We start from the raw sequence: 144,179 nt of genomic DNA, 5'->3' as shown, positions 1-144,179 counted from the left end.
GAAATGGAAAATGGACAGCACTACCATACTGCCTTTGGGGGACAGGATCTCCCACCTTTTGTAAACTTGAATCGGTTGGAGCAATTTCTCCATGAAAACACTGGTATTATTCAGGAACTGGCGACAAGGGGGTGAAATACACTTCCAATGAAAGCCGCTATGTCATATGTGGACGGACCGTTAACACGACTTGCTGATCCCATCATGACCTTAACCCTACATCACTGGTGGGATATATTTAAGGTTGGTCCCCAAAGACCACTGCGGTCATTAGTTTGATAATGCATCCTCCTGATATATGATTTGTGTTGATGACGGTTATTTTAACTGCCGTTTTAATTTCCTCATGCAGGTTACATACTCCTTATTATACGTTCTCACGTGTCTATCGCTGATTTGCGTCTGCATTTGCAATTGTAACATGCGCTGTCAAATATCATCGGGGTGGGTTGTATCGGATGGGCTGAAGGGCTCAACGTATGATGATGTTGGACAGCAGCATGACCTTGAATGAGTCCGGTGAACACAAGCAGACTGTGCTGTGAGAAAGAAATAGTTTCATTCAAAGTCGTTGGATTTCACCTCGGACCGGGATCGTCAACGGCGCCAAGAACAAACTTACGACTCGAGACCAGCTGTCGATCGAGGGGTCCCCAACTGGCAGAAGGATATGAAACTCATTGCTTTTATTTCCCCCTTCCCTCCCATTTATTCATGTTGTCCTTAATATAACCTTATAAATATGCACATTTAAATGGAGTCTTTCCTTAACTACATTTAACCAAATCCAAAAAGAACAATTTCGATACACCCTTCGATTCAAGACATGAGTAAATTGTGTAGAGAGCATAAATTGTGAAGTGAGCATAATCCTAATCAATGTTAAAGATTTGATTTAGATACTTGTACAGCTCTTGACTGGCATATATTAATTTCTGAAAACTGAATCCAAGAATATAACCCCCTCTTCTGAACTTTTGTTCTGGGTCCCCAGCGGACAATTCTTTAACATTCTGGGTCCCCTTTGTATAACTGGGATCAAGTGAATGCCTTGAGGAGTATAAGTGGTGTGAAAGTACACTACCAAGGTATGTAAGATTAAGTGATTGGGAAAAAAACTTGGCAGATGGCGTATAAGATGGGAATATTAAAAATACGGGGTAGACCATTTAGGACAGAGATGAGGAGAAACTACTTCACCCAGAGAGTGGTGGCTGTGTGGAATGCTCTGCCCCAGAGGGCAGTGGAGGCCTAGTCTCTGGATTCATTTAAGAAAGAATTGGATAGAGCTCTTAAAGATAATGGAGTCAAGGGTTATGGAGATAAGGCTGGAACAGGATACTGATTGGGAATGATCAGCCATGATCATATTGAATGGTGGTGCAGGCTCGAAGGGCTGAATGGCCTACTCCTGCATCTATTGTCTATTGTCTATTGTCTACTTTGGCAGGAAGAATACAAAAACAACTCATGAATCGAATTGAGACAGTTTCCAGAACTTGTTGGTACAATGAGGGCTGGGTGTATTCATGATGAGTTACAGAAGGTTGGTATTCATGTTGAACAAATTATTTGAAAGGCAAATGGCATTTATTGAAAGCAAAAAAGATTTTAAAAAGAAGTAGAACAAAATAGGTTGCAGAGAAATCTGTGATGGCATTCAGTTATGAGCTGCTAACTGTGAATATCCAGACAATAAAACAAACTGTTACTCAAAATATAAATAGGGCCATCTGTTCTGAAAACTTGGAGAAATAAATAATGATGTCTTGAAAAGAGTCTCTATAGAAGAAGAGGTGGAGCTGGAGGTCTTAAAATGCAAAAATGTAGATAAATCCCAAGATGTGATCAGATGCATCCCACAACATTGTGTGAGTCCAATGAAGAGACTTGAGGGCCCCTTGGTGAGAACAGTCATGGGTGAGGTGCCAGAAGACTGGAGAGTGAAGAATGTTGTACCATGATTTCAGAAATGCTGCCAAAAAAAGCCAAGGCATGACAAAAAGGTGGTAAGGAAAAGCTAGGGTACTATAGACCAGTGTGCCTGACATCAGTGGTGGGCAAATTGTTGGAGGGAATCCTGAGAGACAGGATGTACATGTATTTAGAAAGGCAAGGACTGATTCAGGATAGTCAACATGGCTTTGTGCATGGGACATCATGTCTCACAAACTTGATTGAGTTTTTTGAAGAAGTAACAAAGAGGATTGATGAGGGCAGAGCGCTGTACATGATCTATATGGACTTCAGTAAGATGTTTGACCAGGTTCCCCATGGGAGACTGGTCAGCAAGGTTAGAGCTCATGGAATAAAGGGAGAACTAGCCATTTGGATACAGAACAGGCTCGAAGGTCGAAGACCTTGGGTGGTGGAGGAGGGTTGTTTTTCAGACTGGAGGCCTGTGACCAGTGGAGTGTCACAAGGAACAGTGTTGGGTCCACTACTTTTCATCATTTATATAAATGATTTGGATGTGAGTGTAAGAGGTATAGTTCGTAAGTTTGAAGATGACACCAAATTGGAAGGTGTAGTGGACAGCGAAGAAGGTCTTTGCTCAGATTGCAACACGATCTTGATCAGATGGGCCAGCTGAGGAGTGACAGATGGAGTTTAATTTAGATAAATGTGACGTGATGCATTTTGGAAAAGCAAATCTGAGCAGGACTTATACATAGCTCCTTGAAAGTGGAGTTGCAGGTAGATAGGATCGTGAAGAAGGCATTTGGTATGCTTTCCTTTATTGATCAGAGTATTGAGTACAGGAGTTGGGAGGTCAAGTTGCAGCTGTAGAGGACATTGGTTAGGCCACTATTGGAACATTGCATGCAATTCTGGTCTCCATCCTATCAGAAGGATGTTGTGAAACTTGGAAAGGTTCAGAAAAGGTTTATAACCTTGTTGCCAGGGTTGGAGGATTTGAGCTATAGGGAGAGGTTGAATAGGCTGGGGTTGTTTTCCCTGGAGTAACGGAGGCTGAGGGGACCTTATAGAGGTTTATAAAATCATGAGGGGCATGGATAGGATAAATAGAAAAGGTCTTTTCCCTGGCATGGGGGAGTCCATAACTAGAGGGCATAGGTTTAGGGTGAGAGGGGAAAAATATAAAAGAGACCTAAAATGCAACTTTTTCACTCACAGGCTGGTATGCGTATGGAATGAGTTGCCAGAAGAAGTGGTGGAGGCTAGTACAATTGCAAATTTAAAAGGCATCTGGATGGGTATATGAATAGCAAGGGTTCGGAGGGATATGGGCTGGGTGCTGGCAGGTGGGACTAGATGGAGTTTGGATATCTGGTTGGCATGGACAAGTTGGACCGAATGGTCTGTTTCCGTGATGTACATCCCCTTAGTTCCCTTTTATAGTTTTTCCCTGTCACCCTAAACCTATGACTTCCAGTTCTGGACTAACCCCATCCCTCCCCATCCCCCACTCTCCCCCCAGTGAAAAGACCTTGTCTGTTTATCCTATCCAACCCTCTCATGATTTTACAAACCTCTATAAGGTCACCCCTCAGCCTCCGTTACTCCAGGGAAAACAACTCCAGCCTATTCAATCCTCCAACCCAGGCAACAAGGTTGTAAACCTTTTCTGAACCTTTTCTGAACTTTTACAAGCTCACCTGTCTGCCCCTGATGCTCCAGGGAAAACAGCCCCAGCCTATTCAACCTCTTCCTATAGCTCAAATCCTCCAATGCTGGCAACATCCTCTGCCACAGACAGAGTGCAGGAAATCCTCAAGGACGAAGGTGAAGAGCCGGAAATGGTGGTCCATGTCGGCACAAATGATGTTGGGAAGAAGAGGAGGAGCATACTACAGCGGGACTTCGGAGAACTAGGAAGAAGGCTGAAAAGCAGGACGTCCAGGGGTGGTTATCTCCGGTTTGCTTCCAGTTCCTCGGGCTGGTGAGGCCAGAAACAGAGAGATAATGGACTTGAATGTGTGGCTGGGGAACTGGTGTGGGAAGCAAGGATTTAAATTCTTGGATCATTGGAGTATATTTTGTGGTAAGCATAAATTATACAAGAGAGACGGTTTGCACCTTAATAGTTTAGGGACCAGCATTCTGGCAGGCAGGTTTGCTACTGCAACACAGCTACGTTTAAACAAAGTAGCGGGGGGAGGGGACAAACTGGATATTTAAGAAGGAAATTGGAGGGAAAGTTAGAACAAGGGAAGTCAAGAAAGACAACTGTATCAATGAGGCAGAAAACTCAAAAAGGGATCATGCGGTAAGGTTGAGTGAAATAGGACTTGATGGGAAGGGTGAGGGCAGTAACAAATTAAAAATACTATATATGAATACACGAAGCATGAGAAATAAGATGGATGAGCTTGAGGCTCTTTTGGAAATTGGCAGATACGATATTGTGGGGATAACTGAGACGTGGCTTCAAGTGGACAGGGCCTGGGAAATGAATATTCAAGACTACACGTGCTATCGTAAGGACAGACTGACGGGCAGAGGGAGTGGGGTGGCCATGTTGGTAAGGGATGATATTCAGTCCCTTGCGTGGGGCACCTAGAATCAGAGGATGTAGAGTCAGTGTGGATAGAGCTGAGAAATTCTAAGGGTAAAAAGACCCTCTTGGGAGTTATCTACAGGCTCCCAAACAGTAGTCTGGATGTTGGATGTAAGTTGAATCAGGAGCTGAATTTGGCCTGTCGCAAAGATATTACTACAGTTGTTGTGGGGGATTTCAACATGCAGGTAGACTGGGAGAATCAGGATGGTATTGGACCTCAAGAAAGAAACTTTGTGGAGTGCCTCCGAGATGGATTCTTAGAACAGCTGGTGCTGGAGCCTACCAGGGAGAGGCAATTCTGGATCTGGTATTGTGCAACGAACCAGAATTGATCAGGGACCTCGAAGTGAAGGAGCCATTGGGAAGTAGTGACCATAATACAATAAGCTTCAATCTGCAATTTGAGAGGGAGAGGGTACAATCGGAAGTGACAATATTTCTGTTGAATAAAGGGAACTATGGAGCTATGAGGGAGGAGCTGGCCAAAGTTCAATGGTGCAATAGCTTAGCAGGGATGACAGTGGAGGAACAATGGCAGACATTTCTGTGTATGATGCAGGATCAGTTCATTCCAAAAAGGAAGAAAGATCCTAGGAGGAGGCATGGGTGGCTGTGGCTAATGAGGGAAGTTAAGAAACATATAAAGTTAAAAGAGAAAAAGTATAACATAGCAAAGATAAATGGGAAAACAGAGGACTGGGAAGCTTTTAAAGAACAACAGAGGATTACTAAAAAGGAAATACGCAGAGAAAAAATGAGTTATGAAGGTAAACTGGCCAAAAATATAAAGGAGGATAGTAACAGCTTTTTTAGGTATGTGAAAGGCAAAAAAATGGTTAAGACTAAAATTGGGCCCTTGAACACAGAAACAGGGGAATATATTACAGGGAACAAAGAAATGGCAGAAGAATTGAATTGTTACTTCAGATCTGTGTTCACTGGGGAAGACACAAGCAATCTGCCTGAGATAACAGTGCCTGAAGGACCTGAACTTAAGGGAATTTATATTTGCCAGGAATTGGTGTTGGAGAGACTGTTAGGTCTGAAGGTTGATAAGTCCCCGGGGCCTGATGGTCTACATCCCAGGGTACTGAAGGAGGTGACTCGAGAAATCGTGGATGCGTTGGTGATTATTCTCCAGAGTTCGATAGATTTCGGATCAGTTCCTGTGGATTGCAGGGTGGCTAATGTTGTACCACTTTTTAAGAAAGGTGGGAGAGAGAAAGCAGGAAATGATAGACCAGTTAGTCTGACTTCAGTGGTGGGAAAGATGCTGGAGTCTATTATAAAGGATGAAATTACGACACATCTGGATAGTAGTAACAGGATAGGTCAGAGTCAGCATGGATTTATGAAGGGGAAATCATGCTTGACTAATCTTCTGGAATTTTTTGAAGATGTAACTCTCAAGATGGACGAGGGAGATCCAGTAGATGTAGTGTACCTGGACTTTCAGAAAGCCTTTGATAAAGTCCCACATAGGAGGTTAGTGAGCAAAATTGGAGTGCATGGTATTGGGGGCAAAGTACTAACTTGGATTGAAAGTTGGTTGGCTGATAGGAAACAAAGAGTAGTGATAAATGGCTCTGTTTCGGAATGGCAGGCAGTGACCAGTGGGGTACCGCAGGGATCAGTGCTGGAACCGCAGCTTTTTACAATATATATTAATGATATAGAAGATGGTATTAGTAATAACATTAGCAAATTTGCTGATGATACTAAACTGGGTGAAATGTGAGGAGGATGTTAGGAGATTACAGTGTGACCTGGACAGGTTAGGTGAGTGGTCAGATGCATGGCAGATGCAGTTTAATGTGGACAAATGTATGGTTATCCACTTTGGTGGCAAGAACAGGAAAGCAGATTACTATCTAAATGGAATCAATTTAGGTAAAGGGGCAATACAAAGAGATCTGTGTGTTCTTGTACACCAATCGATGAAGGTAAGCATGCAGGTACAGCACGTAGTAAAGAAGGCCGATAGCATGCTGGCCTTCATAACAAGAGGGATTGAGTATCGAAGCAAAGAGGTTCTTCTGCAGCTGTACAGGACCCTGGTGAGACCACACCTGGAGTATTATGTGCAGTTCCGGCTCCAAATTTGAGGAAAGACATTCTGGCTATTGAGGGAGTGCGGCATAGGTTCACGAGGTCAATTCCTGGAATGGCGGGACTACCTTACGCTGAAAGACTGGAGCGACTGGACTTGTATACCTTTGCGTTTAGAAGACTGAGAGGGGATCTGATTGAGACATATAAGATTATGAAAGGATTGGACACTCTGGAGTCAGGAAACATGTTTCCGCTGATGGGTGAGTGCTGAACTAGAAGACACAGCTTAAAAATACGGGGTAGACCATTTAGGACAGAGATGAGGAGAAACCTCTTCACCCAGAGAATGGTGGCTGTGTGGAATGCTCTGCCCCAGAGGGCAGTGGAGGCCCAGTCTCTGGATTCATTTAAGAAAGAGTTTGATAGAGCTCTCAAGAATAGTGGAATCAAGAGTTATGGAGATAAGGCAGGTACAGGATACTGATTAAGGATGATCAGCCATGATCATATTGAATGATGGTGCAGGCTCGAAGGGCAGAATGGCCTACTCCTGCACCTATTGTCTATTGTCTATTGTCTAAATCATTTCTGAAAACTTTCAAGTTTTACAACATCCTTCCGATAGAAAGGAGACCAAAATTGCTTGCAGTATTCCAAAAGTGGCCTAACCAATGTCCTGTATAGATGCAACATAACCTCCCAACTCCTGTATTCAATATTCTGACCAATAAAGGAAAGCATACCAAGCACCTTCTTCACTATCCTATCTACCTGCGACTCCACTTTCAAGGAACAATGAACTTGCACTCCAAGGTCTCTTTGTTCCACAACACTCCCTTGGACATTACCTTTAACTGTATAAGTCCTGTTCTGATTTGTTTTTCCAAAATGCAGCACTTCACATTTATCTAAGTTAAACTCCATCTGCCACTCCTCAGCCCATTGGGCCATCTGATCAAGATCCTGTTGTACACTGAGGTAACCTTCTTCGCTGTCCACTACACCTCCGTTTTTGGTGTCATCTGCAAACTTATGAACTATACCTCCTATGTTCACATCCAAATCATTTATGTAAGTGATGAAAAATAGTGGACACAGCACTTCACTGGTCCCAGGTCTCCAGATTGAAAAGCAACCCTCCACCACCACCCAATCAATATTATCCATTGGATTCAGATAACCTTGCAGCTCTTAACTGGGATATGTTAATTTCTTGAAACTGAATCTGAGAGGATTGCTTGTAATCCTTTGTTCTGGGTCACCATAGTGGAGATGGAGGAGCCAAGCTCCCATTTTGCAACAATGTAATTTTGTATGAAGCTTCTGATCACAATTGTAAAAATGTCTGTACCCCTCACTGCTATACAAGAAAGACTGAGGCATCAAATTAAAATCTGGAGGCCTAAGATAAACTGTGTCTGCAGGGACACCATGTACAATACTCTGATCACATTGCCCTCATTCTGCTATCCACCTTTGTGTGTGACTGCATCAAGCTGGGCTCAGACCCTCAGTACACAAGCACCAACTGTCACTATGTACTGAGGTTCTACCTGTCCCAGTGTTGTGAAAGATGGGAGTCATTGATGCGGATTGCTTCAAGTAGATTAATTATTCCGCATCACCTGCCCTTTGTAGAGGAATTTGCAACTTTGACCACCAGTCCAATAGGAAGTGGTCAACGTGTAGTATTCTTGAGTCCTTGAGGGAAAAGGAGAGGATGGATCCTGGCACATGATTCTCTGAGCAGACTGTCAAACTTTCCAACATGTAACAAGACATCACTTGGCTGATGGTGAAAAGGACACTACCTGTTAGATCCTTCATGAATGCTGCTCGGTCTATACCACCCCATCCTGCCCTCGAAGTAGTTGTGGTGGGGTAGAGACGGTAACACATCTCTTGCTGGAATGTGCCTTTGTAAAGGAAGTCTGGAGAGGGATGCAGTGGCGTTTGTTGAGGTTCACCCCAGGCAGCACAGAATTCGATGCTCGACAGTCTATTTCATGGGAGGCCCACCAAAACAAACATCAACTGCATGCTGGAGGATCATCAGCGAGGTGAATGTCTCTCTTTAGTCTGTCTGAAACATGTTGGTCTTCCAGGGCCAGGAGTTGACACTGACCGAATGTTGCAGACTGGGGTTTTCCATGGTCCAGTAGTACATGCTGAAGGAAGCACCAAAGCTTGGCACAGCTACCACACAGGTACAGTGGGGAAAGATCTCTGTCTGAGGTCTTCCGACTGAAGGTAAATGAGGATCTGATTAGTTATCGGACCCTCCCAGTGTTTCAAATTTAGGTAAATGTTACTATTGTACGTGTCAGAGAGGTCTTTGGTTTTTTTGGATAGAGTCAAAGTACAAAGTTTTGTTTGTTTACTGGATATGCAACTATTCAGACCCGAACTGCTTTTGTGAGAATACGAAAAAATATGGTTTCGAATAAATTACATTTTTGAAATAAATAAAGGCAAGTTTATACCTGAATTTGGAACAAAGTGCCAAGAAGGTTTCATTGTGTAACAACAATTGCAGGTGCATTCTTGTACTTTTTGCAGTCATAAAAGTTTTAAGTTTGAATTTTGCAAGTGCCTGCTGTCACTGAACGATTTATTCTTGGCTTTAACTGTTATGCAAACATTTCGAGTGGGGTCGATGCAGGATCACTTTATGGTAAAATCTGTGAATATGGGAATTAACTAAACAGTTATACATGATTGTGAATGATGTCCAGGACAGGCAGGTAGTGAGGGACACAGAGAGAAGTCAGTAGTTTGATTATCCCAAAGACAAGGAGACAGTATAATGGGCAAGGTGGGGCCAGAGCGCAGTGGATTTCAGCCACAGATTCATGGCCTATCAGAAGAATGTTGTGAAACTTGAAAGGGTTCAGAAAAGATTGACAAGAATGTTGCCTGGGTTATAGAATGTAAGCTATAGGGAGAGGTTGAATAGGCTGGGGCACTTTTCTCTACAGCATCGAAGGCTGAGAGGTGACCTCATAGAGGTTTATAAAATCATGAGGGACATAGATAGAATAAATAGACAAGGTATTTTCCCTAGGTTAGGAGAGTCCAGAACTAGAGGACATAGCATTAGGTTGCGAGGGGAAAGATATAAAAGAGACCTAAGGGGCAATTTTTTCACACAGAGGGTAGTGCGTGTATGGAATGAGCTGCCAGAAGAAATGGTGGAGGCTGGTACAATTTCAACATTTAAAAGACATCTGGATGGGTAAATGAATAGGAAGGATTGAGAGGGATATGGGTCAACTGCTGGCAATTCGGATTAGATTAGGTTAGGACATCTGGTCTACCTGGATGAATTGGGCCGAAGGGTCTGTTTCTGTGTTCTTTGACTCTATGAATGAAACAGATGATGTGTGTGTGCTGATAGGTATGAAAATGTGGAGTAGATGGAAACATTTAACACAATTAAAACTGTATGACGATTCCTTGAGGCTTAAAATCATCCCAACTGGTGGGGGTCATCCTTAATATTGCTACAGCGACCTTATGTCCCCATGATAATTGTGGGGAATGGGAGGTGCCGGTAGTGAACACAGAAAATCACACTTGCCTCCCTCCTGGGCAATACCTTCAGCTGCTCCCAGGAGGGACGGGAGAATGGATCAGACACAGGAACACCCGCCATTCACCGGACTCTAATGACAGTACAATCCCAGTACAATGGCACTGTCATCATCACCCGAGAAAGACAGGACAGGGTGAAATTGGGAATAATCCTGACAATCGGGATTCCCGTACACCGGATGATCTGGGACCTAAATCCTGGAATGATTCTGAAGGGAACCTGGACATTGGAGGGGTATATGAGCTCACTCCATGGGCGGGGATTTGGTATTCCGTGTGTGAAGTTAATGTGATGGACACGACTCCATCCACCTTCACCACAAAAACTAATAATGTGGGACCATCGATACAACTGGCAGTGTGTGGAGCCGGCTCCCTGTATTTCTGTGGGAGTCCGGCCTTAACGGTCAGTATTGTCAAGAACTCTGTGCACATTTAATCGATAGACTGGGGAACCCTAGTATTTGTGGAGATCAAAACCCTCCCCAGTGTCGGGAAATGGTAGAGCTCCTCCCAAACAGGTTAGTCAGGGTTGGAAAGGGAAAGTCTTTACAACATGATGTGATAATGGAGCCTTCAGGGAAAACCCGCGATATTTCTGGGTTGTTGGAGGGATTACACTCCACCTGATCCCATCATCCCAATGTTACTCAGCGGGACAAAGCCAAGCTCCAGGGAATTGTTAACGATTATCCTGACAGAATTTCCCCAGATACCGACACAAAGTGCACTGGGAGATATTGGAAGATTATTTGTGTGTGCAAACTCAGTAATTCCTTCAGGGTAACAATCTGAATGAAATCGCTGTTCCCCCGGGTTACCGAAGAAGTCGGGAAGGGATAAGCGCATAGGGCTATTGGGAAGGAGTATCTATAATCCGCCAAGATCAACAAAGTGAAGGGCTGTTGAAAATCCTTACCCAAACGGCTAAAGGAAAGGATCCGGAAGGGAAGGGAGGAAACTGGTGCTTATGCTAAACTGTACGTTGATCATGAAACCTTTGTAAATTTCTCGAAGCTATTTGCAGCCTAGATTTCCAAACACACTTCGTATGATATGTTTTCCCTTTTAAGTTTAAAACACTGAGAACAATGCTAATTTTGTAATTTGTCAAGATACTGATTCACACCCAGTTTAAGGGGAACCCATCACAATAGAATTGCTCTGTATTTCTCAAATAGAGATCCCAGTGCCCAATGAAGCAACTTTCCCTTTCCTCATGCTACATGCTCTGAGACGCAAGTTTAATTTTCAAATCTGTCGATGCCTTATTTGTCCTTTGAGGTGAAGAAGATCATATTTATTGTATGGGGCATTTGTGCTAAGAATTCATTGGGTATGTGTTGCTGCTCAGGCCAATCTGTGCCTGGAAAATTTGTACCCAGTAGGTTCTGCTGCAAGTAAAGCAGCACACTTCAGATTGATGTTTGGATGAGCTGCAGGCTCAGAAATTCTTCTCCTTGATTCTCTGTCATTTGATGTACACTTACCTTTGAAAGAGACCACCCCATTCTTTTCATCAACACAAGAAAAACAGAGTTTTGGAAAATCTCAGCATGTCTGATGACAGTTGTGGAGAGAAATCGGAATTCACATTTTGGGTCCAGTGACCCTTCTTCAGTGAACCTACTCTGTTATTTGACTGCGCCAGGTCAGATGTCTTACACAAATTTTTTTCCAGGAATTTAAACTAAAAGCATAGTCTTCAATGGAGTTAAGTATCATTGTAACGCTTCTGTTGATCACCCTGAGAGTGTGCCACAGTCAATATAGAAGAGGCACTTCCTTAGCATTGGTCAATTATTCTGACATTTGTGAACAGAGTCGTGGAGATGGACAGCATGGAAACAAACTCTTCAGTCCAACCCGTCTATGCAATCTAGATTTCTGAATTTAGTCTAGTCCCATGTAGCAGCATGTGGCCCATATTCTACTCAACCATTCCTATTCACATACCCATCCAGATGCCTCTTAAATACTGGAGGTGTACTAGCCTCCACCACTTCCTCTGGCAGTTAATTCCAAACACACGCCATGCTCCATAAAAAAAGTTGCTCTGAGGTCCCTTTAATTCTTTATGTCCTCTTGCCTTGGACTCGCTGACAGACAAAAACGATCTTGGTTTTTCACTGTCTCTATGCCCTGCATGATTTTATAAACTTCTAGAAGATCATCCTTCAGCCTCTGACACTGCAGGGAGAATAATCCCAGACCATTCAGCCTTTCCCTATAGCTCAACTCTCCATTCCTGGTAACATCCTTGTCAATCTTTTCTGAACGCTTTCAAGTTAAGCAATATCTTTCTTGTAACAAGGAGACCAAAATTGAATGCCGTATTCCAAAGCGGCCGAACCAATGTCCTGTGCAGCTGTAATATGACCTCCCAACTCCTACTCTTGATGCATTCACCAGTAAAGACAAGCATACCAAGCATCTTAACTACCCTGTCTACTTGTAAATTCACTTTCAAGGAACTGTGAACCAGCACTCCAAAGTCGCTTTATTTGGCAACAGGCCCCATGACCTTACCATTAAGTGTGTAAGTCCTGCCCTGATTTAGCTGACCAAAATGTAATACCTCACATTTATCTAGATAAATTTATAGAGTCATAGAGATGTACAGCATGGAAACAGACCCTTCAGTCCAACCCGTCCATGCCAACAAGATATCCCAACTCAATCTAGTCCCACCTGCCAGCACCAAGCCCATATTCCTCTAAACCCTTCCTATTCATATACCCAGCCAAATGCCTTTTAAATGTTGCAATTGTACCTGTTTCCACCACTTCCTCTGGCAGCTCATTACATTTACTCTGCCACTCCGCACATTGGCCCATGTGATCTAGGTCCAGTTGTACTCTGAGGTAACCTTGAATGTCCCAACATGAATACTTTGCATGTGAACTTAGGTGAACACCTCAGTGAATGGTATTTTGTCCTGCCATCTGTTCATCAGAAGTTCTGAAAGCTGATCATGAGAAAGCTCCTTTTCATGGTTATATCCATGACCGGGTCTCTTGGAGACGGAGCACATGTTGTTCTCTGGTAAGCATGAAGCTTCCCACATTGGTGGGAGGGGAGGGATGAGGTCCATTATTTTCCACCTTGAATCATATTTTTATTTAACTTCAGTTTGCAGTTTTTGTTTCCATTTGAACAAAAAAGATCAAGGCTGTGCTGAGCATGTTCAGAAAATAACAGCCAGCATGGTCATCCCGAAAGACAATGCCTCGCAAAGTTTGTTCTTGAATCCTACACGAATTGACATGCGGCTCAGGTCACAAACCACGGTAATAACCTTTGAGATTGTGAGTTTTATTTCCGATCTAACTGTTCAAGCTCATTCGTAATTCAGAACATAATTCCTGCTTTTCCCTTTGATTTGGTAGCTGACCATGACCAATGTATTTTATGACTCATATCCGGGTAATATCTGTCCACTTAATTCAGTAAGTAACACTTCTTTAATTTCTTTTTACAATACTGTACAAAATGACCAAGCCTAATAGTTATGTGCACAAATTTTTAAATTCCACTATGACATTGCGGGTCTCAAAAATGAGTGGAATGAAAGGGTTGGAAGACAAATATATTTATGGTAAAGAGGGTAACATTTTGGCATGGATAGTGATTGGTTAGTTAACAGTAAGCAGAGGCATAAATCAGTTATTTTCAGGTTGGCAAGCTGTAACCAGTAGAGTGCTACAGATGTTAGCTACTGATGATCATTATAAATGATTGATGAAAGAAACATGTCTATGGCAGCATTTGTTGATGGCTCCAAGATAAGTAGGGGAATAAATTGTGAGGAGAACATAACATATCTACAATGGGATGTAAGGCTAAGTGACTCAGCAAAAATTTGGAGATGGGGTGTAAAGTGGAAATGTCTTCTTTAGCATAAAGAATGGTATTGAAGAGAGCTTGCAGAACTTGTTGGCACAGTGAGATCTCGGTGCATTTGTATATGAATCACAAAAGGTTCCTTTATAGGTTGAGCAATTTATTCAGAAGCAAAAAGAGGGTTTGAACAAAACAAAGTAATAAAATAACATGCAGAGAAATATTTAATGACAATCATTTGTGCGTTGAAAATAAAATGCTGGAAACCGAAAAGCTGAGTGCTGAGAAAGTACAACTCAAGTTCAAATAAAAATGGGTGGGGGGAGGGGAGGAGGGGACTTCACATCACCTGGAAACATAGGAAGCTGATAGATAAAATATTAAACTAAGCAAGGCTGGCAGGCATATGATTCTGTCTGATGGTTAAAGGCATGTGGGAGAGTAGAGATTAGTGATAAAAGACATAGCCACTATTTTGCGACAGTTTAAAAAGGAATTGACATGAGTTGATCATTCTCTGTTGGAAGTCAGGGTTTTGAAATGAAAAGAGAAACTCAGCAGATAACTGTTACTAGGGTTAATGGTTATTTGATGGAATTGTACTAAAAGCACCCCACCCCACCCCAATCCCATATAAGTGGGCAATTGAGGAACAAAAATGTAGGGAGGTTGTAGAAAGCTGTAAGAATAATCAGGCTGGGATGGAAGCAATACAGAGGCTCCCATGCTAGGGTTTCTTTTCTCAACATCTGCAATTTATTTTTCTTTTTTCTTTTTCTTCTTCCCTTTCTTTTTCTCTCAAGTTAAAGAAAGAGTTCCTTGGCAAGAGGTGGCTTCAGTGGGCTCTGGAGAGACAATGTCTTCAGAGGAAGTGTGGCTACAAAGTCAGTTGGTTATCATGTGAAACCTGGAGTGGGACATTTGCTTCCACATGGAATGGGGCCCTGGTGGTGGCATGGTGTGAGTGGGATGCCTGGTGTGGGCCACTCCTGGTAGCATGGTGTAGGTTGGGAAGTACAGAGCGAGACATACTTGGTGGCATAGCATGGGTTGGGAAGCCCGGAGCGGACCACTCTTGGCATCATGACATGGGTTGGGAAGCTCAGAGTGAATCACTCTTGGCTGCATGGCATAGGCTGGTGTAGTCCCAAATTGGGTTATAGCAGTGGAGGGGGAAAAATTGGACTCTCTTTAATTTATCTTTATTTTTCATTTTATTCTAAGTTAATATTGATGGTGCCGATGTATGGTGATGATACTCACTTTTTACCGTATTTTATATTGAATACACATGACAGTTAAGGATATTCTATTCTAAGTTGGGAATGCCATAGTGTTAAGGGCTTGGATTGGGAGGAATTTGACCTGCTCTTCCAAAATCAGGCAGAGCATGTGACTGAAGTGTTTGTGAGTGTGCACTTTGGAATGAGTGACCATAATTCTATTATTTTTAAAAGCTTTACAGAAAAGGATAGGTCTGAGCCACTAGTTAAAGTTCTAAATTGGGCAAGGGTCATTTTGGTGGCATTAGACAGGAACTTTCAAAAGTTGATTGTGGGAAGCTGCTCACAAGTGAAAGGACATCTGGCAAGTGGGAGGGTTTCCAAAATGAGTTACCAAGAGTTCATGGGCAGCATTTTCCTGTTAGTGTGAAGGGCAAGGTTGGCAGGAGTGGGAATGCTATGAGAGATAGAGACTACAGATATTGAAACTCCGATCAAGAAATGGAAGGAGGCATACAGAGCAAACTATAGACCGGTAAGTCTCATATTGGTGGATGGAAAGTTAAGGGCAGGATTTCTGTGCATTTTGAAAAGCATGGCCTAATTAGTGATAATCAGTATGGCTTTGTGTGGGGCAGGTCATGTCTTACTAACGTGATTGAATCTTTTGAGGAGGTGACAAAAGCGGTCAATGAGGGTTGAACAGTGGGTGTTGTCTACATGGATTTTAGTAAGGCTTTCAACAAGGTCTCTCATGGTTGGCTCATCCAGAGATTAAGATGTATGGGATCCATAGTGACTTGGCTGTGTAGATTCAGCATTGCCTTGCCCATAGTAAACAGACGGTAATGGTGGAAGGATGTTTTTCTGGTTGGTGCTCTCTGACTTGAGGCGTTCCACACGATCTGTACTGGGACCTCTGCTCTTTGTGATATATATGAATGACTTAGAGATGAAAATGTAGATGGGCAGCTTAGTAGGTTTGCAGACAATACAAATGGATGGAGAAATGGCAGACAGAGTTTAATCCAGGTAAGTGTGAGGTGCTGCGCCTTGAGAGATCAAAAGTTAAGAAAATGTGTACAGTTAATGACAGGACCTTGAACAGCAGTTATGTACAGAGGGATTTTTGTGTTCAAGTCCATAGCTCTTTGAAAGTGGCCACACAAGTAGATAGGGTGGTAGAGAAGGTACATGGCCTGCTTGCCTTTATTGGTCGGGGAATTGAGTACAAGAGTCAGGATGTCATGTGGTAGCTTTTTAAGACTTTGGTTAAGCCACACTTGGAGTATTGCATTCAATTCTGGTCACCACATTACAAGAAGGATGTAGAGGCATTGGAGGGGACGCAGTGGAGATTTACCAGGATGCTTCTTGGATTAGACAGTATGAGCTACAAAGAGAGGCTAGAAAGAGTCATGATTTGGAGATGCGGTGTTGGACTGGGGTGGACAAAGTTAAAAACCACACAACACCAGGTTATAGTCCAACAGGTTTAATTGGAAGCACACTAGCTTTCGGAGCGACGCTCCTTCATCAGGTGATAGTGGAGGGATCGATTGTAACACAGAATTTATAGCAAAAATTTGCAGTGTGATGTAACTGAAATTATACATTGAAAAATTGATTGTCTGTTCAGCCTTTCATCTGTTAGAATACAGTTTTAGTTTCACTTCATTCATGTGTAAATCACAAAACCCTTTTTTTTAAAGTTGCATTCGCGGGTTAGCTGTTAACAATGGTGATAGCTAGACAATATGTTGAAGGTGTTAGCCCCCTGTGTTCTCTGTCTATGACCTGATGTTTAGATTGATTCTAATCTAAAAAGTGAGATAACAGAGTTTTACATAAATTCATGCAGTTTTTGAGCTCAGAGTTCTACATGAATGTATGCAGTTTTTGAGCAAAATGCAATGTAACTCTGCAAGTACAAATTCACCCCACAAAATATATGTGTGCATGTGGGTCTTTGTCTGTGTGTGTGTGTCTGTCTGGGGTGGGGATTGTGAGTGTGAGAAAGTGTGTGTGTGTGTGTAGTGAGTGCAGAGTGTCTTAAGTCTGTAAGGGGGTGCAAGTGTGGTAGTGTGTGTGTCTATAAGGGTATTTGTGGGTGTCTGTGTGTGCGTCTGTATGTACCTGTGTCCGTGTGTATGTGAGAGTGTGTGTGTATGTAGGAGTGTCTGTGTGTGTGTATAATGCAATGGTGATCACCTGTAATGTGACATGAACCCAAGGTCCCGGCTGAGGCCCTCCCTATGGTTACCGAACTTAGCTATCAGCCTCTGCTCGGCCACTTTCCTCTGCTGCTTCTCCCGAAGTCCACCTTGGAGGATGGTCACCCGAAGGTCCGAAGCTGAATGTCCTGGACCACTGAAGTGTTGCCCAAATGGGAGGGAACCCTCCTGTCTGTTGATTGTTGTGCGGTGCCCATTCATCCATTGTCGTAGCCTTTGCTCGGTTTCCCCAATGTACCATGCCTCCGGGACGTAGAACTCCAGGATATCCTGGCACCAAAACCACTTACATTTATATGGCACACCTTTCATTACCACAGGATAGCTCAATAGGTGCATCAACCTGTGAAGTATTTTTTAGTGTAGTCAGTGTTTCATGAAGAAAACACAGTCACCAACCTGCACGCAGAAAACTCCATATAACTAGATCACCTGTTCTTGTGATACCGTGAGGAATGAATATTGAGCTTGTTATGAACCAGACCGGACTCCCACAAAATATTTTAAGAAGATAACCTAAAGCCAAACCTTTTCTTATTGTAAGGGTAAATATGAAGTGCCGTGTTCCAGATGTGATGTGACTGGTCAAACTACTTGACATTTGGGAAAATGCAATTTTAAACACTATAGTTAAAATACAAACCAAAGAAAGAGGAACTTGGAATAAATTAACTTTCATGTTGAGTTTTTGTTTTACAATAAGATCAAGTTTTGTTTTGTTGAATTGTTCCTTTAAATATTTCCCCCTTTTTATTTACCAAAATACCTTTTAGTCTATTTGTCAATCAAGTTCAGCCAGTTCTTACCTCATAACTATGTAAATGTTTTAGTTTGAATTTACGATCTTTGTTTGGGATGGGAGTAGGTGTCTCTCAAATTTCATATAGAAATCAATTGCATGACAATACTTTTCCAGATGTAATCCTGTCAACTTGTTAAATGATCTAAAATACCTTCGTTTCTAGCTAGTTCTGTCAGTGCTGTCAGGGTTAGAAATGCTTACCCATTTAAACGTCAAAGTGAACAGCTTCAGAACTGTTTTCAGAACTGGTGATTTTCACTGAATGTTCACCCCATAATGGTGACTGTTTATCTTATATTACCCCAAAAGGACTCTCCATGTAAATTACTTATTAATTGCAAACATAGAACATAGAACATAGAATAATACAGCGCAGTACAGGCCCTTCGGCCCTCGATGTTGCGCCGATCAAAGCCCACCTAACCTACACTAACCCACTATCCTCCATATACCTATCCAATGCCCGCTTAAATACCCATAAAGAGGGAGAGTCCACTACTGCTACTGGCAGGGCATTCCATGAGCTTACGATTCGCTGAGTGAAGAACCTACCCCTAACATCAGTCCTATATCTACCCCCCCTTAATTTAAAGCTATGCCCCCTGTATTAACCTGGGTTTACCTGGAGAGGGAATATTCACTGTCTACTGGTACCTTTAAAACATTTCAGGATCAGTGGGCTCCACAGGGGCTAAGATGCATTATTTCCTTCTGCAATGATATTCAGATATTACTCTTGGATTTCCCTTTTTGATGTCACAATGTCCCTAGTTTGTCAGTTTTTGTTTGTAGCTGGATTCTACCCTAGCTTAGGAGGGGTGTAGGTAGAGAGAGGGAATGGAGAGCTGGGATGTGGGGGTTCCTTCTGAAAAGGGAAAGGGTTCAGAAGTTGAAGGAGGAAACTGATGCTTGTGCTAAAGTAGGCTCATAATAAAACTGCTGATATTGAGCTCTATTAATGTTTGATTTATTCTTTCAAACATTCCAGAGCTCCATGATATGAAATTGTTGTTTAAGTGACATCATTTGTCTTGAATCTTCTTTCTTCAATTGCCTTTTATATGACTGTAATTAAAAACTTTGAGGCATATACTCATCAAAAATGTTTTAACATTCTGACTTCAACTAAATGTTTTGCAGCTTCTTTTTTGCTACCTTCATTGATTCCTCAGAGGGGAACAGTTCATGATGAGATCACAATCCTTTAACTAATTCTCATTTCAGCATAAGTCTCTTCTTTTATCTGCAAAAGTCAAAATTATACAGCAAAATCCCAACACAGAATACCTATTTAAATTTACAACTTAATATGTTTTTTAAACTGACACAGATACTTTAACTCAATCATTTCCACACTTTCATATCTCCATACACCTGGAAATATGAACTCCTATCCGTTATAAACACAAGGGATAAAACATATCTTGAGATCTCAAGCTACAAAGAAAATTTGGTTCTATATAGAACAACATTTAGCAAACATGTAAAACAAATAGTTCAGTGACTGCAGGCACTTGCAAAACTCAAACAGAAACATTTTGTCACCTCACACACCTGAACTTGCCTTCCAGGCACTTTCTTTCAGTCTCAGGTTTTATCTTGATGCCTCATTGTTCCTTGTTGCAGTTGCAAGAGACAACAAAATATTTTACTTTCGTGATCAGAAGCTCTTGGCAAAAGTACACAGTTGTTACCTGAAAGTTTGCCTCCTCCATCTGAGCTGTCACTAGTGTCAGAGTCACAGAGTCATACAGCATGGAGACTGGCCTTTTGCCCAACCTGTCCTTGTCGACCAGGTTTGTGAAACTGAACTGGTCCCATTTGCCTGTATTTGGCTCATAGCCCTCTAATTCTAATCCATGTACTGGCCCAAATGTCTTTCAAATATTGTAATCGTCCCCACCTCTATCACTTCCTATGTCAGCTCATTCTATGTGTGCACCTCACTGGCTATTCCATGCAACTATTCTTTAATAACAGCACATTAGCCACCCTTGAGTGTCTGGCACTTTACTCATGGCTGCCGGTGTTACGAATATCTCTTCTAACGGCACTGCAATTTCTTCCCCAGTTTGCCACAATGTCCTCAGATACTGTTGATCAGGTCTTGGGGGCTTAACTAGCTCTATGTGTTTTATGACCTCCAGCACCTCCTTTTCTGTAATGTGGACTTTTTTCAAGAGATCCTGAATTCCCCAGCTTTCATGTCTTTCTCCACGGTAAATACAAATGAGAAATATTTGTTTAGGATCCCATCCATCTCACATAGATGACCACGTTGTTCTTTAAGGGACCCTATTCTCTCCTGATTTTCCCTTAACATACTTTTTGAAGCTCTTTCCATTCTCTTTTACTCTATTGTTCAACGTGATCTCATGTCCCCTTTCTGTCCTTCCCCGTCCTCCTGTACACCCTATACTCCTCAAGGGATTCACACGATCCCAGCCATCTGTACTTAATAAATGCCTCCTTTTCCTTGACCAGGGTCTCATTATCTCTATTCACTCAGTATCCCCTACTCGTGCCAGCTTTGCCCTTCACACGAACAGGAACATATTGGTCCTGAACTCTCCTAATCTCGCATTGTAAAGCCTCCCACTTGCCAGAATCCCTTTACCTGCAAACAGCCTCCCCTAATCAACTTCTGAACCATTAAAATTGGCTTAGCCTGAAGTTAGAACTGTAACTTGAGGACCAGACCTACTTTTTAATTTAACTATTTTAAAAACAATAGAATTATGGTCACTGATTCCAAAGTGCCCCCCCACTAAGATCTCAATTACTTGCCCTGTCTTATTTCCCAATGTTAAAAATCACACAACATCAGGTTATTGTTCAACAGATTTGTTTGAAAGTACTAGCTTTTGGAGCACTGCTCCTTCATCAGGTAGCTGTGGAGCAGAATTTACAGCAAAACGATCACAGTGTTATGGATACAACTGATACAAACAAATCTAAATTGCTGTTAAATCTTTCATCTTTTTGAATGGTTTGCAGAATTTTGTTCATTAATATGTAAATCCCACAACTTCTCTCAAATCACATTCTCAAGATAACTTAAGTTTTTATTTTAAAAAAGTAACATTTCAGCTCAGACAATGCATTAAACTGTAAAGTTAGAGTCTGCCTGTATTCCAATCTTGAGTCAGACTGGTTCTATTTCCAAAGTAGGAATTTATAAAATGTTACATGGATTGACTGCCTGCAGACTGTGTTCTCCGAAAAGTAACCCACCCAGACCCGTTCCCCTAACTAATGCACCTAACTCTACAAGCCTTCTAGCATGACCAATTCACCTAACCTGCACATCTTTGGACTGTGGGAGGAAACCAGAACACCTGCAGGAAACTCACGCAGACACAGGGAGAATGTGAGATGTCACCTTTTTTTCAATAAAACCTTCTGTTATCTCGAGAATGTGATTCAAAAGAAGTTCTGGGATTTACATATTGATGAACCAAAACCTGCAACCCATTCTAAAAGATGAAAGACTTAACAGCAATCTAGGTTTGTTCAATATACCGTGTCAGTTGCATGACACTATGACACTGTGTCTTACGATCCTGCTCCACAGCTACCTGATGAAGGAACAGCGCTCTAAAAGCTAGTTCTTCCAAATAAACCTGTTGGCCTATAATCTGGTGTTGTGTGATTTTTAACTTTATCCACCTCAGTCCAACATCGGCACCTCCACACTATCACTTCTCAAGAAGAGATCGAATTTGCCTCTTCTCTAGTAGGCCATCTAGAAAGTGATTCCCTGAACACACTTGATAAATTTCTCCCCATCCAAGCCTTTAACACTCTGGCACTTCCAATCTATGTTTGGAAACTTAAAGTCCTCCAATATTACAAACAATATTATTCTTCCAGCTATCTGCGATCTCCCAAGAGAGCTGATCAGTAGAATCCTGTAAAACACTGGTTGTCCCTTACATGTTATCTGCAGAATTTTGTTTCTAGTTTGAAAATCTTAATTTCCAACAGAGTAAGATCAACTCATGGGAAGTTCCTGTTAAAGTTGTTGCATTACGGTGACTTTGTCTCTTATCACTAATCTCTGTCACCTCTATGGCTTTAACCATCGGAGAGAATCATACTATTACTTTGTTTATATTTTATCTCAACTTCTTATGTTTGCTAGTGAGATGAAATAATATAACCCCAACTCCTCCCCATACTTAACGTGATCTTGAGTTCTGCTTTCTCAACACTAATCTTTTCAGATTCAGCATTTTATTTTCTTGGTCCCTCTGTCTGCATTCTCAAACATTTTTGATCTGCAGTTTCTAAACCACGTGGACTTTCAGACAAGGGGCACCACCTACACTCCAATCTGTTGTCAGCTTGGTCTACTCTAAATTCGGATTGGATCTGCTCTGTCGGACCTCAGTTTTAGCCTGACATGGAAACAATTCCTTCAAGTGAAACAATACTCAGGAGGTCATCAATTTCACCTTCAGGATGGGCTCAGTAGCAACCGTCCTCTGATACGAAGATTATTACGGGAATTGTCCGAAGGAGTGTCCGAAATAACAGTGATGAATCTCGAGCATGGATCAGTACTTGGGGCTATAACATAGACGTGAGTTTCGCAGGGGCAGGAATGGTTGCTTAATGTTCCAGGGGTTAGAACGTTTAGAAAGAACAGGGAGGGTGGAAAAAGAGGAGGGGGTGTAGCATTGCTAATCAGAGAGTGCATCACAGCTACAGAAACAAAAGTTGTTGAGGAAGGTTTGTCTACTGAGTCAGTATGGGTGGAAGTTAGGAACAGCAAGGGAACAGCCACCGTATTGGGAGTTTTCTACAGACCATCTAATAGCAGTAGAGAGATTGAAGATCTCATAGGCGAGCAGATACTGGAAAAATGCAAAAGTAGCAGGGTTGTTGAGGGAGATTTCAACTTTCCCAATATCGACTGGAGCCTCCTAAGTGCAGTTAGTTTAGATGGAGCCGTTTTTGTCAGGTATGTTCAGGAGGGTTCCCTTGCTCAGTATATAAACAGACCGACGAGGGGAGAGGCCATTTTGGATTTGATGCTCTGCAACGAGCCAGGACAGATGTCAGATCTCACAGTGGGAGAGCATTTTGGTGAACGTGATCACAACTGCCTCACATTTAGCATAGCCTTGGAGAGTGAAAGGAGCAGTTACCCAGGGAAGATATTTAATTGGAGAAAAGGAAATTGTGACACCATCAGACAGGAGTTGGGGAGTACAGACTGGGGGCAATTGTTCCACAGAAAGGGCACAGCAGACATGTGGAGACTATTTAAGGAGCAGTTGTTGTGAGTGATGCACAAATTTGTTCCTCTGAGACAGGTAAGAAGGGGTAAGATTAAGGAATCTTGGATGACGAGAACAGAGGAACTTCTCATCAAAAGGAAGAAGGCAGCTTACACAAGGTGGAGGAAGCAAGGATCTAGCACAGCTTTAGAGGATTACAGGCTAGCTAGAAAGGAGCTCAGAATTGGAGTGAGAAGAGCCAGGAGGGGGCACGAAAAAAGCTTGGTAAGAAGGATTAGGGAGAACCCAAAGGCATTTTACTCAGACGTGAGGAATAAGAGAATGCTCAGGGAGAAGGTAGGGCTGATCAGGGATAGCATAGGGAACTTGTGTGGAGTCTGAGCAGATAGGGGAAGCCCTAAATTAACTTTTTGCTTCGGTTTTCACCAAGGAAAGGGAACTTGCTGTAAATAAAAACTTAGAGGAGCTGGGATACAGTCTTGACCAGATCAAGATTGATGAAGTTGATGTGCTAGAAAGTTTGGAAAACATTAAGATTGATAAGTCTCCAGGCCCAGACCAGATTTTTCCTAGTCTGCTCCGGGAAGCGAGAAAGGAGGTTGCTAAGCCGCTGGCAAGAATATTTGCCTCCTCACTCTCCATAGGAGTCGTACTGGAGGATTGGAAGGAGGCAAATGTTGTTCCTCTGTTCAAAAAGGGTATTAGGGAAATCCCTGGCAATTACAGACCAGTCAGTCTTATGTCTGTGGTCAGCAAAGTTGTGGAAAGAATTCTGAGGGATAGGATTTATGACTATTTGGCAAAGCATAGTGTGATTAAAGGCAGTCAGCATGGCTTTGTGAGGGGCAGGTCATGCCTCACAAGTCTTATTAAGTTCTTTGAGGAGGTGTCAAGACAGGTCGACAATGGTCGAGCAGTGGATGCGGTGTATATGGACTTCAGCAAGGCCATATGGACTTCAAGGGTTCCCCGTGGTAGGCTCATTCTAAAAGTCAGGAAGTATGGGATACAGGGAGATTTGGCTATCTGGATTCAGAATTGACTGGCTGACAGAAGGCAGAGAGTGGTTGTATATGGGAAGTATCCTACCTGGAGATCAGTGTTGAGTGGGGTCCCACAGGGCTCTGTTCTTGGGCCTCTGCTCTTTGTAGTTTTTATAAATGACTTGGATGAGGAGGTTGGGGGTGGGTTAGTAAATTTACAGATGACACAAAGGTTGGAAATGTCGTCGATAGTATAGAGGGCTACTGCAGGCTGCAGCGCGACATGGACAGGATGCAGAGCTGGGCTGAGAAATGGCAGATGGAGTTCAACCTGGATAAATGCGAAGTGATGCATTTTGGAAGGTTGAACTCGAGTGCAGAATATAGGATTAAAGACAGTGGCAGTGTGGAGGAACAGCGGGATCTGGATGTGAAAGTACACAGATCCCTCAAAGTTGCCACCCGAATGGATAGGGTTGTTTTGGCTTTCATGAACAGGGGAATTGGGTTTAAGAGCTGCAAGGTTTTGCTGCAGCTCTACAAGTCCCTGGTGAGACCACACTTGGATATTGTGTCCAGTTCTGGTCGCCCTACTATAGGAAAGATACAAAGCCTTTGGAGAGGGTGCAAAGAAGGTTTACCAGGATGCTACCTGGACTGGAGGGCTTGCCTTATGAAGAAAGGTTGAATAAGCTCAGACTTTTTTTTCTGGAGAGAAGGACAAAGAGAGGAGACCTGATTGAGGTGTACAAAATAATGAGAGGACTAGATAGAATCAATAGCCAGAGACTTTTCCCCAGGGCAGGATTGACTGGTACAAGAAGTCATAGTTTGAAGATATTAGGAGGAAGGTATAAGGGTGACACCAGAGGTAGGCACCAAAATTAGGGACATGGTGCATAGTGAATATTCCAAAAGTGGCCTAATCAATGTCCTGTATAGCCACAACATGACCTTCCAACTCCTTTACTCGATGCTCTCACCAATAAAGGAAACATACCAAATGTCTTCTTCACTATCCTATCTACCTGCGACTCCATTTTCAAGGAACTATGAACCTGCATCCCTAGGTCTCTGTCTGTATCATTACCGACAGAAGCCCTGTCCTGGTTTGTCTTACCAAAATGCAACACTTCACATTTAATTAAATTAAACTCCATCTGCCACTCATCAGCTCATTGGCCCAAGACCTCATTGTACTCTCAAATAACCTTCTTCACTATCCAACATACCACTAATTTTGGTGTCATTTGCAAGCCTACTAACCATGCCTCATATATGGATCACTTAAATCAATGATGGAAAGCAGTGGACCCAACACTGATCCTTATGGCATAACACTGGTTTGTGGGACAGTCTCAGAGTGTTCAACAGAAGTATTACAAATACACTTAGAAGGCTTCAAATAAGAATTTTGATTTTAATTTCCAAGTCCTCGAAAAAAAATTGTGTAAAACAGCTGATCTGGCACAGTCAAATAAGAGAATGGTGTGCTGAAGAAGGGTCACTAAATCCAAAATGTTAACCCTGATTTCCTTCCACAGATGCTGCCAGACCTGCTGAAAATTTGCAACAGATTCTGTTTTTGTTGCTTTTGAAGAGAATAGCATGGTCTCTTTCAAAATGAAAGGAGAGAAAATCAAGGAGAGGAACTCAAGCCAGCAACTTATCCAAACCTCAGTTTGCAGGCTGCTGCTCTACTTACAGCCGAGCCTTCTGGGTACAAACCTTCCAGGCACAGATTGAGCTTACAGTAACGTACATACTTCGTGGACTCTTCACAAACACCCCATTTGATAAAAATATTCATCTTCACATCAAAGGGAAAGACAGAGCTATTCCATGGACATGGGTTCCCAATAAACTGGATTAGAATCAGTAGTGTGACAAATTATGTAACTAAGATTGTCTTTTTCTCGGGCTTTAATATAAGATTGGAAAGGTATCACAGGAGGCAAATTTAGAAATCCAGAGAGTGAATTAGCCAGCAAAATCAATGCTAATAAAGCTCCTGTTAGGTATCCTGATGTGCTTATGAGTTATCCCAAAAAATAGTTATGGATTCACACATAGAGGTATACAGTCATAGAGATATATAGCACAGAAACAAACCCTTCGGTCCAACTCGTGCAAGCCGACAAGATATCCTGATCTAATCGATCCCATTTGCCAGCACTTGGCCCATATCCCTCAAAACTCTTCCTATTCAAATATCCATCCAGATGCCTATTAAATGCTGTAATTGTACCTGCCTCCATCACTTCCTCTAGCAGCTCATTCCATACATGCACCACACTCTGCATGAAAACATTGCCCCTTATGTCCCTTTTAAATTTTTCCTCTCTCACCCTAAACCTATGCCCTCGAGTTCTGGACTCCCAACCCCAGGAAAAGACCTTGACCCATTACCCTAACCATGCTCCTCATGATTTTATGAACCTCTATAAGGTTGAAAAGCCTCCGATGCTCCAGGGAAAATAGTCCCAGCCTATTCAGCCTCTCCCTGTCGCTCAAATCCACCAACCCTGGCAACATCCTTGTAGATCTTTTCTGAATCCTTTCAAGTTTTACAACATCCTTCCAATAGTGGGGAGACCAGAATTGCACACAATATTCCAAAAGTGGCCAAACCAATGTCCTGTACAGCCGCAACATGACCTCTAACATCTGTACTCGATGCTCTGACCAATAAAGGAAAGCACACCAAATGCCTTCTTCACTATCCTATCTACCTACAACTCCACTTTCAAGGAACTATGAACCTGCACTCCAAGGTCTCTTTGTTCAGCATCTTTCCCCAGGACTTTACCATTAAGTGTATAATTCCTACTCTGATTTGCCTTTCCAAAAAGCAGCACCACACATTTATCTAAATTAAACTCCATCTGCCATTCCTCAGGCTGTAGGCCCATCTGATCAAGATCCCATTTTACTCTGAGGTAACATTCTTCACTGTCCACCTCACCTCCAATTTTGGTGTCATCTGCAAACTTACTAACTATGTTAACATTTAAATCATTTATGTAAATGACAACAAACAGTGGACCCAGCACCAATCCTGTGGCACGCCACTAGTGACAGGCCTCCAATCTGAAAAGCAATCTTTCACCATCACTCTCTGTCTTCTACCTTTGAGCCAGTTCTGCATCCAATTGGCTAGTTCTCCCTGTAGTCCACACGATCTAATCTTGGTGACCAGTCTACCATGAGAAACCTTGTCGGACGCTTTACTGAAGGCCATATAGATCACATCCACCACTCTGCCCTCATTAATCCTCTTCATAGAGATTAACAGCATGGAAACAGGCCCTTTGGCCCAACTTGTCCATGCCAACCAGTTTTCACAATGTTTAAAAAGGTTGCTAAGCTACAATGTAACTACATGCTGAGGAAGATTCCAAATCCCTTAATGAATCAAATTCAGAAGCAACTTGAAGAACCAACCAGCATGGTCATCATTTCCCTCATGACAAAACCAACCAAAACTCAATTGGGTCCATCAGAAAATGTCTTGACCAAATGCAATTTAACAAGGCAGTAGCCACCCAATGACTAGAGTGTTGAGAGTTTAATCAAATGAACTTAGAGTTTTGACATTAGAGTTGACATTAGATGAGCAATCAAGACTGTTTACACTATTTATCATTCCATTTGGGATTGCCTCGGCCCCAGTGGTGCAACTTATACAATCAGCAGTGTGGGAGGAGGGCTTTAGGAGGTTACTAAATAGCTACTTAAGGGCCTCAAATGACAATGGAGAATCTTAGTCATTCAATGCCTTTCTATTGTGAATAAATATCTGTAGGCACAGCGCAGATATAAAGCACAATTGTAAGTGAGCCCTTCCAACCCTAGATACAGGATGGCAGCTGGTAGCCTACATTTAGAAATAATTTTTTTCCCCAAATTGTATAAGGAGCAACTTACACAATTTAATGATATAAAATAATGGCTCTCAAAAGTCCAAGCTCCAGTGATTGGTCGTAGCAAAGGTTAATTGCAAAATACCTGGTGACAAAGCAAACTATGGCTGAACCTGGAATTGCTAGGTGCAATGCATTTCCCAACTTGGCTGAATGGTGTCTCCACCCAATCCAAATATAGATCAAGGGTTAGGGCTGAGTCAATGCATTCCCCCTGTCAGTAATATCCTCACACCTGACTAAACATGATCTGTAAACTTGTGGTGAACCTGATGTACAAATTGTTACAGTGGAAGAAGAGTGTCTGTACACCTGCTTTTCTGACCTGTTCTTAACATGAATGTCTAGAATTGGTAATATCAGCTTGTGTGAAAGAGGTTGATTGATTACTCATTGGTACCAAAGATTTTCCAGCAATTTGGAAACCATTTCTTTTGTTGTTTCTCCCCTAACTAACCTTCCTCTGTGTTGGGACCCCAAGTCCTGAACACTGTTGTACAGGAAGCTACCAACAAAGGTAAGAGCTGACTCCAGCCTGATAGTTGATTCTCTGGTTATGCTTAAGCAGAGAGGTCATTGCCTGCTGTCAGGCAGGATGACATTTCCAAACACTGACGCCTTGCACCTCCTACTGTGTCCGACTTACTGCAGAGTCCAATTGCAAGATTAACAACTTCATGTAATGTTAAAGGGAAAACATTCAATAGTAATAGGGATCCTCCAGCTTTTAACAACTTAAAGTCCTATATGCCAAATTACGATCCCTTACTTCTGGTGATGCTAAAATACTGGAAAAGAGATCGTATCATTCTCACATCTGTAGACAATTGATCATTGTGTGCCTGCTCTAAATCTAATGCAGTCAGCTTAAACATAATGTTGTAATTCTCACAATCCAGTGTTCTTAACATCAGATGCATCTGTGTTTAGTGGGGATGAAGTCGTGCTAATCTTTTTATCAATACGTTTTTTCGTATTGTAGACTAAATTCTTTACTTATACTGTAATTGAGAGACTGATATCAGTCAGTTTGTTAAGTAATTAAGTTCCTTTTCATGAAACTTTTCAAAGCATTTCCAATAGATAGATTTATTTCCCAATTGGAAGAGCAAGTGCAGAGACACTGCAATTAACAAATGTCAGGTAAAAGGGGCCACAAATTCCTGATGATTTCAGAAAGCAACTCTTGCATAACTTTACTTCTCTAAGTGAGCATTTGTACTATCACTTACAATATTGATAACTATAAAAATTTGGGGTGCAGGGCAACGATTGTAAATGAGTTACACAAACATTTAAAATGAATCCCTCATCTCAAAACTCAAAATAAAAGAATGTGCAGAGGTAAAATATAATGGGAGCTGATAAAAGAAAAGCTGTTGGGTTAAAACCAATTAAGACATCCCTTACTCAGTTGTGGATCTGTCTGTGATGTTGAAGAAAAAAAAAGTTGTATTCAGATAGCACCTTTAACAACGAGACTTCTCAAAGCATTTACAGAAAAGGTGATTTGTTTTCTAAAAAGCAGTTGTTGAGACAGTTTAGGAAATCAGCAGCCATTTAAACAAACAGCAATTCCCCATAAAGCAAACAATGCCATAATGACTAGATAGACTGCTTTTTTTCTGATGTGGTAAAGTGGTAAGTATTGGCCAGAAAATTATGCAATATCTCCTGCTCTTCTGTAAAATGGTGTCATGGGATATTTTAGTCTCACCTTGGGAGCAGACAGATTTAAAGGTTTCAGCTGAAACGTAAGAAACAGGGGTAGAAGTAAGTCATATGGTCTTTAGAGCCAACAATCAATATAGTTGTGGCTAATCGTCCAACTCAGTACCCTATTTCTGCTTTCAGAAGACCAGAAGATTATTTTAGACCTGAAAACTATATCTAACTTCTCTTTGAACCATTCATTGTTTTAGCCTAAATTACTTTCTGTGGCAGAGAATTCCACAGGCTCACTACTCTCTGGGTGAAGACATTTCTCATTTTAATCCGAAATTTTCCATCTGTATCCTCAGACTGTGACCCCTGATTCTGGACTCCCTGGTCATCAGGCACATCCTTCCTGCATTTACCCTGTCTTGTTGGAATCTCATTGGTTCCTATGAGATCACTCCTCTGTCTTTTAAATACAATTAATATAATCCTAACTGATCTAAGCCCTCTTCACACATCAGTTCTGTCATCCCAGGAATCTGATTTTGTTGCACTCCTTCCATAGTCAGAACATCCTTCCTCAGATAAGGAGATCAAAACTGCAAACACTATTCTAGGTGTGGTCTCACCAAGGCCTTGTACAACTGAAGCAAGCAGCTCCTGTACTTGAATCCTCTTGCTGTGAAGGTAAACATATGATTTGCCTTCTTCATTTCCACCTCCTCCACTTGCATGCTTAGTTTCAGTGACTGATGTACAAAGACACCCAGGTTTTGTTGTACCTCCACCTTTCCCAATCTATCCCCATACGGATATTAATCTGCCCTGCTGGTTTTGTTACCAAAGTAGATAACCTCTCATTCTGCCATGCATTTGCCTTACTCTATCAACTTGTCCAAATCACACTGAAGTGTCTCTACATCCTCCTCACAGTTCACCCTCCCAACCACCTTTGTGTCATCTGCAACTCGGAGATATTACATACAGTTCCCTTATCTAAGTCATAATATATATTGTAAATTGCTAGGGTCCAAGCACTGTTTGCTGCAGTATTCCACTCGTCACTGCCTGTCACTCAGAAACAGGCCTTTCCTTTGCACTCTTTGTTTCCTGTCTGCCAACCAATTATCTATCCATGTCAGTACACAGCACCCACTCACACGTGTTTTAATTTTACATGCTAATTTCTTATGTCGACCCTTATCAAAAGCCTTCTGAAAGTCCAAGTAAACCACATCCACTGGCTCTACTTATTACCTCTACAAGTTAAATCCTCAAAAAAATTTCAATAGATTTGTGAAGCATGATTTCCTTTCATAAATCCATGCTGGCTCTGTCCAATTCCATCACTGTATTCCAAGTCCTCTGCTATTAAATCTTTTATAGTGGACCCGAGCATTTTTCCTTCTACCAATGTCAGGGTGACTAGTCTATAATTCCCTGTTTTCTGTCTCCTTTGAATAGTGAGATTATATTAGCTGTCCTCCAATCCAGAGGAAGAGTTCCAGATTCCATAGAATTTTGAAAGATGACCGCCAGGCCACCTCCTTAAGTACTCTGGAATGTTGGTTATTGTGCCCTGGATGTTTTATTGACCTTTAATTCCACCAGTTTCCTGAACATCATTTCCCTACTCAAATTGATTTCCTTCAGTTCCTCCCTCTGTTCCACAACATTTTTGAGAAGTTATTCTTTGTGAAGACAGAACCAAAGCATATATTTAGTTAATTATCCAACTCCTTGATCTCTGTTATATCTTCTCCTGTTTCTGACTGGAAGAAAGTCTAATTTATTTCTCTTGTTGAAGATTTTACAATTAGTTTGTATGTTCCCAGCTAGCTTCCTCTCATACTCCACTTTCCTTCTTTTTATTAATCCCTTTGTCTTCCTTTGCTGATATCTAAACTGATCCCAATCCTAAAGACGGCTGTTTTTTTTGACCAATTTGTATGTCCTTTCATCAGATCTTAATCTATCCCTAATTTCCATTGTTAGCCGTGGTTGGGCCAATTTTCCTGTTTTATTTCTGTGCCAGTCAGGAATGAACAAGTGTTGCAGTTCCTCCATGCACTCGTTAAATTTTCCCATTTGCCTATCCACTATCATGCCTTCAAGTCATGTCCCCATTTTATTGTAACCAGTTTGTGCCTCATACCATTGTACAGGTAGTTCTGCTATAATGCGTGCTTCGTCAACGCGAATTGGATGCAATACGATTGATGAATGGAGAACATTGTTTCGAAAGTGTGAACTTTAAAAATTGCTGGCCATAATGTGATTGCATTAACACCACTTTAAGTGCTATTTTTATTGTGTGATTTCTATGTAGCACAGGGTTGCACAAGAACACAACTCTTGCGGATTTGCAGAACTGCGTGTAGCTTCTTTTGCTTAGATTCAGGACTGTTGTCACAGAATCAATTATGTCACTCTCCATCTTAATGATGATTTCCATAATTTTATGCTCACTTTCCCAAAAGGGCCACACACAGCTAGATTACCAATTATTCCTTTATCATTACACGATATGTAATTGAGGGGTGGCCAGTTCTATAGTTGGTTCCTTAATGAAAACCATCCAGTGAACTCTCCTTCTCTATGGCATTATGACTGATTTGATTTACTTAATCTATATGTAGATTAAACTCACACATAATTATAGCTGTACCTTCATTGTTCCAATTCTAATTTCTGTTTAATGCCTTGCCCAACATTACCACTACAGTTTGTGGGTCTGTATACAACTTCCACTATCATCACCTGTTCTTTCGTGTTTCTAAACTCTACTCATAGAGATTCAATTCTACTGGAGCTATCATCTTTTCCTCATGATCTCTTTAGCTAGCAATGTTATCCCACCTCCTTTTCCTGTTTTGCTGTTCTTTCTAAACACTAAATACCCCTGGGTAGTTGGTTCCCATCCATGGTCACCTTGACACCATGCTTCTGTAATCCCAACTGTATCTCACCCATTTGTATTTTTTTGCGTGACAGATTTGTCTACTTTATTGCATATGTGCCACATATTAAGGCACAAGGACTAAGGCTTATCTTCTTAACATACTTAGTCCCATTCACATTATTGTACACTGTGGGATTCTTACCCTTGAATTCTCTGCCTATCACTTTCTCTTCCAATTCTGTCTTTGTTTTTGTCTTCATTTCCTCTCTTCTGTCTCCCTGTATGGGTTCCCGTAAATTCACTTGGAGGATGTGGATCAGCATTTATTGCTCATTCCTAGTTGCCCTGAGAAGGTGATGGTGTGCTGTGTTCTTGAACCTCTGCAGTCTGTGTGCTCTAGGTAGACGTAAATTAGGAAGGGGATTCCAGGATTTTGACTCAGCAACACTAAAAGAACTGTGGTATGTTCCCAAGTCAGGATGTTGAGTGACTCAGAGAGGAACTTGCAGGTTGTGGTGTTCCCATATATCTGCTGCACTTGTCTTCCTAGATGGAAGTGGTAGATTTTGGAGGTGCTGTCTATGGATCGCAAATGATTTTCTCCAGGGCATGTTGTAGAAATTACACACTGCTGTTACTATGCTTCTGTAGTGGAATGACTGAATGTTTGTGGATGTGGTGCCAATCAAATAGGCTGCTTTGTCCTGAGTGGTGTCAAGCTTGTCAAGTGTTGTTGGAGCTGCAGAAGAGTGGGAATAATCTAACACTCTATCATAATTTAAACTAAGGTGTGTTACCAATGTGTACCATGTCCTACTGGCTGTTCACCCTCCCAGCCCAGAATGCCCTTGAAGCCATTCCAAGACATTCTTGGCCCTAACAATTCAATCTCTCATTACTATAGCCTTCCCACAATTTCCCTCCTCTTCCGTTCTGCAGAGCTCGCCATAATGTAATCAATTTGGTTGTTTATACTTTCTTCTGAGAGACCTTTTGCCCCAATAATCTCCAAAGTGATATATTTATTTTGGAACAGAATTGACCCTGGGATCTCCTCCACTGTCTGCCTAGCTCGCTTCCTTTGGCTGGTGGCATCCATTCCCTTCCTGCCTGTGGAGTCGAGGTCTATGGAGTGACCACCTCCCTTTGCATGCAATCCATGATACTCTCAATCTTGTAGATGATCTGCAATATCCCAGCTGCCTCTCTGACTCCAAACCCAGGCTTCTGGCAGCTCCAGCTGGAGATACTTCCTGCAGCCATTCTGGTACTGGACACTGTAACTATGCCTGACTCCCCTCATTAGGTGAGAAGAGCTGGCCATGGCCTCAAGATCTCCTTCCATGACTTACTGAAAGATAATACCTCTAACTGCAAAGTATTCTCTTAGTACTCCAGTTAACCCCACTTCAAATCTTTTACTTCATACTCATTCTTTCTCGTAAAACATATCCCCAATTCCCTTTGAATCCTACTATTCAAATTATATCTACCACCCCTTTAGACAATACATTCACAATAACTGGAGCTGGGGTGACATGGAGCCCAATGACTCTGAAGTTGACCTTAGAGGTGCTAGTGTCCAAAGGGGGCGAGACAAGCGAAGGGTGTTTTTTACCAAAGACATGTTGACCCTCCCAGTCTTGAACCTGAAAGGTTTGGAAGTGGCAATTGGAGGGTCTGACCATCTTGACAGTGCCCAAAGTGAAAACTGCTGAGGGGCATGGTATGGTTTCACCTCTGGCTGGTTGTCTCCTGGGACCATCCTGTCTCCTTGTCAGGAAGGGATGCCTGGAGTGTGCGCTGGTTTCCCTGTCCCCCTGTTGTCATGTCTTCGGCCCGGAGGACCAATGGCTGGGGCAGTGGAGTGTAGATCTCAGTGTGCCTCTCTGAAAGAGTGAACAGTCAGAATTAGGGTTCCTGATGAAGGGCTTATCCCTGAAATGTCCATTCTCCTGCTCCTTGGATGCTGCCTGATCTGCTGTGCTTTTCTAGCACCACACTCTTGACTCTGATCTCCAACATCTGCAGTCCTCACTTCCTCCTAGCTTCTCTAAGAGACCCTGATGGGCTGAGACTGGCTCTCCATGGTAGCATCAAACTGTCTTTGGCACACACATACTCACTTCACTGCCATAGCCTCTGGGCAGCGAGGGCCATTGCATCCCAGATACCAGTTTTCTGATGCTGTTCCTCTGTATGTCTGTGTATGTGTGGTGTGTATTTGGAATGTGTGGACTTGTGTGATTGTGGGATTTGTGTGTGTGTGTGGGGGTGGGGGGGTGGGGGGGGCGGGTGTGTGTGTGTGTGTGTGTGTGGCATGTGTGCATGCATTTGTGTGTGTTGTCGCGATGTACATGTGCGTGGGTGTGTGTGATCTGCATGTTTTGGGTGGGTGATGTCTGTCTGGCATGTATTGGTGGTGTGTGAGAGATGTGTGTGTGTGTTTGGGTGTCTGGTATGTATGTGTGGTGTGTGTCGGCATGGTATTTGTGTGTGGGTGGGTGTGTATGTGTGGTACAGGTAAAAACAATGGCTGCAGGTGCTGGAAACCAGATTCTGGATTAGTGGTGCTGGAAAAGCACAGCAGTTCAGGCAGCATTCGAGGAGCAGTAAAATCGATGTTTCAGACAAAAGCCCTTCATCAGGAATACAGGCAGAGTGTTTGAAGGGTGGAGAGATAAATGAGAAGAGGGTGGGGGTGGGGAGAAAGTAGCATAGAGTACAATAGGTGAGTGGGGAGGGGATGAAGGTGATAGGTCAGGGAGGAGGGTGGAGTGGATAGGTGGAAAAGAAGATAAGCAGGTAGGACAAGTCATGGGGACAGTGCTGAGCTGGAAGTTTAGAACTGGGGTGAGGTCTGAACTGCTGTGCTTTTCCACCACCACTAATCCAGAATATATGTGTGGTATGTGTGAGTATGGTATTTGTATGTGGGTGGGTGCCTATCTGGTATTTCTGTGGTGTGTGTGTATGTCGTGTATGTCGTGTATGTGTATGGGTGGGTGGGTGTCTGGGTGGATTGGTATATGAGGTAATGTGTGTGTATGACATGTGTACATGTGGGGTATGTGGACATTTGGGGAGATATGTGTTGGTGTGCGTTTGTGTGGTCTGTGGTGAATGTAGGGTATGTGCGTGACTGGTGTTGGTGGGAGGGTAGAGTGTGTATTGGGGAGGTGTGGGTGGGTGGAAAGGGGTGTGTGGGTGGGTGGATGGGAGTGTTTGTGTGTGGGTGTGTAGGGGTGTGTGGGTGTGGGAATGTGTGGATGGGTGGTAAGGGTTTGTGTGGGGACATGTGTGGGTGGGAGGGAAGGGATGTGTTGGGTGGGTAGGGGTGAGTGGGGGTGGGAATGTGTGAATGGGTGGATAGGGGTATGAGTGGGGGTATGTGTGGGTGGGAGGGAAGGGATGTGTGGGTACGGGTACGTGTGTGGCTAGATGGATAGGGTGAGTTTATGGGTGGGTGGGTAGGGATGTGTGTGGGTGGGTTGTGTGTGTGTCAGAGTGGGTGTTGGTTGGTGGGGAGAGTGTGTGGGGGAGTGTCTGGTGGGTGGGGGTGTTGGATTGCCAGTGTGTGTGCTGGGTGGGTTGGGGTGTGTTGGAGGTGTAGCTGTGGTGTGGGTGGGTGTTGGGGGTGTGTGTGGTGAATGTGTTTGGTGTTTATATGTGGAGGGTGGGGATGTGTATCTGGTGGGTTGGGGCTGTGTTGGGTGGGTGTGCCTGGTGGATGGGGGGTGTTGAGGGTGTGTGTGTGGTGGATGTGTTGGTTGTGTGTGGTAGGTGGTGGTGTGTGTGTGTGGTGGGTGGAGGCATGTGTGGTAGGTGGGGGTCTTGTTGGGAGTGTGTATCTGGAGGGTGGGGTGGTGTGTTGGGGCATGTTTCTGGTGGGAGGGCGGTGTGTGTCTGGTGAGAGGGTGGTGTGTTGGCATTTTGTGCCTGGTGGGAGGGTGGTGTGTTGGGGTGTCTGGTGGGTGGGGCAGTATGTTGGGGGGTGTGTCTGGTGGATGGGGTGGTGTGTTGGGGATGTGTGTCTGGTGGGTGGGGTAGTATGCTGGGGGGTAGGTCTGGTGGATGGGGTGGTGTGTTGGGGATGTGTGTCTGGTGGGTGGGGTAGTATGTTGGGGGTGTGTCTGGTGGATGGGGTGGTGTGTTGGGGATGTGTGTCTGGTGGGTGGGGTAGTATCTTGGGAGGGTGTGTCTGGTTGGTGGGGGTGTTGAATTGGCAGTGTGTGTGCAGGGTGGGTTGGGGTGTGTTGGAGGTGTAGGTGTGGTGTGGGTGGGTGTTGGGGGTCCGTGTGGTGAATGTGTTTGGTGTTTATGTGTGGAGGGTGGGGATGTGCATCTGATGGATGGGGCTGTGTTAGGGGTGTGTGCCTGGTGGATGGGGGGTGTTGAGGGTGTGTGTGTGTGGTGGATGTGTTGGTTGTGTGTGGAAGGTGATAGTGTGTGTGTGGTGGGTGGGGGTATGTGTGGTAGGTGGGGGTCTTGTTGGGAGTGTGTGTCTGGTGGATGGGGTGGTGTGTTGGGGTATGTTTCTGGTGGGAGGGTGGTGTGTGTCTGGTGAGAGGGTGGTGTGTTGGGGTGTCTGGTGGGTGGGGCAGTATCTTGGGGGGGGGGTGTCTGGTTGGTGGGGGTCGTGTTGGAGTTGTGTGTCTGGTAGGAGGGCTGTGTGTTGGGGTTGTGGGTCTGGTGGGTGGGGCAGTATCTTGGTGGGGGGGGGTGTCTGGTTGGTGGGGGCCATGTTGGAGTTGTGTGTCTGGTGGGAGGGCTGTGTGTTGGGGTTGTGTGTCTGGTGGGCGGTGGATTGTTGTGAGTGTATGTGGTGGCTGGGGGTGTGCTGGCGGTGTGTTTCTCATGGGTGAGGTGTGTGTGTGTGTGCTGGGTGGGTATGAGGGGTCTGTATATTGAAGGTGTGTGTTGGGTGTGTTTTTTTTTATTTCAAAAATATACTTTATTCATAAAATGATTTGATGGTCTGTACATTTGGTCATGCCATACATATGTCCACATTTACAAACACAGATTCGAATTTATCATTGTCATATACAGGTCTGTGCATTTCTCAATCTTATGCATATATTAGGCTGAGGCATCAGCAGAGCCCAAAAAACGTCTGCATGGGCCCCCTGTTCTTCTTTAGGCAGGCCGATCTTACACGGTGGTCCTTCCCCACCGCGCCTTGGCGGCAGCTGCCCCAAGCTTCAGCGCATCCCTCAACATGTAGTCTTGGACCTTGGAATATGCCAGTCTGCAACACTCAGTCGGGGTCAACTCCTTCAGCTGGAAGATCAACAGGTTTCGGACCGCCCAGAGAGCATCCTTCACTGAGTTGATGATCTTCCAGGCGCAGTTAGTGTTTGTCTCGGTGTGAGTCCCGGGAACAGGCCATAGAGCACGGAGTCCCGCGTCACAGTGCTGCTTGAGACGAACCTCGACAAGCACCACTGCATTCCTCTCCAGACTTCCTCTGCATAGGCACATTCCAGAAGGAGGTGTGTGACAATCTCGTCCCCCCCGCAGCCACTTCGAGGGCAGCGTGCGGTGCGGCAGAGAGTCCGGGCGTGCATGAAGGATCTCACAGGCAGGGCCCTTCTCACCACCAGCCAAGTCATGTCTTGGTGTTTGTTGGAAGGTTCTGGGGATGAGGCATTCTGCCAAATGGCTTTGACAGTCTGCTCAGGGAACCGCTCAATAGGATCCGCCCTCTCCTTTTCCCGAAGGGTCTCAAGGACATGACGTGCTGACCACTTCCTGATGGACTTGTGGTCAAAGGTGTTTTTCCTCATAAATTTCTCCACGAAGGACAGGTGATACGGAACGGTCCAACTACTCGGAGCGTTCCGCGGCAGTGAGGCCAGGCCCATCCTTCGCAACACCAGGGACAGGTAGAACCTCAGTACGTAGTGACACTTGGTATTTGTGTACTGGGGATCCACGCACAGCTTGATGCAGCCACACACAAAGGTGGCCATCAGGGTGAGGGTGGCATTGGGCGTGTTTTTTCCCCCATTGCACCGGTCTTTGTACATTGTGTCTCTTCGGACCCCGTCCATCTTTGATCTCCAAATGAATTGGAAGATGGCCCGGGTGACTGAAGCGGCACAGGTCCTGGGGATAGGCCAGACCTGTGCCGCATATAGCAATACTGAGAGTACCTCACACCTGATGACCAGGTTTTTTCCCGCGATGGAGAGCGACCGTTGCCCCCATCTGCCTAGTTTCTGTCTCATCTTCCTGATCCGCTCCTCCCAGGTCTTGGCGTGTTTGTGGAGGGGGAGTTAATGACCGGTTGAGCTAAACAATTACGAGAAGGAATAACACTGAATGGGTTCGATCCAGGATCACTTCATAGTAAAATCTATGAATATTTCGGGGAACTACGTAAACAGTTCCACATGATTCTGAATGAAGTCAAGGTCAGGCAGGTACCTCAGGGCTGAGAGAGAGAGATCAACTGTTTGATAATCCCAGGGACCAGGAGACAATGTCATGGGAAAGGTGGGGCCAGAGTTCCGCGGATTCCAGTCACAGAGACACCGCCTTTCTTAGGGAATGGAACAGGGGATGTGTGTGCGCTGGTATGAGAATGTGGAGTAGACGGAAACACTGAACACAATTAAACTGTACAAGGATTCTGTAGAGCTTAACAACCATCCCAACTGGTGGGGGTCATCCTTAATATTGCTACAGCGACCTTATGTCCCCATGATAATTGTGGGGAATGGGAGGTGCCGGTAGTGAACACAGAAAATCACACTTGCCTCCCTCCTGGGCAATACCTTTAGCTGCTCCGGGGAGGGACGGGAGAATGGATCAGACACAGGAACACCCGCCATTCACCGGACTCTAATGACAGTACAATCCCAGTACAATGGCACTGTCATCATCACCCGAGAAAGACAGGACAGGGTGAAACTGGGAATAATCCTGACAATCGGGATTCCCGTACACCGGATGATCTGGGACCTAAATCCTGGAATGATTCTGAAGGGAACCTGGACATTGGAGGGGTATATGAGCTCACTCCATGGGTGGGGATTTGGTATTCCGTGTGTGAAGTTAATGTGATGGACACGACTCCATCCACCTTCACCACAAAAACTAATAATGTGGGACCATCGATACAACTGGCAGTGTGTGGAGCCGGCTCCCTGTATTTCTGTGGGAGTCCGGCCTTAGCGGTCAGTATTGTCAAGAACTCTGTGCACATTTAATCGATAGACTGGGGAACCCTAGTCCTTGTGGAGATCAAAACCCTCCCCAGTGTCGGGAAATGGTAGAGCTCCTCCCAAACAGGTTAGTCAGGGTTGGAAAGGGAAAGTTTTTACAACATGATGTGATAATGGAGCCTTCAGGGAAAACCCGCGATATTTCTGGGTTGTTGGAGGGATTACACTCCACCTGATCCCATCATCCCAATGTTATTCAGCGGGACAAAGCCAAGCTCCAGGGAATTGTTAACGATTATCCTGACAGAATTTCCCCAGATACCGACACAAAGTGCACTGGGAGATATCGGAGAATCATTTGGGAATGCAAACTCAGTAATTAATTCAAGACAACAATCCGAATTAAATAGCTGTTCCTCCTGGGCTCCCAGGGAAGTCGGGAAGGATTGAGCTGATGGGACTGAGTGTGGATTGACCCCTATAGACCGACAAAGTGAAGGGCTCCTGAAAATCCTCCCCCAAACGGCTGAAGGAATAATTATGATTCTCTCCGCAGGAAGGGCGGGTGATAACCTTGTCCGGAACCTGATAGACACTGGGGTGTGATTGGGAACTGTACCCCGACATTTATTTACCCCCTTTCTCAACATACACCGATATTTCTAACTGAGCAATTTAGGATCATAAACAGAGTCAATGACCTGCACAGTTCACTCTGAATAGAACTGATGTGGTGCACATCCCCACCTGCTGGTGTGCTAGTGTATTACAGATAGAGATCACAATCTGCAGGATTGAAACGCTTCAACAGAGGAATAGGAGGGTACATTCAGCCTGGCCAGTCGGTTTAGCCATCCAGTTAGGTAATTACTGATGTCGACCTCAATGCCACTTTTCCGCACGATCTCTGTGTCTATTAATACCATTAGTGTCTAGAAACATATCAATTATATATTTAATATATATATTTAATATATATATTTAATAAGCTACGCCTTGTGGTAGAGAAATTCAAAGATGCAACACTCTCTGGGTGAATAAATTCTGCTCATTTCATGTTTAATAGGCCATTCCTTCTCCCGAGAGTGCATCTCCTAGTTTAAATCTCCCCAGCCAGAGGAAATATAACATCCACATCCACCCTGTCACAACTTTTTACGATATTAGTAGCTTCGTTGAGGTCACTAAGTATTCTTTGAACCTCATGGGAATGAAAACCAGGTCTTATCAATCTCTCAGAATTAGACATTCTTGCCTTTCAAGTCTTTCTATATCACTCTTTATACGATGACTAAAACTGTACGCAATATTGAACAAAGACAATTCTCACCAAGGCTAGATATAAATACAGTAAGATGCCTTCATTCGTGCACTTTTGTAAAGAAGCCCAACTTACAATTAGACTTCCCTAATTAATTGCTGCACCTGTGTAATAACTTTAATGAACAAGCCCACTTAGTTCCCTTTGGACATTCGCATTTCCCAAACTATCACAATTTAAGAATGATTCAATCTTTTTTTCCCACTAATTTACAATCTGTTCCATTTACAGCGAAGAAGGTTACCTCATATTACTATGGGATCTTGATCAAATGGGCTGAGAAGTGGCAGATGGAGTTTAATTTAGATAAATGTGAGTACTGCATTTTGGGAAAGGAAATCATAGAAGGTTTTTAATCTGCACATAGATTAAGCAAATGAAATTAACCACAAAGCCAGAGAGGAGGAATTCCTAAAGTGAAGAAGGGATGGTTTTCTTGAACAATATGTGGAGGAACCAGCTAGAGACCAGGCCATCTTCGACCGGGTACTGTGTAATAAGAAGGGAGTCATTGCCAATCTAGCTGTGCGAGACCCCTTGGGTAACATGATAGAATTTTTTTACCAGTGTGGAAAGGGAGGTAGTTGATTCGAAGACTAGAATGCTGAATCTTGCCAAAGGAAACTATGAAGACATGAGGCATGGGTTGGCCTTGATAGATTGGGGAGAATTACTTAAAGTAATGACAGTGGACTCATTCAATGAGTGCATGGGGACATGCAAAAACTGTCTATTCCTCTCTGGCACTAAAGCAAAATGGGTAAGAGGCCCAAGCCATGCTTTACAAAGGAAATTAGAGATAGTAACCAATCCAAGGAAGAAGCATACAGATTGGCCAAAAAAAAATACATCTGAGAATTGGGAGCAGACTAAATAGATATATGAAGAGAAAGAGATTGTTTAAGACAAATGTAAGTCCCATACAGACAGAAATGGGGGAATGCATGATAGGAGGCAAAGAAATAGCTGAGCAAAAGGATGCATACTTTGGTTCTCTCTTCACAAAACAGAACACAAATTGGATACCAGAAATGTTGGAGAATGCAAGACTTCATGAGAGGGAAGAACTGAGGGAGATCAATACTAGTAGAGAAATGGTGCTGGGAAAACAGATGGGATTGAAGGTGGATAAATCCCGAGGGCCTGATCATCTATATCTAACAGTACTTAAGAAAGTGGCTGGAGGAATAATGGATGCATTGGTGGTCATCTTCCAGGATTCTGTAGACTCTAGCACAGTCTCTGTAGATTTGAGTGTCACTCAAATGTCACTCCAATATTCAAAAAAGGAGGTAGAGAGAAACTAGGGAATTATAGGTCAGTAAGCCCAGCATCGGTAGCAGGGAAAATTCTTCAATCCTTTATCATGGACTTTATAGCTGAGCATTGAGAAACACTGGCCGGATCAGACAGACTCAGTGTTGACTTAAAAAGGGGAGATCATGTTTGACAAATCTGTTGAAATTCTAATAGAGTTGCCAAGGGAAATCAGTCAATGTGATATATTTGGACTTTCAGAAAGCATTTGACAAAGTCCCACATAAGAGATTACTGTGCAAAATTAAAGTGCTTGGAATGGGGGAAGTGAATTGAAATGGATAGAAAACTGGCTGGCAGAGAGCAAACAAAGAGTAGGAATTAATGGGTCCTTTTGAAATTGGAAGGCAGTAACTAGTGGGGTGCCACAGGGATCTGTGCTGGGACCCCAACTATTCACAATATATATCAATCATTTGAATGAGGGAACAAAATGGAACATCTCAAAGTTTGCAGATGATACCAAGTTGGGTGGGAGGATGAACCATGAAGAGGATGCAGAGATCCTTCAGAATGATCCGGATGGGTTGGGTGGGTGGGGAAAATCAGTGGCAGGTGCAGTATAATTTGGATAAACGCAAGATTATTCACTTTGGAAGCTAAACAAGAAGGCAGATTGCTACCTGAATGATTGGGAATTGGGAGAACGGAGTGTACAGCATGCCCTGCATGTCCTTGTGCACCAGTCACAGAAGGTGAGCATACAGGTGCAGCAGCAGCAGGCCGTAAAGAAGGCCTACATTGTGAGAGGTTTGAATTATTGCAGTTATGGAGGGTCTTGGTGAGGCCACAGCTAGAATATTGTGTGCACTTTTGGTGTCCTTTTCTGAGGAAGATGCTCTTGCTCTTGATGGAGTAGAGCAAACGTTTACCAGGCAGATTCCAGGGATGGCTGGACTCACATATGAGGAGCAATTGATTAGGTGAGGATTGCTTTCACTGGAGTTCAGATGAATGAGGGAGAGATTTCATACAGACTTGTAAAATTCGAACAGAACAAGACAGGGGAAATGTAGGAAGGATGTTCCTGATCACGGATGTATCCAGAACCAGGGGTCACAGTCTGAGGATTCGAGGTGAATCATTTAGGATGGAGATGAGGAGACATTTCTTCACCCAAGGAGAGGTGAGCCTTTGAATTCATTACTACAGGAAGTAGTTGATGTCAAAACATTGAATGTATTGAAGAGGCGGCTAGATATTGCTCTTGGGGGTGAATGGTGAAATGGTCTCCCTGATCAGAACCCATCTGAGTGGGGAATGCCCACTAAGGAATCAGTAATTTGGCTAATATCCTTGATTATGATTGCAGTGCTATCCCTTGCCTGGAACACCTCTACCCATCATATAAAGTGATCCATTCTAACTGAACATTATGTATGGAAGGGAGAGGCTCTGTAAAAGCTTTCTTAATAGTTTCTCTGGTCCCCTTCATTTGGGTTGATGGAGTATTTAAATATTTATATGTATTGCCTGCAGGGTATATTCTGTTGGCACCTTTTAACCATCCCACATCTGAGTGCCAGCCACCACCAGCTTTGGTATAAAGTAGTTATCATGACTCTCTTTCCATGGTGATCAATCCCATGATGCAGTCTGATCAGCATTTTCCTCATGCATTCTGAGATATTACTCTGTTGTAGTGGTTCTCCATTGAAACATCTGGTGCTGGAAAAGCACAGCCGGTCAGGCAGCCTCCATAGAGCAAGAGAGTCAACATTTCAGGCATCAGTTCTGATGAAGGGCTTATGACTGAAACATCGACTCTCCTGCTTAAAGCCATCACCATCCTGACTTGGAAATATATCTCCATTCCCTCAGTGTCATTGGGTCAAAATCCTGGAACTCCCTCCATAAAGGGAACTTGATGTGCCTACCTGCAACAAATGGACTGCAGTGACTCAAGACATTGCGCATCTTCTGAAGGGAAACGAGGGATGGGCAATAAATACTGCCCAACCAGTGATGGCCACATCCTATGAATGAATTAATAAAAAAAATTCAAATGCAAATGGATTGTTCACTGCCAATCAGACGTTAATTGCAGGCAGCTCCAGTTTGTGGCACCTCTTTAACTGGTGCCGGATAGGTATCAAGAACAACCTCCTTGGAGGAAAGCCCTTCTCCAGAGGCAGTCCATCACAGAATCTGGAGTTTGGCCTGGAGAGGTGGAGAAATCTGATCACTAGATGGAATCATGAGAGTTCCAAGATGCACTTTCTGTGCTGGGTTTTCAATGAGTGTCTTCTCTATTTAGGAATCTTGCAGACAGGCTTCTTGCTGCCTGGATGACAAAGAAGGTACAATCAATCTCTCCCTGGATCTACAGGAATCCACCAGTGGTTGCAAATCCCAATACCCTCTATAATAACCAACTCATTCTTCCCCACCTACTCATCCTCTGTAACAGAGTTACTGCATTCTGTCTGATGGGGTGATGAGGTACCAACTGCAAGATGCTACTCAGGTCCACATTTGATGCCTGGAATGATCTGGTTGCAAAAAGCTTCAGGCTAATAGTGACCTTGGAGGCTGGAGTAAAGGGTCTGCTATGGAATGTGTGAGGTTTTAAGTCATTCTGGGTCAAAGCATAGATGTCCACAACCACCTTCCTGGATTGCTGCAGCTTCCAACAGCACTGAAACAGTCATTTGCAAGTATCTGACTAAATGGTGGTATAATTTCCATCAAATGCCAGCATTTACCCTTGCAGTCTGCGTGTTTGCTCTTCCCAATGTGCAGGACACTCTTTGTGCTATGTGTAGTTTTATTCTTTAATGTAATTTCTTCAGTGATACCTTCTGGACCAGCCAAGAAAAGTGCTGCAGGTAAAGTAGCCCTTCCTAGTCTAAATTAAAAAGTGCTTTAATGTTAAGTATTGTCTTATTTCTTTACTTTCTACTCACTCTATTAAGATTTGGAGGTGCTGGTGTTGGACTTGGGTGGACAAAGTTAAAAATCTCCTGACAATAGGTTATATTCCAACAAGTTTATGAGGAAGTACAAGCTTTTAGAGCACTGCTCCTTCCTTAGGTAGCTAGCGGAATAGGATCATAGGACACAGAATTTGTAGCAAAAGAACATAGTGTCATACAATGAGGCAATATATTGAACAAACCTAGATCGCTGTTCAGTCTTTAAACTTTTAGAATGGATTGCTGGTTTTGATTCATTAATATGTAAATCCCAGAACTTCTTTCAAGTCACAGTCCTGAGATAAATTACGGTTTTATTAAAAAAAGTGACATCACAGCTCAGACAATGTATTAAAGGTACAAGGTTAGAGTCAGTATGTATTCCAATCTTGAGTTAGACTGGCTCTATTTCCAAGGTAGAAATTTATAAAATGTCACAGGTATTATAAAAAATATTGACTGCCCACAGATTGTGTGCTTTTTGAACAAAATGGAATGTATCTGCAAATACAATTCTGCAAATGCAAATTCTCCCCATATGTATGTGTGTATGTGTTCCAGTGAGGGAAAGAAAGAGTGAGAGAGTGTGTGGGAGGGCGGGAGAGAGCGAGAGAGAGAGAGTGTATGTGTGTGTGTGCGCGTGTGTGTGTGTATGTGTGTGTGTGTGTGTGTGTCTTGGAGGACAGGAGAGAGAGAGAGAGAGAGTGTGTGTGTGCTTGATAGAGTGTGTACATGAGTGTGATGAAGTATATGCCTGTGAGAGGGTGTGTATATGTGCTTTTGTGTATGTGAGTGCATGGCGTAGTGGGATCACCTGTAGTTTGACATGAATCCAAAGTCCGGGTTGAGTCTAGCCTCATGGGTACTGAACTTGGCTATCAGCCTCTACTTGGTCACTCTCCATTTTATAAATTTTTGCAATCCTGTTACTTATCTCTATTCATATCGAAACCCTAAAAACATTCGTAGGTCTGCAAGTTGTCAAGATTCTGATCTGAGCCCAGTTTAAAGGGAACCTATGTCAATGGAATAGTTCTGTCTTTCCTAGAGATCCCAGTGCCTGATGAAGCAAATTCCCCTTCCTCGCACTCCACACTCTGAGATACAGAGATTAATTCTCAAATCTGTAGATGCCTTTTTTGTCCTTCACAGTGAAAATGGTCATATTTGTCAGCTGGGGAGTTTGTTTGCCATTCAATGGGAACGTATGTCACTGCTAAGGCCAATCTGTGCCTGGGAGGTCTGTACTCAGAAGGTTCTGCTGCAAGTACACCAGCTGACTGCAGATTGAGGTTTTGATGCGCTGCTGGCTCAGGAGTTAATCTCCTTGATTTCCAATCATTTGATATGCACTTGCTTTTAAGAGAGGCTTCACCATTCTCTTCAACAACAACAACAACAACAACAACAGAAATTGCTGGAAAATCTCAGCAGTTCTGGCAGCACCTGTGGGGAGAAATCAGAGTTATTATTTTGAATCCAGATACCCCTTCTTCAGCACACCATTCTCTTATTTGGTTCTGCCAGATCCACTGTCTCACATGGATTTTTCCCAAGACTGGAAACCCAAATCAAAACTCTTAGGTGGAGCTTTCTAAGTGTCCTTGTAATGCTTCTGTTGCCCACGCTGTGAGTGTACTGCAGACTCAAACTTTCTATGGAGGAGCTGCTTCCATACCAAGTGTCAGGCAGTCTGACATTAGTGACTGTCCTAATACATGGTGGATACTTGGTATGTGTGATCAGTGATTGGTATTTTTTCCTGCCATCTAATCATGAGAAGCTTCTGAAAGCTTCTACATGTGGAAGCTCCCTTTCATGGTTGTAACAATGCCCAGGTGTCCTTGGCGAGGGCACACATGTTGTTCACTGGTTAGCAAGGAGTTTCTTGGGTTGGTGGGAAGGAAGGACTGAGGTCTATTATTTCCACCTCTAATAATATTTCTATTCAACTCTAGTTGGCATTTTTTGTATCCATTTGAACAAAAAAGAGCAGGTCCCCGCTAAGCATCTTCAGTCCTGAACTGTCATCCGGTGAAATCATCCCGACAGACAGAACATCATCAAGTTCATCATTGAATCGTGCACTAAATGACATGTAGCTCAGGTCACAAAGCAAAGGTTTCTAATTTTGAGATTCAGGGCTTTATTTCTGATACTAACTGTTCAAACTCATTCACAGTTCAGAACATAATTCCTTTGTTTCATTTGATTTGGCAGTTGGCCATGACCACTGCAGCTTGTGAGTCACATCCATTTCATACACTAATCTAAATAGTTCGGTTCATGGCTCTTCTCATTCCCCTGTGATGTGTCAGGTCTAAAAGATGAGCAGGATGAAAGGGTAGAAAGACAAATATATTTCTCTCTTCCCACTCAGATCAATTAGTTGTGGATCACAGTCTTGTTGTGAAAACCAACAAAAAAGTATTCTCAGAAAACCTGGCAGAAATACCAGCATAAAGACAAAGTGAAAGCCATAGTTGTAATCTACTTGTTTAACAAGGTGTTCCATCTGAGATTATTACAAACAGTAAAAGATCATTATGAAGAGGGTAACATATTAGCATAGATAGGGATTTATTGGCCAACAGTAAATAGGTGTATAATTTAGTCATTTTTCAGGTTGGCAAGCTGTAACCAGGAACGTGTCACAGAGCTTAGCTATTTACAATCATTATAAATGATTTATGAAGGAAACATTCTAATGGTAACCATCTTAAGGGGTGTCAGAGTGGCTCAGTGGTTAGCACTGATACCTCACAGCACCAGCGACTCCAACTCCAGCCTTTGGTGACTGTCCATACAGAGTTTGCACGTTCTCTGCATGTCTGCATGAGTTTCCACAGTCCTCCTGCAGTCCAAAGATATGCAGATATGGTGGATGTGTCACGCTCAATTGTTTGCAGTTTTTAGTGTTGTCTAGCATCAGGTAGATTAGCCATGGTAAATGTAGGGAAGATTCAGGGTCTGGGTGGGGTATTTATTGAAGCTTCGGTGCGTATGTGATGCACCAAATGGTCTCTTTCTGCACCACAGGGATGCTGTCATTTGCCGGTGGCACAAAGGGAAGTTGGGAAGTAAATTGGAAGGAAAGAATAATGTGTTTACAAAGTGACTGAAGGTTAAGTGATTGGGCAGAAAAAAATTGTCATATGAGTTACAAATTGAAATGTCTACTTTGGCAGGAAGAATAGAAAAGCAGTTTATGAAGTGAATGGAGAAAGCTTCCAGAACCTATGGGTACAATGAGATGTGGATGCCTTCAAATATGAGTCATTCAGGTTTGTATGCAGGTTGAACAAGTACTTTGGAAGGCAAATGATATTGTCATCTATTGAAAACTACTGGGGTTTTTAAAAATAGTAGAATCAAATAACTTGTAGAGAAATCTTTAATGGCACTTAATTATGAGCTGTGAACTGTGGATAAACTCACAAGAAATCAAGCTGTTAGTTAAAAATTACAGGTCTGTTCACAGAACTTGAGAAAATAAATCATGATAGCTTGAAAAGCATCCATATTACAGAAGAGCTGGGCCTGGAAGGCTTTAAAATTCATAAATGTAGATAAATCGCCAGGACCTGATCAGGTGCATTCCAGAACATTGTGCGAAGTTTGGGATGACATTGCAGGGTGCCTTGCTGAGCTATTTGCATTATCAACAGTCAGGGGTCAGGTACTGGAAGACTGGAGAATGGATAATGTTGTGTCATTATTTAAGAAATGCTGCAAGGAAAAGCAAGGCAACAACAGACCAATGAACCTTGACATCAATGATAGGTAAGTTATTGGAGACGTCTTTGAGACAGAGGTGTTCCATGCGTTTGGAAAGGCATAGATTGATGAGAGGTAGTAAACATGGCTTTCTGTGTTGGAAATCATGCCACACTGCCTTGACTGAGAGTTTGGAGAGTTGTCCAAGAAGAGAGAGGAAGCCTGAGCGGTAGATGTTGTCTATTTTTTCCAAGGTCTTTGACATGGTTCCGCATGGGAGAATGGTTAATGAGGTAAGATCATATGGGATCAAGGGAGAGCTAGCTAATTGGATAGAAAATAGGTTTGACAGTGGGAGATAGGAAGTTGCGTTAGAGGGTTGTTATTTGGACAAGAGGCCTGTAACCGGCAGTGGGCCATAAAGATCAGTGCCGGGTTCACTGCCTTTTATCATTTATTGAAATGATCTGGATGATAATACAGGAAGCATGGCTGGTAAGATTACAGATGATACCAAAATTGGTGACATAGTTGACAATGAAGAAGGTTATCGAAGAGTAAAATGAGATCTTGATCAGATGGACCAATGATCTAATTGGTCTGTCTGAGGAGTGGCAGATGGAGTTTCATTTTGACAAATGTTAAGTATTGCATTTCAGTATATCTAAACAGGGCAGGACTAACCCATTTAATGGAAGGGTCCTGGGGAGGTGTTGCCAAACAGAGAGACCTCGGAACATAGTTCCTTTAAAGTAGAGTCACAGGTAGGCAGAGTGGTGAAGGCAGTGCTGCGTATGTTTGACTTTATTGGTCAGAGCATTGAGCATAAGAGTTGGGAAGTCATGTTGCAGCACACAAGACATTAGTGAGGCCAGTTTCTGAATATCACATTCAGTTGTGCTTGCCTTGTTACAGGAAAGATGTTGTTAAACTGGAAAGCATGTAAAAGTTTACAAATGTGTTGCTGGGACTGGAGGGTTTGAGATCCAGGCAGAGGCTGAATAAACTGGAAATGATTTCCCTCGAGCATTGCAGGCTGAGGGATGACACTTTGGAGATTTATAAAATTCCACGGGGAATAGAGAAGGTGAATAGCCAAAATCTTTTATCCCGGGGTAAGGAAGTCCAAAATTAAAGGGCATAGCATTAAGGTGAGAGGAGGAAAATCTAAAAGGGACTTGAGAGGCATCTATTTCACACAGAGAGTGGTGTGTTTAAGGAACAAGCTGCCTGAGAAAGTGGTAGAGGTAGGTACAATTGCAACATTTAAAAGGCATTTGGATGGACATATGAATCAGAAAGGTTTAGAATTATATGGGCCAAATGCAGGCAAATGGGACTAGGTTAGTTTCTGATGAGGACGAGTTGGAACGAAGTGCCTGTTTCCACACTGTATGATTCTATGACTCCATGACTGTAGTCACAGCTGAGATGAAGGAGACAAGCTCCCATATCACAGCAGTGTACTTTTGTCTGGAGCTTCTGATCACAAATGTAAAAATGGGTAAAAACAATGACTGCAGATGCCAGAAACCAGATTCTGGATTAGTGGTGCTGGAAGAGCACAGCAGTTCAGGCAGCATCCGAGGAGCAGTAAGATCGACGTTTCGGGCAAAAGCCCTCCATCAGGAATAAAGGCAGAGAGCCTGAAGGGTAGAGAGATAAGTGAGAGGACAGTGGGGGTGGGGGGAGAAAGTAGCATAGAGTACATTGGTGAGTGAGGGAGGGGATGAAGGTGATAGGTTAGCGGGGAGGATGGAGTGGATAGGTGGAAAAGAAGATAGGCAGGTAGGACAAGTCAAGGGGACAGTGCTGAGCTGGAAGCTTGGAACATAGGGTGAGGTGGGGGAAGGGGAAATGAGGAAACTGTTAAGCCCACATTGATGCCCTGGGGTTGAAGTGTTCCGAGGCGGAAGATGAGGCGTTCTTCCTCCAGGCGCCTGGTGGTGAGGGAGCAGCGGTGAAGGAGGCCCTGGACCTCCATGTCCTTGGCAGAGCGGGAGGGGGAGTTGAAATGTTAGGCCACAGGGCAGTGTGGTTGATTAGTGTGGGTGTCCCAGAGATGTTCCCTAAAGTGCTCTGCTAGGTGACGTCCAGTCTCCCCAGTGTAGAGGAGACCGCATCGGGAGCAACGGATACAATAAATGATATTGGTGGATGTGCAGGTAAAACTTTGATGGATGTGGACCAAATCATCCGCCGACATTTCTGCCACCTCCAAACAGACCCCACCACCAGGGATATATGTCCCTCCCCACCCCTTTCCACCTTCCGCAAAGACCGTTCCCTCCGTGACTACCTGGTCAGGTCCATGCCTCCCTACAACCCACCCTCCCATCCTGGCACCTTCCCCTGCCACCGCAGGAATTGCAAAATCTGTGCCCTCACGTCCTCCCTCACCTCCATCCAAAGCCCTAAAGGAGCCTTCCACATCCATCAAAGTTTTCCTTGCACATCCACCAATATCATTTATTGTATCCGTTGCTCCCGATGCGGTCTCCTCTACATTGGGGAGACTGGACGCCTCCTAGCAGAGCACTTTAGGGAACATCTCTGGGACACCTGCACCAATCAACCACACCACCCTGTGGCCAACATTTCAACTCCCCCTCCCTTACTGTCGAGGACATGGAGGTCCTGGGCCTCCTTCACCGCCGCTCCCTCACCACCAGACGCCTGGAGGAAGAACGCCTCATCTTCCGCCTCGGAACACTTCAACCCCAATGTGGACTTCAACAGTTTCCTCATTTCCTCTTCTCCCACCTCACCCCAGTTCTAAGCTTCCAGCTCAGCATTGTCCCCTTGACTTGTCCGACCTGCCTATCTTCTTTTCCACCTATCCATTCCACCCTCCACTCAGACCTATCACCTTCATCCCCTCCCCCACTCCCTATTGTACTCTATGCTACTTTCTCCCCACCCCCACCCTCCTCTCATTTATCTCTCCACCCTTCAGGCACTCCGCCTGTATTTCTGATGAAGGGCTTTTACCCGAAACGTCGATTTTACTGCTCCTCGGATGCTGCCTGAACAAATGTAAAAATGTCTGTACCTCTCACTCCGACAACAAGACAGACTGAGGCATCAGGTTAAAACCTGAGATTGGAAGAAAGTGCCTGGAAGGCTTTGTTGAGTGAATAAAAGTGTTCATGTATTTTTTTTGGCGTCGTGCAAGTTTTCTGTTTGAATTTCGCAAGTGCCTGCGGTCACTGAGCTGCTTGCTTTGGTTTCTTGGTTGTTCTTCGATGTCATTTCTTTTTGCCCCGTAGCTTGACAGAGAGTCACAGAATCAGAGAGATGTCCGGCACGGAAACAGACCTTTCGGTTCAACTCGTCCATCTCAAGAAAATATTTTATGCCAAGGGGTTATAACCTGTCGGAGTTCATATTATCGATCACATACAGAAATGTAAGTATGGATGATTTTAAGTGTCTGAGTTATTTTAGAAACTAAATGAAGTTAAGCTGCAGATTTATTGAAGTATTGCGTGTTGGGGTTTTGCGGTGTTATTCATACACTCGCAGGTAAAAGAAGAGACTTGTGGTGAAATGTGAATTGATTAAAGGACTGGGATCTCGGAATGTTCTATCCCCTTTAAGGAGCTAACGATGGTTCTCAGCAAACAGCTGCACCTCGGTTAGTTGAAGTCAGAGTGTTAAAGGGTTTCTGATGAGAATTTCCCTCATGGTTTTGAATTACTGTTGTATAAAAGGCAACTGAAGAGAGGAAATTCAATACAAATGACAATTTAACAATTTCACATAGAGCTTTGCCATGGTTGAACGAATAAATCAAATTTTAAAAACCTCTCCAGCAAAGGCAGTCCCCAAGACACGAAAGATGAGTGACAGTCCTGCTTGGGATCCGGAAGCATTTCGGAAGCATTTATCCCCCCCCAAAAATCAGGAATTCACAGTGTTGGGATTAACGACTGGTTGAACTGAGCAGTTGCTGGGAGGAATGGTAAACCTGTGAATATTTCGGGGAACTAAGTAAAGAGTTCCACTTGATTCTGAATGAAGTCAAGGTCAGGCAGGTAACTCAGGACAGAGAGAGAGAGATCAACAGTTTGATAATTCGGGGATCAGGAGACAATGTCAGGGAAAGGTGGGGCCAGAGCTCCGCGGATTCGAGCCACAGAGACATCGCCTTTCCGAGGGAATGGAACAGGTGATGTGTGTGCGCTGATATAAAAACATGAAGTAGATGGAAACACTGAACACAATTAAACTGTACGAGGATTCTATGGAATTGACCAACTTCCCAATTGGTGGGCGTCAGCCTTAAGTTTATTACAGGGACTTAGATATGTGTCCGCTGCCCACAGACATACATGTACACATTATATTGATGATATCTTGATCCACAGACCAACGGGAACTGTGTTAATGGAAGCTCTAGTCACACTGCTGCAACATATGCGATACAGAGACTGGGAAGTGAATCCGAAAATGATGCAGTGAGCAGCAGTTTTTTAAAGTATTCAGTTAACAAAAAACAATAGTTACCTATAAAAAAAGAATAAAATTCAAGAAATGTTTGTTCCAACTATCAAGACTGAGGATGGCTCGGATATTGGTGCAGACATGTCCCTTACTTGATCATGGTACTCAGATGTTACTGATATGCCATTACTCAAAAGGAAGCTGAGTGTGAATGGGGCGATGAAGAACAGAGAGCATTGAAGGCCGCCAAAGAGGCCGTAGCACTAACACTGCCCTTGGGCCCCTCAGATACCTGGCCGAGCCTTTGAATTACAAATGTCAGTTCTATAAGATGTCGCCATGTGGAGCTTATGGCAGAGACAAATCGGGAAAGCGATATCTTTGGGGCTTCTGGTCCAGAAAGGTACTGAGGCAGTTTTGCATTACCCACCATTTGAAGAACAAATTCTGGCCTGTTACTGGGACATGGTAGAAACTGAAGGACAGACGGACGAGGACAAAATGCTCCTCAGCCGGAGTTACCAATTCTGACAGGGGTGTTATTTGGTGTTGTGACCCACAAGGCCGGTAGTACCCAACAAAGCACCATTGTAAAATAGAAATGGTACATCGCTGATCGAGCCAAGAAGGGAAAGGAAGGGGTTGCCAAACTCAATGAACAAATAGCTGAATACCCGAGCTCTGACCTGGCCATTCCTGCATCTCCCGTTCAATGGGGGCGTACCCTTTGAATAACTGGCTGAAAATACTCGTCACTGTGTTTGGAGGAAAGTTAGATGAACCACTTGGGAGAATGGCGGAAGGCGGTGGCGAGCAGCTGTTTAATCTCTCCACACAGACGATTAACTGTCGTGAGGGAGATGGAGGAATTGAGCAAGTATGCCGAATAAGCAGCTGTGGTCCTTGCACAAGAAGAGAGTCAGTGTTTGTATGTTTATACTGACTGGTGTGTCGTGGCTGTATGGATGCCAACTTGCCAGTCACATGACTGGAAAATTGCTGGAAAAGCCCTGTGTGGAACAGAACTATGGAAACAAATATGGGTGAAGGCACAGCACATGGAAATTACTGTGCACCATGTTAATGCCCATGTGAAAGATTGTCTGTAATCTGCTGATCCGAACAATACTGTAAGATAGGATAGTAAAAGGCAGCACAATTGAAGGTGCATCTGAAGAGTGTCACACTGGAAAACGGGCTCATGAAAAATCAGGATATTGAGGGTATCAGGGCCCTGTGTAGTGGGCACGAGATTGAGGTTTGCACTTCTCCGCCGATCTGGTGAAAGGGTTATTGGCAGGTGTGAAATATACTGCCGAAAAATTCAATGGCACAAACTAATTGAGGAGTGCAGCCTGATCAAATGTGGCAGATGGACAATATTGGCCCATTCCCGTTACAACAACGATATCAATTTCTGCTAACCATGGTGGACAGTTACTCTGGGCTAATATTAGCTTTCCGGACAAAAAAAGTAAGCAGGATATCATTGTTATGGGCCTAGAACCATTGATATCCCACTATGGTGAACCATCAGATATATAATCAGGCAATGGTTCACACTTTCCAGGTCAACAGGTGCAGCATTGAACTGCAGACAACGGGACACATTGGAAGTTCCACATTCCTTACTAGCCTCACCAGCTGGTCTTATAGAACATGTGAATGAGTTATTAAAATAACAAACTAAATTATTGACCCCCGAATCATATGTTATTGGGATTGCTCAAAGTGCTGCCACTGATATTGTACAACCTGAACTATCAGCCTCTGAAAGGAGGGAGACCTCTGAGTCGAATGTTTGTAGGAGGTGGCCAGTTACATCCTTCCAATAAACCGACACTGTCCGATGACCATTGTACAGGGGAAAAGGTTTGGGTACACCACCCACAACACCCTCCTAAAACTTGTGAGATACTTACCTCTGGACAAGGTGATATCTAAAGGATATTGATAATGGAGCAGGACGTCCCAGAGTTTATAGGCAGTGGGGAGTTAATGAAAGGAGAGTGAGTTGTCAAAGATTGTACGTTGATAAGACATAATTTGTTCACAGTACCCAAGGTGAATTGTTATGGGAGATTGCTGCTGTGGATAACACATCAGTTTACACGGGCAACGGATTTCTGTGGTTGCTGTGCGGAAATGGTGTGGTCAGCCTGAGAGACTAACAGAGTACAGGACAACTTCACTGATTAATCAGGGCGTCGATGTGCCATTGGACACTATGCTGCAACATGTACGTCGTGTGGGTGATGGGTAGCAAGGGGGATGTACATCTGCAAACTACATGTTGAACAGAAATGGCTTGTGCAAAAAAACAATGCAACGACGCAGTAAATGACTACAACTTGGTTGTCACACTGGGTAAAGTTTAATACAAACACACCGTAAAGCATCAATGATACAATAAAAACCACGGTATTTGCCGATCAATGGTACAATTGTACCAAAACATCTGAAGTAGTGGGCAGGCCATGGCTGGCGGCTCTCGAAGTCAGTCCAGAAAACTAGTCAACAACAGTTAAGGATGGTCTGTATTCAACGCCTCCTTTCAACATGCACCAAAGTGATTGTATCTCCCAGTGTAGTTAATCTCACGATACGGGTACAATATGAGTCAAAACCCCCAGGGTGTAAAGTTAAGCCTTTAGTTAGGCGACTGCAAAATATCAGATTAAAGCAGGGTCTTGGTACAATATTAGGAGAGCTAGGATCAGGCATTGGAGTATTGAATGCCATGGATATTAAGACATTCCATAACAAGATACAAAAACTGACCATCCTGACTGGAGGTGCCATTAGTCTAGAAAATGATTGGGATGGAGGGATAACCAGGTATATGTTATCCAGTTGATTATCTGATGTAATACGATGGGATCAATTGTATAGAATGGGATGGAAAGAACTTCACACGTCCCTACAACAGAATGGTTTCAATAATTCTATGGTTTGCATGTTCCATGACATTCCTCATCAATTGTTAAGAGTAGAATTGGAATGAATAGTTTTGTCAGGACAGTGATATGTGGGTGAACATTTTCAAGTTTGCTGAATGAAGATTGCAATATGCAATATGCTACCTGTAACATGAAATGGTGTAATTTTACTGTGAGCATTATTAATGTGAACCATATACAGAATTCGTGTAACTTTATTACTCTCCCTCATCTGTTTGGCCCGCAGGTGTGGCTGCCAGAGATGAGAGGAAAGTGGATTGATGAGAGGAATAAACCTCACAATGAGACTGATTGTCCAGGGGTGGCCATTTGATACGGCATGTCCATTCCACAGCCCAGTGTTTGTACTGTGCTCCCTTGAACATTCTGCAGGAACATGCACATGGCAGTTAGTTCCATACAATGACACAGTTATTCACAAGGCAGGACAAAATCGGGCCTGTATTACCCGTCCCCGCACCAGTTATTTAGATGGTAACCGAAAGGATGTCCCAGTTAATCATTGTTGTAAGGATACATACACTATCTATGATCCCCAAGTAGACAGAGCATATCAATTAGGGAAATGGGAAATGGACAGCACGACCATACTGCCTTTGGGGGACAGGACCTTCCACCTTTTGTGAATTTCAATCGGTTGGAGCAATTTCTCCATGAAAACACTTGTATTATTCAGGAACTGGCGATAAGGGGGTAAAATATGCTTCCAATGAAAGCCGCCATGTTGTGCGCAGATGGACAGTTGACTTGCTAATTCGATCATGGCCTTTACTGTACATCACTGGAGGGATTTATTTAAGGGTTGGTCCCCAAAGGACACTGCGATTATTAATTTGATAAATCACCCAATTGTTATATTTTTTGTATCGGTAATGGTTATTTTCATTGCCGTTTTAATATCCTGGTGTAGGTCACATACTCTTTATTTTATGTTCTCACGTGGCTATCGCTGATTTGCGTCTGTATTTGCAATTGTGACATGCGCTGTCAAATATCATCGGGGGTGGATTGTACAGGACGGGCTGAAGGGGCTGAGCTTATTGCTGATATTGGACAGCTTCATGACTTTGAAGGGGTCCTGTGAACATTCCTGTACGTGCCTCAGTCGGCACAATCAGTACTTGTTTTCTGTATTTTCAAGCAGCTTGTGCTGGCAGTTTGTTACTCTGTGAGGGAGAGCGACTTTCATTCCAAGTCGTTGAACTTCACCTCGGACCGGGATCGGGAACAGGGCTAGAAATGAAGCTCAGCCTCGATCGAGGGGTCTCCGACGGGAAGAGGGATGTGAGGTTTATTGCTTTTTTTCTCCCTTTTCTCCCAGTTTTTGTTATGATTATCATCATTATTACTTTGGGGGTGCTGGTGTTGGACTGGGGTGGACAAAGTTAAAAATCACACAGGCAGGAAGAGGAGGATAGAGCAGATGAATGCATGGCTGAGGAGCTGGGAGAAGGATTCAGATTTTTGGATCATTGGAATCTCTTTTGAGGGAGAAGTGAACTGTACAAGAAAAACGGATTGCACCCAATTTGGAAGGGGACTGATATACTGCAGGGAGAATTGCTGGAGCTGCTGGGGAGGATTTAAACTATTAAGGTAGGAGGTTGGGACCGAGGGAGATAGGGTTACTTTATCCTGTCTGATGGAGTGATGAGATTCTACTCAGGTCAACATTTGATGTCTGGAATGATCTGGTTGCATAAAACTTCAGACTAATAGTGACCTTAAAGGCTGGAGTAAGGGGGATTGATATGGAATCTGAAAGGCATTAAATCCTTCTGGATCAGAGCACAGATGTCCACAATCATCATCTTACATTGCTACAGTTTCCAACAGCACTGGATCAGTCATTTCCAAGCAGCTGACTGATTGATGGTGTTATTTCCATCAAATGCCTGAATTCCCCTTTTCAGTTTGTCTCTGTGGTCCTCTGGCCTCCTCTTGTCCAAGAGGATTCTTCTCTGAAGCTCATCTTCCCCTCTGCCTGATATCAGACCAGTTTGTTGTTACCTGAATTCCCTCAGTTGCTACTTTTACATCGTCAGGGCTTCCACTACCAACCTCTGTTGCACAAGATTGAAAGAGAATATCTTTTATTTTAGTTTACTTTTGATTGGAGAGGGAATTGAGAAAAGGGCTGTTTCACAGCAATGAACTGAAGAAGCAATTTCTGCACTTTTAAAAAGCAAATTATTGAGAATCATTGCAAGGAATGATTACACTGGTGCATTGTTGAAGCCATGGGGTGGGATGTCTGTGACCTAGCTAGCATGAGGGAGTGATGTTATTTCTTCATTGAGTAATTCTGGATTAGCCAGGATAAGTGCTGCTGATAAAGTAGTCCTTCCTAGTCTGAATTAAGAAGTACTTTAGTGTTCACTATTATCTTATTTCCTTACTCTTCTACTTACTCTATGAAGTGAATCCTTAATTTTTTAACTCTGTTTCTGTATCAACTTTGTAGCAAACATTTTCATTCTTCAGTGCCTTTATCCCTCAGATGGAGCCATGTGTGTTGTCTTTATACACTTTTCACAGTACTCCAGTAATTCTTTACTTGAGCACTTGTGATAATAAAATCTAAATCAAACTTAATTAATTTCTCAGTAATTAGTACGCAATAGTTTATGCATTTCACTTATGATTGATGTCTTGGGTTTCCCATAGGATAGTCAAATCTCAGATTGCAACAGTTCTCACGAACACTCATATGTATGGAGTTTATATATTGAGATTAAGCCTGTTGGTTTGAATGGCTGTATCTGTGCTTAAATACTAGGAACTGTGTATCACCAAACCAGCACTGTCCTGACTTAATCTACATGTGATTATCTATGAAATGATGTGCACATATTGATGGACCTTATACCAATATTTCTCTGAAGCAGATTGAAACCAATAATAACATGACAAGAATTTCTTTAATTTATTTTCATAGAGTTTTTGGCCGTGCTTGACATGTTTGCTGCTGATGGTGGTGGTGACATCAGCACTGATCAGTTGTTTAAAATGATGAAAATTCTGGGTCAGAACCCCACCAGAAAAGAGATGGATGCCATCATTGAGGAAGTAGATAAAGATGGTATGAAAACATTTCTTCATTAAATATAGCAATTTTATTTCATTCAAACATAATTTTGTTCTCAAATGTTCATGGTTAACGGTTGACAGATCTTATAATATCAGTGTGGTCTTAACTTAGGAAGTGGCACCATTGACTTTGAATAGCTCTTGGTGATGAAACAAGGGAGATGAAAGAGGAGGCAAAAAGAAACTGCGAAAAAGTATTCGCAGAAATCTTTTGTATGTTTGATAGGTGAATTTGGTTTTTGACTAATTTCATCAAACTGTGGCCATGCAAAAATTCCATTTTGAGGCAATGGTTTCTCCAAAGAACATGTTGTAAAAATAAAGACCTTACTCAAAGATCAGCTGAAGAAACAGAAAAGCACAACCACTTGCAACTAAATACCGGGAAGGGGGGCAGCTAGCTCAGTTACCTGGATAGCTGGTTTCAATGCAGTGTGACACCAACAGTCGGTTTAATTCCTTTTCCAGCTAAGATCACGATGAAGGACTCTCCCTCTCGACCCTCAACTGAGGCATGGTGACCCTCAGGTTCAAGTCACCACCAGCCATCTGTGTCCAATGAGAAAGCAACCCTATGATCTGATGAGACTGTGGTGAATTCACTTGTAAATTACCGTCACAAAATCATTTTAGCAACTAAGTACATTTATTATACAAACAAAAAACTTAAGAAGCTTGTAATCTGAAATAAGTTTAGAAAATCTCAGTAGAGATCACCTTCCGTAGAGACAGATAGACTGAGTTTGTGTTCCTAGTTTATATAACTTCTTCAGAACAGAAGTGAGGGAGAAATATAGAAAAAATAGAAACATTATTGGCAGAACCAGTAATTGCCAAACATATATTTAACAACAGTTCATGGGCATTTTCTGTCACATACAATACCTTTCACAATTCAATATATAGAATATTGAGGGACTAGAGATGGTGTTGGAGGATTTACAACAATAATAACGGAAATTCTTGGGTATACACATCAGGAAATGATTAACAGTTGAGTCTATTTTCTCTTCAACAAAGAAGAACAAAAGATGGTCCATAGATGTATGTAAAATTCATTAATGTTTTGATAGAGTAGATAGAACACGTTTTCAATTGCGAGAGTTGACGGCGTAATTTGGAAATGTCACTGAATCAGCTAGCCTGTGACCCACACTAATGCTCCAGTGACAAAAGTTCAAATCTCATCCTGTCAGCTGGTGAAATTGAAAACTCAATTTATAAATCTGGAAAGTAAAACTAATGTCAGTGGAGACTGTGACAACTGTCATTGATGATGGTGACATCGATCTTGTTCTTTCATGTCCTTAAAAGAAAAAATGTGCCTTCCTTACCTCATTGGCGTAAAGGTGATTTTAGAGCAACAGAAATGTGTCTCAATCTTAACCGTGCTGTCAAAAACATATCCCTCCTTGAAGCGCGCAAACAGCCCCTGATGCACCAGCTCCCTCCGTCACTGCTGCAAATGTCAGATTGGTTTTCTTAACCATGTACAGGCATTGCCTGAGACAAAGACCCTGCTGAGCAATGATATCCTGTGCAGATCAGTGTTTGCTGACAGACATATTTGCTGACATATTGAACCTCTCCTTGCCACAATTTGAAGTCCCCACCTGCTTCGAGAGGACCACCATCATCCCAGTACCAAAGAAAACACATGCAGCGTGGGTTAAATGATGACCATCCAGTGGCTCTGACCTCCATAATCAAGAAGTGCTTCAAGAAGTTAGTCATGGCCCACATCAACTCTTGCCTCCCCAGCCAACCAACAAAATAAGGCCACATCGGATACCATTTCCCCGCCCTACACTTACCCCTGGAAAATCTGGATCATAAAGGCACCTATATCAGCCTCCTAATCATTGACTCCCATTCCACCTTTAGCATCATAATCCCTACCAGACTAATCTCAAAAATCTCAGAGCTGGGTCTCAGCTCCGCCCTCGGCAACTGGATCCTCAGTTTCCAGTCCCACAGACCACAATCAGTCAGAATTGACAAAAGTACCTTCTCCACAATAATCCTCAACACTGGCATCCCACAAGCATGTGTTCTCAGCCCCTTTCTGCATTCCCTGTACACCCATGACTGTGCAGCCAAGTTCTGTATGAATGACATCTACAAGTTTGCAGAAGATACCTCTTTTGTAGGCCCGATATCAATCAATGATGCATCAGAATACAGGAAGGAGATAGATTGCTTGCTGTTGTGGTGCAATGATAACAATCGCGCTCTCAATGTCAGCAAAGGAAAAGAACTGATGATTGACTTCAGTAAGAAAGGAGGAGGACATGTCCCTATCTGCATCAATGGAGCTGAGGTGGAGAGGTTTGAAAGCGTGAAGTTCCCAGGAATGACGATACTATCCTGGAACTCCCAATGCATGTGATAATCAAGAAGGCACAACAGGAGGCTTACGAAATTTAGCATGTTGATAAGGACCCTCACTAACATTTTCAGATGCATTACAGAAAACATTGTATGTGGATGTATGACAGTTTGGTGCACAATTGCTCTATCCAGGACTGTAAGAAACTACACAAGGTTGCGTGCACAGTCCAGGTCATCACGGATGCCAACCTCCCATCAATGGACTTAATTTACACCTCTCATTGCCATAGAAATGCTGCCAACATCATCAAAGACTTCTTCCACCCTGGTAATATACTCCTACTTCCACTTCCATCTGGCAGAAGATATAGAAGCGTGAGCACACGCACCAACAGGTTCAAGAACAGCTTCTTCCCGGCTGTTATTAGACTACTGAATGCACCTCACCTTAATTCAAAATCTAATGTTGACCTTGCTTTTGTGCACCTCCATTGCAGTCGTAACTTGAATACCTTGGTCTGTCTAAGTACCCTACAATCTGTAGTATTCTAATTTGCTATGATCAGCCTGTACTGCTCTCAAGACATAATTTTTCACTGTACTTAGGTACATGTGAAGACAATAAATCAAATCAAGTCAAACCTAATAGCTGAACAAGCAACTCTGTTCAAGAGCAATTAGGTATCGTCAACTATGTTGTCCCTGTCAACAGTATCCAAATACATGCAAAACGTTATGAAGAACATAACTAGAGAATAACAATATGAGCTTTTCAGAATAGCTTTCATGACCAAACGTTTGGAACAACAGAGAGTACAACTCAAATTTACAACAGTAATTAAAGGGAAACTAGATAAAATTGAAAGGAACAGGGGCTTACAATGATTAATTATTTTTAGTTACTTTCAGACTAGAGGACACGTTATTCAATCCAGGGCATGAGTAATTTCAGACATTGAGTGGCAAGTGTAGCACTCTTGGATGGAACAGGTGACTTTGAAACGAGAGTGTCTGAAGCTCTTTCCTAAGATGTTCACACATCATATTTAGATCTGTTGTAGACCACTGAGTAAAATGGATTACTATGATTAGAGTATATAATGTAAGAGGAATGGCTGAACAAAAGTGAAATTAGATGGATCTGACCTTTTCTCATGTAGAAACTTCTATTTTGGTGAGGCAGATAACATTGCTGGATTGGTGACATTTCTTGTTGACTCCAGGAATGCTGATAGGTTCATTGATTGTGTCGAGCTGAAATATTTCATTTCTGTCGGTGGGGGCATTACGCAGATGAGGAATGCGATGAACTCATGAGGGAGTTGGACAAGAACAATGATGGCAAACCTGACTTGGGTGGTATGTACAGATAATATAATGAATTCAATTCATTGGTGATGTTGCATAGCTTTACAATGGAGTAATTAAAACATGTATGTTTTCAATCAACACTGTTCTTCCCTTTACAGAATGGACCGAAATAATGGAGTAAACCACCAACGTTCCTGAGCATTTCATTACGAAAGAATTCACTTGCACCACTCATACAGAATCTGTTGGTCCTGTGAACTTAACGTTTAGTCCTGCTTACCAGATCACCATCATAAATGATTAAATGATTTAATGAATTGTATGATGTTGCCACTCTCTTCTCTCGCCAACTGATCAGACGTCTGAAGTACACAAGGTAGTTGCAAAGAAAGCAAATCTATGACACAGGACTAGAGCTACACATGAAGCATATAGAATCATAGCTGCTGCAGTTCTCTCTGAGTCGGGAGAAGCAACCTCCGTTTTGTGAAACCTTTTTTTATTTTGCTTTGTTCACTGCACAATTTATTCAAAATGTTTTCTGAATATAGTTAATGTCTACTTTCACAACAAGTTGCTGTTGCATTTCATTTGGTAAATTATATGGATTCTCTGGATTTTTAATCTCTGGACATTTACACTCTGTTTCCTGCAGGTGACAACGTTCAATTACATCCTTCAAAAGAGGTTTCTATCTTGACACCAGAACCATTTACATTTATATGAAACATCTTTCCTAACAGACAGGAGGCTGGAAGAACACAGAGTAAAAACAATGACTGCAGATGCTGGAAACCAGATTCTGGATGAGTGGTGCTGGAAGAGCACAGCAGTTCAGGCAGCATCCAAGTAGCTTCGAAATCGACGTTTCGGGCAAAAGCCCTTCACACAGCAAGCCAGGCAGCATCAGGAGGCAAAGAAGTCAACGTTTCATGTGTAACTGTTCTGCAGCACTGGGGGAGACTGTAGGGGAAGCTACAGATAAAGGGTGGTGGCCAGAGTAAGGTGGTGAAGTGGGGATATGTGAAGACAAGTAGGGAGTACAACCTGATTGGTCAATGGGAGGAATGAATCTGGTTGGTCAATGGGAGGATTGAAAGCGGGTTGGGGGGCTGGGAATGGAGTCAGGGGATGGGAAAGAAGGTTATTTATAATTGGAGAACTCAATTTTTGAGTCTTCCGGGCTGTAGATCGCCCCGGCAGAAGATGAGGTGATGTTCCTCCAATTTGCAGTGTCCTTCATTAAGGCATTAGAGGAGGTCAAGGATGGTTGTGTTGGAAAGGGAGTTGGAAGGGATTGTTTGGGGCCCTGGATGGAGGCGATAGGAGTGGTGTGCTGGCAGGTTCTGCATCTTTTCTGGTTGCAGGAAAAGTTGCCTGGGGGTTCAGGGGCATTGGTGGGAAGAGTGGCGCAAACCAAAGACTGTCGAAGGGAGCAAACCTTGTGGAAGGCAGAGAAGGGTGGGATGGGCAAGATGTTCTTGGTGGTGGGGTTTGGTTGGATTTGGCGGAAGTATTTAAGGCTGATGCCTTGGCTGCAGTAAACTTTCATGACCACAAGCTATCTCCATAAGGTGTTAATTAATGAGTGCAAAAACATTAAACCTGGATGACGGAATGGACCTGGTAGCCCCTCAAATCTACTCTTCTGTTCAATTAAACATTAGTAAACAACAATGAAACAATTTTAAGTAAAATTCAATTAAAGTATCAAACATTCTGTCCAGGGATTTTTATCTGTGAGACTCCACATAACTCTTGCAAATTGTTATTATAACTAATAGCACGGATGATGCTGCTGTTTTACTGAAGAACAGATGAGCCAGAATAAATGGATGACTGGATGCAGATTCATGAAAACAAAGAGATGGCATGTCACGGTGGTAGTGACTCTATCTTTAAGCCAGGAGACCGAGATGCAATTCCCCTGGCTCACAGTTGTATTAGAACAGGCCTGGGCCCTTTTGAAGCAGTGATGACAGCCCTATCTCTGAGTCAGAGGCCAGATTTCAAGAAGCAACTACCCCAGATGTGTGTAATAATATGGCGGATCGAGTTGATTAAGAAAAGTTGACATCTGGCCCTCGAACAGCTTTGCATGAGTTGGAGGAAGAAATATTAAAGAGGAGTCTATGTCCTGTGTTCCTTTGCACAAGCAATTTTTATTCAGAGCTCTATTACCACATAAGTGGGAGTGACCAGAGACCAACCTGAATTTGACCTTCACATGGGGTTCAGATGTCCTCTTAAACACCAGCTCAGATCAGGGGTCACTAACATTGAGTTTCCCAGCAAAATACAACAATTTTATAACCTTCACATTACTCAATAATTCCTTGTAACATTGGTGTCATTGTTAGCCACATACCCCTCTTCTATTCACTGTATCCAATAAACACAGAAACAATGATGGACAAGTGTGTGGACATCCCTAATTCCTCTCATAATCTCATGATGTTTAGCAGAGACCTCTGTCATCTGTCCTTGGAATCTTACAATGCTCTGACAGTTTTATGCCTTCCTAGACATTTGCCATCTGTACTGCATTATTTACGAAAAACCTAAATAGTTGCTTTTCTCGAAGGACAACAGAAATGGTAGAGAATGGTACAATTGCAACAGTTAAAAGGCATCTGGATGGGTATATGAATAGGAAGGGTTTTGAGGGATGTTGGCCAAGTACTGGCAAACAGGACTAGATTAGATTAAGATATCTGTACGCATGTCTGAGTTGGAGCGAAGGGTTTGTTTCCGTGCCAAATCTCTGTGACTCTTCCAAATTCTTTACTACTTTTAGTATGGCACATTAGGAAACATTAATTTCTACCAATTGCTATAAAGTGTTTAAAATCAACTCTCATGTAAAGTTACTGTGACACGGCTGACAAATTGAGAACAACCCCTCTGTCGTTTCAGCCCAAGTGATCAAAGAACAGTCCCTCTGACTTGCAACTGCAGTTTACGATCCCAACTATTTACATACGGTGGCACACTGACTCAGTGGTTAGCATACTACCTCACAGTACCAGGAGCCCAGGTTCAGTTCCAGCCTCGGGTGACTGTCTGTGTGGAGTTTACACCTTCTCCTCATGTCTGCATGAGTTTCCGCTGAGTGCTCTGGTTTCCTCCCACAATCCAAAGATATGCAGGTTAGGTGAATTGGCTATGCTAATTTGCCCGGAGTGTTCAGGGATGTGTCGGGTTAGGTGCATTAGTTAGAGGTAAATATAGATTAAAAGAGTTAGAGAGTGGGTCTGGGAGGTTTACACTTTGGACTTGTTGAGCTGAAGGGCCTATTTCCTCACTCTCGGGATTCTATGATTTCTGCAGTAAGTGGATTTTAAACTAAAGTTTCATTTTATATAAAACTTTACTATTTCCACACTGCATACTTTCCAGTATTAGTTATCCTTTCTTAATAAATACATCTGTTGAAACTCCACTGATGCAGGTGAAATTCTATTACTTTACAACTCTATCAAGCCATTAAATGACACGTGGTTAGATTCCACAAACAACTTGGGGACAAAGTTCTCTCGTTCTCTCGTTTTCGACTCCCCCACCCAGGGAAAAGACTTTGAATATTTACCATATCCGTGCCCTTCATGATTTTATAAACCTCTGCAAGGTCACCCTTCAACCTCCAAAGCTCCAGGGAAAACAGCCCCAGCCTATACGGCCTCTCCCTACAGCTCTAATCCTCCAACCCTGGCAATATCCTTGTAAATCTTTTCTGAACCCTTTCAAGTTTCACAACGTCTTTCCAATAGAAAGGAGACCAGAATTGCACACAATATTCCAACAGTGGCTAACCAATGTCCTGTACGGCTGCAACACGACCTCCCAACTCCTGTACTCAATACTCTGACAAAGGAATAAAGGAAACCATACCAAATGCTGGAGATCAGAGTCAAGATTAGAGTAGTGCTGGAAAAGCATAGCAGGTCAGGCAGCATCTGAGGAGCAGAAAATTAGCATTTCGTCAAAAGACCTTCATCAGGAATTACGCATCATGACATCGTTCACTTTTTCCACCATCTCCGCCTCCGAGCTTACATTTTCAATCAGGACTCCCACCCATCTTCCGAGGACCTCTTCACCCACCTCCAACACACTCCATCCACCTGAACACCCCGCGCTGGCCTATTATGCACCCTCTATCTTATCATTTCCAACTCCCGCCGAGACATTAACCGCCTCAACCTGTCTACCCCCCTCCCCCACTCCAACCTCTCACCCTCACAATGCGCAGCCCTCCACTCCCTCTGCTCCAATCCCAACCTCACCATTAAAACAGCAGTCATGGAGAGTGCAGTTGTAGTTTGGCACACTGACCTCTACACCGCTGAAGCCAGGCACCAATCAAAGACACCTTCTCCTACCACCTCCTCGACTATGACTCCACCCAGCATCACCAAACCATCACCTCCCAGACCAGACACAGCCTCATCATCTCAGGAGATCTCCCATCCTCAGCTTCCAACCTCATAGTTCGGGAACCCCACACTGCACGACTCTACCTCCTTCCCAAGATCCACAAGCCTAACGACCCCAGACGACCTATTGTTTCAGCATGCTCCTGGCCCACCAAACTCATCTCCACATACCTTGATACTGTCCTATTCTTCTCAAGTCCAGGAACTCCCCACATACATTTGAGATATCACCCACGCTTTCCACCCCTCCAAGACTTCAGTTTCCCCAGCCCCCAACAACTCATCTTCACCATGGATATCCAATCCCTCTACACCTCCATCCAACATGACCACAGCCTCCAAGCCCTCCGCTTCTTCTACTCCCGATATCCCCACAGTACCCTTCCACTGACACTCTTATTTGTTTGGCTGAACTGAACAATTTCTCCTTTGAATTCTCACTGAATTTATAGCCAAAGGAGTCCAGTGTCATGGAGATATGTTACAGTCAGCAATCTTAGATTAAAACTTTCATGTTTTATAATGGGACATGCTGGTGTCTGTTCTTCGAAATGTAAATACCAGAATTTCTATTAAATTACATTCTCAAAATACCTCAGCTTTTTAAACAATAGTTGTTAAGTCTGTCTGTGTCGCAATGCTATGTCAGACTGACAAACCCTTTGTATAATTTTACAGAGTTTTACATGGATTCATGCAGTTTTTGAGCAAAATAAAATAAACTTATGCAAAAACAAATTCACCCCATAAGCTGATATGTGTGTGCATGTAGGAGTGACAGATTGAATGTGCATGTGGGTGTGAGTGCTCATGATAGAGTGTATGTGTATATGTGTTTGTGTAAGCTTGGTGAAGTGTGCGCGAATGGGCTATGTGTAAGAGCGTGCGTATGTTGGTGTGACTGCGGGAGTGTTTGTGTGTGCATGTGAGAGAGAGCTTCTATGAGGGTGTGTGTGGTGTGTGTGTATCATGCAGTGGGCTCACCTAATAGAGTGACATGAAACCATGGTCCCGGATGAGGCCATTCCCATGGACAGAGAACTTTTCTATCAGCTTCTTTTCAGCCGTTCTACATTGTTGCTTGTCCTGAAGGACGGTCACCCGCAGGTATGATGCTGAATGTCCCGGACCACTGAAGTGTTCCCTGACTGGGAGGAAACACTTCTGCTTTGTGATTGTTGTGCTATGTCCATTCATCTGTTGTCGAAGCGTCTGCTTGGTCTGGCCAATGTACCATGCCTCAGGGCATCCTTGCCAGCAGTGAGTCAGATAGGCCAAGTCGGCCAAGTCACATGAGTACTCGCCGTGTATGTGGTGGGAGCTGTCCCCACGAGTAATGGTGTTATCCGTGTTCTGTGGCAGGGTTATATGGTGTCGTTGTCCTGGAGGCTGATCAGTTTGCTACGTGTCATGATCTGTTTAACGTTTGGTGGTTGTTTAAAGCTGAGAAGTGGAGGTGCGTGGAAAGTCTTGACGTAGTGCTCATCCTCATTGATAATGCGTTGCAGGCTGCAAAGAAAATGACATAGTTGTTCGGCTCCCAGAAAGTACTGGACACTGAAGGGTACCCTATCTGTTGCAACCTGTGTCTGTCTCCTGAGGAGGTCCTTCTGATTTTTCACTGTGGCATGTTGGAAGTGGCGGTCAATGAGTTGAGCATCGTACCCTGTTCTTATGAGTGTATTCTTAAGCATTTTCCAGTGTCAAGTGTCAACAAACAAGCCTTAAACAGATCATGATTTGTTGCAATCTGCCCAGCTTTTAGGACAACACAATTATACAACCCTGCCGCTACAGATGTGTCAGAGTATCAACACAGGTGACACCAGCTTCCAGCTCAGCAAGCAAACCTACCTCCAGATGCTCTCACACATACTCCAGCACACTCACATACTTATTTAACCAAGCTTACAAACACACACACACACACACACACATATGTATACACACACACTCTATCATATGCACTCACACCCATATGCACACATTCACATCCACACTCAAACTATCGCTCCTAAATGCACACACATATAAGCTTATGCAGTGAATTCGTTTTTACAGAAATACATCTTAGATTAGATTAGATTAGATTAGATTACTTACTGTATAGAAAACAGGCCCTTCAGCCCAACAAGTCCTCACCGACCCTCTGAAGAGCAACCCACCCAGACCCATTCCCCTACATTTATTCCTTCACCTAACACTACGGGCAATTTAGCATGGCCAATTAACCTAACCTGCACTTTTTTGGACTGTGGGAGGAAACCGGAGCACCCGGAGCAAACCCACGCAAACTCGGGGAGAATGTGCAAACTCCACACAGGGAATTGCCTGAGATGGGAATTGAACCTGGGTGTCTGGCGGTGTGAGGCAGCAGTGCTAACCACTGTGCCACTGTGCTCAAAAACTGCATGAATCCATGTAAAACTCTGTAAAATTATACAAAGGGTTTGTCAGTCTGACCATAGCATTGGGACACAGGCAGACTTCACACCCATTGTTTAAAAAGCTGAGCTATTTTGAGAATGTAATTTGAAAGAAATTCTGGTATTTACATATCAAAGAACAGAAACCATCATATCCCATTATAAAACATGCAAGTTTTATTCTAAGATAGTTTATTGTATCACATCTCCATGACATGGGATTTCTCTGGCTATACATTCTGTGAGCATGATCTTAACCTCCACAACCACCAGATGAAGGAGCAGGGCTCCAAAAGTTGGTGCTTCAAAATAAACCTGTTGAAATATCACCTGGTGCTGTGTCGTTATTATTACCTCATGAATATCCACATTTAAACAAATTCTTATTGCCGAGTCTTCTCTTAACTACATTTAACCAAATCCAAACCGAACTGTTTTGAAGCACCCCATGATTCAAGATAGGAGTTAATTGTGAGGTGAGCGTAATCCTAATCAATGTTTACGATTAGATGTAGACACTTATACAGCTATTAACTGGCATATGTTAATTTCTGGAAACTGAATCGGAGAGTATAACCCCCTCTTCTAATCTTTTGTTCTGGGTCCCCAGCGGACCATTCTTTAACATTCTGGGTCCCCTTGGTATAATTGGGATCAAATCAATCCCTTAAGGTGTATAAATGGTATGAATGCATACTAACAAGGGATGTAAGATTACATGATTGGGCAATAAACTTGGCAGATGGTATATAAGTTTGGAATGTTGTTTAGTTTGGCAGGAAGAAGACAAAAACAGCTTATGAATTGAATGCAGACAACTTGCAGAACACGTTGGTACAGTGAGACATGGGTGCCCTCATAATGAGTCATGTTGAACAAGTTATTTGAAAGGCAAATGGCATTTAATGAAAGCTGAAAGGGTTTAAAAAATAATATAACAAAATAATTTGCAGAGAAATATTTAATTATATTCAATTATGAAGTGCTGACTGTGGATAACCAAACAATAGGAACAAACTTCGTCAAAGCACAAAGGGGACCTACAGTCTTGGGAACTTGGGGAAATAAATAGTGAAATCTCGAAAAGAGTCTCTCGTACAGAAGAGGAGGAGCTGAAGATCTTATAATACACAAGTGTAGATAAATCCCTGGAATGTGATAGGGTGCATCCCTGAACATTTTGGGAAGTGAGGAAAGAGATTGCAGGGCTCCCGGTGAGAAATTTATATCATCAACAGCCACAGGTCAGGTGCCAGAGGACTGGAGGGTGCATAATGTTGTGGAATTATTTAAGAAATGCTGCAAAGAAAAGTCAAGGAATGACAAGCAGTTGAGCCTCACATCAATAAATGACAAGTTACCGCAGGGGATTCTGAGAGACTCATGAATTCAGAGAGATTCATGAATTTAGAAAGTTAAGGACTGATTAGGGATAGTAAAAATAGCTTTGTGTGCAGAAGATCATGTGTCCCTAAGTTGTTTGATTTTTTGAAATGTTGATCAAAAAAGATCGATGAAGGCAGGCGGTAGACTTCGTCTCCATGGACTTGATTGAGGCCTTCAACAAGGTCCCACACGTAGACCCATTCATAAGGATCTAGGGAGAGTGAGCCAAATGGAAATAAAATTGGCTTGAAAGTTGTAGACAGAGGCTTGTGTTCGAGGCTTGTTCCTCCGACAGTTGGCCTGTGAATAGCAATATGCCACAAGGATTAGTGCTGGATCCACTGCTTTTTGTTAACTATCAACATGATTTGTATGATATTATTGGAGGTGTGCTTAGTAAGTTTTCAGGAGACATCAAAATTGGTGGTATAATGGATCAGTGCAGAAGGTTATCTAAGAGGACAGTGAGATCTTAATCAGATGTGCTAATGGGCTGAAGAATGGCAGATGTTCTAATCTTCCTGTATGCAACTTTGTCAAAACCCTTCTGAAGACTCAAACACACCATTTTTTGGTATCCATCCAGCCATAACCTTATGAGGTTTTCACAGTGTTCATTCTCTAATTTTCTTCAGCCATGGATTATTCTGAGTTACTGGGTGTGTCAGACCTTGTCCAAAGAGATAGATCAGACAATTACGAGACACTGTATGAAATTAATTGGAAGGAATTTCATCATTGCTTTCGGGATCCTGTCATTCAGATAATTTCAGAGGTTTGCGGAGTTGGAGTTCTCTTTGCAAAGAGAAGTAGCAGCCATGACTGTGTTTGCTGTTCGCTGAGGATATATTGCAGGAGGGTCTGATTGGGCTGATGCTGGGACGGATATATGTTCACAGGCTGTCCCATGATATCTGATCCTTCCCTTGGCAGAAGCAGTTGCCAAGACATAAAGACATTCACTTTCCAGTGTCCAGCAAAATAAAACACTTCAAGAAACAAAATGGTGATTGGGTCAAAAACAGAGACATAAAGTTCAATGGCAACTCAGTCTGTTTCCGTTATCAGAACACATTTATGTGCACTGCAAGAAATATGAGTGTTCCAGTCTGCTCTTGCTGAGCTCTCTGCTCTCGTTCTCCTAAAGTTACAAAATTGCACAGCTTTACACGGTTACTCAACCCATTTTGGTGCACAGTTCTCACAGCATTCAGGTACACAGTCTACCACAGTTAAACATACACCTCCCAAAGCCATTCCCCAGATCACATCCACACAGATGATCAGGCTGTATTCCCCTAACTATGAGGCATTGTGATTCCAGTAGCAGCATTCAATGATCCACTGGGATTGCTTCTAACAAGCTCATGCCAACTATAACCGTGAGACTGTAAACATGACTGTTTACTCAATTCAAAGAAGTAGCGACACAATTCTTTCTTTGCACAAGCATGCTAAAACAATCTTTTGATGCTTCTGTTCTTGATTTGTGTTGTCTGTCCAACTCCAGCCTATCATTTAGGTACTTGCCATAACTACCCAAGCTAACACACAAGAGTCAAACTCAGCATTTCTGAGTTTGCTGCCACTCCTCTGGTGACCAAGCAAGTAGTTTGAGAGGCAGAGACCTTGAGGGATGTGTAACATTCCCCCACCTGTCCATTCACCATGCAATAACTTTCTTTGTTTCTTCATGAAATCAAAGCACAGCTCCAGTTTCTTTGTTGATGATGCAAATTTCTCACCAATGGGCCCTGCAATCTCTTCCCTGGTTTCCCACAATGTTCTGGGATGTTCCTGATTCACATCCTAGAGATTTATCTACACTTATGCTTTTTAACACCTTCAGCCACTTCTCTTCTGTGATATCAACTCTTTTCAGACAGTATATTCGACTCTAAGACAGTAATAGCAAATCAAAGGCTATTAAAACATACAAGATAATGTAAATGTGTGTGTGAGCATTCATTTTTCAGTTCCAAATTGTTTTTTCTTTAGCGTACTGTACATTCCTTTATTGAGGCTAGCCAAATCCTTCTCTAAATGGTGTTACCATTTTATACTCTCCCAAAGCAGCCCTTAGGTCTTCCAAATCTTCCCTTGCCAGGGCCTCCTCAACTTCCTTCAAGTTTGTATTGGCCTTTTCTGCCATGCTTAGGATCACCATTGTCTCAGAGTGGAGGTGGATTATTCAGGCCCTTTGATATCCATCCATACTCAAGGGGTGAAGCAGAAATATGGCTTTTGTATTTCACTGGATAGTTTCCCAAATTTAAGCTGTTTATTTTGGTTACCATGCAGTATCCAGCATGACACTGTAACTCCATATGCTCTGGTCAAGCCCTTGGCTTTACAGGCATCTGGAGCAGTGGCTAAGGACACTGTGGAGCATCCTTGAGTTAGAGAGTATTGTGGAGAGCACGCAGAGAGAAGTGTTCACACTGCAGGCTCAGACTCTGCACGCAGGAAGGGGATGGGTGACTACCAGTCAGAGCAAGGGAGATGGACGGGCAGTGCAAGAATCACCTGTGGCCATTCTCCTGCAAGTCCAATATACAGTTTTGGATAGTGTTGAGGCGATTGACCCCGTTGAGGAAAGCAGCAGCAGCCAAACTCCTTACCCTACGGTTGGATCTGCTGCAGATGAGAGCGGTAAAATGTGCCAGGGTAATACTTATAGAAGAGTGAATTGTGGGGGGAATGGACTGGCGTTTCTGTGGCCACAAACGAGACTCCAGGATTGCATGTTGGTTAACTCTGTAATAGAGTTAATGTCATTCTGTTTGATAGGGTTATGAGCAACAACCTGCGAGATGCAACTCAGATCCACATTTGATGCCTGGAATGATCTGGTTGCATAAAACCTCAGGCTAATAGTGACCTTGGAGGCTGGAGTAAAGGGTTTGCTATGGAATGTGTGAGGTATTAAGTCATTCTGGGTCAGAGCATAGATGTCCACAACCACCTTTCTGGTTTGCTGCAGTTTACAACAGCACTGAAATTGTCATTTCCAAGTAGCTGACTGAATGCTGGTATCAAATGCCAACATTTCCCCTTGCAGTTTCCCTCTGTCCTCCTCTGGCCTCCTCTTAACCAGAAGCTTCTCTGAAATGCATCTCCCCTTCTGCCTGATATTAGAGGAGACTGCTGTTCCCTGAATTCCCTTAGTTGCTGTTTTTTTGTCCATCAGGGCTTCCTCTACCAACCTCTGTTGCACAATGTTAAAGGCTGTATCTTTTAATTTAGTTTATTTTTGATTGTGGAGTGAATTGCAAAAAAGGCTGTTTCATAGCAATGAACTGAAGAAGAAATGGTTGCACTTTTAAAAAGCAAATTATTGAAACTCATTGTGAGCAGTGTTTACACTGCTGTCTTGTTGAAGTCATGGGGGAGGATGTCTGTAGATTGGTTAGCACCAGGAAGTATTTACAATGTGAGATTCAGCTGGTGTTTCCGCAGTCTGAAGGGATTTTCTTTATGATGGTCCAGCCTCAGTCATTCCATTCCCAGTTTTCTTTCCAGACAAATGAAGCAGGTGCAACACTTTACCTTCGTTCTCCTTCCTCCGAAGTATTCAAGCCCCTAAAAACACCTTCCAGGTGAAGGATTGATTTGCTTTAACTTCTCTCAGTCTGGTCCACTGGATTCACTGTTGAAACTGTAGTCTCCTGTCCATTGGGAAGACCAAACACAGATTGGATGACCATCTTCCAGAACACTTCAGTGCAGTTCATAAGTATCTCAGTGAGCATTCATTGGCCTCTCATTTTCATTCTCCACCCTGCCCTCTTTTGGTCAAAAGAAAGATCTGGGATACAATGGCAGACAGGAGAGGTCGATGACAGAACAGTCAATATTCAGGAGTCAAAGGCAATTGGAATGTGGCAAGAAAATAAACAAAGAAACAAAAATGTGCCTGGAGCAGGTGTGCGCTGCTGGCGAAAACAAAAACTAAAAATGGAAAGAAAAGAAACAAACTAAAGAACAGTGTGATATGGAGTGGAATGTTCAAGTCCAGAAGACGATAAAAGCCTCATTTGAATATTGTCATTGTTTGTTCCTTTGAGATTTTTGGAACAGGGCAGCAGGCCAGGTTGATGCCAGCTTGACAGCAGGGTGGGGCATTAAAATTACAGGTCACTGAAAGCTCAGGGACATTCTGGTGATCTGCGCTGAAGTGTTCTGCAAAATATTCTTCCAGCTTGTGTGTTTGTTCTTCACAATGTACAGGAGACTCCACTTTGTGTTGTGTGTAGTTTTAGTCTTTGACGTTATTTCTTCAGCGATACCTTCTGGACCAGCCAAGATACGTGCTGCAGGTAAAGTAGCCCTTCCTAGTCTAAATTAAAAATCATTCTAATGTTAAGTATTGTCTTACATCTTTACTTTTATTTTGTTAAGATGTGGAGGTGCTGGTGTTGGACTTGGCTGGACAAAGTTAAAAATCACACGACACCAGGTTATATTCCAACAAGTTTATGAGGCAGCACAGGCTTTCAGAGCACTGTTCCTTTGTCAGGGAGCGAGCGGAGTAGGATCATAGGACACAGAATTTGGAGCAAAAGATCGTAATGTCAATTACTGGTGCAATATATTGAATACACTTAGATTGCTGTGAAGTCTTTCAACTTTTAGAATGGGTCGCAGGTTTTGATTCATTAATACCTAATTCCAGAACTTCGTTCAAGTCACGTTCCTGAGATAACTTAAGGTTTTCTAAAAATAGGTGTCATTTCAGCTCAGACAATGTATTAAATGTATAAATTTAGAGTATGTATGTATTCCAATCTTGAGTCAGGCTGGTTCTATTTCCAAAGTAGGAATTTATAAAATGTCACATATATTATACAAAATATTGACTGCCTACAGATTGTGTTTTTTATACAAAATGGAATGTATCTGCAAATACAACTCTGCAAATGCAAATTCACACAATATGTGCGTGGGGGCATTCCTGTGAGGGAGAGAGAGAGTGAGAGTGCATATGTGGGAGGGCGGGAGAGAGAGAGTGTGCCTGCTTGATAGAGTGTATGACATGAGTGTGATGGAGTATGTGCCTGTGACGCGGTGTGTATGTGTGCTTGTATCTGTATGATTGTATAGTGTAGAAGGGTCACGTGTTATTTGACATGACCCCAAAGTCCCAGTGGAGTTCAGCCTCGTGGGTACTGAACTCGGCTGTCAACCTAATCTTGGCCACTCTCCATTTTATAAATTCCTCCATTTATGATATCTTTCCCTATTTATATCAAAACCTTAAAAACATTATTTGGTCTGCAAGTTGTCAATATACCGGTCTGAGCCCAGTTGAAGGAGACCCCATCTCAATGGAATAGCTCCATCTTTCCCAGAGATCCCAGTGCCTGATGAAGCAAATTCCCCTTCCCTCACGCTCCACATTCTGAACTACAAAGATTAATTCTTAAGTCTGTAGATGCCTTCTTTGTCCTTCAAAGTGAAAATGACCATATTTGTCATCTGGGGTGTTTGTTCGCCATTTACTGGGTGTGTGTGTCACTGCTGAATCTAATCTGTGCCTCGAAGGTTTGTACCCAGAAGGTTCTGCTGCAAGTAGATCAGCAGACTGCAGATTGAGGTTTTGACAAGCTGCTGGCTCAGGAGTTAATCTGATATGCATTTGCTTTTGAAAGAGGCTGCACCATTCTCTTCAACAATAACAACAAAAAGACAGACATTGCTGAAAACACTCATCAGTTGTGGCATCACCAGTGGAGAGAAATTAGAGTTACTGTTTTATATCCAGATATGCCTTCTTCAGCACACCATTCTCGTATTTGGTTCTGCCAAATCCACTGTCTCACATGAATTTTTCCCAGGACTGGAAACCCAAATCAAACTCTTAGGTGGAGCTTCCTAAGTGTCCTTGTAATGCTTCTGTTGACTACGCTGTGAGAATAGTGCAGATTCAAACGTTCTCTTGACGAGCTGTATCCTTAGCGAGTGTCAGGCAGTCTGACATTAGTGATTGTCCTCATACAGGATGGATACTTGGTATGTGTGCTCAGTGACTGGTATTTTGTCCTACCATCTAATCATCAGAAGCTTCTGAAAACCAGTCATGTGAAAGCTGACTTTCGTGGGTATATCAATGTCCTTGGCGAGGAAGCACATGTTGTTCACTGGTAAGCAAGAAGCTTCTCGGGTTGCTGGGAGGGGAGGAATGAGGCTCTTTATTTTCCACCTCCAATAATATTTTTATTGAAGTCCAGTTGGCAGTTTGTGTTTCCATTTGAACAAAATGAGCAGCGTTCTGCTGAGCATGCTCAGTACTGAACTGTCAGCCAGTGTAATCATCCCGACAGACAGGACATCATGAAGTTTATCCTTGAATCTCACACCAATTGACATTTAGCTCAGGTCACAAAACACAGGTTAGTAATTTTGAGAATCGGAGTTTTATTTCCAATACTAATTCTTCAAACTCATTCACAATTCAGAACATAATTCCTATTTTTTCTTTGATTTGGTAATTGACCATGACCACTGCAACTTATGACTCACATCCAGTTCATACACTAATCTACATAGTTCGGTTCCTGGCTCTTCTCATCCCCTGTGATGTATTAGGTCTAAAAGTGAGCAGGATGAAAGGGTGGAAAGACAAATATATTTCCCTCATCCCACTCAGATCAATTAGTTGTGGATCACAGTCTTGTTGTGAATGACAGCAATTTGTATTCCCAGAAAGCCTGGCAGAACTAACAGCAACAAGGATAAAGGGAAAGCTGTCGATGTGATCTACTTGAATTTCCGAAGGTTGTTCGACCACGGTGCTACAACAAAGATTAATACAAAAAGTAAAAGATCATTGTGAAGAGGGTTACATATTAGCTTGGATAGGGATTCATAGAGCCATAGAGATGTACAGCATGGAAACAGACCCTTCGGTCCAACCTGTCCATGCCGTCTAGATATCCCAACCCAATCTAGTCCCATCTGCCAGCACTCAGCCCATATCCCTACAAACCCTTCCTATTCATATACCCATCCAAATGCTTCGTAAATGTTGCAATTGTACCAGCCTCCACCACTTCCTCGAGCAGCTCATTCCATACACGTATCACCCTCTGTGTGAAAAATCTGCCCCTAAGGACTCTTTTATATCTTTCCCCTCTCATCCTAAACCTATGCCCTCTAGTTCTGGACTCCCCCACCCCAGGGAAAAGACTTTGCCTCTTTTCCCTATCCATGCCCCTCATAATTTTGTAAACCTCAATGAGGTCACCCCTCAGCCTCCGACGCTTCAGAGAAAACAGCCCCAGCCTATTCAGCCTCTCCCTGTAGCTCAAATCCTCCAACCCTGGCAACATCCTTGTCAATCTTTTCTGAACCCTTTCAAGTTTCACAACATCTTTCTGATAGGAAGGAGACCTGAATTGCATAAAACATTCCAACAATGGCCTAACCAATGTCCTGTACAGCTGAAACATGACCTCCCAACTCCTATACTCAATATTCTGAACAATAAAAAATAACATACCAAATGCCTTCTTCAATATCCTATCGACCTGTGACTCCACTTTCAAGGAGCGACAAAATCGCACTCCATGGTCTCTTTGTTCAGCAACACTCCCTAGGACCTTACCATTAAGTGTACATGTCCTACTAAGATTTGCTTTCCCAAAATGCAGCACCTGGAATTAATCTGAATTGAACTCCATCTGCCACTTCTCTGCCAATTTGCCCATCTAGTCAAGATCCTGTTGTAATCTGAGGTAACCCTCTTCGCTGTCCACTACACCTCCAATTTTGGTGTCATCTGCAAATGTACTACCTGTACCTCTTATGCTCGCATCCAAATCATTTGCGTAAATCACAAAAAGTAGAGGACCCAGCACCGATCCTTGTGGCACTTCACTGGTCACAGGCCTCCAGTCTGAAAAACAACCCTCCACCACCAACCTCTATCTTCTACCTTTGAGCCAGTTCTGTGTCCAAATGGCTAGTTCTCCCTGTATTCCGTGAGGTCTAACCTTGCTAATCAGTCTCCCATGAGTAACCTTGTCGAACGCCTTACTGAAATCCATACAGATCACATCTACCATTCTGCCCTGATCAATCCTCTATGTTACTTCCTTAAAAAATTCAATCAAGTTTGTAAGACATGATTTCCCAAACACAAAGCCATGTTGACTATCATTAATCAGTCCTTACCTTTCCAAATACATGTACATTCTGTCCCTCAGGATTCCCTCCAACAACTTGCCCACCACCGACGTCAGGCTCACTGGTCTATAGTTCCCTGGCTTGTCCTGACCACCCTTCTTAAACAGTGGCACCACGTTAGCCAACCTCCAGTCTTCCAGCACCTTGCCTGTGACTATCGATGATACAAATGTCTCAGCAAGATTCTCAGCAACCACTTCTCTAACTTCCCATAGAGTTCTAGGATACACCTGATCAGGTCCTAGGGATTTATCAACCTTTATGCATTTCAAGACATCCAGCACTTCCTCCTCTGTAATTTGGACATTTTGCAAGGTATCACCATCTATTGCCCTACAGTCTATATCTTCCATATCCTTTTCCACAGTAAATACTGATGCAAACTACTGATTTAGTATCTCCCCCATTTTCTATGGCTCCACACAATTCAGCCTTGCTGATCTTGGAGGGGATACTGGATTAGTGGTGCTGGAAGAGCACAGCAGTTCAGGCAGCATCCAACGAGCAGCGGATCTTGAAGGGGGCCTATTATGTCCCTAGTTACCCTTTTATCCTTAACATATTTGGAAAAATCCTTTGGATTCTCCTTAATTCTATTTGCAAAAGCCACCTCATTTCCCCTTTTTGCCCTCCTGATTTCCCTCTTACATATACTCCTACTTCCTTTATACTCTTCTGAGGAATCACTCAACCTATCCTGTCTCTCCCTTACATAGGTTTCCTTTTTTTTCCTTAACCAAACCTTCAATTTATTTAGTCATCCAGCATTCCCTACACCTACCAGCCTTTCCTTTCACCCAACAGGAAGAAACTTTCTTTGGATTCTTGTTATCTCATTTCTGAAGGCTTCCCATTTTCCAGCCATACCTTTATCTGCGAAAGTCTGCCTCCAATGAGCTTTGGAAAGTTGTTGCCGAATACCGTCAAAATTGGCTTTTCTCCAATTTAGAACTTCAACTTTTAGATCTGGTCTATCCTTTTCGGTCACTATTTTAAACCTAATAGAATTATGGTCTCTGCACACCTCAGTCACCTGCCCTGCCTTATTTACCAAGAGTAGGTCAAGCTTTGCACCTTCTCTATAGGTACATCCACATACTGAATCAAAAAATCTTCTTGTACACACTTAACAAATCCCTCTCCATCTAAACCCTTAACACTATGGCAGTCCCAGTCTATGTTTGGAAAGTTAAAATCCCCTACCGTAACCACCCTATTATTCTTACAGATAGCTGAGATCTCCTTACAAATTTGTTTCTCAATTCCCCTCTGACTATTAGGAGGTCTATAATACAACCCCAATAACTTGATCATCCCTTTCCTCATTGGCTAACAGCGAGTAGATGCATAAGTCAGTCATTTTCAGGTTGGCAAGCTGTAACCAGTCGACTATCACAGAGATTAGCTATTTATAAATATTATAAATTATTGACGAAGGAAACGTTTTTTATGGTCGCTATGTTAAGGGGTGGCAAAGCGGCTCAGTGGTTAGCACTTTTATCACACAGCGCCAGTGACTCCAAATCCAAACTTGGGTAACTGTCTGTGCAGATTTTGCACATTCTCCCTAGTTTTGACCCAGTACTCTGGTGTTTCCTGCAGTCCAGAGAAATGCAGATATGGTGGCTTGGTCATGCCAAATTGTCTGTAGTTTTCAGTGACATCGAGGATAAAATGGATGAGCCATGGTAAATGCAGGAAAGAGTTAGGGAATGGGTGGTTCGGTGCAATTGTGATGGACCAAGTGGTCTCTTTCTGCACTATAGTGGTTCTATGATTTGCTGATGGTACAAAGGTAGATTGGAAAGAAAATTGGAAGGAGAGCATAATGCATTTACAAAGCAACATAAGGTTAAATGATTGTGCAACAAAATTGGCAGATGAGTGACAAAGTGGGAATGTTGTCTACCGTGGCAGAAAGGATAGAAAAGCAGGTTATGATCTGAGTGGAGAAAACTTGCAGATCTTCTCGGTCCAATGAGATCTAGATGCCTTCAAATAGGTTGGTGGGCAGGTTGAACAAGGTATTTGGAAAGCAAATGACATTTCCATCCATTGAAAACTAAAAGGTGTTTTCATATATTATAATAAAATAATTTGCAGAGAAATATTTAATGGCATTCAGTTCTGCGCTGTGAACTGTGGATAAACTCACAAGAAAGTGAACGATTTGTTAAAAAATTCATGTCTATTTGAGGAACTTGAGGAAATAAATGGTGATATGTTGAGAAGAGTCGAAATTACAGAAAAAGAGGTGCTGGATGTCTTAAAATACATAAATGCAGATAGATCGCTGTGATCAGATCAGTTGCATTCTCGAACATTGTGCGAAGTTAGGGATGAGATTGCAGGGCCCCTTGCTGAGACATTTATGTCATTGACAGACAGGGGAAAGTGCCAGAAAACTGGAGAGTGGATAATGTTGTGCTATTATTTAAGAAATGGTGTGAGGAAAAACAAGGGAACAACAGACCAATGAGCCCTGACATTATTAGTGGTAAGTTATTGGAGGAGAAGCAGATAGACAGGTGTTCACACATTTGGAAAGGTAAGGATTGATGAGAGGTGGGAAGCTTGGCTTTCTGTGTTGGCAATCGTGTCTCACTGACTTGCCTGATCTTTTTGAGAGCCCAGGAAGAGAGATGAAGGCGGTGTATTAGATGTTGATCACAAGGACTTTTCAAAGACCTTTGACAAGGTGCTTCACGTAGACTGGTTAATAAGTTCAGATCAAATGTGATCAAGGGAGAGCTAGCTAATTAATTACAAAGTAGAGTGTTGGAAATTGACACTGGGAGTGAGATGACAGAACACGGGAGAGGCTGGACCAGCCGTTATCTCTGGACACGCTGATCAAGGCCCTTGAGTCCTTCAAAAAGAATAAAACTCCCAGAAGCGAAGGCTTACCGGTCGAGCTCTATTCTGCTCTGTGGGACTTGATTGGCCACGACCTGCTGGATGTGTATGTCAGTATGCTTCTGGCAGGTACCATGAGTGAATCCATGAGGAAAGGCATCATCACCCTCATCCACAGACAGAAGGTGAAGAGGGAGAAAATTAGAAATTGGAGACCAATCACACTGTTAAATGTAGATTACAAAATCTTGTCAAAGGTCATCGCCAACTGGGTCAGGGATACGATCGCTGATGTGCAGTACAGGGGGGTGGACACCTGCCTCATCAGCCTGGACTAGGAGAAAGCCTTTGACAGGATATTGCACACGTACATGAGAGATGATCTCTCCAAAATGGGACATGGGGAGTGAATCTGCAATAGGATCTAACTGCTCTACACCAACATTGTCAGTGCAGTCTCAATCAGTGGATTGGAATCAGAAAGCTTTCCAGTCAGATCTGGAGTCAGGCAGGGTTGCCCTCTCTCTCCTGCCTCGTTTGTGTGCTGCATGGAGCCATTTGCCGAGTCCATCAGGAACGATGCGAGCATGAGAGGGGTGACTATTCCTGGCAGCGGATGCCTACAGTTTAAGGCCTCCCTGTACATGACTGATGTTGCCATTTTCTGCTTGGATCTGCTGTCCGTGCACAAACCCCCGTGCATATGTGACCAGTTCGAATGGGCCTTGGGGGCCAAGGGAAACCGAGGCAAGAGCGAGGACATGCTCTTCGGGAACTGGGCCGACCAATCCTCCATCCCCTTCACCGTCAGGACTGACTACCTGAAAGTGTTGGGTATTTAGGTCGGAGGGGCTGAGGTGTGTGCCAAGTCTTGGAAGGAGTGTATCAGTAAAGTGAGGCAGAAACTGGGCAGATGGGAGCAACGGCCACTCTCCATCGCTGGTAACAACCTGCTCATTAGGTGTGAAGTACTCTCAGTGTTGTTATATGTGGCATGGCTCTGGCCTATTCCCAGGACCTGTATCGTTGCAGTCACCCGGGCTACCTTCCACTTCAGGTGAGATCAACGATGAACCAGGGCTGAAGTGATATGACGTACAAAGATCTGGTAAACGAGGGATAAAACACACCCAATGCCACTCTCACCCTGATGGCCACCTTTGTGTGAAGTTGCATCAAGCTGTGCATGGATCCCCGATACGCAAACACCAAGTATCACTATGTACTCAGGTTCTACTTGTCCCCGATGTTGCAAAGGATGGGCCTGGCCCCGCTGCTGCAGAACGCTCCAAGTAGTTGGACCCTTCCGTATCACCTGTCCTTCGTGGACAAATGTATGAAGAAAAACACCTTTAACCACAAGTCCATCAGGAAGTTGTCAGCACATCGTGTCCTTGAGACACTTCAGGAAAAGGAGAGGGCAGATCCTATTGGGCAGTTCCCTGGGCAGACTGTCAAAGTCATTTGGCAGAATGCCTCATTGCCAGAACTTTCAAACAAGTTCCAAGATATGGCTTGGCTGAGGGTGAGAAGGAAGTTGAAAAGAGTGGTGCTGGAAAGGTGCAGCAGGCCAGGAAGCATCCGAGGAGCAGGAGAATCGACGTTTTGGGCATAAGCCCTTCTTCAGGAATGAGGCTGGTGTGCCAGGCGGGCCGAGATAAAAGGTGGTGGGGGAGAATTTGGGGGAGGGGCGCTGGTAATACGATAGGTGGAAGAAGGTGAGGGTGAGGGTGATGGGCCGGAGAGGGGGTGGGGGCGGAGAGGTCGCGAAGATGATTGCAGGTCATGAGGGTGGTGCTGAATCTAGGGGTTGGGACTGAGATAAGTGAGGGGAGGGGAAATGAGGAAGCTGGAGAAATCTACATTCATCCTCTGTGGTTGGAGGGTTCCGCGGCGGAAGATGAGGTGCTTTTCCTCCAGGCATCGTGTGGCCAGTGTCTGTCGATGGAGGAGGCCAAGGACCTGCATGTCCTTGGCGGAGTGGGAGGGGGAGCTAAAGTGTTCAGCCATGGGGCGGTTGGTGTGGGTGTCCCAGAGGTGTTCCCTGAAACGTTCTGCAAGTTGGTGGCTTGTCACCCAAATATAGAGGAGATCACATCGGGTGCAGCAGATGCAGTAAATGATTTGTGTGGAGGTGCAGGTGAATTTGCAACGGATATTGAAGGATCCATTAGGGCTTTGGAGGGAGGTGAGGTGGGAGGTATGGGCACAAGTTTTGCACTTCTTGCGGTTGCAGGGGAAGGTGCCGGAAGTGGAGTTTGGGTTGGTGGGGGATGTGGATCTGATGAGGGAGCCGCGGAGGAAGTGGTCTCTCCGGAGCGCTAATTGGGGTGGGGAAGGAAATGTATTCCTGGTGGTGGGGTCTGTTTGGAATTGGCGGAAATGACGGAGGATGATATGATGTATCCGGAAGTTGGTGGGTTGGAAGGTGGGGGCCAGTGGGATTCTGTCCTGGTGGTGATTGGAGGGGCGGGTTCAAGGGCGGAGGTGCGGGAAGTGGAGGAGATGCAGTGGAGAGCATCGTCGACCACGTCGGAGGGGAAATTGCGGTCTTTGAAGAAGGAGGCTATTTGGGCTGTTCGGTAGTGGAATTGGTCCTCCTGGGAGCAGATGCGGCGGAGGCGAAGGAATTGGGAATATGGGATCTAGGTCGCTGTGGCAGTCGGTCGGTTTGCGAAAATCATGGAGAAGGTGAAGGGCTTGGGTGGTGTCCCAAACGTACCTCCTGCCCGAAATCCACAAACCCGACTGCCCTGCCTGACCCATTGTCTCAGCCTGCTCCTGCCCCACCGAATCATCTCTACATACTTTGACACTGTCCTATCCCCCTTAGTCCAAGAACCTACATTCAGGACACCACCCACGCCCTCCACCTCCTCCATGATTTTCGCTTCCCCGGCCCCCCAATGCCTTATTTTCACGATGGACATCCAGTCCCTATAAACTTCCATCCGCCATCACAAAGGCCTCCAAACCCTCCGCTTCTTCCTCTCCTGCCGACCCAACCAGTACCCTTCCACTGACACCCTCCTTCGACTGACTGAACAGGTCCTCACTCTTAACAACTTCTCCTTCCAATCCTCCCACTTCCTCCAAACCAAAGCAGTAGCCATGGGCACCCGCATGGGACCCAGCTATGCCTGCCTCTTCGCTGGACATGTAGAACAGTCCATCTTCCGCAGCTACACTGGCACCACCCCCACGTTTTCCTCCACTGCATCGATAATTGTTTTGGCACTGCCTCGTGTTCCCACGAGGAGGTTGAACAGTTCATCCACTTTACTAACACCTTCCACCCCGACTTCAAATTTACCTGGACCATCTCAGACCCCTCCCTCCCCTTCCTAGACCTCTCCATTTTTATCTCGGGCGACCGACTCAACACAGACATTTACTACAAACCGACTGACTCCGACAGCTACCTAGATTATACCTCCTCCCACCCTGCCCCCTGTAAAAACGCCATCCCATATTCCCAATTCCTTCACCTCCGCCGCATCTGCTCCCAGGAGGACCAATTTCACTAACGAACAGCCCAAATGGCCACCTTCTTCAAAGACCGCAATTTCCCCTCTGACGTGGTCGATGACACTGTCCACTGTATCTCCTCCACTTCCTGCACCTCCGCCCTTGAACCCCGCCTTTCCAATCACTACCAGGACAGAACCCCACTGGTCCTCACCTTCCATCCCACCAACTTCCGGATACATCGTATTATTCTCCGTCATTTCCGCCACCTCCAAACAGACCCCACCACCAGGAATATATTTCCTTCCCCACCCCAATTAGCGTTCCGGAGAGACCACTTCCTCCGCGGCTCGCTCGTCAGGTCCACATCCCCACCAACCCAACCTCCACTCCCGGCACCTTCCCCTGCAGCCACAAGATGTCCAAAACATGCACCCACACCACCCCCTCACCTCACTCCAAGGTCCCAATGGATCCTTCCATATCCGTTGCAAATTCACCTGCACTTCCACACACATCATTTACTGTATCCACTGCACCCGAAGTGGTCTCCTCTACATTTGGGAGACAGGCTGCCTACTTGCGGAATGTTTCAGCGATCACCTCTGGGACACCCGCACCAACCAACCCAACCGCCCTGCGGCTGAACACTTTAACTCCCCCTCCCACTCCACCAAGGACATGCATGTCCTTGGCCTCCTCCATCGCCAAACCCTGGCCACACGACGCCTGGAGGAAGAGCGCCTCATCTTCCCCCTAGGAACCCTCCAATCACACGGGATGAATGTAGTTTTCTCCAACTTCCTCATTTCCCCTCTGCCCACCTTATCTCAGTCGCAACTCCCGGATTCAGCACCGCCCTCTTGTCCTGCAATCTTCTTCCCGAACTCTCCGCCCCAACTCCCTCTCCAGCCCATCACCCTCACCCTCACCTCCTTCCACCTATCGTATTCCCAGCGCCCCTCCCCCAAAATCCACCCCCCCACCACCTTTTATCTCAGCCCGCTTGGCACGCCAGCCTCATTTCTCAAGAAGGGATTATGCCCAAAACGTCGATTCTCCTGCTCCTCGTATGCCTACTGACCTGCTGCGCTTTTCCAGCACCACACTTTTCAACTCTGGTCTCCAGCAGCTGCAGTTCTCACTTTCTCCTGATGGTGGGAAGGGCTCTGCCGGTGAGATCCTTTATGCCCGCCCGGACTCTCTGCACCAACGCACGCTGCCCTCCAAGTGGCTGCGGAGGGAATGAGACTGTCACACACCTCCTTCTGGAATGTGCCTGTGGAAAGGATGTATGGAGAAGAATGCAGTGGTGTTTGTCGAGGTTTACCCCGAGCAGCGCCGTGACGCTGGACTCCGTGCTCTACGGTCTGTTCCCCGGGATGTACACTGAGACGAGCATCAAATGTGCCTGGAAGATCATCAACACAATGAATGACGCTTTTTGGTCTGCCCGAAACCTGTTGATCTGCCAGCTGAAGGAGTTGACCCCAACTGAGTGCTGTAGACCGGCACAATCCAAGGTCCAGAACTACGTGTTGAGGGACGTGCTGAAGGTTGGGGCAGCTGCTGCCATGGCACAGTGTGCCTGCTCAAGAAGAACGAGGGGCCCACTCAGTAATTGGGCTCTGCTGATGCCTCAGATAACACCTGGACGATTAAAATACAAACTTGTAAATACAAATGACTCAGTCTGACCTCTGTATGTAAAGACATGCAATGGATACATATGAATGGCATCACCAACTGTACAGATACCAAAAAATTTTATGAATAAATTATGTTTTTGAAATAAAAAATATAGTACTCTTTTGGTTTCTAATCTGTAAGGGTAGTGCGTGCAACATGAAAGAAGGGTCACAGATAACTAGATTTAATTTAAAGAGGTAACCTATGGCAGGAGAGCTTAAAGTCTCAGTTTGCTTCTTTGGTAGCTTTCTCTTACACCCACCCCGAGTCCAAAAGAAGGGTTGCACTGGAAACATTGACTTCTCCACCTCCTGACACTGTCTAGATTGCTGTGTTCTTCCAGCCTCCTGCTTGTCTACCTCTTGCTCAATGTCAAAATTAAAGCGGTGCTGGAAACTCACAGCAGGTCAGGCAGCATCCGAGGAGCAGGAAAAATCGATGTTTCGGACAAAAGTTCTTCATCAGGAATTTTGCCTGAAACGTCGATTTTCCTGCTCCTCGGATGCTTCCTGACTTGCTGTGCTTATCCAGCACCACTGTAATCTTGGCTCTAATCTGCATCAGGTGAAGTACTCATTTTCGCCCTCTTGCTCCATGTGGCAGGCCAGGGAGAGTTCCAGTTTCCCTGGGTCAGCATGTGGGCAGGGATGGGCTCCAGCTCCAGCTCCTGGAACCATTGACTCGGGATGCTGTTGAGCATCTGCGAAGCAGAGAGTAACGTCATAGCACATCATTCTACAGGCTCAGACTCTGCAGGCAGGAAGAGAATGGGTGACCACCAGGTAGAGCAAGGGAGATAGACAGGCAGTGCAGGAATCTCCTGTGGCCATTCCCCTGTCAAATCAATATACTGTTTTGGATAGTGTTGAGGGGAATGATCTCTTAGAGGAAAGCAGCAGCAGCTAAACTCCTTACATCACAGTTGGTTCTGCTGCAGAAGAGAGCGGTAAAATGTGTGCCAGGGCAATAGTTAAAGCGGAGTGAATGGTAAAGGGAAAGGATGGACATTTCTCTGGCCACAAACAAGACTCCAGGATAGTATGCTGCCTCCCTGGCACTATGGTAAGGACGTCTCAAAGCAGGTATAGGATTTTCTGGGAGCAGGCGGGTGAGTGTGTGAACGGCCAGTGGTCATGATACACATCAGTAAAAATGGCACAGGTGAAAAAAAGGATGAGGTCTGAAAATAGCATACAGGGAGCAAGGAACAAAGTTAGGAAATTGGATTACTGCTGGTGCTACATGTTTGTCAGAGGAGAAATGACAGGATATATCGGAGCTGTATAAATTGAATGAGTTACACCTGAGTAGGACTAGGACTGATATTCTGGGGGAGTGTTTGCTCGAGCAGTTGAATTAATATGCCAAGGCCATGGAAACCTATGTTTGGAGTCAGAAAAAGAGGGAGCAAGGAGAAAGCCAAAAGGTTGAAAAGGGAATAAAATTGTCATTGGCAGAGAAATCAAGGACAAAATTCAATCAGAGCTACTCAGAAATATATTGGGAGCAAGACAAACATTGTTAAAAAGACAAGTTTAAAGGCTTTTTGCCTTAATGTGTCGAGCATTTGCAATAAAGTGGATGAGCTAATCACGCAGATGGACATAAACGGGTACAATAATTGGGATTATGGAGACAGGATTGCAGGGTGATCAGGGATGGAGATTGAATCTCCCAGGGTATTCAGTATACAGGAAGGATAGACAAAAAAGAAGAATGGCTTTGCTGTTTAAAAAGGAAAATTAACAGACCAGTGAGAAAGGATATTAGCTCTGACAATGTGGAGTCTCTATGGGTAGAGCTGAGAAATACCAAGGGGCAAAAAACATTAATGGGTGTCATGTAGAGACCCCCAAACCACAGTGGTGATGTTGGGAATGGCACTGAACAGAAATTAGAGATGCATTTATAAGGGAGTATCAGTGATTATGGGTGATTTTAATCTGCACACAGATTAGCAAATCAAATTAGTCACAAAGCCATAGAGGAGGAATTCCTGAAGTGTGTACAGGATGGTTCTCTTCACCAATATGTGGAGGAACCAGCTCAAGAGCAGGCCACTGGTTACTGTATAATGAGAAGGGATCATTGCCAATTTGGCTGTGCGAGACCCCTTGAGGATGAATGACTATAGCATGATCAAATTTTTTTATCACTGCGGAGAGGGAGGTCGTTGATTTGGAGACTAGAATGCTGAATCTTAATAAAGGAAACTATGACAATGTGAGGTGTGAGTTGGCCTTGATAGATTGGCGAGAGTTACTTAAAGAGATGACAGTGATTAAGCAATGGCACACATTCAAGGAAGACATGGGGGATCTGCAACAACTGTTTATTCCTGTCTGGCACAAAATCAAAATGTGTAACAGGGTAAATCCATAGCTTACAAAGGAAATTAGAGACAGTATCTAATCCAAGGAAGAAGCATACAGATTGGCCAAGAAAAATAATGCATCTGAGAATTGGGAGCAATTTGATTGATTAAGATTCAGGAAAGAAGGACCAAGTGCTTGATTAAGAAGGGGAAAATACAGTGTGAAGGTAATCTTGCAGGGAACATAAAGACTGATACTTGGAGTTTCTGTAGATATGTGAAGAGAAAGAGATCAGTGAAGACAGAAATGGGGGAATGTATAATAGGGGACAGAGAAATGGCTGAGTGATACATACTTTGATCCTGTCTTCACAAAAGAGAAGACAAATCAGATACCAGAAATGTTGGAGAATGGAAGACTTAGTGAGAGAGAAGAACTGAGGGAGATCATTGTTAGTAGTAAAATGGTGCTGGGAAAATTATGGGATTGAAGGTGGATAAATCTCCAGGGCCTGATAATCAGCATCCCAGGGTACGAAAGGAAATGGTTTGAGAAACCGTGGACACATCAGTAATCATCTTCCAGGATTCTGTAGATTCTGGCAGTTTGAAGTGTAGCTAATGTCACTCCAACAGGTCTCCTTTCCTGAGGATGATACTCTTTTTATTGAGGGAGTGCAGTGAAGGTTTACCAGACTGATTCCGGTGATGGCAGGACTGACATTTGAGGACAGACTAATTAGGTCAGGATTGTTTTCACTGTAGTTCAGACGAATAAGGGAGTATCACATTGAGACTTATAAAATTGCAATGGGGGACTAGACAGGGTTGATGCAGGAAGAATGTTCCTGATGGTGGGTGTGTCCAGAACCAGGTGTTATAGTCTGAGGATTCGAGGTGGACCATTTAGGATGGAGATGAGGGGATATTTCTTCACCCAAGGTGTGGTGAGCCTGTGAAATTCATTACTACAGGAAGTAGTTGATGCCAGAACATTGAATGCATTGAAGAGGGGGCTAGATATAGCACTTGGGGTGAATGGAAACAAAGCTTATGGGGAGAAAGCAGGGTTAGGATATTGAGTTGGATGTTCAGCCATGATCATGATGTATGGTAGAGCAGGCTGAGGGGCTGAATGGCCTCCTCCTGCTCCTATCTTCTCTGTAACACCACCCACTTGTCAATCTATTGACGTGGTCAGAACACCGAAATGGCTCAGCTGTTATTGGTGTAGTGCTACTAATTGAGGTGTTTGTTTTAGTCTTGTTATTGCTGAGAGGTTAAATAGGAACTACAATTGCTCACCTCACAACATTGTGTCATGATATACCCTTCCTGCAGTGGCCTAATACTTGGGATTTTCTTTTGCTCCTGATCATACTTGTAACATCAACTGCTCTGCAAAGACCACATAATTTTGGACACAAACTCACTCATGTATCATTTCACATATAACATCCTTTCTCCCAACTTTCAGAGTTTTCACTATTTTACACAGCAAAACCATTTATACAGTTACTATTGGGGTTTAATTTACATTCTTTTCCTTTATAGACTGCCATTATGGCATCAGAATCAGGAGTGTGGTTCTGAAAAAGCACAGCAGGTCTGACAGCATCTGAGGAGCTGAAAAATTGATGTTACAGTAAAAGTCCTTCATCAGGAATGAGGCTGGGAGCCTCGGGGTTGGAGGATAAATGGGAGGGGCTTTATGACATTTTATGAACCAGGCCAGGCCCACAAAACACATTGAGAAAAAATAGCCTGGACTCAACTTTGCTCATTGATTTAAGCAGGTGTAATGTGGATATTCTAGCAGTGATGCAGCTGGCCCAATACTTAGTTTTAAACAAAGCAGTATTTAATTCCTAGATTACCAAATGAAACACAAAGAAAAGAGAACCAAATACAGAATAATTAATCCATCTGAAAACTCAATAGATTATCCAGGGTGGGGGAGTCCAGAACTAGAGGGCATAGGTTTAGAATGAGAGAGGAAAGATACGAAAGAGACCGAAGGGGCAACTTTGTAACGCAGAGGGTGGTACGAGTATGGATTGAGTTGCCAAAGGAAGTGGTGGAGGCTGATACATTTGCAACATTTAAAAGGCATCAGGATGGGTATATGAATAGGAAGGGATTGCAGGATATGGGCCTGGAGCTGGCAAGTGGGACTAGATTAAGTAGGGATATCCGGTCAGCATGGACGAGTTGACCGAAGGGTCTGTTTCCATGCTGTATATCTCTAAGACTTTATGAGTCTACAACTTAATGATGCTGTTCCAAATTCCTGCAACAATCCGCATAAACAGGTAACATAGGTAAACTCAAACACTGGGTCTTACAGAAGAGAGGGATGCCAGAGAGATTCAGCATGGAACACCTTCTTCCATGGAACTGTTTCTTTGACCAGCAGCCTTAAAAAACTGACTGACTACTTGCATTGAAAAGACGATTAAAACCAAACCAAACCAGAGTCAATCCAAGCTGGGAGAACTGGCCACTCCCCTTTGGCTGAGCAAGATGTGTTTTGGAAAACTTGAAAACTTCCTCAAGTGGATCAACCCAGACATTTCAGAACCTGTATCTTTGACCTCCTGAAAAGAAATCCAAGAACACCATAACCTTGCAAAAGGAGCATCATCATCACAGGCAGCTTCTCAGAAATGAATGCTCTGACCATGCTCTGAATCAGGCCGGTCCAGAGAATAGCCCACTATTGTTTCTAAGCAATGAGCATAGGCTGTCATATAGTCCCTTTTTATTGAAGAACAACAACTCTCACTTGGAATTCTAACTCATTAAACAATGTAATGGCTCTTTACTGAAGTCACTGCGCATCTACATTCCTGTATCTATCCTGTCACGGTGCACATGCGTGATGTCCATCCCTTTCATACTCACATGGTGATGTTGATGCTCCTGAACAGATGGCCCGCACAAATATCCCAATTCTTTGAATTGTTTGTTAACAACATGGAAATTATCACTGGACTTATTAGAACTCACTATCTTTTTAATTGTGCCCAGTGCTTCTACACTGGACCTCTTTCTCTTGTGCATGTTAGGTATCATTTTCTGGTGATGACATCATTAAGGAAGTGGATAAAGATTGTAAGAAAACATTTCTTAATAATTATTTAGCAATTTCACTTCATTCAAGCATCATTTTGTTCTCCAATGTTCATGGTTAATAGTTGACAGATCTTATATTTCAGTGTGCTCTTAACTTAGGAAGTGGCACCATTGACTTTGAAGAGCTCTTGGTGATGAGGGTGAGAAGGATGAAGGAGGAGGCAAAAATAAAGGACAAAGAATGGCAAAAAGTCAGGCATGTGTTTGACAGGTGAATTTTATATTTGACTAATTCAGTTTGATTTAATTGGTATCCATCTCTTTTTGGTGGGATTCTGACCCAGGATTTTCATCATTTCAAATTGATCAGCGCTGCTGTCACCATCACCATCAGCATCAAACTATGGCCATGCAGAAATTCCATTTTGAGACAGTAGTTTCTCCAATGTAAACATTGTAAAATGAAAAACCTTAGTGAAAGATCAGCACAACAAACAGAAAAGCACAAGTACTTGAAACTAAATGTAGGTGATGGGGCCAGCTATCTCAGGATAGTTGGTTCCCATGCAGAGTGACATTAACAGTGTAGGTTTAATTCCTACTCCAGCTAAGGTTACTATGAAGGACACTCCCTCTCGACCCTCAACTGAGGCATTCTGACCCTCAGGTTAAACTCACCAACAGTCTCTCTGTTCTATGAGAAAGCAGCCTTATGATCTGGTGAGACTGTGGTGAAATTAATTGTAAATTACCATCACTAAACCATTTTAGTAATGCAATACATTTATTATACAAACCAAATAGTTCAGAAGCTTGTAATCTGAAATCATAATAGAAAATCTCAGTAGAGATCACCATCCCTAGAGAGGGAAAATCAGAGTTTTTGTTCCTAGTTCAATATAAATTCTTCAGAAGAGAAGTGAGGTAGAAGTATAGAAACATTAGGTGTTAGAAACATTGTTCGCAGAACCAGTAACTGCCAAACATGTCTTGAACCTTGGTTCATGCACATTGTATGTCACATGTAATACCTTTCATCATTTTATATAAAGGATATTGAGGCACTAGAGATGGTGCTTATGGGATTTACAACAATGATACTAGAAATTCTTGAGTAAACACATCAGGAAATGATTAACGATTGAGTCTATTTTCTCTTCAACAAAGAAGACTAAGGGATGATCCATAGATATGTGTAAAATTAACAAATGTTTTGAAAGAGTAGATAGATGACATGTTTTCACTTGAGAGAGGTGATAGCGTAGTTTGGAAATGTCGCCGGATCAGTTAGCCAGTGACCCACACTCATGCTTCTGAAAACTATTGTCAGTGGAAACTGTGACAACTGTCATTGATTGTGGTGACACCGATCTGGTTCACAATGGGACTTACAATGACAGATTATTGTAATTTGCTTTCAGAGTAGAGGACACAATATTTAATCCAGGTCGTGAGTAGTTTCAGACATTGTGTAGCAAGTGTACCATTCTTGGATGGAACAGGTGACTTTGAACCTAGAGTGTCTGAAGCTCTTTCCTGAGATGTTCATACAGCATAGATTTGTTGTAGATCATTGATGAAAATGGATTACTCAGATTAGATTATATAATGTAAGAAGTATGGCTGGATGAGAGCGAAATTAGATGGATCTGACCTTTTCTCATGTAGAAACTTCAATTTTGATGAGGCAGATAATACTGATTGATTGGTGACTTTTCTTGCTGAATCTAGGAATGCTGATGGGTTCATCGATTGTAAAGAGCTGAAATTTATTTTCAATGGCAGTGGGAAGCATTATGCAGATGATGAAGTTGATAAATACATGAGGGAGTGGGACAAGAACAATGATGGTAAACTTGACCTTATTGGTATGTACAAATAATATAATAAGTTAAATTTATTGGCGATGAATGGTTTACTATTAAGTATTTAAAACATGTATATTTTCAATCAAATATCTTCTTTCCTTTACAGAATGGATGGCGATGAATAAGTAAACAACCAACATTCATCAGCAATTCATTGCGAAAGAATTATCTTACACCACTCTCATGGAGAATCTCTTGGTCCTATTATCTTAATGCTCTGTCCTGCTTCCCAGATCACCAAGCATAAATGATCCAATGATTTAATGAAATATATGATGTTGCCTCCCTCATCTGTAGCCAACTGATCAGACATCTGAAACACAGAAGATGGTTGCAAAGAACCCAAATCTGTTAGACAGATCTAGAGTTACACATTAAGCACATAGAATCATAGCTGCTACAGTTCTCTCTTTGTAGGAAGAAGCAACCCCCTATGTATGAAACTCTTAATGGATGGCTACCAGCATGGAACACTGCACAATCTATTGAAAACCCTTTCCTAGTAACGCTAATGTCTTCATTTACAACAAATTGCTGTTGCATTTCATTTGGTGAATTATATGGATTCTCTGGATTTTATTTCCTGGATTTTTATGCTCTATTTTCTGCAGGTGACAACATTAAATTACATCCTTCAAAAGAGGTTTCTATGTTGGCACCAGAACTGTTTACATTTAAATGGCAAACTTTTCTTAACAGGTAGGAGGCTGGAAGAGCACAGCAAGCCAGGCAGCAAAAGGAGATGGACAAGTTGACGCTTTGGGTGTAACCCATCTGCAGCACTGGAGGAGGTGGTAGGGGGAGATGGAGATAAAGGGAGTGGCAGGGCAGGGTGGTGAATTGGGGATAGCTGAAGACAGGTGGAGGATACGACCTGTTTGATCAATGGGAGGAATGAATCCAATTGGTGGCAGGGAGGTGAGGAAGTGGGGTGAGGGGCAGGAAAGGGAGTCGGGGGATGGGAAGGGAGGTTATTTGCAATTGGAGAACTCAGTTTTGATCCTGTGGGCTGGAGGCCGCCGAGGTGGAAGATGAGGTGTTTTTCCTCCAATTTATGGTGTGATTCATTGAGGCAATAGGGGACGTCAAGGATGGTCATGTTGGAAAAGGAGTGGGAAGGGGAATTAAAATGGGTGGTGACTGGGAGGTCTACTCAGCCCCTGCGGGCCCGGCTGGGATGCTTGTGAACGGTTCCCTAAGTTTAAGTTTGGTCTCACGGACGTTGAATGAACCACATCAGGAGCACCTGGTGCAGTGAACTATGTTGAAGGAGAGGCAGGTGAACCTCTGTCTCACCTGGAAGAACTGTTATGGGCCCTGGATGGACGTGAGGTGGGGTGGTGTACTGGCAGGTTTTGCATCTTTTCCGGGTTGCAGAAAAAGGTGTCTCGGAGTTTGGGAACGTCAGTGGGGAGAATGGTGCAAACCAAAGATTGTCAAAGGAAACGGCCCTCGCAGAAGGCAGAGTGGGGTGAGCGGGAAAGGTGTTCTTGGTGGTGGGGTTTAGTTGAGGTTGTCGGAAGTGTTCAGGGAAGATGCATTGGATGCACTAAACGTTGATGACTACAAGATTTCTCAACACGTGTAACAGCTAGTGAAGTATTTTTAAGGAAACATAATCACCAATCTGTTTGCAGCAACCTGTACAACTAGATAATCTGTTATTGTGATGTTGTGAAGAATGAATATTGGCCTCTCCTCCTCTTATAGTAAATAATGTCCCAGAATCTACAGATGGCAGCTATCACCCAAAAGACAAAGTGCGTGGGAGTGAAACATTCCCTCCATATTAGACTGGCATTTTGTCAGCAGGTCCTAAAGTCAGATTGGAAACTGCAACTTGGCATTCACTGGACAAGAGTGCTCCCAACTGAATCATAGCTTGATCTATTGCACAAACTGCTATTGGTGAAAGCTCACTCAAATGATCGTTATGAATAATTGTGCAATTATGTTTAACCATTGAATCGCTATGGTGTGCAAGCAGGCTATTCATCCCATTGAGTCCACAATAATTCTACGAAGATCATTCCACTCCCCCTACCCTGTAACCCAGCATTTCTCACAGCTAATCCACCGAAACTACACATTCCTGAAAACTATGGGCATTTTAGCATTGCCGGTCCACTGAACTGTGCGTCTTTGGACTGTAAATGACAACCACAGCACCCTGAGCATCCAGAGCAAGCCCACACAGACAAGAGGAAAATGTGAAAACTCCATACAGACAATCAGCTGGGGTGGAACAGAACCCAGGTCCCTGCACTGAGCCACCGTGCCATCCTTAATGTTATAGACAAAGACAAGATGGCAAATCCCTCATACACTTTAAAGCATGAAACACACCTACGAATCATGAAACGGGAATGATAGTGATACATATATCACCATAACTATATAATGTTTCTAAAGTCAAATTTAATTGCAAATCAGCAGAAATGTAGACTTTTCTCCACAAGGTGTTGTTAATTAACGAGTGGAATAACATCAAACCTGGGTGAAGGAATAGAAAAGGTAGCCCCTCAAATCTACTGTTCTGTTCAGTTGAACCTTGGCAAATCAACAATGAAAACAATTTAAAGTAAAATTCACTTATATAACGAACATTCTATCCAGGGATTTTTAACTGTGAGAGGACTAGTAACTCTTATAACTTGTTTTCACTAATGGCATGGGTGATGCTGTTTTACTTAAGAAAGGATGAACCAGAATAAATGGATTGTTTCATGCAAGTTCATAACAACGAAGAAATATTATGTCACAGTGGAACTGCCCCTATCTCTGAGCCAGGAGACCCAGACGCAATTCCATTGGCTCACGGTAGTGTCAGAACAGATTTATAAACAGGTTGATTCACAATATCAAGTGCTGGGCCCTTTTACAGCAGTGGTGGTAGCCCTATCTCTGACCCAGAAGGCCAGGTTTCAAGTAGCAACTCCCCCTGACATGTACAATAATGTGGCTGGTCTAGTTGATTAAGAAGAGTTGATTAAGAAGAATCTGTACGCCGTATCCAATAAACACCCAAACAATACTGGGCAACCGTATGGACATTCCTAGGTCTTCCCATAATCTCATGATGTTTATCAGGCCATTGATGAGATTTGCTTGAGTTGGAGGGAGAAATATGAAAGAGGGGTCTTACGTCTTCCTTCCTTCACAAAAGCGATCTTCATTCAGAGATCTATGACCACTTAAGTGGGAGTGGCCAGAGATCTGAATCTGGCCTTCACATGGGGTGCAGTTGCTTTCATAAAAGCCAGCTCAGATCAAGGGTCACTGACATTGAGTTCCCCAGTGAAATGTATTTTTATGCCCTTCATGTTACCCAGTAGTTCTACGCAACATTGATGCCATTGTTAGCCACATCCCCCTAATTTATACGGCATATCCAATTAACACACTAACAATAATGGACAAACATATGGACATTCCGAGGTCGTCCCATAATCTCATGGTGTTTATCAGACACCTCTATAATCTGTCTTTGGGATCTTACAATGCTCTTACAGCTTTATGCCTTCCTAGACATTTCCCATCTGCACAGCATTATTTACCAATAACCTAAATAGTTGCTTTTCTCGAAGGACTTCAGAAGTGGTGGAGGCTAATACAATTACAACTTTTTAAAAGCATCTGATTGGATAGGTGAATAGAAAGGATTTAGAGGGATGTGGACCAAGTGCTGGCAAATAGGACTAGATTAGATTAAGATATCTGTACGCATGTCTAAATTGGACCGAAAGCTTTGTTTTTGTGCTGAACATCTCTATGACTCTGACTCTTCCAAATTCTGTCCCGCTTTTAGTATGGCAAATGAGGAAATATTACTTTCCACCAATTGTTATAAAGTCTTCAAAATAAACTTTAATATAAAGTTACTGTGACACAGTTGACAAATTGAGAACAATCTCTCTCTCACTCTAGCCTGAGAGATCAAACAACAGTCCCTCTGACTTGCAACTGCAGTTTTCAATTTCACCTATTGACATGCAGTGGGACAGTGGCTCAGTGGTTGACACTGCTGCCTCACAGCACCAGGGACCTGAGTCCAATTCCAGCCTCGGGTGACAGTCTATGTGGAATTTGTACATTTTTGCCATGTCTGCATGAGTTTCCTCTGAGTGCTTCAGTTTCTTGCCACAATGCAAAGATATGCCGGTTAGGTGAATTGGCCATGCTAAATTGCCCATAGTGTTCAGGGATGTGGAGGTTAGATGCATTAGTTAGAGGTAAATGTAGAGTAGTAGAGTAGGGAATGGGTTTGGGTGGGTTAGACTTCGGAAAACCTTGATGGACTGAAAGGCCTATTTCCACACTGTAGGGGTTCTATGTTTCATGCTGTAAATGGATTTTAAACAACATTTTCATTTTGTATAAATCTCTCCCATTTCCACACTGCATACTTTCCAGTATTAATTATCTTTTCTTAATAAATGCATCTGTTGCAACTCCATTGAAGGGGGTAGAATTCTATCACTTCACAACTCGATCAAACCATTAAATGATACTTGATGAGATTCCACAAACAACTTGGGGAGAAATACATCTTCACTCTGTATTTTGCAATGTGGCTTTGTCACTCTTCCTTCGAACTTTGTATGTGAGAATTTGTTCGAATTATCTACATCTGCATTTAAATTTCGATTGTTTAACTCCTGCAGTCGTGACCTCTCTTTTAACAACCTTCCTCTGTCTTCTTCCCGTGCCAATGGTCTTTTGGAGATCATGTTTTCACCATTAATTTATCTTCCATAATGATGCATTTGTCCTCATTATTGCATCAAAACATTTGCTCAAGGATTACAACTAACCTTTTCACAGGTTGCTTGCCTTTGTAATTCTGCAATTATTCAAACAGTTCCAAATTCTGTCAGATCGGATTTTCCTTCTATTTTTACTCAATAACAAGCTCGAGACTGTAGCTAAACGAGGCCTTACAAAAATGCTCCATATTAGAATGCTCATGTGTTTGGAACTGCCTGTTTACAGAAAGCTGATTAACTTCCTTCATGTTTCTTCCCCTAAAAACGCTTATCTTACCCAGTATATCTATACAGAGACCACAACTCGAGCTGTAAACATCTGCTGTTAGTAACAGTCAAATCCTTTCAACCATCTTGTGTTAGCTAAAAATCCCCAAGCAGCCCCATCTTGGCAACTTAATCATGGGCCACAACAACAGCTTGTTAATTGTTATGTTATTTCACTTAGTTAGTTTGGTGAAGGGTCTGAACAAGAAGAGGGCCCTGTGGCTCTTGTGGCACATGTAAACACCTCTGGATCTTAAAGTCCAGGTTCAAATCCTTCTTGCACTGGAGAACTGGAAGATCATGCCAGAGCAGGTTAATATAAAATACTTTAGAGTTGGTTTCTGACTATAAATCACGCAGACTGGGATCTTAATCAAAACTCTAAGGTGGAGCCTTAATATAACAAAGTAGCTTGCAGAAAAATCTTTAAGAGCATTCAGTTATGAGTTGTCAACTGTGGATAAACTCACAAGAAATCAAACTGTTAGTTAAAAAATACTGGCACGGCTCAAGGAACTTGAGAAAATAAATTGTGATAGCTTGAAAAGCATCCATATTGCAGAAGAGGAGGGGCTGGAAGTCTTTAAAAATGCACAAATGTAGATAAATAGCAAGGATCTGATCAGGTGCATTCCAGAACATTGTGCCAATTTAAGGGTGACATTGCAGGGCCCCTTGCTGAGATATTTTCATCATTGACAGTCAGGGGTCAGGTGCTAGAAGACTGGAGAGTGGATAATGTTGTGCCATTATTGAAGAAATGCTGCAAGTAAAAGCAAGGGAACAACTGGTCAATGAACCTTGACATCATGGTAGGGAGGTTATTGGAGGGGATTTTGAGACAGACGTGTTCCATGCATTTGAAAAGGTAAGGATTGATGAGAGGTAGTAAACCTGGCTTTCTATGTTGGAAATCATGTCAGATTGACTTGACTGAGTTTTTGGAGAGTTGTCCAAGAAGAGAGATGAAGCCTGAGCGCTAGAAGTTGTCTACTTTTTCAAGGTCTTTGACAAGGTTCAGCGTGGAAGACTGGTTAATAAGGTAAGATCATAGGGGATCAAGGGAGAGCTAGCTAATTGGATACAAAATAGGTTTGACAGTGGGAGATAGAGAGTTGCTTTAGAGGGTTGTTATTTGGACAAGAGGCCTGTAACCAGCAGTGTGCTACAAAGATCAGTGCTGGGTCCACTGCCTTTTATCATTTATTGAAATGATCTGGATGATAATACAGGAAGCATGGTTGGTAAGATTACAGATGATACCAAAATTGGTGACATAGTTGACAATGAAGAAGGTTATCGAAGAGTAAAATGAGATCTTGATCAGATGGGCCAATGATCTAATTGGTCTATCTCAGGAGTGGCAGATGGAGTTTCATTTAGATAAATGTGAAGTGTTGCCTTTGAGTAAAACTAAACAGGGCAAGATTAACCCATTTAATGGCAGGGTTCTGGGGAAGTGTTGCCAAACAGAGAGAAGTCGGTACATACTTCCTACAGAGTGGAGTCACAGGTAGGCAGAGTAATGAAGGCAGTGCTGCGTATGTTTGACTTCACTGGTCAGAGCATTGAGTATAAGAGTTGAGAAGTCGTGTTGCAGCACACAAGACATTAGTGAGGCCAGTTTCTGAATATTGTATTCAGTTGTGCTTGCCCTGTTAAACTGGAAAGCATGTAAAAGTTTACAAATGTGTTGCTGGGACTGGAGGGTTTGAGATCCAGGCAGAGGCTGAATAAACTGGAACTTGTTTCCCTCGAGCATTGCAGGCTTGAGGGGTGACACTTTGGAAGTTTATAAAATTCCAAGGGGAAGAGAGAAGGTGAATAGCTAAAATCTTTTTCCCATGGTAAGGAAGTCCAAAATAAGAGGGCATAGCAATAAGGTGAGAGGAGGAAGCTCTAAAAGGAACTTGAGGGGCATCTATTTCACACAGAGGGTGGTGTGTTTATGGAACAAGCTGCCTGAGGAAGTGGTCGAGGCAGGTACAATTACGACAGTTCAAAGGCGTTTGGATGGACTCATGAATCAAAAGGCTTAGATGGATCTGTGCCAAATGCAGATCAATGGGACTAGGTTAGTTTCTGACCAGGACGAGTTGGAACGAAGTGCCTGTTTCCACACTGTATGACTCAATGACTCCATGACTGTAGTCACAGCTGAAATGGAGGAGCCATGCTCCCATGTCACAGCAGTGTACTTTTGTCTGGAGCTTCTGATCACAAATGTCAAAATGTCTGTACCTCTCACTCCGACAACAAGGCAGACTGAGGTATCAGAGAATTTCCCTCATGGTTTTGAATTACTGTTGTATAAAAGGCAACTGAAGAGAGAAAATTCAATACAAATGACAATTTAACAATTTCACATAGAGCTTTGGCATGGTTGAACGAATAAATCAAATTTTAAAAACCTCTCCAGCAAAGGCAGTCCCCAAGACACGAAAGATGAGTGACAGTCCTGCTAGGGATCCGGAAGCATTTCGGAAGCATTTATCCCCCCCAAAATCAGGGATTCACAGTGTTGGGATGAACGACTGGTTGAACTGAGCAGTTGCTGGGAGGAATGGTCAACCTGTGAATATTTCGGGGAACCAAGTAAACAGTTCCACTTGATTCTGAATGAAGTCAAGGTCAGGCAGGTAACTCAGGACAGAGAGAGAGAGAGATCAACAGTTTGATAATTCGGGGATCAGGAGACAATGTCAGGGAAAGGTGGGGCCAGAGCTCCGCGGATTCGAGCCACAGAGACATCGCCTTTCCGAGGGAATGGAACAGGTGATGTGTGTGCGCTGATATGAAAACATGAAGTAGATGGAAACACTGAACACAATTAAACTGTACGAGGATTCTATGGAATTGACCAACTTCCCAATTGGTGGGCGTCAGCCTTAAGTTTATTACAGGGACTTAGATATGTGTCCGCTGCCCACAGACATACATGTACACATTATATTGATGATATCTTGATCCACGGACCAACGGGAACTGTGGTAACGGAAGCTCTAGTCACACTGCTGCAACATATGCGATACAGAGACTGGGAAGTGAATCCGAAAATGATGCAGAGAGCAGCAGTTTTTTAAGTATTCAGTTAACAAAAAAACAATAGTTATCTATAAAAAAAATAAAATTCAAGAAATGTTTGTTCCAACTATCAAGACTGAGGATGGCTCGGATATTGGTGCAGACATGTCCCTCACTTGATCATGTAACTCAGATGTTACTGATATGCCATTACTCAAAAGGAAGCTGAGTGTGAATGGGGCGATGAAGAACAGAGAGCATTGAAGGCCGCCAAAGAGGCCGTAGCACAAACACTGCCCTTGGGCCCCTCAGATACCTGGCCGAGTCTTTGTTTTACAAATGTCAGTTCTATAAGATGTAGCCATGTGGAGCTTATGGCCGAGACAAATCGGGAAAGCGATATCTTTGGGGCTTCTGGTCCAGAAAGGTACTGAGGCAGTTTTGCATTACCCACCATTTGAAAAACAAATTCTGGCCTGTTACTGGGACATGGTAGAAACTGAAGGACAGACGGACGAGGACAAAATGCTCCTCAGCCCGGAGTTACCAATTCTGACAGGGGTGTTATTTGGTGTTGTGACCCACAAGGCCGGTAGTACCCAACAAAGCACCATTGTAAAATAGAAATGGTACATCGCTGATCGAGCCAAGAAGGGAAAGGAAGGGGTTGCCAAACTCAATGAACAAATAGCTGAATACCCGAGCTCTGACCTGGCCATTCCTGCATCTCCCGTTCAATGGGAGCGTACCCTTTGAATAACTGGCTGAAGATACTCGTCACTGTGTTTGGAGGAAAGTTAGATGAACCACTTGGGAGAATGGCGGAAGGCGGTGGCGAGCAGCTGTTTAATCTCTCCACACAGACGATTAACTGTAGTGAGGGAGATGGAGGAATTGAGCAAGTATGCCGAATAAGCAGCTGTGGTCCTTGCACAAGAAGAGAGTCAGTGTTTGTATGTTTATACTGACTGGTGTGTCGTGGCTGTATGGATGCCAACTTGCCAGTCACATGACTGGAAAATTGCTGGAAAAGCCCTGTGTGGAACAGAACTATGGAAACAAATATGGGTGAAGGCACAGCACATGGAAATTACTGTGCACCATGTTAATGCCCATGTGAAAGATTGTCTGTAATCTGCTGATCCTAACAATACTGTAAGATAGGATAGTAAAAGGCAGCACAATTGAAGGTGCATCTGAAGAGTGTCACACTGGAAAACGGGCTCATGAAAAATCAGGATATTGAGGGTATCAGGGCCCTGTGTAGTGGGCACGAGATTGAGGTTTGCACTTCTCCGCCGATCTGGTGAAAGGGTTATTGGCAGGTGTGAAATATACTGCCGAAAAATTCAATGGCACAAACTAATTGAGGAGTGCAGCCTGATCAAATGTGGCAGATGGACAATATTGGCCCATTCCCGTTACAACAACGATATCAATTTCTGCTAACCATGGTGGACAGTTACTCTGGGCTAATATTAGCTTTCCGGACAAGAAAAGTAAGCAGGATATCATTGTTATGGGCCTAGAACCATTGATATCCCGCTATGGTGAACCGTCAGATATATAATCAGGCAATGGTTCACACTTTCCAGGTCAACAGGTGCAGCATTGAACTGCAGACAACGGGACACATTGGAAGTTCCACATTCCTTACTAGCCTCACCAGCTGGTCTTATAGAACATGTGAATGAGTTATTAAAATAACAAACTAAATTATTGACCCCCGAATCATATGTTATTGGGATTGCTCAAAGTGCTGCCACTGATATTGTACAACCTGAACTATCAGCCTCTGAAAGGAGGGAGACCTCTGAGTCGAATGTTTGTAGGAGGTGGCCAGTTACATCCTTCCAATAAACCGACACCGTCCGATGACCATTGTACAGGGAAAAAGGTTTGGGTACACCACCCACAACACCCTCCTAAAACTTGTGAGATACTTACCTCTGGACAAGGTGATATCTAAAGGATATTGATAATGGAGCAGGACGTCCCAGAGTTTATAGGCAGTGGGGAGTTAATGAAAGGAGAGTGAGTTGTCAAAGATTGTACGTTGATAAGACATAATTTGTTCACAGTACCCAAGGTGAATTGTTATGGGAGATTGCTGCTGTGGATAACACATCAGTTTACACGGGCAACGGATTTCTGTGGTTGCTGTGCGGAAATGGTGTGGTCAGCCTGAGAGACTAACAGAGTACAGGACAACTTCACTGATTAATCAGGGCGTCGATGTGCCATTGGACACTATGCTGCAACATGTACGTCGTGTGGGTGATGGGTAGCAAGGGGGATGTACATCTGCAAACTACATGTTGAACAGAAATGGCTTGTGCAAAAAAACAATGCAACGACGCAGTAAATGACTACAACTTGGTTGTCACACTGGGTAAAGTTTAATACAAACACACCGCAAAGCATCAATGATACAATAAAAACCACGGTATTTGCCGATCAATGGTACAATTGTACCAAAACATCTGAAGTAGTGGGCAGGCCATGGCTGGCGGCTCTAGAAGTCAGTCCAGAAAACTAGTCAACAACAGTTAAGGATGGTCTGTATTCAACGCCTCCTTTCAACATGCACCAAAGTGATTGTATCTCCCAGTGTAGTTAATCTCACGATACGGGTACAATATGAGTCAAAACCCCCAGGGTGTAAAGTTAAGCCTTTAGTTAGGCGACTGCAAAATATCAGATTAAAGCAGGGTCTTGGTCCAATATTAGGAGAGCTAGGATCAGGCATTGGAGTATTGGATGCCATGGATATTAAGACATTCCATAACAAGATACAAAAACTGACCATCCTGACTGAAGGTGCCATTAGTCTAGAAAATGATTGGGACGGAGGGATAACCAGGTATATGTTATCCAGTTGATTATCTGATGTAATACGATGGGATCAATTGTATAGAATGGGATGGAAAGAACTTCACACGTCCCTACAACAGAATGGTTTCAATAATTCTATGGTTTGCATGTTCCATGACATTCCTCATCAATTGTTAAGAGTAGAATTGGAATGAATAGTTTTGTCAGGACAGTGATATGTGGGTGAACATTTTCAAGTTTGCTGAATGAAGATTGCAATATGCAATATGCTACCTGTAACATGAAATGGTGTAATTTTACTGTGAGCATTATTAATGTGAACCATATACAGAATTCGTGTAACTTTATTACTCTCCCTCATCTGTTTGGCCCGCAGCTGTGGCTGCCAGAGATGAGAGGAAAGTGGATTGATGAGAGGAATAAACCTCACAATGAGACTGATTGTCCAGGGGTGGCCATTTGATACGGCATGTCCATTCCACAGCCCAGTGTTTGTACTGTGCTCCCTTGAACATTCTGCAGGAACATGCACATGGCAGTTAGTTCCATACAATGACACAGTTATTCACAAGGCAGGACAAAATCGGGCCTGTATTACCCGTCCCCGCACCAGTTATTTAGATGGTAACCGAAAGGATGTCCCAGTTAATCATTGTTGTAAGGATACATACACTATCTATGATCCCCAAGTAGACAGAGCATATCAATTAGGGAAATGGGAAATGGACAGCACGACCATACTGCCTTTGGGGGACAGGACCTTCCACCTTTTGTGAATTTCAATCGGTTGGAGCAATTTCTCCATGAAAACACTTGTATTATTCAGGAACTGGCGATAAGGGGGTAAAATATGCTTCCAATGAAAGCCGCCATGTTGTGCGCAGATGGACAGTTGACTTGCTAATTCGATCATGGCCTTTACTGTACATCACTGGAGGGATTTATTTAAGGGTTGGACCCCAAAGGACACTGCGATTATTAATTTGATAAATCACCCAATTGTTATATTTTTTGTATCGGTAATGGTTATTTTCATTGCCGTTTTAATTTCCTGGTGTAGGTCACATCCTCTTTATTTTATGTTCTCACGTGGCTATCGCTGATTTGCGTCTGTATTTGCAATTGTGACATGCGCTGTCAAATATCATCGGGGGTGGATTGTACAGGACGGGCTGAAGGGGCTGAGCTTATTGCTGATATTGGACAGCTTCATGACTTTGAAGGGGTCCTGTGAACATTCCTGTACGTGCCTCAGACGACACAATCAGAACTTGTTTTCTGTATTTTCAAGCAGCTTGTGCTGGCAGTTTGTTACTCTGTGAGGGAGAGCGACTTTCATTCCAAGTCGTTGAACTTCACCTCGGACCGGGATCGGGAACAGGGCTAGAAATGAAGCTCAGCCTCGATCGAGGGGTCTCCGACGGGAAGAGGGATGTGAGGTTTATTGTTTTTTTTCTCCCTTTTCTCCCATTTTTTTGTTATGATGATCATCATTATTACTTTGGGGGTGTGGTGTTGGACTGGGGTGGACAAAGTTAAAAATCACACAGGCAGGAAGAGGAGGATAGAGCAGATGAATGCATGGCTGAGGAGCTGGGAGAAGGATTCAGATTTTTGCATCATTTGGAATCTCTTTTGAGGGAGAAGTGAACTGTACAAGAAAAACCGATTGCACCCAATTTGGAAGGGGACTGATATACTGCAGGGAGAATTGCTAGTGTTGCTGGGGAGGATTCAAACTATTAAGGTAGGAGGTTGGGACCGATGGAGATAGGGTTACTTTATCCTGTCTGATGGAGTGATGAGATTCTACTCAGGTCAACATTTGATGTCTGGAATGATCTGGTTGCATAAAACTTCAGACTAATAGTGACCTTAAAGGCTGCAGTAAGGGGGATTGATATGGAATCTGAAAGGCATTAAATCCTTCTGGATCAGAGCACAGATGTCCACAATCATCATCTTACATTGCTACAGTTTCCAACAGAACTGGAGCGGTCATTTCCAAGCAGCTGACTGATTGATGGTGTTATTTCCATCAAATGCCTGCATTCCCCTTTTCAGTTTGTCTCTGTGCTCCTCTGCCCTCCTCTTGTCCAAGAGGATTCTTCTCTGAAGCTCATCTTCCCCTCTGCCTGATATCAGACCAGTTGGTTTTACCTGAACTCCCTCAGTTGCTACTTTTACATCGTCAGGGCTTCCACTACCAACCTCTGCTGCACAAGATTGAAAGAGAATATCTTTTATTTTAATTTATTTTTGATTGGAGAGGGAATTGGTAAAAGGACTGTTTCACAGCAATGAACTGAAGAAGCAATTTCTGCACTTTTGAAAATCAAATTATTGAGACTCATTGCAAGGAATGATTACACTGGTGCATTGTTGAAGCCATGGGGTGGGATGTCTGTGACCTAGCTAGCATGAGGGAGTGATGTTATTTAGTCATTGAGTAATTCTGGATTAGCCAGGATAAGAGCTGCTGATAAAGTAGCCCTTCCTAGTTTGAATTAAGCAGTACTTTAGTGTTCACTATTATCTTATTTCCTTACTCTTCGACTTACTCTATGAAGTGAATCCTTAACTTTTTAACTCTGTTTTTGTTTCAACTTTGTCGCGAACATTTTCATTCCTCAGTGCCTTTATCCCTCAGATGGAGCCATGTGTGTTGTCTTTGTACACTTTTCATTGTACTCCAGTAATTCTGTACTTGAGCACTTGTGATAATAAAATCTAAATCAAACTTAATTAAATTCTTCACTAATTAGTACACAATAGTTTATGCACTTCACTTATGATTGATGTCTTGGGTTTCCCATAGGATAGTCAAATCTCAGATTGTAACAGTTCTCACGAACAATCATATGTATGGAGTTTATATATTGAGGTTTAGCCTGTTGGTTTGAATGGGTGTATCTGTGCTTAAATACTGTGTAACACCAAACCAGCACTGTCCTGACTTAATCTACATGTGATTATCTATGAAATGATGTGCACATATTGATGGACCTTATACCAATATTTCTCTGAAGCAGATTGAAACCAATAATAACATGACAAGAATTTCTTTAATTTCTTTTCGTAGAGTTTTCGGCCGTGCTTGACATGTTTGCTGCTGATGGTGGTGGTGCCATCAGCACTGATCAGTTGTTTGAAATGATGAAAATTCTGGGTCAGAACCCCACCAGAAAAGAGATGGATGCCATCATTGAGGAAGTAGATAAAGATGGTATGAAAACATTTCTTAATTATATTTAGCAATTTTATTTCATTCAAACATCATTTTGTTCTCAAATGTTCACGGTTAACAGTTGACAGATCTTATATATCAGTGTGCTCTTAACTTAGGAAGTGGCACCATTGACTTTGAATAGCTCTTGGTGATGAAACAAGGGAGATGAAAGAGGAGGCAAAAAGAAACTACGAAGAAGTATTCGCAGAAATCTTTCATATGTTTGATAGGTGAGTTTGGTTTTTGACTAATTTCATCAAACTGTGGCCATGAAGAAATTCCATTTTGAGGCAATGGTTTCTCCAAAGTACATGTTGTAAAAATGAAGACCTTACTCAAAGATCAGCTGAACAAACAGAAAAGCATGACCACTTGTAACTAAATATAGGGAAGGGAGGCAGCTAGCTCAGTTGCCTGGATAGCTGGTTTCAATGCAGTGTGACACCAACAGTCGGTATAATTCCTATTCCAGCTGAGGTAACGATGAAGGACTCACCCTCTCGACCCTCAATTGAGGCATGGTAACCCTCAGGTTGAAGTCACCACCAGTCATCTCTGTCCTATGAGAAAGCAACCCTATGATCTGATGAGACTGTGGCGAATTCACTTGTAAATTACTGTCACAAAATCATTTTAGCAACTAAGTACATTTATTATACAAACAAAAAACTTAAGAAGCTTGTAATCTAAAATAATTTTAGAAAATCTCAGTAGAGATCACCATCCGTAGAGACAGATAGAGTGAATTTGTGTTCCTAGTTAATATAACTTCTTCAGAACAGAAGTGAGTGAGAAATATAGAAAAATTAGATGTTAGAAACATTACTCGAAGAACCAGTAATTGCCAAACATATATTTAACAACAGTTCATGGGCATTTTCTGTCACATGCAATACCTTTCATAATTCAATATATAGAATATTGAGGGACTAGAGATGGTGCTTGGAGGATTTACAACAATAATAACGGAAATTCTTGGGTATACACATCAGGAAATGATTAACGGTTGAGTCTATTTTCTCTTCAACAAAGAAGAACAAAAGATGATCCATAGATGTATGTAAAATTCATTAATGTTTTGATAGAGTAGATAGAACACATTTTCACTTGAGAGAGTTGATGGCGTAATTTGGAAATATCACTGAATCAGCTAGCCAGTGGCCCACACTAACGCTCCAGTGAGAAAAGTTCAAATCTCATCCTGTCAGCTGGTGAAATTGAAAACTCAATTTATAAATCTGGAAAGTAAAACTAATGTCAGTGGAGACTGTGACAACTGTCATTGATGATGGTGACATCGATCTTGTTCTTTCATGTCCTTAAAAGAAAAAATGTGCCTTCCTTACCTCATTGGCCTAAAGGTGATTCTAGACCAACAGAAATGTGTCTCAATCTTAACCGTGCTGTCAAAAACATATCCCTCCTTGAAGCGCGCAAACAGCCCCATATGCACCAGCTCCCTCCGTCACTGCTGCAAATGTCAGATTGGTTTTCTTAACCATGTTAAGGCATTGCCTGAGACAAAGACCCTGCTGAGCAATGATATCCTGTGCAGATCAGTGTTTGTTAACAGACATATTTGCTGACATCTTGAACCTCTCCTGTTCTTGTGATGTTGTGAAGAATAAATATTGGCCTCTCCTCCTCTTATGATTAGATTAGATTCCATACAGTGTGGAAACAGGCCCTTCAGCCCAACAAGTCCACACCAACCGTCCGAAGAGTAACCCACCCAGACCCATTTCCCTCTGACTAATGCACCTAACACCATGGCCAATCCACCTGATCCGCACATCTTTGGACTGTGAGAGGAAACGCACTCAGTCACAGGGGGAACATGTAAACTCCACGCAGACAGTTGCCTGAGGCTGAAATAAAGCCTGGGACCCTGGTGCTGTGAGGCAACAGTGCTAACCACTGAGCCACCATGCCACCCATTAAATAATATCCCAGAATCCACAGATGGCAGCTGCCACAGAAAAGACAAAGTGCATGTGAGTGTCACACACCCTCAATATTACACTGGCTTATTGTCAGCGGGGCCTAATGTCAGATCGGAAAACACAACTTTGTATTCACTGGATAAGAGTGATTTCCACTGACTTGTAGCTTGGTCTGTCATACAACAAGCTGCTATTAGTGAAAGCTCACTTAAATGATTGTGATGAATAATTGCACAATTATCTTTAACCATTGAATCCCTCTGGTATGCAAGCAGGCTATTCTTCCCAATGAGTCCACAACAATCCTCCAAAGATCATTCCACTCCCCCGACACTGTAACCCTGCATTTCTCCCAGCTAATCCGCCTAACTTACACATTCCTGGACACCATATACAATTTAGCATTGCCAGGCCACCTAAATGGGTGTCTTTGAACTGTAAGTTGCAATCAGAGCACCCACAGCATTCAAAGGAAACCCACAAAGACAAGAGGAAATTGTGCAAAATCCATACAGTCAGTTGGGGGTGGAATTGAACCCAGCTCCCTTGGTGTGGTCAGGCAGTAATGCACTGAGCCACCATGCCATCCTTACTGTTATAGACAAAGACAAGATGGCAAATGCCACACACACTTTAAAGCATGAAGCACACCTATGAATCTTGAAACAGGAATGATAACGAAATGTATATCACTATAATTATATGATGTTTCTAAAGTCCAATTTAATTGTAAATCAGCAGAAATGTAGACTTTCCTCCATAAGGTGTTAATTAATGAGTGCAAAAACATTAAACCTGGATGAAGGAATGGACCTGGTAGCCCCTCAAATCTACTCTTCTGTTCAATTAAACATTAGTAAACAGCAATGAAAATAATTTTAAGTAAAATTCAATTAAAGTATCAAACATTCTGTCCAGGGACTTTTATCTGTGAGACTCCACATAACACTTGCAAATTGTTATTATAACTAATAGCATGGATGATGCTGCTGTTTTACTGAAGAAAAGATGAGCCAGAATAAATGGATGACTCGATGCAGATTCATGAAAACAAAGAGATGGCATGTCATGGTGGTAGTGACTCTATCTTTAAGCCAGGAGACCGAGATGCAATTCCCCTGGCTCACAGTTGTATTAGAACAGGCCTGGGCCCTTTTGAAGCAGTGATGACGGCCCTATCTCTGACTCAGAGGCCAGATTTCAAGAAGCAACTACCCCAGATGTGTGTAATAATATGGCGGATCTAGTTGATTAAGAAAAGTTGATGTCTGGCCCTTGAAAATCTTTGCATGAGTTGGAGGAAGAAATATTAAAGAGGAGTCTATGTCCAGTGTTCCTTAGCACAAGCAATTTTTATTCAGAGCTCTCTTACCACATAAGTGGGACTGACCAGAGACCAACATGAATTTGACCTTCACATGGGGTTCAAATGTCCTCTTAAGCACCAGCTCTGATCAGGGGTCACTGACATTGAGTTTCCCATCAAAATACAACAATTTTATACCTCAAGACTCAATAATTCCTTGCAACATTGGTGTCATTGTTAGCTACATACCCCTCATCTATTCACTGTGTCCAATAAACACATAAACAATGATGGACAAGTGTGTGGTCATCCCTAATTCCTCTCATAATCTCATGATGTTTAGCAGAGACCTCTGTCATCTGTCCTTGGAATCTTACAATGCTCTGACAGTTTTATGCCTTCCTAGACATTTGCCATTTGTACGCATTATTTACCAATAACCTAAATAGTTGCTTTTCTCGAAGGACAACAGAAGTGGTAGAGACTGGTACAATTGCAACATTTAAAAGGCATCTGGATGGGTATATGAATAAGAAGTATTTTGAGGGATGTTGGCCAAGTACTGGCAAACAGGACTAGATTAGATTAAGATATCTGTACGCATGTCTGAGTTGGACCGAAGGATTTGTTTCCGTGCCAAATCTCTGTGACTCTTCCAAATTCTTTACTACTTTTAGTATGGCACATTAGGAAACATTAACTTCCACCAATTGCTATAAAGTGTTTGAAATCAACTCTCATGTAAAGTGACTGTGACACGGCTGACAAATTGAGAACAATCCCTCTGTCGTTTCAGCCCAAGTGATCAAAGAACAGTCCCTCTGACTTGCAACTGCAGTTTACGATCCCAACTATTTACATACGGTGGCACACTGACTCAGTGGTTAGCATACTGCCTCACAGTACCAGGAACCCAGGTTCGATTCCAGCCTCGGGTAATTGTTGGTGTGGAGTTTACACCTTCTCCTCATGTCTGCATGAGTTTCCGCTGAGTGCTCTGGTTTCCTCCCACAATCCAAAGATGTGCAGGTTAGGTGAATTGGCCATGCTAATTTGTCCAGAGTGTTCAGGGATGTGTCGGGTTAGGTGCATTAGATAGGGGTAAATGTAGATTAAAAGTGTTAGGGAATGGGTCTGAAAGGTTTACACTTTGTACTTGTTGGGCTGAAGGGCCTGTTTCCTCACTCTAGGGATTCAATGATTTCTGCAGTAAGTGGATTTTAAACTAAGGTTTCATTTTATACAAAGCTTTACTATTTCCACACTGCATAGTTTCCAGTATTAATTATCCTTTCTTAATAAATACATCTGTTGAAACTCCACTGATGCAGGTGAAATTCGATTACTTTACAACTCTTTCAAGCCATTAAATGACACTTGGTTAGATTCCACAAACAACTTGGGGACAAATACGTCTTCATTCTGTATTTTGAAACATGAGTTTGTCACTCTTCCGTTGAACTTTGGATGGAAGAACTTGTTCGAATTATTGACATCTGCACTTAAGGTTCAATTGGTTAACTCCTGCAGTTGTGACCTCTCTTTACAACCTTCCTCTGCCCTCCTGCTGTGACAATATTGTGCAATGATGTTTTGGAAGTCATGTTTACACCATTACTTTATCTCGATGTAAGTTTGCTCACTGAGCTGGAAGGTTATTTACCAGACGTTTTGTCACCATCATCAGTAACATCATCAGTAAGCTTCTGGTGAATCACTAGTGTTAGTCACCCACTTTCAATTTATGTATTTAGGTTTCCTTGGTTTGGCGATGTCATTTCTTGTGTTGAATTCAGTTCATGTGGTGATGTCATTTAATGTGATGATGTCATTTCCTGTGGCAATGTCATTCCCATTCTTTTTCTCAGAGGATGTGTTGGTTGACAGAGAAGGAGACGATGGTCAGCCTGGGGAATGGGGTAAGGACATCTGCAAATTGCATGGTGAAATCAAGTGGCTTATATAAAAAAAAGCAACTCTGCAATTAACAAATATAACCTGATTGTTGCACTGGATAAAGTACAATAGAAATGCACTTCAAAGCATTAATGAGACAATAAAAACCACGTTATTTGTTGAGCAATGGTACCGATGTACCAATGCATCTGAAGTAGTAAGTAGGACATGGATGGTGGCTCAAGAAGTCAGTCCAAAAAACTAGTCAACAACAGTTAAGGATAGCCAACGTTGAACACCTCCTCTCAACATGCACCAAAGTGGTTGTTCTTCAAATATACTTTGTCTTATGCTAAGGGTACAACATGAGTCAAAACCCGTAGGGGGTAAAATGCAAAAGACTAGGCGAAAGCAGGGGCTTGGCATGATTGTAGGAGGGTGAGGATCAGGCATGGGAGCATTGAATGCCATAGATATTAAGACATCACAAAACAAGATACAAATATTGATCAACCTGACTGGGGATGCCATTAGGCTCAGAAATGATTGGGGCAGAGGGCAAACCAGAAATATGTTGTATAGTTGGTTACATGATGTAATGCGCAGCAGGTCAGGCAGCATCCAAGGAGCAGCTCTGATCTCCAGCATCTGCAGTCCTCACTTTCTCCTACGTGATGTAATGCTATGGGAACAATTGTATCGAATGGGATGGAAACAATTTCACACATCGCTACAACAGAACAGTTTCAATAATTATAAGGTTTGCATGTTCCACGAAATCACTCATCAATTATTAAAAGCAGAATTGGAATGAATAGTTCTGTCAGGGCATAGTGATATTTGGGTGAATTTATTCAGGTTTGCTGAATGACGATTGTAGATCAAATCCAATATGCAAGATGCTACCTGTAACATGAAAGGGTGTAATTTTATGATGAGCATTACTAATGAGACCCATAAACAGAACTGGTGTAGCTTTATTATTCTCCCTCATCTACTTGGCCCGCAGGTGTGGCTGCCAAAGATGAATGGAAAGTGGATTGATGAGAGGAATAAACCTCACAATGAGACTGATTGTCCAGGGGTGGCCATTTGGTACAGCATGTCCATTCCACAGCCCAGTGTTTGTACTGTGCTCCCTTGAACATTCTGCAGGAACATGCACACGGCAGTTAGTTCCATATAATGACACAGTTATTCAGAAAGCAGCACAGAATCAGGCCTATATGACCAGTACTCGCACCATTTATTTAGATGGTATCCGAAAGGATGCCCCAGTCAGTCATGTTATAAAGACACATGCACTATCTATGATCCCCAGGTAGACAGATCATATCAATTAGGGAAATGTGAAATGGACATACTGTCATTGGGGGCAGGATCTTCCACCTTTTGTGAATATGAATCAGTTGGAGTAATTTCTCCATGAATACACTTGTATTATTCAGGAACAGGCGACAAGGGGGTGAACTGAATTTCCAATGAAAACCGCCATGTGATATGTGGATGGACAGTTAACGTGACTTGCTGATTCCATGATGACCTTGGCCATCCATCACTGGGTGGGATATATTTAAGGGTTGGTCATTTTAATTTCCTCGTGTCGGCTACGGCTATTGCTGATTTGCGCCTGTATTTGCAATTGTAACATGCGCTGTCAAATATCATCAGGGGTGGTTTGCACAGGATGAGCTGGAGGGCTAAACTTATTGCTGATATCGGAGAACTTCATGACCTCGGAGGAGTCCTGTGAACATTCCTATATATGCCTCAGACAGCACAATCAAAACTTGTTTTCCGTACTTGCAAACAGTTTGTGCTGGCTGTTTGTCATAGAATCATAGAGATGTCCGGCATGGAAACAGACGCATTGGTCCAACTCGTCCATGATGACCAGCTATCCCAATCAGTTCTAGCCCCACCTGCCAGCACCTGGCCCGTATCCCTTCAAACCCTTCCTATTCATATACCCATCCAGATGCCTTTAAAGTGTTGCAAAGGTACTCGACTCCACCACTTCCTCTGGCATCTCACTCCATACACATACCACTATCTGCATGAAAGATTTGCCCCTTAGGTCTGTTTTATATCTTTCCCCTATCAGCCTAAACCTATGCCCTCTCATTCTGGACTCCCCCTCCCAGAGAAAAGACTTTGAATATTTACCATATCCGTGCCCTTCATGATTTTCTAAACCTCTGCAAGGTCACCCCCAGCCTCCAAAGCTCCAGGGAAAACAGCCCCAGCCTGTTCAGCCTCTCCCTATAGCTCAATCCTCCAACCCTGGCAACATCCTTGCAAATCTTTTCTGAACCCTTTCAAGTTTCACAACGTCTTTCGAATAGAAATGAGACCAGAATTGCACACAATATTCCAACAGTGGCTAACCAATGTCCTGTACGGCCGCAACATGACCTCCCAACTCCTGTTCTCAATACTCTGACAAAGGAATAAAGGAAACCATACCAAATGCTGGAGATCAGAGTCAAGATTAGAGTAGTGCTGGAAAAGCACAGCAGGTCAGGCAGCATCTGAGGAGCAGAAAATTAACGTTTTGGCAAAAGCCCTTCATCAGGAATTACGCATCATGACATCGTTCACTTTTTCCACCATCTCCGCCTCCGAGCTTACATTTTCAATCAGGACTCCCGCCCATCTTCCGAGGACCTCTTCACCCACCTCCAACACACTCCATCCACCTGAACACCTCATGCTGGCCTATTATGCACCCTCTATCTTATCATTTCCAACTCCCGCCGAGACATTAACCGCTTCAACCTGCCTACCCCCTACCCCCACTCCAAACTCTCACCCTCACAACGCGCAGCCCTCCACTCCCTGTGCTCCAATCCCAACCTCACCATCAAACCAGCAGTCATGGAGAGTGCAGTTGTAGTTTGTCACACTAACCTCTACACTGCTGAGGCCAGGCACCAATCAAAGACACCTCCTCCTACCACCTCCTCGACCATGACTCCACCCCGCATCACCAAACCATCACCTCCCAGACCAGACACAACCTCATCACCTCTGGAGATCTCCCATCCTCAGCTTCCAACCTCATAGCTCGGGAATGCCATACTGCCCGATTCTACCTCCTTCCCAAGATCCACAAGCCTAACCACCCCAGCTGACCCATTGTTTCAGCATGCTCCTGCCCCACCGAACTCATCTCCACCTACCTTGATACTGTCCTATTCTTCCCAAGTCCAGGAAGTCCCCACATACATTTGAGATATCACCCACGCTTTCCACCCCTCCAAGACTTCAGTTTCCCCAGCCCCCAACAACTCATCTTCACCATGGATATTCAATCCCTCTACACCTCCATCCAACATGACCATGGCCTCCAAGCCCTCCGCTTCTTCTACTCCCGATATCCTCACAGTACCCTTCCACTGACAGTCTTATTTGTTTGGCTGAACTGAACAATTTCTCCTTTGAATTCTCACTGAATTTATAGCCAAAGGAGTCCAGTGTCATGGAGATATGTTACAGTCAGCAATCTTAGATTAAAACTTTCATGTTTTATAATGGGACATGCTGGTGTCTGTTCTTCGAAATGTAAATACCAGAATTTCTATTAAATTACATTCTCAAAATAGCTCAGCTTTTTAAACAATAGTTGTTAAGTCTGTCTGTGTCCCAATGCTATGTCAGACTGACAAACCCTTTGTATAATTTTACAGAGTTTTACATGGATTCATGCAGTTTTTGAGCAAAATAAAATAAACTTATGCAAAAACAAATTCACCCCATAAGCTTATATGTGTGAGCATGTAGGAGTGACAGATTGAATGTGTACGTGGGTGTGAGTGCTCATGATAGAGTGTATGTATATATGTGTTTGTGTAAGCTTGGTGAAGTGTGCGCAAGCGGGTAATGGGCTATGTGTAAGAGCGTGCGTATGTTGGTGTGACTGCGGGAGTGTTTGTGTGTGCATGTGAGAGAGAGCTTCTATGAAGGTGTGTGTGGTGTGTGTGTATCATGCAGTGGGCTCACCTAATAGAGTGACATGAAACCAAGGTCCCAGATGAGGCCATTCCCATGGACAGAGAACTTTTCTATCAGCTTCTTTTCAGCCGTTCTACATTGTTGCTTGTCCTGAAGGACGGTCACTGGAAGGTATGATGTTGAATGTCCCGGACCACTGAAGTGTTCCCTGACTGGGAGGAAACACTTCTGCTTTGTGATTGTTGTGCTATGTCCATTCATCTGTTGTCGAAGCGTCTGCTTGGTCTGGCCAATGTACCATGCCTCAGGGCATCCTTGCCAGCAGTGAATCAGATAGGCCAAGTCGACCAAGTCACATGAGTACTCACTGTGTATGTGGTGGGAGCTGTCCCCACGAGTAATGGTGTTATCCGTGTTCTGTGGCAGGGTTATATGGTGTCGTTGTCCTGGAGGCTGATCAGTTTGCTATGTGTCATGATCTGTTTAACGTTTGGTGGTTGTTTCAAGCTGAGAAGTGGAGGTGCGTGGAAAGTCTTGACGTAGTGCTCATCCTCATTGATAATGCGTTGCAGGCTGCAAAGAAAATGACATAGTTGTTCGGCTCCCAGAAAGTACTGGACACTGAAGGGTAGCCTATCTGTTGCAACCTGTGTCTGTCTCCTGAGGAGGTCCTTCTGATTTTTCACTGTGGCATGTTGGAAGTGGCGGTCAATGAGTTGAGCATCGTACCCTGTCCTTATGAGTGTATCCTTAAGCATTTTCCAGTGTCAAGTGTCAACAACCAAGCCTTAAACAGATCATGATTTGTCGCAATCTGCCCAGCTTTTAGGACAACACAATTATACAACCCTGCCGCTACAGGATGTGTCAGAGTATCGACACAGGTGACACCAGCTTCCAGCTCAGCTAGCAAACCTACCTCCAGATGCTCTCACACATACCCCAGCACACTCACACACGTATTTAACCAAGCTTACACACACACATACACACACATATGTATACACACACACTCTATCATATGCACTCACACCCATATGCACACATTCACATCCACACTCAAAATATTGCTCCTAAATGCACACACATATAAGCTTATGCAGTGAATTCATTTTTACAGAAACACGTTTTAGATTAGATTAGATTACTTACAGTGTGGAAACAGGCCCTTCAGCCCAACAAGTCCACACCGACCCTCCGAAGAGCCGTCCACCCAGACCCATTCCCCTACATTTACCCCTTCACCTAACAGTATGGGCAATTTAGCATGGCCAATTCACCTAACCTGAACATTTTTGGACCGTGGGAGGAAACCGGAGCATCAGGAGGAAACCCACGCAGACTCAGGGAGAATGTGCAAACTCCACACAGGGAGTTCCCTGAGACGGGAATTGAACCTGGGTGTCTGGCGGTGTGAGGCAGCAGTGCTAACTATTGTGCCACCTTGCTCAAAAACTGCATGAATCTGTGTAAAACTCTGTGAAATTATACAAAGGGTTTGTCAGTCTGACCATAGCATTGGGACACAGGCAGACTTCACACCCATTGTTTAAAAAGCTGAACTATTTTGAGAATGTAATTTGAAAGAAATTCTGGTATTTACATATCAAAGAACAGAAACCATCCTATCCCATTATAAAACATGCAAGTTTTAATCTAAGATAGTTTATTGTATCACATCTCCATGACATGGGATTTCTCTGGCTATAAATTCTGTGAGCATGATCTTAACCTCCACAACCACCAGATGAAGGAGCAGGACTCCAAAAGCTGGTGCTTCAAAATAAACCTGTTGAAATATCACCTGGTGTTGCGTCGTTATTATTACCTCATGAATATCCACATTTAAACAAATTCTTATTGCCGAGTCTTCTCTTAACTACATTTAACCAAATCCAAACCGAACAGTTTTGAAGCACCCCATGATTCAAGATAGGAGTTAATTGTGAGGTGAGAGTAATCCTAATCAATGTTAATGATTAGATTTAGACACTTGTACAGCTATTAACTGGCATATGTTAATTTCTGGAAACTGAATCTGAGAGTATAACCCCCTCTTCTAATCTTTTGTTCTGCGTCCCCAGTGGACCATTCTTTAACATTCTGGGTCCCCTTGGTATAATTGGGATCAAATCAATCCCTTAAGTTGTATAAATGGTGTGAATGCATACTAACAAGGGATGTAAGATTACATGATTGGGCAAGAAACTTGGCAGATGGTATATAAGTTTGGAATGTTGTTTAGTTTGACAGGAAGAAGACAAAAACAGCTTATGAATTGAATGCAGACAACTTGCAGAACACGTTGGTACAGTGAGACATGGGTGCCCTCATAATGAGTCATGTTGAACAAGTTATTTGAAAGGCAAATGGCATTTAATGAAAGCTGAAAGGGTTTAAAAAATAATATAACAAAATAATTTGCAGAGAAATATTTAATTATATTCAATTATGAAGTGCTGACTGTGGATAACCAAACAATAGGAACAAACTTCGTCAAAGCATAAAGGGGACCTACAGTTTTGGGAACTTGGGGAAATAGTGAAATCTCGAAAAGAGTCCCTAGTACAGAAGAGGAGGAGTTGAAGATCTTAAAATACATAAGTGTAGATAAATCCCTGGAATGTGATCGGGTGCATCCCTGAACATTTTGGGAAGTGAGGAAAGAGATTGCAGGGTTCCCTGTGAGAAATTTATATCATCAACAGTCACAGGTCAGGTGCCAGAGGACTGGAGGGTGCATAATGTTGTGGAATTATTTAAGAAATGCTGCAAAGAAAAGCCAAGGAATGACAAGCAGTTGAGCCTCACATCAATAAATGACAAGTTACCGCAGGGGATTCTGAGAGACTCATGAATTCAGAGAGATCCATGAATTTAGAAAGTTAAGGACTGATTAGGGATAGTAAAAATAGCTTTGTGTGCAGAAGATCATGTGTCCCTAAGTTGTTTGATTTTTTGAAATGTTGATCAAAAAGATCGATGAAGGCAGGCGGTAGACTTAGTCTCCATGGACTTAATTGAGGCCTTCAACAAGGTCCCACACGTAGACTCATTCATAAGGATCGAGGGAGAGTGAGCCAAATGGAAATAAAATTGGCTTGAAAGTTGTAGACAGAGGCTTGTGTTCGAGGCTTGTTCCTCCGACAGTTGGCCTGTGAATAGCAATGTGCCACAAGGATTAGTGCTGGATCCACTGCTTTTTGTTAACTATCAACATGATTTGTATGATATTATTGGAGGTGTGCTTAGAACGTTTTCAGGAGACATCAAAATTGGTGGTATAATGGATCAGTACAGAAGGTTATCTCAGAGTACAGTGAGATCATGATCAGATGTGCCAATGGGCTGAAGAATGGCAGATGTTCTAATCTTCCTGTATGCAACTTTGTCAAAACCCTTTTGAAGACTCAAACAAGTTTGAGAGGCAGAGACCTTGAGGGATGTGTAACATTCCCCCACCTGTCCATTCACCATGCAATAACTTTCTTTGTTCATGAAATCAAAGCACAGCTCCAGTTTCTTTGTTGATGATACAAATTTCTCACCAATGGGCCCTGCAGTCTCTTCCCTGGTTTCCCACAATGTTCTGGGATGCTCCTGATTCACATCCTAGAGATTTATCTACACTTATGCTTTTTAACACCTTCAGCCACTTCTCTTCTGTGATATCAACTCTTTTCAGACATTATATTCTACTCTAAGACAGTAATAGCAAATCAAAGGCGATAAAAACATACAAGATAATGTAAATGTGTGTGCGAACATTCATTTTTCAGTTCCAAATTGTTTTTTCTTTAGAGTACTGTACATTCCTTTATTGAGTTGAAAAATGTGGCGCTGGAAAAACACAGCAGGCCAGGCAGCATCCAGGGAGCAGGAGAATCAACGTTTCGGGCATAAGCTCTTCTTCAGGAATGAGGCTGGTGTACCAAGCGGGCTGAGATAAAAGGTAGGTGGGAGGGAATTTGGGGGAGGGGCGCTGGGAATACGATAGGTGGAAGGAGGTGAGCGTGAGGGTGATAGGCCGGAGAGGTGGTGGGGGAGGAGAGATCAGGAACAAGATTGCGGGTCAGGAGGACGGTGCTGAATCCGAGGGTTGGGACTGAGATAAGGTGGGTGGAGGGGAAATGAGGAAGCTGGAGAAATCTACATTCATCCCTTGTGGTTGGAGTGTTCCTAGGCGGAAGATGAGGCTCTCTTCCTCCAGGCATCGTGTGGCTAGGTTCTGGCGATGGAGGAGGCCCAGGACCTGCATGTCCTTGGTGGAGTGGGAGGGGTAGTTAAAGTGTTCAGCCACGGGGCTGTTGGGTTGGTTGGTGCAGGTGTCCCAGAGGTGTTCCCTGAAACATTCCACAAGTAGACGGCCTGTCTCCGCAATGTAGAGGAGACCACATCGGGTGCAGTGGATACAGTAAATGATGTGTGTGGAGGTGCAGGTGAATTTGCGATGGAAATGGAAGGATCCATTGGAGCCTTGGAGGTAGGTGAGGGGGGAGGTGTGGGTGCAGATTTTGCACTTCTTGCGGTTGCAGGGGAAGGTGCCAGAAGTGGAGGTTGGGTTGGTGGGGGATGTGCACCTGATGAGGGAGTTAGGGAGGGAGTGGTCTCTCCTGAATGCTGATAGTGGTGGAGAAGGAAATATATCCCTGGTGGTGGGATCTGTCTGGAGGTGGCGGAAATGACGGAGGATGATACAATGTATCCAGAGGTTGATAGGGTGGAAGGTGAGGACCAGTGGGGTTCTGTCCTGGTGGCGATTGGAGGGGTGGGGTTCAAGGACGGTGGTGCGGGAAGTGGAGGAGATGCGGTGGAGAGTGTCATCGACCACTTGGGAGGGGAAATTGTGGTCTTTGAAGAAGGAGACCATTTGAGTTGTTCAGTATTGGATTTGGTCCGCCTGGGAGCAGATGCGGCGGAGGCGAAGGAATTGGAAATATGGGATGGCGTTTTTGCAGGGGACAGGGTGGGAGGAGGTGTAAACAGGTAACTGTGAGAGTCGGTCGGTTTGTAGTAAATGTCTGTGTTGAGTCGATCGCCCGAGATAGAAATGGAGAGGTCTAGGAAGGGGAGGGAGGAGTCTGAGATGGTCCAGGCAAATGTGAGGTCAGGGTGGAAGTTGTTAGTAAAGTGGATGAAGTGTTCAACCTCCTCGTGGGAGCACGGGGTAGCTCCAATACAATCATTGATGTAGCAGAGGAAAAGGTGGGGGGTGGTGCCAGTGTAGCTGCAGAAGATGGACTGTTCCACATATCCAATGAAGAGGCAGGCATAGCTGCGGCCCATTTAGGTGCCCATGGCTACTCCTTTGGTTTGGAGGAAGTGAGAGGATTGGAAGGAGAAGTTGTTAAGAGAGAGGATCAGTTCAGTCAGTCGAAGGAGGGTGTCAGTGGAAGGGTACTGGTTGGGTCGGTGGGAGAGGAAGAAGCAGAGGGCTTGGAGGCCTTCATGATGGGGGATGGACGTGTATAGGGACTGGATGTCCATTGTGAAGATCAGGCGTTGGGGGCCGGGGAAGCGAAAATCATGGAAGAGGTGGAATACGTGGCTGGTGTCCCGAACGTAGGTGGGGATTTCTTGGACTAAGGGGGACAGGACCGTGTTGAGGTATGCAGAGATGAGTTCGATGGGGCAGGAGCAGGCTGAGACAATGGGTCGGCTGGGGCAGTCGGGTTTGTGGATTTTGGGTAGGAGGTAGAAATGGGCGGTGCGGGGTTGTGGGACTATGAGGTTGGAGGCAGTGTATGGGAGATCTCTTGAGGTGATGAGGTTATGGATGGTTTGGGAGGTGATGGTTTGGTGTTGTGATGTGGGGTCATGGTCAAGGGGGCAGTAGAAGGAGGTGTCCGCGAGTTGACATCTAGCTTCAGCGGCCTAAAGATCAGCGTGCCAAACTACCACTGCTCCTCCCTTGTCTGCCGGTTTGATGGTAAGGTTGAGGTTGGAGTGGAGGGAGTGGAGGGCTGCGTGTTGTGAGGGTGAGAAGTTGGAGTGGGTGTGAGAGGTGGACAGGTTGAGGCGGTCAATGTCACGGCGGCAGTTGGATTTGAGGAGATCGAAGGCGGGTAAGAGGCCAGCACGGGCTGTCCAGGTGGATGGGGTGTGTTGGAGGTGGGAGAAAGAGTCGTCAGAGGGTGGGCGAGAGTCTTTGTTGTAGAAGTAGGCGCGGAGGCAAAGGCGGTGGAAAAAATGCTTGATATCTAGCCGCATGTCGAACTCATTGATCCGGGAGCGTACGGGGTTGAAGGTGAGGCCTCTGCTGAGGACTGATTGTTCATCATCAGAGAGGGGGAAGTCTGGAGGGATAGTGAAAATACGGCAGGGCTGGGAGCTCGGACCTGGTGTGGGGCTGGAGTTGGGAGTGGGGGCGGAGTTAGTCGTGGGGGCGGAGTTAGTCGTGGGGGCGGAGTCAGTCGTGGGAGCGGAGATCGACGTAGGAGCGGAGATCGATGTGGGGGCGGAAATTGACATGGGGTCGGAGATTGACGTGGGGGGCGGCGTGGTCCTTGAGCAGGTGAGTGACGTCACTGGAGGCGGAAGTGGCTGTGCCGATGGCCACTCCTGGGGTGGAAGTGGCACACCGGGCAGAAACGGCGCTGGTCCCGGTGGCAATGGATCCCTCGGCGGCCGCGTATCTGTCAGCGATGGTCTTCCTGGTGATTGTAGAGGCGGTTGTCTGGGCTGCGATCGCGGAGGCTGCATGGTCGGTGGTGGCTGTTGTCCGTGTGGCAGTGGGGGTGGAAGTGACATCACCATTCACCGCGGCGGTGGTGGCCCTGCGAATCCTTCTCTAAATGGTGTTACCATTTTATACTCTCCTAAAGCGGCACAGTGGCACAGTGGTTAGCACTGCTGCCTCACAGAGCCAGAGACCTGGGTTCAATTCCCGCCTCAGGCAACTGTCTGTGTGGAGTTTGCACGTTCTCCCTGTGTCTGCGTGAGTTTCCTCCGGGTGCTCCGGTTTCCTTCTACAGTCCCAAAATGTGCAGGTTAAGTGAACTAGCCATGCTAAATTGCCCATAGTGTTAGGTGAAGGGGTAAATGTAGGAAATAGGTCTGGGTGAGTTGCTCTTCAGAGGGTCGGTGTGGACTTGTTGGGCTGAAGGGCCTGTTTCCACACTGTAAGAATCTAATCTAAAAAAAAGCTGCCCTTAGGTCTTCCAAATCTTCCCTTACCAGGGCCTCCTCAACTGAGGCAGGAGAATGATGGAGGCTACTTTAACTATCCCTCCAGACTTCCCCCTCTCTGAGGATGAATGATCAGTCCTCAGCAGAGGCCTCACCTTCATCCCCCTACGCTCCCGGATCAATGAGTTCGACATGCGGCTAGATATCGAGCACTTCTTCCACCGCCTTTGCCTCCGCGCCTACTTCTTCAACAAGGACCCTAGCCCACCCTCTGACGACCCCTTCTCCCACCTCCAACACGTCCCATCCACCTGGACACCCTGTGCTGGTGAGCCAAGCTTAGGCTCACCATTGTCCAAGAGTGGAGGTGGATTATTCAAGCCCTTGAATATTAATACATACTCAAGGGGTGAAGCAGAAATATGGCTTTTATATTTCACTGGATAGTTTCCCAAATTTAGGTTGTTTATTTTGGTTATGATGCAGTATACTACAGGACGCTGTAGCTCCATACACGCTGGTCAAGCTCTTGGCTTTACAGGCATCTGGAGCGGTGGCTAAGGACACTGTGGAGCATCCGTGAGTTAGAGAGTATTGTGGAGAGCATGTGGAAAGAAGTGGTCACACTGCAGGCTCAGAGTCTGCAGGCAGGAAGGGAATGGGTGACCACCAGGCAGAACAAGGGAGATGAACAGGCACTGCAAGAATCTCCTGTGGCCATTTCCCTGCAAGACTAGTAGTTTTGGATAGTGTTGAGGGGAATGAACTTTCAAGGGAAAGTAACAGCAGCTAAACTCCTTACACCATGGTTGGATCTGCTACAGAGGAGAGCAGTAAAATGTGTGCCAGGGTAATACTTATAGAAGAGTGAATTGTAGGGGGAATAGACTGGCTTTTCTGTGGCCACAAACAAGTCTCCAGGATTGCATGTTGGCTCTCTGGTGCTACGGCCAAGGACATCTTGAAGAGAGTACAGGACATTCTGGAAGGGGAGGGTCAACAGCCAGTGGTCATAGGTACAAATTACATAGGATAAAAAAAGGGATGAGGTTTTACACATAGAATGCAGGGAGCAAGGAAGAAAGGTAAAAAATTGGATCACTACCAGGGGCGCATGCTAGTTATAATAGAAATGACAGGATATATCAGATGATTATGTGACTGAAAAGATGGTGTCAGGGGTAGGGTTTCAGATTGCTGGGGCATTGGGCCCAGTTCTGGGGGAAGTGGAACCTGTACAAAATAGACGTGTTACACCTGGGCAGGACTGGGCCTGATGTCCTCGGGGGAGTATTTACTAGAGCAGTTGGGGAGGGTATAAGCTAATATGCCAAGGGCATGGGAACCTATGTTAAGAGTCAGAGAAGGAGAGGCAATGACTAAAGCAAAAGATTTGAAAGAGAATTTTAAAAAGTGATAATCAGAGAAACTAAGAATAGAATTCAAGCAGGGATATTCAGAAAAATATTGGGAAAAGACAAACAATGCTAAAAAGACAAGCTGAAAGGCTTTGTGCCTTAATGTGGTGAGCATTTGCAATGAAGTAGATGAACTAATCACACAGATAGATGTACGCAGGTACAATAATTGGGATTGTGGAGAAAGGGTGGCAGGATCAGGGTTGGGGATTGAATTTCCCAGGGTATTCAGTATTCAGGTAGGACAGGCAAAAAGGAGAAGGTGGTAGAAATGCATTTCTGGTCAAAGAGAAAAAATTAACACAACAGAAGATACAAAAGATACCAGAAATGTGGGAGAACGCAAGACTTAGAGAGAGGGAAGAACAGAGGGTGATCAATACAAGTAGAGAAATGGTGCTGGGAGAATTGATGGTATTGAAGATGGATAAATCCCCATGGCCTGATAATTGACGTCCTAGAGAACTTAAGAAAGTGACTCGAGAAATAATGGATTCATTGGTGGTCATCTTCCAGGATTCTATAGATGATGGCACAGTCCCTGCAGATTCAAGTGTAGCTAATGTCTCTCCAATATTCAAAAAGGAGGTAGAGAGAAACTAGGGAGTTATAGGCCAGTAAGCTAACATTGGTAATGGGAAGAATTCTCGAATCCATTGTCACGCCTTTACAGGGGAGTATTTAGAAAGCAGTGCTAGGATCATACAGAGTCAGCATGGATTTACGAAGGGGAAATCACGCTTGACAGATCTGTTGGAATTCTATGAAGATGTAACTAGTAGAATTGACAAGGGAGAGTGAGTTTATGTGGTATATTTGGACTTTCAGAAAGCATTTGACGAAGTCCCACAATAAGAGACTACTCTGCATAATTAAAGTATATGGGATTGGGGGAGGTGTATTGAAGTGGATCGAAAACTGGCTGGCAGAGAGCAAACAAAGAAAAGGAATTAATGGGTCCTTTCCAAATTGGCAGGCAGTAACTGGCGGGTGCCACAGTGATTGGTGCTGGGACCCCATATATTCACAACATATGCTCATGATTTAGATGAGGGAACAAAACATAACATCTCAAAGTTTGCAGATAATACCAAGCTGAGTGGGAGGCTCAACTGTGAAGGAGATCCAAAGATCCTTTACCCAACCTGGATAGGTTAGGTGAGTGAGCAAATCAATGGCAGATGCAGTATAATTTGGATAAATGTGAGCTTATTCACTTTGGAAGCAAAACAAGAAGGCAGATTACTACCTGAATGGTTGGGAATTGGGAGAGGGGAGTGTATAGCGTGCCCTGGGTACCCTTGTGCACCAGTCACAGATGGTAAGCATACAGGTGCAGCAGACAGTAAACAAGACCTTCATTGCGAGAGGATTGTGTTGTTGCAGTTAGACAGCGCCTTGGTGAGGCCCTACCAAGAATATTGTGTGAAAGTTTGGTCTCCTTTCCTGAGGACGATGCTCTTGCTCTAGGGAGTGCAGCAAAAGCTTACCAGGCTGATTCCAGGGAAGACGGGACTGACATAGGTGGAGAGGTTGATGAGATTAGGATTGTTTTCACTGGAGTTCAGATGAATGAGGGGAATTTCACAGAGACTTGTAAAATTCTAACATAATTAGACAGGGCAGATGTAGGAAGGATGTTCCTGATCAAAGGTGCATCCAGATCCAGGGTCATAGCCTGAGCATTCGAAGTGGATCATTTAGGATCGGGATGAAGAGACATTTCTTCCCACAAGGAATGGCCAGCCTGTCGAATTTATTACTACAGGAAGAAGTTGATGCAAAACATTGAATGTATTCAAGAAAAGGCTAGACATTGCACTTGGGGTGAATGGGATCAAAGGTCATGGAAAGAAAGCAGGGTCAGGCTATTGAGTTGGATTCTTAGTCATGATCATAATGAATGGGAGAGTAGGCTCAGGGGGCTGAATGGCCTCCTCCTGCTCCTATTGTCTGTGTAACAGCACCCACTTGTAAACCTGTTGGCCTGGTCAGGACACCTGAATGGCTCAGCTGTGGTTATTATTGATGTAGGGCTATTAATTGAGATGGTTGTTTTAGTCTTGTTATTGTGGAGGGTGTAAACAGGAACTACAATCGCTCACCTCACAACATTGTCTCATGTATGCCCTTCCCACAGGTGGCCTAATACCTTGAAGTTTTCTTTTTGCTCCTGATCATACTTGTAACATTAGCTAATCTGCACAGTCTACATGATTTTGGAATGAAATTCTCTCATGTATGCTTACACACAGAACTCCCTATCTCCCAGCTTTCCGAATGTAACTATTTGACACAGCAAAACTCTTTCTAGAGTCACTGATGGGAGGGGTGGGGTGGGGGGGGGGGGGGGGGGAGGTGGTGTTTAATTTGTATTGCATTTCTTGACAGAATTCCATTGTGGTGGCTTCACAGAATTGGGTGCTTCTGCCTTGCTCTTAGTCAGGCTGGCCATGATCATAGCTCACTAATGTTTCTCAGCAATGAGTGAGGGATTTTAGATAGTCCATTCATGAAGTGAGGATGTTTATTGAAGAACAATAACTCCTACTCTGAATATTAGCATATTATGCATTGTAATAGCACTTCATTGAAGTCACTGTGCATCTACTTTCCTGTATCCATCCTGTCATGGTGCATAAGTGTGGCACAGATGGAAAACACAAATATCTCCATTCTTTGAAATGCCTGCTAAATTAAGAACAGCATGCAAATCCTCACTGGAGTTATCCATCCTCACTATCTTTTTAATTGGGTCCAGTGTTTCAATACTTCTTTCTTGCCCCTGTTAGGTATCACTTGCACAGGTAGCATTTGTCAACAGTACCTTGTATGGGGGATTTCACTTGGGAGTCATCGAGGTTTTGTCTATCATTTTTATCACTACATACACATCCACCTGTCGCACATTAAGTGGGTGAACAGGTCAAAGTGGTTCAAGATCCCATCCATTGCCTTTACATTCTTTTTGACCCCTGGCTTGCTGACACACCTCCCTGAGTTGGTTGCTAAGACGATACTGTGCGTTGATAGAGATGTGTTCTGTCCTGTTCTCTTGCAGAGGATGCTGTCAGAGTGGATCTCAGTTTTCTCCATCAGAAAGACAGTTTCGAACAAGTTTGAATTCTCCCTGGATGTTTCTTTTTGAAGGAAGGCATAAGAATCATGAGTTGGTGGGGTCAGTCTCACAGAGAGATCCAGTGGATTTTGGTTTTGCTTTCAGTTATTGGGTGGTTTTGCTGATTCCTCGAGCTGAAAGCTTGATTTCTCTGCTGCTGCAGTGAAGCCTCAGACATAAAGTTTCTCTTAAAAATTAAAAGAGGCAGGTTGTTTATTTAAGTGTGTCTTTCCAATAGATTGGAGAGAGACAGCCTGTGAGAATAATAACTGTGTTGTTGAATTGCATTTACCAAGGGTGTGTTTATGGGATACTGCCCATTTTGGAACAACTAATGATTTGTGGTTAAATAATATCTTGTTTTGTTAAGTAATTTTACAGAGTAAAGTTATGTCAGTTCTTCTTTTTTTGTGTTTTCACTGTGTTGTAAGTGTAAAGCCTGTTTTGAATAAAGCTTAGTGGTCAACCTGTCAAATTAAATCTGGAACACAGTGCCTTCCCCTTGCTTTTTAAAAAATAGTTATTAGAATTTAGCATAGAGACTATCTCAGAATATAGTATGGGGGAACTGCTCTGATCCATGTCACTTGCACACAGTTCTATTACATACCATCGAACCACTGAGGGCCTACTCTGCCACTCCAATCACTATGTTCTCTGGGAGTCTCATTCTTATCATGTGTTCCTGAGAGGTTAAGCCAATTGGCAGTGGCTTGTAACCTCATGAGGTTTGTGGGGAGCACATCTGCCCAGGATCATTTTGTTTGCAACATGTTCCTTGAAAGGGAGGTCATTGGGGTTCAGTTCAACCTTTCCAACATTCCAGAACATTGGGGATGGTTGGGTATGTGGAGCTTAAATTTTATCCACATTAATTTCTGGTCTACTTTACAACATTTCTGGTCAAATGGTCTCCGTGATCAGAAACCATCTGAGTGAGGAACACCCAACAAGGAATCAGTACCTTGGTTAATATCCTTGCGATTGTGGTTGCAGTGCAATCCCTTGTCTTGAACACCTCTACCCATCACGTAAAGTGATCCATTCGAACTGAACAATATATTTCCCCCTCAGCATGGAAGGGACAGGCCCTGTAAAAGCTTTCTGGATGGTTTCTCAGTTCCGTTCTTCTGGGTTGATGGAGTATTTTAATGTTGATAGCCTTCCCAGGACGTATTGCCTGCAGGGTATATACTGTTTGCACTATTTACCCACCTCGCGTCTGAGTGCCATGCACCAGCAGTTTTGATATAAGCTAGTTACCATGACGCTCTTACCGTGGTGATCAATCTCATGATGGGGTCTGATTAGCCTTTTCCTCATGTAATCTGGGATATTACTCTGCTGTAGTGGATCTCCGTTGAAAACTGTGGTGCTGGCAAAGCACAGCAGGTCAGGCAGCCTCCATGGAGCAGGAAAGTCAATGTTTCAGGCATCAGTTCTGTTGCAGAGGTTTTGCCCGAAGTTTTGAGTCTCTTGCTCCTCAGATGCTGCCTGACTTGCTGTGCTTTTCCAGTGCCACACTCTCCGACTCTGACTCTCCAGCATCTGCAGTCCTCGCTTTATGTCATGGTTCTGCTATTGCTGCAAATTAAGGTGCAGTATTTTGGCAGTTTCAGAGTTCTGGAACCTCCATTACCCACCCCACTCCTCCATCTTTGATTTCTTGGGCATGGTGGAATACTTCCCATTTGCCTGCATAAGTGCAGCTCCATTAACATTAAAGAAACATCACATCATCTCAGGCAAAGCAGCCTGTTAATTGGCACTAGGTCCACAAACCTTAATTTCCTCAACCAACAATTTAGCAGCAGCAACATCTACCATCGGTAAGATGCACCGTTGAAATTCACCAAGACTCCTTAGACAGAGTCTTCTTAACCCATGACCACTACCAGATGGAAGGATAAGGGCAGCAAGTAGATGGGAACACCAACAGATTCAAATTACCCTCAAAGCTACTCATGATCCTGACTTGGAAATATATATCCATTCCCTCAGTGTCATTGAGTCAATATCCTGGAACACCCCCATAAAGGGAGCCTAAGGTGTACAACTCCACCTAATGGACTGCAGTGACTCAAGACATTCAGCACCTTCTGAAGGGAAACTAGGGATGGGCCATAAATACTGACCCAGCCAGTGATGGCCACATCCTGTGAATGAATTAATTTTTAAAAAATCTTTCAATGCAAATGGATTGTTCACGGTCAATCAGACATTAATTACAGGCAGCTTCAGTTGATGGCACCTCTTTACGACTTTATCTGGTGCTGGATCAGTATCAAGCTCCTTGGTGGAAAGCCCTTATCCAGAAGCAGCTCTTCACAGAATCTGGAATTTGGCCTGGAGAGGTAGAGATATCTCATTGCATGATGGAATCATGAGAGTTTCAAGCTGCATTTCCTGTGCTGGATTTTCAATGAGTGTCTTCCCTATTTTGGAATCTTGCAGACAGGCTTCTTGCTGCCTGGATGACAAAGAAGGTACAATCAATATCTCCCTGGATCTACAGGAATCCACTAGTGGCTGCAAATCCCAATACCATCTGTTATAACCAACACATTCTTCCCTACCGTACCTAATCTATTCTGTCTGATGGGGTTATGAGCTACAAACTGTGAGATGCGACTCAGGTCCACATTTGATGCCTGGAATTATCTGGTTGCATAAAACTTCAGGCTAGTAGTGACCTTGGAGGCTGGAGTAAGGGGTCTGATATGGAATGTGTGAGGTATTAAGTCACTCTGTGTCAGAGTACAGATGTCCACAACCACCTTCCTGGTTTGCTGCAGTTGACAACAGTCATTTCCAAGTAGCTGACTGCATAGTGGTATAATTTCCATCAAATGCCAGCACGTCCACTTGCAGTTTGCCTCTGTCCTCCTCTGGCTTCCCCTTGACCAGGAGGATGCTTCTCTGAAGCTCATTTTCCACTCTGCCTGAGGTTAGAGGAGATTGCTGTTCCCTCAAATCCGTCGGTTGCTCCTTTTTTGTCCATCAGGGCTTCCTCTACCAACCACTGTTGCACAATGTTAAAGGCTGTATCTTTTATTTTAGTTTATTTTTGATTGTAGAGTGAATTGGGAAAAGGGCTGTTTCATAGCAATAAACTGAAGAAGAAATTGTTGCACTTTTAAAAAGCAAATTATTGAAACTTATTGTGAGCAGTGTTTACACTGCTGTCTTGTTGAAGCTGTGAGGGAGGATGTCTGTAGATTGGTTAGCACCAGGGAGTATTTATAATGTTAGATTTAGATGGTGTTTCAGTACTCTGAAGGGATTTTCTTTATGATGGTCCAACCTCAGTCACCCCCAACAGCTCTTTCCATTCCCAGCTTCCTTTCCAGACAAATGAAGCAGGTGTAACACTTTGCCTTCAATCTCCTTCCTCCTCACTGTTCAAGACTTGAAACATCCCTTCCAGGTGAAAGATTGATGTGTTTGTACTTCTTTCAGTCTAGTCCACTAGATTCACTGTTCAAACTGTAATCTCTTGTCCATTGAGAAGACCAAACACAGATTGGATGACCATCTTCCAGAACACTACAGTGCAGTTCATGAGTATCTCAGTGAGCATTCATTGGCCTCTCATTTTCATTTTCTACCCTGCCCTCCTTTGGTCAAAAGAAAGATCTGGGATACAATGGCAGACAGGAGAGGTTGATGACAGAACAGTCAATATTCAGGAGTCAAAGGCAATTGAAATGTGGCAAGAAAATGAACAAAGAAATAAAAATGTGCCTGGAGCAGGTGTGCTGCTGGTGAAAATAAAAATTAAAAATGGAAAGAAAACTAATAAACTAAAGGACAGTGCAATATGGAGTGAAATGTTCATGTCCAGAAGACTATAAAAGCCTCATTAGAATATCGGGCACTGTTTGTTCCCTTGAGTTCTTTGGAACGGGACAGCAGGCCATGTCAATGCCAGCCTGACAGCAGAGTGGGGCATTAAAATTATAGGTCACTGAAAGCTCAGGGACATTCTAGTGAGCTGATGTGTTCGGCAAAATGTTCTTCCAGCTTGTGTGTTTGTTCTTCCCAATGTACAGGAGACTCCACTTTGTGTTGTGTATAGTTTTATTCTTTGATGTTATTTCTTCAGCAATACCTTCTGATTCAGCCAAAAAATGTGCTGCAGGTAAAATAGCCCTTCCTAGTCTAAATTTAAAATTATTCTAATGTTAAGCATTGTTTTATATCTTTACTTTTCTACTTATTCTATTAAGATGTGGAGGTGCTGGTGTTGGACTTGGATGGAACAAAATTAAAAATCCCATGAGACTAGGTTATATTCCAACTAGTTTATGAGGAAGTACAAGCTTTCAGAGCACTGTTCCTTCATCAGGTAGCTAATGGAGTAGGATCATAGGACACAGAGTTTGGAGCAAAGAATCGTAGTGTCATTCACTGATGCAATATATTGAACAAACCTAGATTGCTGTTCAGTCTTTAAACTTTTAGAATGGTTCACAGGTTTTGATTCATTAATATGTAATTCCAGAACTTCTTTCAAGTTAAAGTTCCTGAGATAACTTAAGGCTTTATCAAAAAAAGGTGTCATCTCAGCTCAGCCAATGCATTAAATGTATAAGGTTAGAGTCTGTATGTATTACAATCTTGAGTCAGACTCATTCTACTTCCAAAGTAGGAATTGATAAAATGTCACATATATATTATACAGAATATTGACTGCCTATGGATCTTGAGCTTTTTGAATAAAATGGAATGTATTTCCAGATACAACTCTGCAAATGCAAATTTGCCCCATATGTGTGTGGGTGCATTCCTCTGAGAGAGAGAGAGAGAGAGAGAGAGAGTGTGAATGTGGGAGGGAGGGAGAGAAAGAATGTGCAAGCTTGATAGAGTGTGTGCATGAGTGTGATGGAGTATACACCTGTAAGAGGGTGTGTATGTGCGCTTGTGTGTGCATGAGTGTAGAGTGTAGAGGGGTCATCTGTAGTTTGGTGTGAATCCCAAGTCCCAGTTGAGTCTCGCCTTGTGGGTACTGAATTTGGCTCTCAGCCTCTGCTTGACCAACCTCCATTTTATGACTCCTTCCATAGTGATCTACTTGAATTTTTAAAGGTTGTTTGACAAGGTGCTAGGTTTGAGATTATTACAAAAAGTAAAAGATCATTGTGAAGAGGCTTACGTGTTAGCATGGATAAGGATTCATTGGCTCACAGCAAGTGGATGCATAAGTCAGTCATTTTCAGGTTGGCAAACTATAACCATTGGAGTGTCTCAGGGATTAGCTATTTACAAACATTGAAAATTATTGATGAAGGAAACATTTTTTTATGGTAGCTATATTAAAGGGTGGCAGATGTGCTCAGTGTTTAGCACTGTAATCTCACAGCACCAGTGACTCCAAATCCAACCTTGGGTGACTGTCTTTTCAGAGTTTTCACATTCTTCCCAGTTTTGACCGAGTGCTGTGGTGTTTCCAGCAGATATGCAGATATTGTGGCTGGGTCACACTAAATTGTCTGTAGTTGTCAGTGATGTCGAGGGTAAAGTGGTTGAAGCATGGTAAATGCAGGGAAGAGTTGGGGAATGGGTGGGTTGATGCATTTGTGATGGTCCAAATGGTCTCTTTCTGCAACATAGTGATTCTATGATTTGCTGATGGTGCAAAGGTAAATTGGAAAGTGAATTGTAAGGAGAGCATTACATGTTTACAAAGTGTCATAAGGTAAAGTGATTGCACAACAAAATTGGCAGATGAGTTACAAAGTCAGAATGTTGTTTACTTTGGCAGGAAGAATGGAAAAGCAGATTATGATCTGAGTGGAGACAGCTTGCAGAACTTCTGGGTCCGATGAGACGTTGGTGCCTTCAAATAGATTAATATGCAGGTTGAACAAGGTATTTGGAAAGCAAATGACCTGACCATCCATTGAAAACTAAAAGGTGTTTTAAAATAATATAATAAAACAACTTGCAGAGAAATATTTCATGGCATTCAGTTATGAGCTGTGAACTGTGGAGAAACTCACCAGAAAGTGAACTATTAGTTAACAAAATGCATGTCTGCTCTCAGAACTTGAGGAAATAAATCGTGATACCTTGAGAAGAGCCCTTGAGAAGAGGAGGCACTGGAAGCCTTAAAATGCATAAATGTAGATAAAACCCTGGGACTGAATCAGGTGCATTCTAGAACATTGTGCGAAGTTTGGGAGGGGATTGCAGGGCCCCTTGCTGTGATATTTATATCATTGACAGACAGGGGCAGGTGCCAGAAGTCTGGAGAGTGGATAATATGCTATTATTTAAGAAATGATGCAAGGTAAAGCAAGGGAACAACAGACCAAAGAGCCCTGATATCAATAGTGATAAGTTATTAGAGGGGATGCAGATAGACAGGTGTTCCATACATTTGGAAAGGCAAGAATTGATGAGGGGTAGGAAGCATGGCTTTCTGTGTTGGAAATCATGTCTCACTCACTTGACTGATCTTTTTGAGAGCCCAGGAAGAGAGATGAAGGCAGTATATTAGATGTTGCCCACAAGGACTTTTTAAAGACCTTTGACAAGATGCTGCATGGTAGACTGGTTAATAAGTTAAGATCATATTGGATCATGGGAGAGCTAGATAGTTGAATACAAAATAGAGTTTAGGAAATTGACACTGGAAGGTAGAGGGTTGTGATAGAGAGCTGTTAGTGGGCGGCATGGTGGCACAATGGTTAGCACTGCTGCCTCACAGCGCCTGAGACCCGGGTTCAATTCCCGCCTCAGGCGACTGACTGTGTGGAGTTTGCACGTTCTCCTCATGTCTGCGTGGGTTTCCTCCGGGTGCTCCGGTTTCCTCCCACAGTCCAAAGATGTGCAGGCCAGGTGAATTGGCCATGCTAAATTGCCCATAGTGTTAGGTAAGGGGTAAATGTAAATATAGATGTAGGGGTATGGGTGGGTTACGCTTCGGCGGGGCGGTGTGGACTTGTTGGGCCGAAGGGCCTGTTTCCACACTGTAAGTAATCTAATCTAATCTATTCAGAGTAAATTGGAGATGCCGATGTTGGACTGGTCTGTCCAAAGTTAAAAATCAAAGGACACTAGGTTATAGTCCGACAGGTTTAATTGGAAGCACTGGCTTTCAAAGTGGTGCTTCGTCATCAGATGGTTGTAGAGTACACAATTGTAAAACACAGAATTTATAGCAAAAGTTTAACTTGTGATTTAACTGAGAGTATACATTGAAAAATACCTTGATTCTTTGTTAAGTCTCTCATCTGTGAAATTGACCATGATAGTTTCACTTCTTTCATATGTAAATCATAAAACATTTTTTTAAAGTTACATTCTCAGGTTAACTTTAAAGTGTTTTGGATAGTGTTGAGGGGAATGACCTCTCAGTGGAAGCCACAGCAGCTAAACTCCTCACATCATGGTTGGTTTTGCTGCAGAGGACAGCGGTAAAATGTGCACCAGGGCAATAGTAATAGGGGAGTGAATTGTAAGGGGAACAGACAGGTGTTCCTGTGGCCAGAAACAAGACTCCAGGATGGTATGCTGCCTCCCTGGCACTGTGGTAAGGACATCTCAAAACAGGTACAGGATATTCTGGAGGGGGATGGCGAACAGCCAGTTGTCATGGTATACATCGATACAAATGACACAGGTAAAAAATGGGATGAGGTGAGAAAATAGCATACAGGGAACAAGGAACAAAGTTAGGAAATTGGATTGCTGCTGGTGCAATGTGCTTGTCAGAGGAGAAATGACAGTATATATCAGAGCTGTATAAATTGCATGAGTTACACCTGAGCAGGGCTGGGACTGCTGTCCTAGGGGAGTGTTTGCTAAAGCAGTTGAATTAGGGCGCGGCATGGTGACTCAGTGGTCATTAGTGCTGCCTCACAGTGCCAGGGACCCGGCTTCAATTCCTGCCTCGGGCAACTGTCTGTGTGGAGTTTGCACATTCTCCCGTGTCTGCGTGGGTTTCCTTCGGGTGCTCCGGTTTTCTCCCACAGTCTAAAAATGTGCAGGTTAGGTGAATTGGCCATGCTAAATTGCCCATAGTGTTAGGTGGATTAGTGAGGGGTAACTCTAGGGGGAGGGTGTGTTTCTCTTTGGAGGGTTGGTGTGGGCTTGTTGGATCGAAGGGCCTGTTTCCACACTGTAGGTAATCTAATGTGCCAAGAGCATGGGAACCTATGTTAGGAGTCAGAGAAGCAGCAAGCAAGGAGTCAAACAAAAGGTAGAAAAGAGCATGACAAAAGTCATTGGCAGAGAAACTAAGGACAAAATTCAACCAGGGTTATTTAGAAAAATATTGGGAGAGAGACAAACATTGTTAAAAAGACAAGCTTAAAGGCTTTGTGCCTTAATGTGTCGAGCATTTGCAATAAAGTGGATGAACCAATCACATAGATAGATGTAAACAGGTACAATAATTGGGATTATGGAGAGAGGGCTGCAGGCTGATCAGGGATGGGGATTGAATTTCCCAGGGTATTCAGTATTCAGGAAGGACAGGCAAAATGGAGATGGTGGTGGAGTGGCATTGCTAGTTAAAGATGAAAATTAACACAACAGTGAGAAAGGATATTAGCTCTAACAACGTGAAGTTTGTATGGGGAGAGTTGAGAAATACCAAGGGGCTAAAAACATTAGTGAATTTCATATAGTGACCCCCAAACTGCAGTGGTGATGTTGAGAATGGCATTAAACTGGAAATTAGAGATGCGTTGTGCCTTAATGTTTCGGTGATCAAGGCAATTTTAATCTGCACATAGGTTGAGCAAATGAAATTAACTATAAAGACATAGAGGAGGAATTCTTGAAGTGTATACAGGATGGTTCTCTTCACCAATATGTGGAGGAACCAGCTGGAGAACAGGCCATCTTAGAGAGAGTTACTTAAAGGGGTGACAGTGAATAAACAATGGCACACATTCAAGGAATGCATGGGGGAACTGCAACAACTGTTTATTCCTGTCTGGCGCAAAAACAACATTGGTAACAGGACAAATCCATGGCTTGCAAAGGAAATTAGAGATTGTACCTGATCTAAGGAAGAAGCATACAGATTGACCAAGAAAAATTATATAACAAAGGAATGACAGCAGTTTAGAATTCCGTAAAGAAGGACCAAGGGATTGATTAAGAAGAGGAAAATACATCGTGAAAGTAACCTTGCAGGGAACATGAAGACTGACACTAAGAGTTTCGACAGATATGTGAAGAGAAAGAGATTGGTGAAGACAAATCTAGGTCCCTTACAGACAGAAATGAGAAAATGTATAATAGGGGACAGAGAAATGGTTGAGTAACTGAACATATACTTTGATTCTGTCTTCGCAAAAGAGGAGGCAAATCAGATACCAGAAATGTTGGAGAATGGAATATTTACTCAGAGAGAAGAACGGAAGGGAGATTATTACCAGTAGAGAAACAGTGCTGGGAAAATTGATGGGATTGAAGATGGATAAATCTCCAGGATCTGATAATCTACATCTCAGAGTACTGAAGGAAGTGGCTCGAGAAATAGTGATGCATCGGTGATCAACTTCCAGGATTCTGTAGATTCTGGCAGCTTGGAGAGTAGCTAATGTCATTCGAACATTCAAAAAAGGAGGGAGAGAAAAAACAGGGAATTATAGAACAGACAACCTAACATCAGTAGTGTTTGACAAAGTCCTGCATAAAAGATTTCTGTGCAAAATTAAAGTGCATGAGATTGGGGAAAACTGGCTGGTAGAAAAGAAATAACGAGGAGGTATTAATGTGTCATTTTCAAATTGCCAGGCAGTAACTAGTGGGGTGCCACAGGGTTCAGTGCTGGAACCACAAATTCACAATATATATTAATAATTTGAATGAGGGAAAAAATGTAACATCTCAAAATTTGCAGCTGATAGCAAGTTGGAGAAAATCAATGGCAGATGCAGTATAATTTGGATAAAGGTGAGGTTATTCACTTTGCAAGCAAAACAAGAAGGCAGATTACTATCTGAAGGGCTGTAAATTAGAAGAGGGGAGTGTACAATGGGACCTGGGTATCTTTGTGCACCAGTTGTCGAAGGTAAGCATACAGGTGCAGCAGGCGGTAAAGAAGGAAATGATATGTTGGCCTTCATTGCGAGAGGTTTATGTATTATACATGTTGCAGTCATACAGGGCATTAGTCAGACCACAACTGGAATATTGTGTGGATGTTTGGTCTCTTTTTCTGAGAAAGGATACTCTTGTCTTGAGGGAGTGCAGTGAAGATTTACCTGGATGATTCCAGGGATGGTGGGACTGACATATGAGGAGAGATTAACTAGGTTAAGATTGATTTTACTGGAGTTCAGAAGAATAAGGAAGTATCACGTTAAGACTTGTAAAATTGTAACGAGGGGACTAGACAGGGTTGATGCAGGAAGAATGATCCTGATGGTCAGTGTGTCCAGAACCAGGTGCCACATCTGAGGATTCGAGGTGGACCATTTAGGATGAAGAGGAGGAGACATTTCTTGACCCAAAGACTGGTGGAATTCATTACTACAGGAAGTGGTTGATGCCAAAACTTTGAATGTATTGAAGAGGCAGCTTGCTATATCACTTGGTAGGCAGTAACTAGTGGGGTGCCAATGGTTAGGGGGAGAAATCAGGATTAGGCTATTGAGTTGGACATTCAGCCATGATCGTGATGAATGGCGGAGCAGGCTCAGGGGCTGAATGGCCTCCTCCTGCTCCTATCTTCTATGTAAAACCACCCACTTGTAAACCTATTGACGTGGTCAGAACACCAGAATAGCCCAGCTGTGATTGTTATTGGTATAGTGCTATTAATTGAGGTGGTTGTTTTAGTCTTATTCTTGTTGAGGGGTTAAATAGGAACTACAGTTGCTCACCTCACAACATTGTCTCATGATATACCCTTCCTGCAGTGGCCTAATACTTGTGAATTTTCTTTTGCTCCTGATCATACTTGTAACATTAAATGTTCTGCATGGACCACATGATTTTGGACACAAATTCACTCACATATCAGTACAAACATAACATCCTTTCTCCCAAATTTCAGATTTTTCACTATTTGACACATCAAAAACATTTATTCAGTCACTGTTGGGGTTTAATTGACGTTCCTTTCCTTGATAGATTCCCATTGTGGCATCAAAGTCAAGAGTGTGGTGCTGGAAAAGCATAGCAGTTCAGGCAGCATCTGAGGAGCAAGAAAAATCGACATTTCAGGCAAAAGCCCTCCATCAGGAATGAGGCTGCGAACATCGGAGGGGGTGGGGGGGGGAAGGGAATTAATGAGAGGGGCTTTATGGCATGTTATGGACCAGGCCAGACCCACAAAATGCATTGAGAAAAAAATAGCCTGGACCCTAACTTTGCTCATTGATTTAAGCAGGTGTATTGTGGATAGACTTGGAGTGATGCAGCTGGCCCAAATACTTAGTTTTAAACAAAACAGTATTTAATTGCTAGATTACTGAATGAAACTCAAATAAAAGAGAACCAAATAAAGAATAACTTAACCTTTCTGAAAACTCAATAGATTATCCAGGGTGGGGGAGTCCAGAACTAGAGGGTATAGGTTTAGAATGAGAAGGGAAAGATATGAAAGAGACCTAAGGGGCAACTTTTTCACGCAGAGGGTGGTACGTGTATGGAATGAGCTGCCAGAGGAAGTGGTGGAGGTTAGTATAAGTGCAACATTTAGAAGGCATCTGCATGGGTATATGAATAGAAGGGCTTGGAGGGATATGGGCCAGGTGTTGGCAAATGGGACTACATTAAGTAGGGATATCTGGTCAGCATGGACGAGTTGGACCAAAGAGTCTGTTTCCATGCTGTACATCTCTCAGACGTTATGACTTTATTGCTTAATGGTGACATTCCAATTCCTGCAACAATCCCCATAAACATCTCTTGGCAAAATAGGTAAAATCAAACACAGGGTCTTACAGGAGAGAGGGGTGCCAGAGAAATTCAGCCTGGAACACCTTGTTCCATGGAATTGTAAGAAGAATGGCTGGATGAGAGTGAAATTAGATGGATCTGGTCTTTTCTCATGTAGAAACTTCTATTTTGATGAGGCAAATAACACTGATTAATTGGTGAATTTTCTTGCTGAATCTAGGAATGCTGATGGGTTCATTGATTGTGATGAGCTGAAATAGCTCTGATGCCAGTGGGGAGCATTACGCAGATGAGGAAGTAAATAAATGCATGAGGGATTGGGACAAGAACAGTGATGGCAAACTTGACTTTATTGGCATGTACAAGTAATATAATTAAGAATATAATTAAATTCATTGGCGATGTTATACAGGTTTACTATTAAGTATTTAAAACATGTATGTTTTCAATCAAATATCTTCTTCCCTTTACAGAATGGATGGTGATGATTGAGCAAACAACCAACATTCCTCAGCAATTCATTATTAAAGAATTGTCTCACACCATTCTCATACAGAATCTGTTGGAGGAGAAAGTGAGGACTGCAGATGCTGGAGATCAGAGCTGAAAATGTGTTGCTGGAAAAGCGCAGCAGGTCAGGCAGCATCCAAGGAACAGGAGAATCGACGTTTTGGACATAAGTCTGAAGAAGGGCTTATGCCCGAAACATCGATTCTCCTGTTCCTTGGATGCTGCCTGACCTGCTGCGCTTTTCCAGCTACAGAATCTGTTGGTCCTATTATCTTAATGCTCTGTCCTGTTTCCCAGATCACCAAGCATTAATGATTCAACGATTAATGAAATGTATGTTGTTGTCCCCTTCTTCTATAGCCAACTGATCAGGCATCTGTAACACACAAGATGGTTGCAAAGAATCCAAATCTGCTTGACAGGACCATAGTTACACATGAAGTATATAGAATCATAACTGCTACAGTTCTCTCTTAGTAGGAAGAAGCAACCCCCTCTGCATGAAATTCCTAATGATTTTGCTACCAGCATTGAACACTGCACAATTTATTCAAAACCCTCTCCTAATAAAGTTAATGTCTTCATTTACAACAAGTTATTGTTGCATTTCCTTTGGTGAGTGATATGGATTCTCTGGATTTTTATTTTCTGGATTTTTATGCTCTAATTTCTGCAGGTGACAACATTCAATTATATCCTTCAAAAGAGGTTTCTACATTGGCACCAGAACTGTTTACATTTAAATGGCACACTTTTCATAACAGGCAGGAGGCTGGAAGAGCACAGCAAGCCAGGCAGCAAAAGGAGGTGGTGAATTCGACACTTTGAGTGTAACCCTTCTGCAGCACTGGGGGAGGCTGTAGGGGGAGCTGCAGATAAAGGAGATGACAGGGGCAGGGTGGTGAGGTGGGGTTACGTGGAGACAGGTGGAGGGTAGGACCTGTTTGGTCAATGGGAGGAATGAATCCGGTTGGTGGCAGGGAGGAGTGGAAATGTTGTGAGTGGCTGGGAAAGGAGTCGGGGGATGGGAATGTAGGTTATTTGCAATTGGAGAACTCAATTTTGAGTCCTCAGGGCTGTAGGCTGCCCAGGTGGAAGATGAGGTGTGGTTCCTCCAATTTGTGGTGTGTTTCATTGCAGCAATGGAGGAGGTCAAGGATGGTCATGTCGGAAAAGGAGTTGGAAGGGGAATTAAAATGGGAGGTGACTGGGAGGTCTACTCAGCCCCTGCGGGCCCAGCTGGGATGCTTGTGAACAGCTCCCTAAGTTTATGTTTGGCCTCTCCGAAGTAGAGAAAACCACATCAGGAGCATCTGGTGCAATAAACTTAGTTGAAGGAGAGGCAGGTGAACCTCTGTCTCATCTGGAAGAACTGTTAGGGACCCCAGACAGAGGTGAGGGGGTGGTGTACTGTCAGGTTTTGCATCTTTTACGGTTGCAAAAAAAGTTACCTGGGGGTTTGGAAGCGTCGGTGGGGAGAATGGTGCAAACCAAAGACTGTTGAAGGGAACGGTCCTTGCAGAAGGCAGAGTGGGATGGGAGGGGAAGATGTTCTTGGTGGTTGGGTTTAGTTGGAGTTGGCGGAGGTGTTTAGAGAAGATGCGTTGGATGCAATAAACGTTGATGACTACAAGATTTCTCAACAG

The 144,179-nt window shown here is 43.4% G+C and overlaps 1 protein-coding gene across 1 annotated transcript; it reads left to right on the top strand.

The window, feature by feature from the left end:
* Positions 1 to 53,037: 53,037 nt before the first annotated feature.
* Positions 53,038 to 119,084, top strand: LOC140463204 (troponin C, skeletal muscle-like). The gene is made up of 6 exons (XM_072556997.1): positions 53,038 to 53,065; positions 59,773 to 59,916; positions 93,563 to 93,674; positions 95,135 to 95,271; positions 109,246 to 109,389; positions 118,918 to 119,084. The coding sequence occupies exons 1-6, from the start codon at positions 53,038 to 53,040 to the stop codon at positions 119,082 to 119,084; spliced, it is 732 nt and encodes a 243-aa protein (XP_072413098.1).
* Positions 119,085 to 144,179: the final 25,095 nt, after the last annotated feature.

Source organism: Chiloscyllium punctatum, chromosome 37, assembly GCF_047496795.1.
Source record: "Chiloscyllium punctatum isolate Juve2018m chromosome 37, sChiPun1.3, whole genome shotgun sequence".
Classification (NCBI taxonomy): Eukaryota; Metazoa; Chordata; class Chondrichthyes; order Orectolobiformes; family Hemiscylliidae; genus Chiloscyllium; species Chiloscyllium punctatum.
Note: the sequence above shows the minus strand (reverse complement) of the source record. Positions and strands in the feature narration are given on the sequence as shown.

Excerpts from the sequence above, each read along its gene's own strand:
- LOC140463204 (XM_072556997.1), top strand. The coding sequence starts at position 53,038 with ATGGTTCTCAGCAAACAGCTGCACCTCG. Across the intron at positions 93,675-95,134 it reads GTCAGGCATGTGTTTGACAG|GAATGCTGATGGGTTCATCG; the intron begins GTGAATTTTATA and ends TGCTGAATCTAG. Across the intron at positions 95,272-109,245 it reads TGGTAAACTTGACCTTATTG|AGTTTTCGGCCGTGCTTGAC; the intron begins GTATGTACAAAT and ends TTCTTTTCGTAG.